Below are 139,412 nucleotides of genomic sequence, written 5' to 3' on the forward strand. Positions count from 1 at the left end.
ATAAGTCAGAAAACAAGAATGGAAGCAGACAGATGAGTTGGGAAGCTATATTATCATATGGCGGGAAAGTGTTGTGAGGCTAATCTAAAGCCATAATAGGCAGATAGGATGGACTTTTGAAAAAGAAGTAGAGGAGTGTGTGTGTGTGTGTGTGTGTGTGTGTCAGAGAGAGAGAGACTGGCCAACCAATGGACTAACACCAAGTTCTTACTTTCAGTGTCTTGGTAAACAGTGGCCTTTGAACTAGAAAACCTAGTAGGAGAAACATCAACCAGGGGGAATATTGGAAAAATAAGTTTGGCTTTGAACATATTGTATTTGAGGTAACTATGGACCATATGCATAAGCAGTATAGTGTCATGGTTTGTAATCAGACAAATCTAGGTTCAAATTCCAGCTTTGCTGTTTATTTAGCTATATGATCTTAAGCAAGTTACTTCTCTGAGCCTCCTTTCCTTCATTTGTAAAGTAAGCATGTAAAAATGTGCAAGCTTATTAATGAAAATTAAATGACATAATACATATACAGTACCAGTACAGCACCAGTACTGTACCAGCAATGCAGACAGTGTGCAATCCCAGTCCTTCCCCAAGCAATTTATATTGACATTGAATAGAGTGGCACGCTCTATTTTTTTAAGGTGCTTCTAGGAAAATACTTTTATTTGCAAGGGTGCGAAATTAAGTCGTTTATTATTGAGCCAAAAATTTAGATCACATAAGTAATTTAATTAGAAAAAAATGTTTACATAATTGGTGAAATGTTTATTTACTAAAGCAGGAGCTCTCTAAACGCCCTGCTGTAAGCCAAAAGTGGCCCTGATCCTGTAACAGGGAGCATGTGGGTATATCTGGAAGAAATTGCAGAGTAAACAAGTAGAAAAGCCATCCAGTTCTGGATAGCTTTTGCCACACTGTAACCTTTAAGGGTATTGGAAAAGGATGTGGTTTGATGGGGAAGGAAGTAAAAAGGGGAAGGCAAGGTAAAAAGAAAGGAAGATATCTCTCAACGTTTGCTACATTTACTGATCTTTCTCCAGGAAGAGAAGAAGAAATTACCTCCCTTAGTACACATTCAAATTGCGATGGCTTTTCCCAAAGATACATTGCAGTCTGGACTCTGAAAGGATTATCTCTTTCCAAACTGTCCAGATAGCTGCCTTGGGACTACTTACTGCCATTTAGTAGAAGAGAATCCCAGATTGCCCCTTTTCTCATTCACAAGAAAAATCCCTGCTTGGAGCACACGCCTGCCTCACTCGAGATGGCTCACATCTTGGAAGGTTACCCCAGAGATGCTCCTCCAGGGCAGAGTTCCTTGGCTTGGCATCTGCGTGTGCCCCACCCCATTTTTTTTTAATCCACATGACTTTGAGGCTCTATTCTCAAAACAGCTTGCCAAGAGCCCTTTGCTTATACATGGCCTCCCAACTCCTTCCTCCCTCTAAACTTTTTTTCACTTTTAATGCACTCTTTAATTCCGGTGGACTTAGTTATTGCAATAAATAAAAACATCTGTCAAATATTTCCTCACAGCGATATCATGCAAATTATTGACCTCATTCACCTTAGTGTTCAAACCGCTGCGCATCATTGCCAAGATACAAAGAGGTCAAGTTTGCTTCCAAAGGGATTTTTTTTTAAGAGTGTAAGAAAGAAAAAAAATGCACATAAATTGTTTAGATTCCAAAATAGGAAGCTGGACAAGAGATTTTCTGTGGTTCATTACAGCAGTTTAATAAACAGATAGGGGCGACAGTGAAGGAAAGGAGCGGTGCACGGAGTGAAGAAAACGCGTGGCTTCTGGAAATTTTATATTCTTCCTATATAACCAAAAAGAGCTTAATCTAGGCATGAATTTTGGATTTAGAGAAGGAATCGTATCACTGACTGTGTGACCTTGGATAAGTCGCCTCACCCGACAGCGCTTTCCTTTATTAATGTGCAAAGCGGGGACGAATGTCCACTTCGCAAGACTGCTGTGAGGATTACGTGAGATCGCCTGAGTTTATAGTGAGAGCTCATTAAATGTTAGTTGTTGCTACTGCTGCTTCCTGGAATGAACCGATATTCCAAAATTCCAGAAACTTTGTTTTCTACAGTTTAATGCCTTCGGCTGTAAAATGATAAAAAGAAGCAACACCTTTACACCTGGGACTCACTTATTTGAACCAAAAAAATGCTTTAAACTTCAGATAGGCAAAACACACTTAACTGATGGCTGGGACCCGCTTTGAAAGCACCCCCACCCATTCTCACCCCAGTGTATTGTGGGAAGGGTAGTCCCATGTTCCAGTCGCTTGAGCACAGAAAAGCGCGTAGGAAACTACAACTCCCAAGAGGTAAAGAAGCGGGACTATTTCCCAGTCTGGCGGTAGCGCTGTGGGAGGGAATTGGCAATCTCTCTGCCTACGTGGGAGAGAAGGGAGGGTTGGGGGAAGTGTGGAAAACCTGAACCTGAGCTGCTGTCGCCTGAGGAAGATTTGGTGGGAGGAGAAGCAGAGGGGAAGAGACGGGTTGAGAGTGAGGTGAGGAGGGCATCTAGGTCACTGCTCCCGGGGGGCACAAAGTTCGCGATGTGGCTGAAGCCTGAGGAAGTGCTTCTGAAAAATGCGCTGAAGCTGTGGCTGATGGAAAGGTCCAACGACTACTTCGTGCTGCAGCGGCGTCGGGGCTACGGGGAGGAAGGCGGAGGGGGGCTCACAGGTAAGCTGTGGCCACCCTACCTGCCTCTGGGCTGTGTTCGCTGTTACTTAAAAGGTGGTGAGGACAACAGTTACTCGTCGCTACCAGTTTCCCGATCCTAAATCGTGGGCGGAGGGACTGGGGTTCTTCTCCCGACACCACCTTTCCGCCACCACCTCCAAGTCCTGAGAATGTCTCACTGGACGACGAGTTGCTCTTCGGTTGGGACAGGTGAAGGGAGGAGCGCGGTTCTTTCTGAGGCCAAGGAAGAAACGGGTACCTACCTTGTCGCTTCCCATGGGGGAAGGGAGGCTGATGATGAGTGTTAGACCTAGACAGGTCGCATTTAGGCTGGTGACAGGAGCCAGTTCGCAGTTGTGAACTTAACTTTTTTCACGGAGCCCATACCGATCATCAGCACCCTGGGGAGATTAAGTGTATGGGGGATGGGATGGAGTGGGTACGCGGGGATGGTGAGGAGAAAGGGAGGCGCCCCAATCACATCCTGAGAAATAGACTTCAAAAGAAATATTAGGGAGGAGGGAGAACTGGAGTCAGGAGAGGTGGAGGGGTAGGCTCAGAATTGCTGATCTCTCCCAATTTAGCATCTTTTACTTTGTCTCCAAGTTTTCAATCTTTGGGATCCCCTCTCAAAGGCTATTAACAACGTCGTAATAAATTAATCTCTTGAGTGACTGGTGCTGCCCCTTCATTCAAAGCTGTGGTTGTAAGCCAGACGGTAAGAGTTTAACTCTTCCTGTCTAACCCACCCTGACCCCAATTCTTAAAAAGTGTTTTTTGGCCAAATGTTTAAAGTTTCCAGAGAACGTTATTTTGAGACCACTCATCTTGGGTAGGGACATTTAAAGTTTTGGACGTTGGGAAAGCAAGAGCTCTTTTTCTAATCAATCTCTAATTTGGTATTGTGACCTTGAAGTGGTAGACCAGGCAGCGTGATGTAATGGAAAGAGGGAAGAGTCCCGAAAACCTGCATTTTAGTCCCATCCTACTCTGTTACTTGTTGGATGACATTCCTCAAACTCTTTCATTTACTCAACCTTAAGCACCTACTGTGTGCCACAAGGTTCACAAGATTCAGTTTCTTGGCTTTGCAGTGCTTATATTCTGGATAAGAAGGGTGGGAAGATCTAAAGGAAAAAGAAGACCACCTAGTAAACTAGGCAAGTTATAATTCATGGAGGAGATGACCTTGCTTTTTCTCTCTTGGAAAATGGTGCCTACCTCACAGAGTTGAGAGGATAAAACGAAAGATAATAGCACCAAATCAATGTATGTCGTCAAGATGGTGATAAACGTATGCTGTTATTTCGTTTTCAAGCCACTCCCGGGGTGCAAAGAATTCTGAGGTTCTACAGGACATTTTTTAAAATTTTGCTAGACCTGTTAATCTTATCCAGCTTCTAAAAAGGCCCTCTCGAAAATATGGCAACAAAAATTGCCCTGTTAAATGTGACATTTTGTCATTTTCTAATTTTTAAAAATTACAAATGCTATTTTGCAGAAGAGTCTTTCCATTTAATAGATGCAGATATTTTCGAGATCAAAATTTTAGAATCGATGTTCATAATTACCCAGTGACATAAATTATCCACTTGAGTCCATTGAGAATAGTTCAGGATATATTTAAAATAGATTTCAGGCCGGGCACGGTGGTTTATGCCTGTAATTCCAGCACTTTGGGAGACCGAGGCAGGTGGATTGCTTGAGACCAGGAGTTCAAGACCAGCCTGGACAACATGGCGAAACCCCATCTCTACAAAAAATACTAAAATTAGCCAGCCATGTGGCCCCAGCTACTTGAGAGACTGAAATGGGAGGATGGCTTGAGCCTGGGAGGTCAAGGCTACAGTGAGCCGTAATGGGGCCACTGCACTCCAGCCTGGGCAACAGAGGGAGACTCTGTCTCAAAAAGAAAAAAAAAAATTAAAATAGATTTTATAGTCCTGTGTTACAGCCTCAGGAATAGTCTTATAATTTATTTTCGTTCCTCATACTAAAACTGTGTTCCTTTAAGTAGGTAAATCAAATTCTTGAAAATATAATCACTGTAATGTAATATTGCATGTTTTTTTTAACTTGTTGCAAGTTTCCTTTTTTTTTTTTTTTTTTTGTTTGTTTGAGACAGGATCTCTCACTCTGTCACCCAGGCTGGAGGGCAGTGATAGTGATGTGATTATAGCTCACAGCAGCCTGGAACTCCTGGGCTCAAGTGATCTTCCCACCTCAGCCTCCGGAGTAGCTAGGGCTTCAGGTACAAGCCACTAAGCCTGGCTAATTTCATTTTTTTTTTTAAGAGACAGGCTGTGTTGCCCAGGCATGATCTTGAACTCCTGGCCTTAGGATCCTCCCACCTTGGTCTCCCAAAGGACTGGGATTGGGATTAAAGGAATGAGCCACCTCATCCAGCCTGACATGCTTTCTTCTTAAAGCATGGACCAACTGCACTAGTTTACCTCTATCCTGCCCACTCCATTTACTAGTCCCCATAGTCTAGAATAAGAGAAATTTGTCTGAAGAAATAAACTAAGATTTCTACCACATATATATGTTGTGACTAGTGATATCCACACTCATTTAGTGGTCAGTTTATAACTCTTCATGATTATTTTATCTGTGGTATTGACAAGATGCTTGAAATTACCACATGAGAACTACCACTGTAATTCCATGTAAATTAAACAAAATGGATAAGAAAGAAACAAAGAGGTGCTTTTAAGGTTCATTTGGTTCTTTTTGGTCCAGAGCATAAGTGTGTGCTGATTTTCCTGGCTGCTCAATTACTGTATTCTTACTTAAAATCATGAAGCCAAAAGCTTTGTTGTGCTTTACCACAAATCCACATTTGGATTAGCTCTCACAGGAGCTTGACTGTGTGCCAGCATAAGTTTGCCTCTGTTCACTTTGTTTGCTAAAATCCAGTGTTATGTGTTATCCCTTTAAAAGATTAGTTTATGCATTTTGTTTAATGAAGAAATGATAATGATCATCTAGAAACCTTAGTGGTTATACTTTAAGATTTCATTTCTTTGCCATATGATAATTGGTGGTAATCACCAGCAATGTAATGACTCTTAAGTGTGGACTTGATAAAGTTAGTTGACTCCATTTTTTTCTAATAATGGAATAGCAGCAACAGAGAACTCAAGGATTATTAAAACAAGAGATGAGTTTGTAAGTTAGAATTCTGAGGTACCTCTTTTAAATTGTTGAAACACTTCTAGTGGATATCTGATAGATTACTGACCATTTGCCTAATTTTATCTTAATTGTTCTGGCTCACAGCAGGATGGAATATCTTGTGGAAATTTTTGGTATACATAAGCGGTTTTATAGATAAAGCGATTTTCCTTCATTTAGAGAAATAATTCACCCTTCTGGATTTTACGGTCCCCTTATGTTATCTCTTGCTTCTCCTAGCTAATAATGACTTTTCTATGACACCTACATTTAGCACCTGGTTTTATAGAGTTAAAACTAATTTATGCATATTTGTCTTATTAAGCACAAATCAATTTGCTTTGCTTGGCAGATGGGAACTACTACACGAATGGAGCTATGGGGCTACATTCTACTAAGTACTCTAGTATATGGGATTTAGGAAGGTCTGCCAATCAGGAAGCCTTCATATAGGTAGTTTTTAAAGAGTATTTTAGTCTTGAATTTTCCATATCTGAATAGTGTAAGCAGGTTCTTCAGTGTTAGATTGATAAGCTCCCTCAGTAGACCTTTTTTGTGTGGTGTAGAACAAAGCTAGGAAGTAAAACTTATTAAAATGGAGAATTTTTAGACATTCTGTTTCTGATTTCCTTTTTCATCTTGGTACCATTACTTTGAAATTAAATTATCTGTAAAAACCAGAATATGATAATATTTGAAATAAGCTTTTCATTTTATGATATTTATATAGACTGAGCAAATCACTGTGTAAACAATTTGTCATAAACCCATACATAATAAACAATAAGGTAACCTTTTTAAAACCTCTTAGTGACCATCCCTTGAAAATATAAAGCTTCTTTCCCCTATTTCCTCACCCCAGACTCAAGGAGTCCAACTCTGAAAATGTGCGCCTTAGTTATTAGCAAAATATCCCTGCATTTCATGCTTACAAAGGACATATCTGATAAAAAAATTTTGGCCTTCTAAGTACCTGTCTCCTGAGATGAGGGTGCCCAAGTGCCAAGCATGACATTTCATTTAAGGTAAGGAAAGATCTACCCGCCCCCCCCCATACACACACACACAAACACACACACACAAAATTAATAAGTTAACATTTTGGCTTATTAAAAAGAAAATCCCATGGGGCAACCCCTAGAGAGGGTAGATCACGCTTTATGCTCCCATCCCTCTCTGGAACATCTTGGTCCCTGTGAAATCAAGTTAAAGATTACTTTTAAAGATCTCTGAATGAGAAAGAGCAACTTTGTAGGAGGTTTTGAGTAATGAAGGATGATCAGTGTTACCCTCACCTTTTTTTTTTTTTTTTGGAATAGTGGAAAGATTATTGACTGCATACCTAAGTAGAAAACTAATATTTGGTTTCAAGTAGATTTAATTCTAATGAAAAAAAAAAAACAAGACTGAAAAGTCATGACATTGACCGTCCTTTATTTCTCAAAATCTCCTACAAGGCTGCCCTTTCTTATTCAAAGAGATCTTTAAAGGTAATTTTTTACTTGATTTCAGAGAACGAAATGTTCCAGGGAGGGAGAGGAAAACAGTGTGATTTGCCCTCCCTAGGTATTGCCCTATGGGATTTTAAAAAAATAAAAAATAAATAAACCAGGCTGGGCACAGTGGCTCACGCCTGTAATCCCAGTACTTTGGGAGGCCAAGGCGGGCGGATCATTTGAGGTCAGGAGTTTGAGACTACCCTGGCCAACACGTTGAAACCCCGTCTCTACTAAAAATACAAAAATTAGCCGGACTTGGTGGCGGGTGCCTGTAGTCCCAGCTACTGATGAGGCTAAGGCAGGAGAATCACTTGAACCCAGGAAGTGGAGGCTGCAGTGAACCGAGATCGCACTGTTGTACTCCAGCCTAGGTGACACAGGGAGACTCCATCTCAAATAATAATAACAATAATAATAATAATAAATAAACCAACTACAAGCCAACATCCACAAATATATGAATATAACACCAAGTTCAGTGATTCCACTTGCCCCATTAACCCTGTTTCTTTTATCTTCCTTGATTTTTTGATAGTTTTATGTCTCTATTCAGCTATAATTATTTTATAAAGGCTTAGTTTCCTCATCTGTAAAATGGGGATAAAAACTTGTCTTTCCTACCTCACAGCATTTTTTATGTGGGTCAAATGAGTTTTGAAACTTGTGAGCAACTATACAAATACTTGACATTTATCTATTAATGAAAGAGAAAGACGTTAAAATGCCATTTTCTGGGCCTGAAGAACAAAGGGGTTATATATTTATGCCATTTTCCCTAGTAATTACTTTCCCCATGTTGTATATAGAAATTGATTTGGAGTGGTAACATAGATTATATCTGATATGCAATGATATCACTACAAAAACAAAACACTGATAGTTACTAATTGAAGAATTTGGGCATGATAGTGATTATGCATTTATGGTTTATAATCAGAATAATGTACAAGAATTAGAATAACTTATCATGACATCATTTCCTTTTGATCTGTCATTGCCCAAAACCTGGAAGTTCTCAAACAGTGCTTCCGTAGATATCAGCATCACTTGTCTTGCTGAGTGGTGATAAAGAGTACATATAACATTGGTTACCTTAGTAGTATTTTTCAAAACAATACTTAAAAAATAATTATTCAACTGGTGAAAACTCATGCTGTTTGTGAACAGTTGTGGAAGGCTTATGGCTATAAGGTAAGCTAAAAATAAAAAAAAGCAGTCAGGCATGGTGGTGCACACCTGTAGTCCCAGCTACTTAGGAGGCTGGGGCGGGAGGATTGCTTGAGCCCAGGAGTTCGAGGCCAGCCTAGGCAATATAGTGAGATAAAAAATATTTTAAAAAGTAAAAGGCATTATAATGTTTGCCACATTGCTGTACAGCTATGACAGATTTTATATTGCCTTTATTTTAGAACATTTGCCCAGTTTTCCACCTTTTGCTACTGCTATGTAAGCACAAAAGGTAAGATTAAATCCTAAATGTGATGGTATACAATGCTTTAATTCAACAGATATTTACCGAGTGCCTTTTAAAAAACAAGCACTGTTTTAAGTGCTGGAGATAAAGCAATGAAAAAAAAACAAAGTCCCTACTCTCATGGGGCTAATACCGTAGTTGGGGGAGGCAAATAAACAAATAGTATATGATATGACTGGTGCTGATAAGCAATATGAAGAAAAATAAAGTAAGGTATCATGATAGAGAGGGGAGGGGGTTGGTATATTAGAGAAATTGGTCTGGGAAGGCCTTTTAGGATGAGCTGTGGACAGAGACTTGTGGTACTAGAATATATGAGCCAAACAAATATTTGGGAACAGAGTGAATTCATATAATTTTTTCTAGGAGTTTTTTCTGTGAAGGGAAAGAGAGAAATAGGGTGGTAGCTGGCCCTTGTCCTGGATGTTGAGTATACAGTGGTGAATAAGACAGGAATAGTTCTGGCCAGGCGCAGTGGCTCACACCTGTAATCCCAGTGCTTTGGGAGGCCGAGGCAGATGTATCACCTGAGGTCAGAGTTCGAGACCAGCCTGGTCAACATGGTGAAACCCCATCTCTACAAAAAATACAAAAATTATCTGGGCGTGGTGGCACACACCTGTAATCCCAGCTACTTGGGAGGCTGAGGCAGGAGAATCACTGGAACCCACGAGGTGGAGGTTGCAGTGAGCCGAGATCACGCCACCGCACTCCAGCCTGGGTAACAAGAGTGAGACTCCGTCTCAAAAAAAAAAAAAAAAAAAAAAGACAGAAATAGTTCCAACCCTTACGGAGTTTATCATGTGATGGGTCAGACAGTTGATAAATAAGTAAGCAAACCAATACAATTGCTAGTGTAGTCAATAATAATAGCAGCCTTGTTCTGTTGGCTTAGAAATCTCCATAATGCAGGGAAACCCTCAAAGCAATTTTCCAAGGCCAGCTGTCTTATAAAGTATGCTTATCTGAAGTCCTGTTAAAGATACAAATATTTCCTAAAAGCAGTGATTAATAATAGGTGGTGTACTGGTGGCAAAGTTCCAGTGTGGCATCTGTGAAGCATCTTGCCAAAAACCAGTTTGGGGTGTTTTCAAATTAAATCATCCATCTATGAGCACTAACAATATCTGAGAGGTGGTTTGGTAGAAGTGGTGGGAGGAGGGTGGACGTTCTAAGTAGGAGGAATAATGTGATAGTGCAAAAGCAAAAGATAACAGTTGTTGGGGACACAGCAAATATTCTAGATTCATTTACGTGGAGTTGAAAATATGAGACTCAATATATAATGCACTTAGCGACTAGAAAAAGGTTATTAAAGAGCAATGTCTTAATCTATACCAGAGGAAAACCTGAGATAGAGAATTAAAGGGACCTAATAATTAAACATTTGTTTTTTGTGTCCACTGTTCTTTCAGTGGACATAAAACAGCCTATGTATAACAAAAATTTCCACAAGATATTCCATCCTGCTCTGAGCCAGAACAATTAAGTAAGATAAAATTAGGCAAATAGTCAGTAATCTATCAGATATCCACTAGAAGTGTTTCAACTCATAAGCCAAATAAATTAACATTTTGGCTTATTAAAAGGAAAATCACATAGAGCAACCCCTAGAGAGGTCAGATCACACTGTGTGCTCCCCTCCCTCCCTGGAACATCTTGGTCCCTGTGAAATCAAGTAAAAAATTACCTTTAAACATCTCTGAATGAGAAAGGGCAACCTTGTAGGAGGTTTTGAAAAATGAAGGATGATTAGTGTTACCCCCCCACTTTTTTGGTAGCAGTGGAAAGATTATTGACTGCATACCTAAGTAGAAAACTAATATTTCCTGTAAAGTAGATTTCATTCTAATGGAAAAAGAAAAAAGAAAAAAAGAAAAAGAAAAAACAAGACTGAAAAGTCATGACATTGGCCATACTTTATTTCTCAAAATCTCCTATAAGGCTGCCCTTTCTTATGCAAAGAGATCTTTAAAGGTAATTTTTTACTTCATTTCAGAGAATAAAATGTTCCAGGGAGGGAGAGGAATACACATTGTGATATGCCCCTTTTTCCCCCTCCCTTACTACACTATAAAGAAGTGAAGTTTTAAAACAAGGTATAGGGCTGGGCACGGTGACCCATGCCTGTAATCTCAGCACTTTGGGAGGCCAAGGCAGGAGAATTGCTTGAGCCCAGGAGTTGGAGACCAGCCTCGGCCACACAGTAAGACCTTGTGTCTACAAAAAATAAACAAAATTAGCAGGACGTGGTGGTATGCGCCTGTAGTCCCAGCTACACGGAAGGCTGGGGTGGGTGGGAGATCGTTTGAGCCAGGGATGTGGAGGCTCCAGTGAGCTGAGATTGCATCACTACACTCCAGGCAGGGCGACCGAGTGAGACCTTGTCTCAAAATAAATAAATAAAACAAGGTGTAATCACATTTTCTGATTATTATTATAATATTAGTTGCTCTCTTGTTTTAAACTAACCAAAATGATGGGCCTGGTTTAGTTCTTCTAAATAATGTTTAAAAGTACTACACTGTATACCAGTTTATTCATTTGCTATCATATTTGCTTTCTTCTTTGTACCTAGAAATTCAGGTGTTGCAATTTATTTGCTTTTCTGAGGGTTACTCTTTTTGTGCATTGGTGTATAGGTCTTGAAGAGTAAGAAGTGGCTGTAAATATAGTACCAATTGTCATATTTTCCTGTGTCTCTATCTTTAGAAATGTATCTGGGTTTGAGTAATAATTCATCTATTCTTTTTTTCCCAGAAGACATTGTAATCTGTTGTTTGTTATATCAATTGCTTCCCTAAAAAATTCTAAATCCTTTAATGAAAAAAAGATTTCAGTTAGGGAAGGAAATGAGTGCTTATATATATATATTCAGTTTTCAAGTAAGTCCCTTTAAAAGAATACAGGGAGAGAGAAAACAGGACCAAAGAAGAATTATTTTTATTAACTGTTTTCCAAAGCTCTTAATATAAAGTTGGCAGCTTTCAAAATGCCAACTGTGGCTATTGAATTATTCCAAAATAAGCATTCATAGTGTCATTTTAAGGACTTACATCTGGTAGCAAAGTAATAGAATCAGGAAAATCCACAAACTTTATTGAGCACACTACCTTCTCTTATTTGAATATATTTCCTGCTAAGTGTATTGGCAGTTTACTAATTAGTTTGTTTATTAACATATAATGAAACTAAGTTCAGTAAAGTTGTACTTGTTTGACTTTGTAAGCATGACAACTTATGACAAGATAAATAATCCACTGTAAGTTTCCAGTAATCATTACCATGGAAAAAATTATAATTGAACATTTTACTTAGAATGGAAATAAATCTTGTTTGTAATTAGGAAGTTCATTACATGGCTCTTCTGCAGCTAGAGCAGTATTCACTTACACAGTGCCCTCAATCCAGTTTACAAACAGAAAGAGCAACTTGTCAAACTAAAGGACATTTTAGTTTGTGTACTAAACTAGCACATTGATAATGAGTACCATTTTCAAGCTGTGGCTGTTTTACTGGTCTTTCCTCTAGCACTCAGCCCTACCTGTTCATCATTACCATTGACCTAATACAAAAAAAGAAATGTTTATGAAATTTGCAGGTGTCTAAATATTGGAAGGGGCAATTAATACCATAGATCAGTGTGCTCAATATTGGCCACAGGTTAGATTCAAATGAGGACCTTTTATTTTTATTTATTCATTTATTTATTAATTTTTGAGATGAGTCTCACTCTGTTGCCCAGGTGGGGGTGCAGCGGCGCAATCTCAGCTCACTCCAAGTGATGCAACCTCCGCCTCCCGAGTTCAAGAGACTCTCCTACCTCAGCCTTCTGAGTAGCTGGGATTACAGGCACCTGCCACCATGCCCAGCTAATTTTTGTATTTTTAATAGAGACAGGGCTTCACCATATTGGTCAGGCTGGTCTGAAACTCCTGACCTCAGGTGATTCACCCGCCTCGGCCTCCCAAAGTGCTGGGATTACAGGCATGAGTCACCAAGCCCAGCCTCTGAGGACCTTTTAAAATAAACTAAAAGATACTGGATATTCATGGATGAAATGATACAATGTCTAGAATTTACTTTAAAATACTCCAGGAGGGAGTATTTAGAACCCAGAAATTGGTACATATTAATTTCTGAATGACTTGCAGGGACTTGATGATGATTACAGCTTAATGAGCTGGAAGAGTTCCCCAAGTGACTACAAATGTAGTCTAGCACTAGTTTCCAAATTATTTGTTGCATAGTTTTATACTAACTGCCTGATTTCACACTTAACAAAACTGAGCAATTTTCTTTCTACATAGTACAAGGCGCTTATAATCTTGTGAACATTTCTGCTGCCAAAAAGTGACCTTTCTTGCCAGTGATTTTGACTACTCCTCTCACATCCACATAGCCACCATTAATCTTTCAACAGTATCTTCAAAAAGATAGTTATCTTTTATCTTTATCTGTTATCTGCTAAAGCTATCCTGTATTCAATAAAGTGCCTTCATTTGAAATTCTAATTCCTTTATTTTGACAAATTTGACAACTTATGTTTATTTATATACACACACATTTATGTACTTAATTCTGTTTTTCAACATAGTGATAGCTCTTTTGGTTGTCTTTTGCGACTACTCTTTTATCCCTTTTTTTAGTATTTTCACATTCCTATCTTCAAATTGAAAACATTCTCCTCTTCTCTATTTCCTCAGTAATTTTTTTTTATTATTATACTTTAAGTTTTAGGGTACATGTGCACAATGTGCAGGTTAGTTACATATGTATACATGTGCCATGCTGGTGTGCTGCACCCATTAACGCGTCATTTAGCATTAGGTATATCTCTTAATGCTATCCCTCCCCCCTCCCCCCACCCCACAACAGGCCCCAGAGTGTGATGTTCCCCTTCCTATGTTCATGTGTTCTCATTGTTCAATTCCCATCTATGAGTCAGAACATGCGGTGTTTGGTTTTTTGTCCTTGCGATAGTTTACTGAGAATGATGATTTCCAATTTTATCCATGTCCCTACAAAGGACATGAACTCATCATTTTTTATGGCTGTATAGTATTCCATGGTGTATATGTGCCACATTTTCTTAATCCAGTCTATCATTGATGGACATTTGGCTTGGTTCCAAGTCATTGCTATTGTGAATAGTGCCGCAATAAACATACGTGTGCATGTGTCTTTATAGCAGCATGATTTATAGTCCCTACAAAGGACATGAACTCATCATTTTTTATGGCTGCATAGTATTCCATGGTGTATATGTGCCACATTTTCTTAATCCAGTCTATCATTGTTGGACATTTGGCTTGGTTCCAAGTCTTTGCTATTGTGAATAGTGCCGCAATAAACATACGTGTGCATGTGTCTTTATAGCAGCATGATTTATAGTCCTTTGGGTATATACCCAGTAATGGCATGGCTGGGTCAAATGGTATTTCTACTTCTAGATCCCTGAGGAATCGCCACACTGACTTCCACAACGGTTGAACTAGTTTACAGTCCCACCAACAGTGTAAAAGTGTTCCTATTTCTCCACATCCTCTCCAGTACCTGTTGTTTCCTGACTTTTTAATGATTGCCATTCTAACTGGTGTGAGATGGTATCTCATTGTGGTTTTGATTTGCATTTCTCTGATGGCCAGTGATGATGAGCATTTTTTCATGTGTTTTTTGGCTGCATAAATGTCTTCTTTTGAGAAGTGTCTGTTCATATCCTTTGCCCACTTTTTGATGGGGTTGTTTGTTTTTTTCTTGTAAATTTGTTTGAGTTCATTGTAAATTCTGGATATTAGCCCTTTGTCAGATGATTAGGTTGCGAAAATTTTCTCCCATTCTGTAAGTTGCCTGTTCACTCTGATGGTAGTTTCTTTTGCTGTGCAGAAGCTCTTTAGTTTAATTAGATCCCATTTGTCAATTTTGGCTTTTGTTGCCATTGCTTTTGGTGTTTTAGACATGAAGTCCTTGCCCATTCCTATGTCCTGAATGGTAATGCCTAGGTTTTCTTCTAGGGTTTTTATGGTTTTAGGTCTAATGTTTAAGTCTTTAATCCACCTTGAATTAATTTTCGTATAAGGTGTAAGGAAGGGATCCAGTTTCAGCTTTTTACATATGGCTAGCCAGTTTTCCCAGCACCATTTATTAAATAGGGAATCCTTTCCCCATTGCTTGTTTTTGTCAGGTTTGTCAAAGATCAGATAGTTGTAGATATGCGGCATTATTTCTGAGGGCTCTGTTCTGTTCCATTGATCTATATGTCTGTTTTGGTACCAGTACCATGCTGTTTTGGTTACTGTAGCCTTGTAGTATAGTTTGAAGTCAGGTAGCATGATGCCTCCAGCTTTTTTCTTTTGCCTTAGGATTGACTTGGTGATGCGGGCTCTTTTTTGGTTCCATATGAACTTTAAAGTAGTTTTTTCCAATTCTGTGAAGAAAGTCATTTGTAGCTTGATGGGGATGGCATTGAATCTATAAATTACCTTGGGCAGTATGGCCATTTTCACGATATTGATTCTTCCTACCCATGAGCATGGAATGATCTTCCATTTGTTTGTATCCTCTTTTATTTCATTGAGCAGTGGTTTGTAGTTCTCCTTGAAGAGGTCCTTCACATCCCCTGTAAGTTGGATTCCTAACTGTTAGAACCAAAGACAAAAACCACATGATTATCTCAATAGATGCAGAAAAGGCCTTTGACAAAATTCAACAACGCTTCATGCTAAAACCTCTCAATAAATTAGGTATTGATGGGTCGTATCTTAAAATAATAAGAGCTATCTATGACAAACCCACAGCCAATATCATACTGAATGGGCAAAAACTGGAAGCATTCCCTTTGAAAACTGGCACAAGACAGGGATGCCCTCTCTCACCACTCCTATTCAACATAGTGTTGGAAGTTCTGGCCAGGGCAATTAGGCAGGAGAAGGAAATAAAGAGTATTCAATTAGGAAAAGAAGAAGTCAAATTGTCCCTGTTTGCAGACGACATGATTGTATATCTAGAAAACCCCATTGTCTAAGCCCAAAATCTCCTTAAGCTGATAAGCAACTTTAGCAAAGTCTCAGGATACAAAATCAATGTACAAAAATCACAAGCATTCTTATACACCAATAACAGACAAACAGAGAGCCAAATCATGAGTGAACTCCCATTCACAATTGCTTCAAAGAGAATAAAATACTCAGTAATTTTAATCACATAGTTCTGAAGACACTATCTGCATATTTTGGCTCCTACTTTTCTTTCTTTTTACTTTACCAAATCTCCAATTTCTCATAGTCACTATTTCAATGCTAAAAGTGATAGAATTATTTTTCCTTTTATCCCCAAACCCATCAGTAATTCCCTCCTCATTAGTTGAAATATAATTATTTTCTGTTTCCCTCATCCTCATTCTCATTGTCTTTTCCCCAATACTTTCTCTTTCATAATATTTGTCAGTTTTCTCATTTCTATTTTTTAAAAGCTTCAATTCATACTTGAACTTTTTTTCATATCAGATAACTTCTTACCTCTATAATCTGCACATACTGCCATTGCCAAAATCTTCTTTCTTGAACTTTGCCCTATCAAAATCCTCAGAAAATTGCTAATTGATGCTATGCTGCATTTGTGACTCCTGTTTTTACTTTTTATCAATTCCTGTATCTACTCTCCTATCCTTTCCTTTCAGCTAAGCCAAATTTCTCTTTATGTCTTTGTCTTATCTCCTACTCTTCTAATTTACCTCCTTCTATGCATATAACTTCCTAATGTGATAGGAAGTGATGTGAGGCAGATGTGAGCATCTGCCAATCTATCTATATTCTCATTCAAACCTTGCTTAAAATCTCAATTCTTTTTAAGTGGGTCAAAATAGGAAGAGAGCCAAAAGCCTGGTTTATAATTGATTTAAATTTTTCTTAAAAATCTGTATTCTAAATTAAAGGGAAATGCCTCATAAAGCAAAACCAACACTCAACCAATCAGAGCTTCCAGAAAAGGAAGGTAAATTTATATATTTCAGCCATCCCATTGATATGGTTAAATCAACAAACTATATCCTTATTGTGCAGCAATATGTTGAAAGTTATGGATATAAACACAGAGACAGAAGACATGGTTATTGTCCTCAGAGGACAAATAATCTAGATAAAGAGACAAAAATTATATACATGAAGCTCTTAGAAAGTAGTTATAATAACCAGCCTAATATATGCTAGGTTGTGTAGTACAGGTTAAACATCACTAATCTAAAAATGAAAAATCTGAAATGTTCCAAAATCCGAAACATTGATTGCTGACATGATGCCGCAAATGGAAAATTTCCACACCTGACCTCATGTGACAGGTTGCAGTCAAAATTCATGCATAAAATTATTTAAAATGTTGTATAAAATTATCTTCGGGCTATATGTATAAGGTATATATGAAACAAATAAGTTTCATGTTCAGACCTGGGTCCCATCCCCAAGATATCTCAGTATGTGTATGCACTTAATCCAAAACCTGAAAAAATCTGAAATCTGAAACACTTCTGGTCACAAGCATTTCATATAAGGGATACTCAACCTGTATAGACTCTAAGTCCTATGAATATTCAGAGAAAAGGGAAAGTATTATTGCTTGGGATAGCCAGTGAGGATTTCATAGGGGAAGTGGGTCTTGAAGAAAATGTAGAATTCAGATTAGTTGGACTGGACTAGAAGACTTTCATTAGGATTTCTTTTTTTTTTTCATTAGCATTTCTAGGTAAAATGATAATTGCTTAGCAAAGACCCCATGGGAGAAATTAGCTGGTTGTTTAAGAAAACAGTGAACTTTGTTCTAGGAAATAGTAGGAAATATAATTAGATTATTAAACTGGAACTAATTGATCAAGAGCCTTGAATTCCTAATTGAGGAATTAAGAATTGTTGAAAAGAAAATCCCTGTACAGAAGCATTTTATTTAATCAAGGTTTTATCTTGTTTAAATATCTAAGATTTTCTTGAATAATAATAGTATTAACTAATATTGGGTGTTTTACTGTGTGCTAAGCATTGCTCTAAGTGCGTTAAATGTAACAACTCATTTAATCTTTACAACAGCCCTTTGTAGTAGGATCTGTTTTAACCTTATTTTACAAATGAGGATGCAGAAAGGGTAAGTACTTTAACTTGCTCAAGTTGACACAAGCGACAGAGCCAGAATTTAAACCCAGTTAGTCTATAGTACTATATTCTACATTCTTATCTAATATACATACAACCTTATGAACGAGATACATAAGTGCTGCAGATACATTTTGAGATTTGGACAATTGAAGCTGACTTAACTCTTTTATTGAAAGATAATTTTCTCAGATACTACTCACATTGGCATACTGTAATCTTTCTTTATCCCAAATATATTTTTTCTTTAAGAAAAATCTCTGTAAGGACTCTATGGGCTAGAAAAGTTTTAAAATAAATTTATTAGTTTGTCATATGAAGTGATACAGATTTGATTTATCTCTTGTAAAGTCCTTATTTCAACAATCTTTCTATTACAACAGGGCTTCTGGTTGGGACTCTTGATTCAGTCTTAGACTCTACTGCTAAAGTAGCTCCATTTCGCATCCTACACCAGACACCAGATTCTCAAGTTTACTTGTCAATTGCATGTGGTGAGTATGATTTTTAAAACATAATTCAAATTAAATAAGGGTACTACAAAGCTGAGTATTCATATTTATTTATAGTCTGTAGTTGCTTTGAGATTTAAAAACAAATTAAATGTGCAACTTTACTTTGAGAGAATAGCAAGACCTCTATTTTTAAAGGATATGGGTTATTAAGTTTTTTTTTTTTTTAAATCCATTGGTGTGAGGGACCTGAAGCATGTGGTCTAGCAGGGCTGATTCTGCACAGATTTTGGTCACTGTTACTGCTATATAACTCCTTTCTTCAACTTCTGCTTTATCCAACTGCTGGGAAGATGAGAACTTCTCCATGAAATAAATTGTTTCATTACTAATAACTCAAATGAGAAGAATCTGAAGTTATCTGTGAACCCAAAACATAATGACTCCTAAGGAAGTATAAGCCTGGAAAATTAAACCTTTTTTATTCATTCCCACCTTCTCAGAAAAAGCATCATATCCTTGAAATATGAAGGAATGTCTTACAGTTAATGTTACATATTCATTCATGCCAGGGTGGTTCAGATGCTTCAACATATATATTATGGGTAGAAAAGGAATTAGGATAATCCTTTCTAATAAAGCAAGTCAAAATAAATTTTTAAAAAGCTGCATTGACAGTTTCTTACTTCCTTTTATGATGCCATTATAATGTTGGTCTAAATTAGAATCCCAGATTTCTAGCCTTTTTGATATTGAAAAACTGCCTTTCTTCTTATCCCCCTCTCTTCTAAAGTAGATATATTATAATTTTTTCAAAAGAACAAAAGCACATGAGTTTCTGGAACATTCATATGTGTGAACATATAGCATACAATTAATTTTTTAGGTTGTGTGGCTTGTTTTTTATATTTCCGCCTAAATTTCTTTTAGTGTTGCCAGTGAGTCTTTCCTCCTGGCCCTCTTAAATTGAATGTCACTTAACCTAAATGAAGTTGACATTATACCTGCTGACATCACGAGAATTCTGTAATCTCAACTCTAAATCTGGTTAGTAAAAATTATTTTTTTTAAAAAAAAGGCCTTTCTACTTAAATAAAGATGATTGTATAACTTATTTCCCCCAAATTAACCTGATGCAGAAATAGTGTAGTTACCTACTAATGAAGCTTCCTTATACCAAAAGAATCAAACTTAAGGCCTTAACATTTCCCCCATGGCTTTTATTTGTGGTCCATTAAAGACAGTTATTACTCTTGCTATGGTGACTTAGTAGCATGAATAAAATTCTGATTGAATTGTAGGAAATAGGCCATTTGCAATGTCAACAAATTTTTTAATATGCCAGTCTCCATATATTATAAAATATACTAAAAAGTCAGCATATTTCTTTTGAATATTTATATAATCCATAGTGCTGAGAAGACTTTAATGGTATGTGAGTGATAGGAAGAGATTGATAGATACTGAAATATTCTTCAAGTCAAAGCGACTAGGGCTAATAATGTTTAATCTCACCCTCAGCAAACCTCTTAACACTGATTCAGCGGGTCACATGGATTTAACCTTGCTACAGAATTTCTAACCTCCTGTATGAAATTTCTGTAAGTTTACTAGGTCTTTTGATGAATGGGGTTGCTCTGAGCAAAGGTTTTGTGGCTTCTGAAATAAGTAGAGTGGCCACAGTTAAAATCTACATTTACTTAGCATGCATAGGATTGTCACATACATGCTGTTTTCAGCCACACATATTATAGACACAGTACTAACTGCATTATTTGGAGACCAAGGATTGAATTACACATTATGTATTTTCTGGTACTCTACATATTTTCTTAAAAGATACTGGTTATTCTTTAGGCACCAGTTACTAGCATCTTGTTTTCAGAATTTTATATATTTTCTCATGAGCTGGATTTACTTTACTCCCCTTTCATTAAATGTTTTGTTCTTTCTATTTATGAGAAGTACTGTTCATGCCCACATAGAGGGATAAAGTAGGAATAAATGTAAATATTTTACTCCTTTATGACCATCATTTTTTAAAGTGAAAGTGTTATTTCTTTTTAAACTATGCTTTTAAATAACAAGAGCAGTTTTGTTGTGGAGTTTTCCTTGAGTGTTTTATTTTCTTGTGTTATTAATCAGGAGCCAACAGAGAAGAAATAACCAAGCATTGGGATTGGTTGGAACAAAATATTATGAAGACCTTATCTGTATTTGATTCAAATGAAGATATTACTAATTTTGTACAAGGAAAAATAAGAGTAAGTGGCACGGATATATCTTGTAGATGGAGTGCCAAAACCTTTGACTCTCATGTATGAGGATCAAAGTTTGCATGGAAGGTCATTGTTTCACTGGCACCTTTCAGGATTGGTAGAAACGAACATATGAATTTCAGAATCAGTGTGCTAAAGAAAACTGTAAAGTCTTTAGCACAGGGGGAGATTGATAGATATTGAAATATTCTCTTAAAACATACTGGTTATTCTTTAGGTACCAATTACTGACATATAGTTTTCAGAATTTTATATATTTTCTCATGAGCTGGATTTACTTTTTTCCCCTTTCATTAAATGTTTGTCTTTGGTGCCCTTGTGAGTGCTTTTAGGGGCATTTTTATTTCAATATCTCTTGAGTTTTGAGTTGAATAAACCATTTGTTCATTCAAAAAAATATATTTAGCACTTGTATTTGTAGTAGTTCCTTATGAGGCATTCAGAAAAAAACCTAAGCACAAAACTGAAGAAAATTTGCTTACCTCTGTCCTAAGAGAATTATCTATGTACACACATATGATATATGTACCTGTATAGATATATACAGTCGTCCCTAGGTATCTATGGGGATTGGTTCTGGCCGCCGCTGTAGATACCAAAATTCACAGATGCTCAAGTCTCCTAATATAAAATGGCATAGTATTTGCATATAACCTATGCACATCTGCCTATATACCTAAAGTCATCTCTAGACTATTCATTCCTAATACAATGCCTATGCATCACTTCATTTGAGTGGACTCTGCATAGTCCTCGGTGCATGGCAAATTCAAGTTTTGCTTTTTGGAACTTTGTAGAATTTTTTTCCCAAATATTTTCAATCCCTGGTTGGTTGAATCCATGGATGAGGAACCCATGGATATGGAGGGCTGACTGTACAATTGTATTCAATCAACTGTTTGAATGTATGAAATATATTTTTGTTGGTAGGTGATGAATTTTCAGAAAATATTTTGTCTCCTTTAGGGATTAATTGCTGAAGAGGGAAAACATTGTTTTGCAAAAGAAGATGATCCTGAGAAATTTCGAGAAGCCCTTTTGAAATTTGAAAAATGTTTTGGTTTACCAGAGAAGGAGAAGTTAGTGACCTATTATTCATGCAGTTATTGGAAAGGACGGGTTCCTTGTCAGGGTTGGCTTTATCTTAGCACCAACTTTCTGAGCTTCTATTCTTTTTTGTTGGGATCAGAAAGTAAGTGGTTTCTATTGCTTACTATGGCCTTGAATTTGCTGTCTGACCTACCAACTCTAATGATGTTAGGTTGTAAATAAAATAATAGGATTGATATTAAAGGTAATTAAACTGTACAATAAAAAGTTTATTTCATCTAGGGAAAGAACTCTTTTAAGACTGGTTGCTTAACATAAAACCATTAGAAGTGTATATAGAATGCCTTGCATATCGTGGGAAGTGAGTCAGTATTAAATGATGATGATCTGGCATATGACTGCTTTCAATTCCTTGTTATGAACTACCTACATGCTTTAGTCTGTGTTTTAATCTATTTTAAACATACAATTTGAATATAGTGGCCATAGTACCTAATGGCCCACATCTCACTTTGTAGCTACAAAGAAGAATCAAACAGTGCTATTTATAGCATACAAACAGCTTTTACATTGGTAGTTATATAATTATGTAATTATATAAAGAGATAGATTTAAATATCAAATCAGAATCATTTTTTAAAAAAATTATCTAAAATTAAATTGGGCACAGTGGCTCACGCCTATAATCCTAGCACTTTGGGAGGCCAAGGCAGGAGGATCACTTGAGCCCAGGAGTTCAAGACGAACCTGAGCAATATAGTGAGACTCTGTCTCTACAAAAAAAAAAAAAATTTACATTAACTGGGCATGGTGGCACATGCCTGTAGTCCCAGCTACTTGGGGGGACTACTTGGGATGTGAGAATCACTTGAACCCGGGAGGTCAAGGCTGTAATGAGCCATGATCATGTCACCTCACTCCAGTCTGAGCAACAGAGTGAGACTCTATCTCAAAAGAAATTATTTAAAATTAGATCTCTTCCTGGAATCACCAATTCTTGCACGTTCATGTTGATGCTTCAAATTTTTAACTAATCTTGAACTCTAAACTATTTTAGCTGTTTATAGTATTTTTCAAGGGATTAACTATTGTTTCAGAAGACCTGATTAATAAACATAAATCACTATGAAAATTTAATCATATCTGCTTATACCTCTTATTTGCAGTAAAACTCATTATCTCCTGGGATGAAGTCTCAAAACTTGAAAAGACTTCAAATGTCATACTGACAGAGAGTATTCACGTGTGTTCCCAAGGAGAGAATCACTACTTTTCAATGTTTTTGCACATTAACCAAACATACCTTCTTATGGAACAGCTGGCAAACTATGCCATTAGAAGACTTTTTGATAAGGAAACATTTGATAATGACCCAGTCCTTTATAATCCTCTACAGATCACCAAAAGGTATTCAAAGCTTAATTTTTACTTTTCAAAGTATTGTTTGACCATAAGAATGAAGATAGTATTGCTTACCATTAAAAGTTAACTCTTCTATATTATATGATAGGGTTTTTTTTTGGAGTTGATTGTGGGTGTGTGTGTGTTTTGTGAGTTTATTCATATGCATTACATAAATAGTACCCTTCTCTCCAGGAAATTTAATTGTAAGAAATAATAGAAGTTAGATTTGAAAATTATTTCTTGAGATTCAGATAGGACTTGCCCTGGAATGCTTTTAGAAATGCAGAGATTTTTATGTGTGGTTAGTCTAACTCTAAATTTCTCTATGAATAGTCTAGACAGTTTGGTTCTGAAATTGTTAAATATATTGTTTATTTTTTAAAATAACTTACAGAAAACATTTTTTAATGAAGAGGCAAGTTCGTGGAGTCAGTGGAGCATGGACTTTAGAATGAAAGTAGAACAACCCTTAGACAAGTCATACCTCTCAGGACCTCAGTTTCCTCATCTGTCATTTCTACCTCAGAGGGCACTTATGAGGAATGGGCATGACATGTGTGAAAGCACTTTGTAAAATATAAAATATGAGGCAAATATTAATCATTATTAGTGCCTCCTTCAGAAGTATGTGTCTGATAGCTGTTTGCCATTATATTTGGTTTGTTGAAACTGACCAGATATCTTTTATCCTGCTGAACATTCTGAACAGTTGACTAAAATGAGCATGCCAAAGGGGAAAAGGAGAGGAGATGATCCAGAAATAGCTAGTGAAAGCAGCTTCTGGCAAGGAGGATGACAGTATAGACTATATGGGAAAGTATAAGAGGAACCTAAGCCGAAGTCCTATGGATGGACCAGAACAAGTGACCTAGAAGGTTGTATGATCACTACATAGCCCTCATTGGGTACAGTTGTTCCTCTTACCTGTTCCTAAACTATTCCTAAAATTGATATACATAAGGATTTGTTTGTGAGCCTCCCTGCTTTTATGGAAATTAGATCAGCAAGGTAAATTTTTTATACTTCAGTACCAAAACTAGGTCTCAGTATGCATGATTTATAAATAGAATTCTATAAGGATTAAGAATCCTGTTTGTATTATATTATAGGTGGGCGTTTGTTTTTGTATTTCATTTCTTGATTGGCAACCATAAACAAACTGTTTTGCCATTTTATTTCCCTTAAAATATAGTCTAAAAGGCTATCAATGAGTTATTCATCACCAAATCGGTATTTAATTAAGATATAATAAATCCATTTTTGTCTGTGTGCATTTTTAGGAGAGCCCATTGAAAATCGTACATATCTACATCTTTTTTTCTAGTAAGTTAAAAAGAACAGTAATTTATTGGGACTTAGTCTCCAAATGGCTTTTTTATAAAATGGAATATCTTTATTGCTCTGCTTATTGTTTTTACAAATATGTATTACTTTTATAGTTTAAACAATACAGAAGCACAGTAATGATAGTTAAGTTTAGCGTATATCCTTCTAGGCTTTTTAATGCATGAATTTATAAATATTTGCAAAAATAGGTCTGGACATCAGACATTGTTCTACAATCTGCTTTTTTTCTCTTATATCATGGACAACTTTCTATTCACATAAATGGACTTTATTTTATTTAAATAATAGTGAACCCACAAAATTGCAATTTATTTGTTTTATTAGCTTTCCCAGTTTGAAAAAAATACCATTTAACTGAGGTAAAAATTAACATGGTTGTGTTTTTCTGTTCATGTTTATCCAAAGTATTTTGAAAGACATGATGAACTACCACATATTTAAATAGTATATGCAGGAAGAATGAATTTAGTTTTAGCTTTGTTGGATTTGAGTTAGAACTTGCATTATTTACTTATTATCCCAGATGGCATTGCTGCTTAATGCAATTGTTTCGTGTGCCTAGAAAAAATTATACTATTTAAAGCAATTGCTTTTTACACAAAGGCTACATTTGTCTATCAGTTAATAAGCCCTCTGTATTTATTGACACCTATCCTGTGCCCAACATAGTACAAGCAGTATTATTTTATCATACTTCTACTTTAGATTTTTTAAAACATTCATTTAAAATTTTACTTCACTTAATTTTTAATATCGTCTTTAATAGACTACTCTTTCCCTCTAAATTTTTATGCCACAAATTTTCATTATTTTATTTTACTTGAACTGGGTAACTCGCTTGATTTTCTGGTAACCAGATAGGAATATTGTTGTCTTCCAGGATTGATTTTAACCATAGTCACATATTATGCCTATATGATAATATAATAGTCTTCTAGGAAATCACCCCTTAGAGATAGTTTGAAGACCTACATGATCTCTAACTTTTGTGCATTTTAATCTACTAATAAAATGAAATTGGAAGAAAAGAACAAACAAAAGGAGTTTGCAAGGAATCAGTGTATTTTTTTCTATTTCAGAATTTGTTGAAAAATATAGCATTTTTAGTGTTTAATCTGTGTGCACAGTGTATGTAGATTAGTCAATATAGGCATATGTATACCTTAGAATTCATTTCTAAGAATTCATTTGTGCCTCATCCCATTTTTTCTTTCCTACAGAGGTCTGGAAAATAGAGCCCACAGTGAGCAATTTAATGCCTTTTTTAGGCTGCCCAAAGGAGAGAGTTTGAAAGAAGTACATGAATGTTTCTTATGGGTACCATTCAGCCACTTCAATACTCATGGGAAAATGTGCATCTCAGAAAATTATATCTGCTTTGCTAGCCAAGATGGCAATCAGTGTAGTGTAATCATTCCACTGCGAGAGGTAATATAATTTTGGTTACATATCAGTTTTTAGTTTGAAAATGTTATCCTTCACAGAGTAAAATGTCCTTTAATTCTATAAATTATTAAAACCTCAAGATGCAATATCCTTTTAGTAATTTAAAATAATTATTCTTCAGAATAAGAGTACAGCCTTCCGAGATATTCTCAGTTCCATTTAGTAAAGTCTTTTTTTTATTATTATACTTTAAGTTTTAGGGTACATGTGCACAATGTGCAGGTTAGTTACATATGTATACATGTGCCATGTTGGTGTGCTGCACCCATTAACTCGTCACTTAACATTAGGTATATCTCCTAATGCTATCCCTCCCCCCTCCCCCCACCCCACAACAGGCCCTGGTGTGTGATGTTCCCCTTCCTGTGTCCATGTGTTCTCATTGTTCAATTCCCACCTATGAGTGAGAACATGCGGTGTTTGGTTTTTTTGTCCTTGCGATAGTTTGCTGAGAATGTCATACATTTTTGAATGATCAAGCTCCATTTTGCATTAACCTAAATGCTTATCTTGTTTTTAAATTTTAAAGTTTTAAAATTTTCACTTTCAGTAAGAGCTGTAAGACTTTACTAAATGGTAAAGTTAGACTATCACTTTTGATGTACTCTGTCAGAAAAAAATAACATTGACATCTTTTACGTAAGTCAGCAATAAATTGTTGGTATTTGATACTGAATTTTTACATTTGTACTGTCATTTTTAAAGGATACATGTTAGACCTTTTTCTTGAGAAGTGAAATAACTTGCACTGAGGTTACTTGTATGATTGGTGCAACTAGTACCCAAAGTCTATTTCTTAATAAGTCATACTATAGACCAAAACTTTTGGCCACAAAAGAGTAAGCCAAACACATTTTACTTGAGGGTGTCAACGATAAAGGAAAATTTAATTGACCTCTATGTTTTTCACCCCCTAGGTCTTAGCTATAGATAAGACAAATGATTCCAGCAAATCTGTCATCATTAGCATCAAAGGAAAAACAGCTTTTCGCTTCCATGAAGTTAAAGACTTTGAACAACTGGTAGCAAAACTCAGGCTCAGATGCGGAGCAGCTTCAACTCAATATCATGATATTAGCACAGAGGTAATTAATTATACAGCAATCAAATCATTTGGAAAAAAAGGTGTGTGTTTAGTGTAGTCCATTCTTCAAGAGGAATTCATAGTACCTTTCCTATTTATGCCCAGGGGTTTTTTTTAAAGATAGAATCTAAGAAATTATATTGTCTAACTCACATCCTTAAGCAGAAGTGAGAATTAAGGACTTTATTCATTTTTAGGAACCCATACATTATAAAATTACTATAATTTGATCTTTCTTTTACTCTATTTGCTGTTTACCATATAAATATACCTTGTACTTTCACATAGTTTGGTTTTTAAGAAGTCAAAATATATTTGAGAATTCAGTGAGGCCTTGAAAAAGGACTCCTCTTACTGTTGCAAAGACATAGCAATTTTAAACCTGTCTGGATATCTCTTATTTAATATCTTATAGGTCAGCCTTATTTACATAATCTGGCCAAAAGCAAAATAGTGGTATATCTGTTTACTAGTAAAATATTAGAGAGGACAGAGAAATCAGGAAAGATCCAAAATTGACACCCTAACATCACAATTAAAAGAACTAGAAAAGCAAGAGCAAACACTTTCCAAAGCTAGCAGAAGGCAAGAAATAACTAAAATCAGAGCAGAACTGAAGGAAATAGAGACACAAAAAACCCTTCAAAAAATTAACGAATCCACGAGCTGGTTTTTTGAAAGGATCAACAAAATTGATAGACCGCTAGCAAGACTAATAAAGAAAAAAAGAGAGAAGAATCAAATACACGCAATAAAAAATGATAAAGGGGATATCACGACCAATCCCACAGAAATACAAACTACCATCAGAGAATACTACAAACACCTCTATGCAAATAAACTAGAAAATCTAGAAGACATGGATAAATTCCTCGACACATACACTCTCCCAAGACTAAACCAGGAAGAAGTTGAATCTCTGAATAGACCAATAACAGGAGCTGAAATTGTGGCAATAATCAATAGCTTACCAACGAAAAAGAGTCCAGGACCAGATGGATTCACAGCCGAATTCTACCAGAGGTACAAGGAGGAACTGGTACCATTCCTTCTGAAACTATTCCAATCAATAGAAAAAGAGGGAATCCTCCCTAACCCATTTTATGAGGCCAGCATCATCCTGATACCAAAGCCTGGCAGAGACACAACATAAAAAGAGAATTTTAGACCAATATCCTTGATGAACATTGATGCAAAAATCCTCAATAAAATACTGGCAAACCAAATCCAGCAGCACATCAAAAAGCTTATCCACCATGATCAAGTGGGCTTCATCCCTGGGATGCAAGGCTGGTTCAATATACACAAATCAATAAATGTAATCCAGCATATAAACAGAGCCAAAGACAAAAACCACATGATTATCTCAATAGATGCAGAAAAGGCCTTTGACAAAATTCAACAACCCTTCATGCTAAAAACTCTCAATAAATTAGGTATTGATGGGACATATCTCAAAATAATAAGAGCTATCTATGACAAACCCACAGCCAATATCATACTGAATGGGCAAAAACTGGAAGCATTCCCTTTGAAAACTGGCACAAGACAGGGATGCCCTCTCTCACCACTCCTATTCAACATAGTGTTGGAAGTTCTGGCCAGGGCAATTAGGCAGGAGAAGGAAATAAAGAGTATTCAATTAGGAAAAGAGGAAGTCAAATTGTCCCTGTTTGCAGACGACATGATTGTATATCTAGAAAACCCCATTGTCTCAGCCCAAAATCTCCTTAAGCTGATAAGCAACTTCAGCAAAGTCTCAGGATACAAAATCAATGTACAAAAATCACAAGCATTCTTATACACCAATAACAGACAAACAGAGAGCCAAATCATGAGTGAACTCCCATTCACAATTGCTTCAAAGAGAATAGAATACCTAGGAATCCAACTTACAAGAGATGTGAAGGACCTCTTCAAGGAGAACTACAAACCACTACTCAAGGAAATAAAAGAGGATACAAACAAATGGAAGAACATTCCATGCTCATGGGTAGGAAGAATCAATATCGTGAAAATGGCCATACTGCCCAAGGTAATTTACGGATTCAATGCCATCCCCATCAAGCTACCAATGACTTTCTTCACAGAATTGGAAAAAACTACTTTAAAGTTCATATGGAACCAAAAAAGAGCCTGCATCGCCAAGTCAATCCTGAGCCAAAAGAACAAAGCTGGAGGCATCACACTACCTGACTTCAAACTATACTACAAGGCTACAGTAACCAAAACACCATGGTACTGGTACCAAAACAGAGATATAGATCAATGGAACAGAACAGAGCCCTCAGAAATAACGCCACATATCTACAACTATCTGATCTTTGACAAACCTGACAAAAACAAGCAATGGGGAAAGGATTCTCTATTTAATAAATGGTGCTGGGAAAACTGGCTAGCCATATGTAGAAAGCTGAAACTGGATCCCTTCCTTACACCTTATACAAAAATCAATTCAAGATGGATTAAAGACTTAAACATTAGACCTAAAACCATAAAAACCCTAGAAGAAAACCTAGGCATTACCATTCAGGACACAGGCATGGGCAAGGACTTCATGTCTAAAACACCAAAAGCAATGGCAACAAAAGCCAAAATTGACAAATGGGATCTAATTAAACTAAAGAGCTTCTGCACAGCAAAAGAAACAACCATCAGAGTGAAAAGGCAACCTACAAAATGGGAGAAAATTTTCGCAACCTACTCATCTGACAAAGGGCTAATATCCAGAATCTACAATGAACTCAAACAAATTTACAAGAAAAAAACAAACAACCCCATCAAAAAGTGGGCGAAGGATATGAACAGACACTTCTGAAAAGAAGACATTTATGCAGCCAAAAAACACATGAAAAAATGCTCACCATCACTGGCCATCAGAGAAATGCAAATCAAAACCACAATGAGATACCATCTCACACCAGTTAGAATGGCAATCATTAAAAAGTCAGGAAACAACAGGTACTGGAGAGGATGTGGAGAAATAGGAACACTTTTACACTGTTGGTGGGACTGTAAACTAGTTCAACCATTGTGGAAGTCAGTGTGGCGATTCCTCTGGGATCTAGAACTAGACATACCATTTGACCCAGCCATCCCATTACTGGGTATATACCCAAAGGACTATAAATCATGCTGCTATAAAGACACATGCACACATATGTTTATTGCGGCATTATTCACAATAGCCAAGACTTGGAACCAAGCCAAATGTCCAACAATGATAGACTGGATTAAGAAAATGTGGCACATATACAGCCAAATGTCCAACAATGATAGACTGGGTTAAGAAAATGTGGCACATATACACCATGGAATACTATGCAGCCTTAAAAAATGATGAGTTCATGTCCTTTGTAGGGACATGGATGAAATTGGAAACCATCATTCTCAGTAAACTATTGCAAGGACAAAAAACCAAACACCGCATATTCTCACTCATAGGTGGGAATTGAACTATGAGAACACATGGACACAGGAAGGGGAACATCACACTCTGGCGACTGTTGTGGGGTGGGGGGAGGGGGGAGGGATAGCATTGGGAGATATACCTAATGCTAGAGGACGTGTTAGTGGGTGCAGCACACCAGCATGGCACATGTATACATATGTAACTAACCTGCACATTGTGCACATGTACCCTAAAACTTAAAGTATAATAATAATAAATAAATAAATAAAATATTAGAGAGGACAAGGAGGATTTTGATGTTTAATATGTCTCTCATGGAAATGCAGACAGGTCAAATTCAAATGAATTTTCTTTTACAATGTCCAGGAACCCCAAGTTTTAATAGATTGATACAACTTATCAAATTATAGCTATTTGTATTTTAATTAAAATTCAAAGAAAAACTAAATGTGTCTTTATTGGCTATATTATTTTATTTGAATTGGAGTATAGAGCCTTTTACTGCTATCTCCAGAGTAGAGATTGAAAATAATATGCTAAGTCAATTATAATGCAGTATTGATAAAACTAATTTTCCCTTTGATAATTAAAAAGCACAATGAAAACATGTAATTAATTTTTTTTTTCCATCTCAATTCCAGACGCAGAATTTCTACATTGGCCATCAAGGGTTTTCCTTGCCCCAACTTTATTATCTCTCATTCTCTTTTAGTATGTACCCAGGATATTCCTTAGTTTGATGTGGGAATACAAGTAAAATCTGACCAGCCTTAGTAGTTTTCTCTCCCATTGCTCCCAAATTCTTACTTATATCATGTTTTCCTTGTTCTGTTCTATTTCACATTCAGTCCGCGTGTTAGCTTCAAAGCTCAACATATCTTTCTTTTTCCTTTAATTTGCTTTTCCAAAACCTGAAGAGCTGTAACTGTTCCCCTTAAAACTTTCATGTGCTTTTAGTAGCTGAGTATGCTCAGTTGTCAAGAAAGGATTTTGTTTCAAAATGAGTTTACCATCTTTCCAAATATGCATCAGAATTCTACAGTTTTCTAGTTTCTCACTCGTTTTTAGAGGTTTTAATAAATATATGTACAAAATACCAGCTAGTATACTATCTGCTTGGAAATATGTATTTTTAAATTGCCACAATATTCTGTTTTCACTTAAGATTTTTATCTTATCAATGATGAAGAATATTGACCCATTTTAGTATCTGTATATATCTAGCTTTAATAATAGTACACGTAAAAACTTAGTAAAGAGAAAGCTTTTTAAACAGGAGCTAGTTCCATTTGATTTCTAAGTAACAGAAATTATAGCTATATTCTTTTATAACTACACTTTTACTGAAACGAAGAGAAAAATTGCATTCTATAATTTTAATAAACCTGTTGACTTTTGTACAAACAGCAAGACTTTTTAATTTAAATCTCCAAGAGTCTAAATCAACAAGTCTAAATATGAATACAGGAAGTACTTTAGGAAATCTTTCCTGTGAGAATGTCAAAGACATGATACAAAGAACAAGTCCTACCAGAAGTAATTGAAATTATGCATGAGTACCAGTTCTATCCAAGTTTTTATATGGGTATATATTTAAATGTTCTGCATTTTAATAAGTTATACTAAAATCTGGGCATATAAAGAGATTTAGTAAAATTCTAATAAACTGCTTGGAAAAATACATGAATCTTTTACTTTCATTGACACATATAATCAAGAACTATTACTAGATAAGGTAATTTTTCAAAACTACTCAATGAAAGAAAAATGGGCCCTCTTAGGTTAGTTTTAAGCAAAGTGGCCTAAGAATGGAAAGCACTACTGAAGATCCCTTGCCTGATGCTTTTAAACTACATTATGAATGAATTGTAGAAACTATGGAATGTCAAGAAAGGTAGTAATTGAGTTTATGCCTTAAAGTTTTTAGATGGGCAAATAAGTATCTTCTACATATTATCACAGAATATGTAAACATAACTTGTTTCATATAGTTAGTAAGATAGTTACTAACTATATGTAATATAGTTATTATCTTAATAAGATAGTTTCATAACCAGGACTATCTTACTAAGTTTTTAATAGAAGTAATGGGTTTCCTACATGATAATGTAGATCAAAATAGTAGTTTAACCAACATAACTGATTTTTTCTTGCCTTGATAAGAATAAGGTGCTTCCTATGACCATAATATAAATTTGGAAAATGATTTTTAGCTGTGGGGGTAGATTTATTTCTAAGTTGGGAAACCAGAAACTATTAAAAATGAAATTCACACCCTTTAAATTGTGGACTATGAACAGGATCCTATTTAAGATAAGCTTCTGATATTTGAGAAAAGCATTTGTTTATTTTTTTTGTTTTAATTATTGGTTTTACAGGTCAACTCTGGCCCCCAAACCACCATTTATTATACCGAGTTTATGAAGTATTCTAATTTAAATATAGTATTTTGTAGAAATTTACACATAAAGAAATGTTAATCTTTGCTTTGTCTTTCCTTCACTTTTAGAGCCATATGATAATTGTAAAATCAATGTCAGATAATAAAAATGAAACAGATTAAGAATACCTGCTATAGAGTTAACAATCTATGTTGCTTTCTAGATGTGATCGGATTTTGCTCAGGCACTAAAAGTCTGATGAGTGCCAAGTTTATTTGTCGTAAGTGTGAACACCCAAATAAATGGAGAGAAATATAGATATTTATCCAAGTATATATATAAAACACCATGGGTAAAAGTTTCCATTCAAAAGAGCCAGAGCAAAAATGTTCAAAAAATTTAAGTTTAGTTCCTTGAATAATCTACTTTATTACACTCTTCAAAATTTTAAACATTAAACTACCATCTTTGAAGGTAAATGTTTTTTATTTTATTTCTTTTGTCATTTTTTAAAATTTTCTAACCACCTACTGCCTGTTGATGAAGGTGAAGGTTTTAACGTGACTTTATGAATACTTAAGAGGTAATAATGGATAGAACTGACATACTTGTCATCACTCTTATAAATTTATGTTTAGGGTTTCATTGCTTAAGAGGTTATTTTTTTCCCTCTGGGATACTTTTCCTGTAGTTTAGAACAATAGATAAACTGATGATTCAGTCATTTAAATTAAAGGAATGTGCTGTGCTTGAGATCCAGACTACAACCATGAATTTTCCAACCTGTATTTGCAAAAATGTAACTCCTCGTTCAAACAGCTAAACTTAATATTAAGTTGTCAAGTATGTGATTTGTCAAAATAAGCATTTAAAAAAAAAGAAGGGAATTGTTGCAATTTGAGACCTATACTCTCTAATCATTAATTTTTCCTTTATTGGCTTCTTCTACCTTACCCTTTTATTTACACATTGATTTGAATACTCCTTAACTTTCCTTGAATCCTATCTATACTCATCTGTTCTCACGCTGCTATGATGAAATACCCAAGACTGGGTAATTTATAAAGAAAAGAGGTTTAATTGACTCACAGTTCTGCGTGGCTGGGGAGGCCTCAGGAAACTTACAATCATGGTGGAAGTCACCTCTTCACAGGGTGGCAGGAGAGAAAATGAGTGCTGAGCGAAGGGGGAAGCCCCTTATAAAACCATCAGATCTCATGAGAACTCACTCACTATCATGAGAACAGCATGGGAGAAACTGCCCATGATTCAATTATCTCCACCTAGTCCTGCCCTTGACACGTGGGGATTATTACAATTCAAGGTGAGATTTGGGTGGTGACACAGAGCCAAACCATATCATTCCACCCCTGGCCCCTCCCAAATCTCATGTCCTCACATTTCAAAACACACTCATGCCCTCCCAACAGCCCCCTAAAGTCTTAATTCATTCCCACATTAACCCAAAGTCTGGGTCCAAAGGCTCATCTGAAATAAAGCAAGTCCCATCTGCCTATAAGCCTGTAAAATCATAAGCAAGTTAGTTACTTCCTAGAGACAATGGGGGTACAGGCATTGGATAAATACACTATTCCAAATGGGAGAAATTGGCCAAAACAAAGGGGCTACAGGCCCCATACAAGTCTGAAATCCAGCAGGGCAGCCAAATCATAAAGCCCTGAAATGGTCTCCTTTGACTCCATGTCTCATATCTAGGTCACACTGATGTGAGAGGTGGGCTGCCACAGCCTTGGGCAGTTCCACCCCTGTGGCTTTGCAGGGTACAGCCCCCCTCCTGGCTGCTTTCACAGGCTAGCATTGAATGCCTGCAGCTTTTCCAAGTGCAAGGTGCAAGCTGTCAGTGGATCTACCATTCTGGGGTCTGAAGGATGGTGGCCCTCTTCTCATAGCTCCACTAGGCAATGCTCCAATGGGGACTCTATGTGGGGGCTCCGACCCCACATTTTCCTTCCATACTGCTCTAGCAGAGGTTCCCCCATGAGGACTCCACCCCTGCAGCAAACTTCTGCCTGGACATCCAGGCATTTCCATACATCCTCTGAAATCTAGGCAGAGGTTTCCAAACCTCAGTTCTTGACTTCTGTGCACCTGTGACTTCTGTGCATCTGTAGCCCAACACCATGTGCAAGCCACTAAGGCTTGGGTCTTGCACCCTCTGAAGCAATGGCCCGAACTGAACCTTGGCCTCTTTTAGCCACAGCTGGAGCTGAAGCAGCTGGGATGGAGGGGACCATGTCCTGAGACTGCATAGAGCAGGGGGGCCCTGGGCCAGGTTCACGAAACCATTTTTCCCTCCTAGGCTTCCAGGCCTGTGATGGGAGGGGCTGACGTGAAGATCTCTGATATGCCCTGGAGACATCCAAATTTGGTGATTAACATTCGGCTCCTGTTGCTTACACAAATCTCTGTGGCCGGCTTGAATTTCTCCCCAGAAAATGAGTTTTTCTTTTCCATCACATCATCAGGCTACAGATTTTCCAAACTTTTTGCTCTGCTTCCTCTTGAACACTTTGCTGTTTAGAAATCTCTTCCATCAGATATCCTAAATCATCTCTCTCAAGTTCAAAGTTCCACAGATCTCTAGGGCAGGAGCAAAATGCCACCAGTCTTTTCACTAAAGCTCCATTTCCCAAGAAGTTCCTCATCTCCATCTGAGACCACCTCAACCTGGACTTCATTATCCATATTACTATCAGCATTTTGGTCAAAGCCATTCAACAAGTCTATAGAAGTCCATTGTCCATATTACTATCAGCATTTTGGTCAAAGCCATTCAACAAGTCTATAGGAAGTTCCAGACTTTCCCACATCTTTCTGTCTTCTTCTGAGACCTCCAAACTGTTCCAACCTCTGCCTGTTACCCAGTTCCAAAGTTGCTTCCACATTTCTGGGTATCTTTACAGCAGCGCCCCACTACCTGGTACCAATTTACTATATTAGTCCTTTCTTACACTGGTATGAAGAAATACCCAAGACTGGGTAATAAAGCAAAGAGGTTTAATTGACTCACAATTCCACATGGCTGGGAAGGCCTCAAGAAACTTACTATCATGGCAGAAGGCACCTCTTCACAGGGTGGAAGGAGAGAGAATGAGTACTGAATGAAGGGGGAAGCCCCTTATAAAACCATCAGATCTCTTGAGAACTCACTCACTATCATGAGAACAGCATGAGGTAAACCGTCCCCATGATTCAGTTATCTCCATCTGGTCCCATGCTTGACACATGGGGATTATTACAATTCAAGATGAGATTTGGGTGGGGACTCAGAGCCAATCTTAATGTCCAGCCCTGCTAGGGCTTGTACTGGCTTCTTGGATTTCAAACTAAAGTACCACTGGATTGGTCCACCCTAAGCTGCTACTTTTCCTCTGCCTCAGTCATGGGCATTCTTTATCTTACTTAAGCTACTAAGGTTTACAAAAGTTTAAGGGATGAACTTAGTGAGTCTTTTCTTCTTTTTTTTTTTTAGCACTCCTAGTAATAACTTGCAATAGCTGGTGTAGTTATAATCCATAGAAGCTGGGTAACTGATATGTTTTAAGAGTAAAACTTTGGTGTTCATAAAGTTTTATGTGGAAATACAAAAGACTCAGAGTAACTAAAACAGTATTGACAAGGAAAAACAAAGTTGGAAGACTCATGCTTTCCAATTTCAAAACTTATTATACAGCTATAGTAAACAAGACATTGTGATACTGGCATAAGGGGAGACATGTAGATCAATGTAATATAGTTGAGACTCTAGAAATACATTCTTACATTTATGGTCAGTTAATTTTCAACAAGAAGGCCAAGCTAACTCAATGGGGGAAAGAACTATTTTCAACAAATGGTGCTGAAACAATGGACAGCAACATACTCCCCACCCCCAAAAAGATGTTGTACTCTTTTCTTAAAACATACACAAAAATTAAATTAAAATGGATCAAAGACCAAAATGTAAGAGCTGAAACTATGAAACTCTCAGAGAACACATAGGAGTTAATCCTCATGATCTTGAATTAGGCAATTGTTTATAGATATGACAACAAAAGCATGTGACCTTAAAGAAAAAATAGGTAAATTGGATTACATCAAAATTAAAAACTTTTGTGCTACAAATGATATCATCAAGAAAGTGAAAAGACAACCCACAGAATGGAGGAAATATTTGCCAATTATATGTCTGGTAAGGGACTGCTGTCTAGAATGTATGAAGAACTCTTACAACTAAATAATAAAAGGCAAACAACCCAATTTTAAAAATGGTTAAAGGATTTGAATAGACTTTTCTCCAAAGAAAATAAAGAAATGGCCAATAAGCACATTAAAAGATTTTTCATATCATTAGTCAATAGAGAAATGCAAATCAAAAGCATAATGAGATACCATTTCATACCCACTAGGGTGGCTATAATTAAAAAGACAGATAATACTGTTGAGGAGAATGTGAAGAATTGAAACTCATGTATTGCTGTTGGGAATGTAAAATGGTACAACCCTCCCACCCCATACTTTCTGTCCTCTAATAACCATCATTCCACTCTATACTTTTATGAGCTCAACTTTTTACCTCCTTCATATGAGTGAGAACATATGCTATTTATCTTTCTGTGCCTGACTTATTTCACTTAACATAATGTTCTCCATGTTCATCCATGTCGCTGCAAATGAAAATGTTTCATTCTTTTTTGGGCTGAATAGTATTCCATTGTAAAAATTTATCACATTCTCTGTATCCATCCATCTGTTGGTGGACATTTAGGTTGATTTCATATCTTGGCTATTTTGAGTAGTGCTGCAAGAAACATAGGGGTATAATTTATATATTTGTGCTTATTTAACATTGCATGCCTGTATCAACACATCCTCATAAGCAATTGGTATTTTCAATGTTTTGGGTTTTAATAGGTGTGTAATGTTGTTTTAATTTGCAATTACCCAGTGACATCTGATGTTGAACCTCTTTCATATGATTATTTGCCATTTATATCTTCCTTGGTGAGGTATCTATTTAGATCTTTTGCCCACTTTTTAATGGGTCCTTTATTTTTTTAAACATAGTTTTAATTCTTTGAATATATTTATAATAGCTACTTTACAGTCTTTATTTACAAAATCCAACAAGTGGGCCCCCTCAAGACACTTTCTATTGGTTGCTTTTTTAAGTTCTTGTTTCTATTTTTAAGCCTGACTTCCTTGGATCACCCCCTGAATCAGTATAATTTAGTGGTTATTCAGTGATGGGTTAGATTTCCTTAAATGCCTTATGCTACCAAATATTCTACCTTTTTCTCAAGGATATCTGTGTGAAGGTATATGTCAAACTTCAGGCAATTTTCACATCAGCTTTAGCTTTTATTCCCTGCTTTCAAAGATAGCCGGAGTTGAGTGACTGGGGCCTTCTTCTGTCCCATTTCTTTCCTAGGCATGTTCACAGCCCTGTACATGTATTCATTCTTCTAGATCCCCAAGAATATGTTGCAGCCCTTCAAAGTTCCACATCATCATCTGGTTTTTCAGGTCTTCCTTTTAAATCTTTAGCCAGGCTCTTGTTTGCTCTAGCTGAAATCATAGCCTTGGACAGCTGGGTTGTTACCAACCAATTGCTATTGTTTTCTATAATACCCTGGGAACAGAGTTTTTTCACCAAGCTGAGCTGTGAATGAAATCAAATGATAACAACACCCTGGGAATAGAGATTTTCCAGGGAGTTGCAAGTTTGGTCAAATATTGTCTATGCCCTAGGGATAGGGCTTTTAATGAAACTCCAAAGGATCCACTGGTTGCCATACTACTGGCTTTCATTTCTGAGCTTGGGCAGGTGGATAGAGTTAAAAGACCCACAGACTCTTCTGGTCTTACTCAGGCAGGCTCATTAGTTTTTCTCGAATAGGTGCTTTTCAGTTTATTGCATGCCTTTGGTTAATTCCAGTGTTCTGAAATGGTTTATTTTGAATGTTTTGCCTCTATTTTGTTGCTTTTGTTGGGGAGTGTGTTCACAGAGGTTCTGAGCTTGCCATTCTAGAGGTCAGGTTGTTGACATATCTAATTTTGATAGGTATGTCTCTGAGATATTGCTTTAATATTTGTTATGTATATAGATTGTGGCTTATAAATGACAGTAAACATTAGAACTTTTTTTTCTTGTAGAAACGTAAGCATGCATCTGGGACAATTACATTCTTTCTTTTTCAGCTTGCTATTAGTTCTGAGTCTACAGAGCCATCTGATAATTTTGAGGTGCAATCTTTGACAAGTCAGAGGGAATGCAGTAAAACTGTGAACACTGAAGCCTTAATGACAGTATTTCACCCTCAGAATTTGGAGACTCTTAATTCTAAAATGGTAGGAAAACAAAATATTTAAACCTATGGGCTGAAACATTTGGTGAAAAGTAAAAATCTTAAAAGCAGACTAGAAGGTACCACAACTGAAAACTCTTCTTTTGGGACTTGAAAAGTTTTCCAGCAGGTACTACTGTGTAACTTATTTAGTTCCACTATACACAAGGACTATTATCAGGAATGAAGATAAAAGATAAAAGTTGGACATTGGGGATTTTTACAGATACATAATAGTCATACATATTTATTGATATTGGGTTTTATTTGCATGGATTTCTAATCCTGACATAGATGTGATTTGGGGAGAATGATGGTTTAAAGCTTTGCCTCCCAAGTATAACACTTTTACCATTTTTATATGAGTTTAGCTAAGAATTAAAATAGTAAATTAAGCTGCTATGCTCACATGAGTTTAAAAGATTTTCATGATGACAAGGATTCAGTGTTTCACCCCTGGGTGAATACTGATTTTGGTTTTCTATGTTCTTAATTTCTATAGATGTTGTTTCAAGGTAAAGAGAGTGGGAAAGTTATTTTGCAGAAGTTAATTTCTCACTAGATTTAGTTGTTTTGATTTTTCTGTCATTACAGTTGAAAGAAAAAATGAAGGAACAGTCATGGAAAATACTGTTTGCAGAATGTGGGCGTGGTGTTAGTATGTTTCGAACCAAAAAGACTCGAGATCTTGTTGTAAGAGGGATTCCAGAAACATTAAGAGGAGAACTCTGGATGCTTTTTTCAGGTATTACGTTTATTCATTGTATTTATTTAATAGACATTAACTATGCCTTTCTAGGAGTTATGCCCTAAGCTAAAGCAAAAGAATTACAAAGATGGTTAATACAAAGTCTTACTCATCTTGAGTTCGGACTAGTCAAAGAAAGAAAGGTAAGTAGTTATCTATACCTTACCTATCTATCCACACATCCAGCATCTGAGCAGATTAGTTTATTAGGCAAGATATGTATAATGGGGGAATCTTTAGTGTCAACAGTCAGTTAAGGGGGAAAAAAGCTCATGAAAATGGTATTCTGTTGGATAAAATTAGTAGCTTGACATAGATTCTAGTGTAAAGCTCTTTTCTGTTTGTGCTCAGAAATCACTTAAGCATAAGGCTAAATATCAAGGTAATGAAATCCAATTATTTATGTATATATGGAAATAGTAGCTTCATTATATCCCCCTTCTGTTGTATGTTAATGTAATAATCTTCACAGGTGCTGTTAATGACATGGCTACTAATCCTGGCTATTATACTGAAGTGGTTGAGCAGTCCTTAGGGACCTGCAACTTGGCTACTGAAGAAATTGAACGTGATTTACGTCGCTCTCTGCCTGAGCACCCAGCCTTTCAGAGTGATACTGGCATATCTGCTCTGAGAAGGGTACTCACAGCTTATGCATACAGGAATCCCAAAATTGGATACTGCCAGGTATGACTTAACTATGAGCCCAACTGTGTGTATGTTCCAAATAAAATCACATCAAATCCAATTCCACTAATTTGGAAGTGGTGATTATAAGGAAAGAGATGGGGGTGAGATAGATAGAGTATAGTATTAATGTAAGTAGGATGGTAGTGGGAATACTTAGGAGAATTGATATTTCATTATTTTTCTTTTTCACTTAACAAATGTTTATTGAACTTCTGCTCTATAAAAGATACTCTGCTAGGTACTTAAGGCTATATAAAGATGTATCAGATAAGGGTCCTCCCTTAAAAGTATGTAGACCAGGAGACGTTAAAGCATATTCATTAAGAAACAAAAATCAAGTGAGAAAAACTGTTAGAGAAATATAAATTCCTGTCATGATTTATAACAAGGAGAAACTATTTTTCATCTGGAGGAGTCAGAGAAGGCTTCGTGGAAAAGGTAGCATTTGCAAGTCTTAAAAATTGGTGAATTTTGGACATATGGAAATGGAATGAAAAGAACATGCCAGGTGATGGAATCCATGTAACCGAACACAGGTAGAGGTAAACGTAAAGTATGTATAGGACCATGTTTGTTTAGTTTGGTAGAAACATAGGGTGGATGAAGTGAAGTAGTTGGAGAAAAAAAAATCAATAAGGTAGATTGGGATAGAGCTGGAGTTTGAATTTTATTTTATAGGCAGTGGAAGAATCATTGGAAAAAATTATTTAGGAGCACACAATCAATTAGGATAGGCTAGACTGCTAACACAAACACAGATAATAGATGAAACAGTATAATTTTATTTCTTGAAGGAATAAACAAAGGAGATTGACTCTTCAGGTCAGTAGGCAGCTCTCCTCCATGAGATTATTCAGGAACTTAGACTGTAGGCTGACAGCAGACTGTCATTTTCAAAACAAACCTTCCCGAGTACATTTTCATCACCATTAGCACTCACAGGAACAGGGAAAGAGCATGGAGAAACAACTGTGAAAGATTTTATGGGCTAGGCTTGAAAGGGGCAAATATCACTTCACGCACATTCTATTGGATGATCTTAGTCACGTGGATACACCTATTCACAAGGAAGTCTGTGGAGTATAGCGTGGCTGAGCAGACATGAGCAGCTACTATGGAAGAAGAGGAGATTGGAATGTCATGGATAGGTAGCACTCTGTGCCATACGTTTATTTACAATGGGTTGAATACCTGTAATTGTTACATGTCAATACTACCTATCCACTGTAACTTGTCAATAGAGATTTTTTTTTTGAAAAACTGTTTAAGTGAATGGAACATCTAAATGGCAAGGATTTTTAGCATATTTTAGGATCTCTGAAAGGTACAAAAGAAGCATAATGCTTCTTTTCTCAAAGAGCTTATACTCACAGACCCTGTGATATTGTCTATAAGCAGTAGTTTAGAGATAGCTTCAAAATAGGCAGCACTTAATATTGACTTCTAAAAGATGAGAGCAAAGTTAGAAACATGGAGGGCAGGAGGAAAGTTATTTGGGGCTAAAGTATGAGTGATACCACTCAGGTGAGAATAAGCCTACCTTGGGAGATAAGATTGGCTAGGTTCACATTGGAATAAAAAAGTAAATTTGTATGGCACAAGATCATGAAGAATCTTTCAAGCCTGGGAAAAGAATTTAAACTTAATATGGTAGACAGATTTTGTTGGTTTTGATCAAAAACCCACGTGAGACACATGGCTGGCTAGCTTGCTCTATCTATCTGTCTATCTATCTATCGATCTATCTATCTATTCTGTCTCTCTAATCTTTTCTATCATCTGTCTCCATCTATCTATCTAATGTTGATATATAATTCACTTACCACAAACGTCACCCCTTTAGTGGTCTCTCATATATTCACAAAGTTGTGCAAACCTTCACCATTATCTAATTCCAGAACATTTTCATCACCCTAAAAAGAAGCCCCATATCCATTAGCAGTTACTCCCCATTTCTCCTACTACCAACCCAAGCAATCACTGATCTACTTTCTAGCTCTATGAATATGCCTATTGTGCACATTTTATATAAATTGAGTGATACAATATGTGATCTTTTGTGCCTGCCTTCTTTTACTTAGCATATCATTTTCAAAGTTCATCCATGTTGTAGCATGTATCAGGACTTCTTTCTTATGATTTAATAATATTCCATTATATGGATATATATACCACATTTTGTTTATTCAATGTTGATAGTTACTTGAGATGTTTTCTTGTTTTGGCTGTTGGGAATAATGCTGCTATGAATATTCATGTACAAGCTTTTTATGGACATTGCTTTATTATTCTTGTGGGTAAATACCTTGAAGTGAAATTTCTGGGTTATATGATAACTGTCTGTTTAACATTTTGGCGCACTGTCAAACTATTTTCCAAAGAGACTGCACCATTTTATATTCCCTCCAGCAATGTATGAGGGTTCTATTTTTTCTTTGTCTTTATTTTATTTTATTTTTTTACCAAATCTCCCCTTCATTGTATGTACAAGGATTCTAATTTCTGCACATCCTTGACAACACTTCTTAATTGTCTTTCTTTTTGATTGCAGCCATTCCGGTGAGCGTGAAGTGGTGCCTTGGCACTCTTGTTGAAAATTAGTTGACCATAAATGTTAGAGTTTATTTCTGGACTCTCAATTCTATTCCATTGATTTATACTTCTACCCTTATACCAGTGCCACATTGTCTTGATTACTGCATCTGTGTAGTAAGTTTTGCAATCAGGAAGTGTGAGTTCTTTAACTTTGTTCTTTTCTAAGATTGTTTTGGCTCTTTTAGTTCCTTGTATTTCCATACAAATTTTAGGATCAACTTGTCAATCTCTGCAAACAAGAAAAAAAAGGCAGCTGGGATTTTGATAGTCATCATATTGAATCTGTAGATCAATTTCGGGAGTATTTCATATTAACAATATTAACTCTTCCAACCCATAAACACAAGATGTCTTTCCTTTTCATTTATTTAATCATTCTTTAATCTGTCTCATCCAAAGATGTTTTATAGTTTTCAGTGTTCAAGGCTTGTACTTCCTTTGTTAATTTTATTTCTAAGTATTTTAATTTTTTGTTATTATAGTAAATTGAATTGTTTTCTTGATTTCATGTTTTGATTGTTTGTTGCCAGCATATAGAAATACAACTGATAACTGATCTTGTGTTCTGTAAGTTTGCTAAGCTTATTTATTAGTTCTAGTAGATTTTTTTGTGGATTAATTAGGATTTTCTATATACAAAATCATGGCATCTGAATAGTGTTACTTTTACTTCTCTTATTCCAGTATGGATGTCTTTTTTTCCCTTATTCTTGCCTAGTTGACCAGGCTAGAACCTTCAGTACAATGTTGAATAGAAGTGGTAAGAATGCATGTCCCTATCTTGTTATTTATCTTAAGGGGAGTAATCAGTCTTTCACCATAAAGTATAATGTTAACTGTGGGTTTCTTGTAGATCATCTTTATCAGGTTGCGGAAGTTCTCTTATATTGCTAGTTTGTTGAGTGTTTTTATCATGAAGGAGTATTGATTTTGTCAAATGATTTTTCTGTGTCAATTGAGATGATCATGTTATTTTTTCCATATATATATACATAAACATATATATATAAACATATATATATACACACACACACATATATATAAACATTGATGGATTGTTATATGTTGAATCACTTTTGCTTTCCCAGAATAAATCCCACTTGGCCTTTTGGGATCCTTTTTATATGTTCTTAAGTTTAGTTTGCTAGCATGTTGTTGAGGATTTTTATGCTTATATTTGTAAGATATATTGATATATAGTTTTTTTGTGATGTCTTCGTCTACTTTGGGTGTCTAGGTTTCTTAGAATAAGTTGGATAGCGTTTCCTCCTCTCCTATTTTTTGAAGAGTTTATGAAGAATTGGTGGTAATTATTCTCTAAATGTTTGGTAGAATTTGCCAGTGAAGCCATCTGCTCTTAGAGTTTGCTTTGTGGAAAGTTTTTTCATTACTAAGTCAATCTCTTTATTTATTATAGGTCTATTTCACTTTTCCCATTTTAGTTTCAGTAGTTTGTGGGGTTTTTTTAGAAACTCGTCCATTTTATCTAGATTATCTAATTTGTTGGCATATAATTTTTCATCATAATCACTTATAATCTTTTTTACTTCTATAAGGTTGATAGTTCTCTATTTCCTGGCTATAATAATTTGAGTCCCCCTTCTCACACTCTTGCTCTTGCACACTCTCACTTTTGCACTCTTGATCTCTCACTCGCACTATCTCGTTCTTGCTCTTTTTTTTTGGAAAATTTTTTTAGTTAGGCTACCTAAAAATATTTCTATGTTTTTTATCCTTTTTGTCTTTTTTAATCTTTTCAAAGAACCAACTTTTGCTTTTGTTGATTTTTCTCTATTTCTAGTCTTTTTTTTTTAATTATACTTTAAGTTTTAGGGTACATGTGCACAATGTGCAGGTTAGTTACATATGTATACATGTGCCATGCTGGTGTGCTGCACCCATTAACTCGTCATTTAGCATTAGGTATATCTCCTAATGCTATCCCTCCCCCCTCCCCCACCCCACAACAGTCCCCAGAGTGTGATGTTCCCCTTCCTGTGTCCATGTGTTCTCATTGTTCAATTCCCACCTATGAGTGAGAATATGTGGTGTTTGGTTTTTTGTTCTTGCAGTTAGAATTATTTCTAGTCTTTATCACTTTCTGCTCGCACAAAGCTGGAAGATTAGCTGGAGATAAGAGCTTAGGTCTTTTCTGTTCTTTCCTAAGAATACATACAACTGTGAGTATACATAAAGCCATATGCATGTAGTTGGCCTTCTGGGTTCCCAGGAATATGTCACAGTTTTTCAAAGCCCCCACTTTTCTTTTAACACTTTGTTAGCGTATTGTTTGGCCCAACTGCTATCCACTGCCTTGGATAGCCACATGTTCAACAACTGCCTCTGATTGTTTTCAACAAACACCACAGGGGAAAAGGCTGTTTACACCAGAGGAGCTCTGTGTCAAGTCAAATAAAGACAGTCTTGTGAGAGGAGTCTTCCAGGGAACCACTAGACAAGTCAAATAACAACAATTATTTGGGAATGGGGCTTTGCTGGAGTTCCAACCCCATTCTGTTCCATTCAGTAGCTACTAGGTACTGGTTTCCACTGTAATTGCTAGATGTTGGTTTCTTTCTTTTTTTCTCTCTCTCTCTTTTTTTTTTTTAATGATAGAGTCTCGCTCTGTTGCCCAGGCTGGAGTGCAGTGGCATGATCTTGGCTCACTGCAACCTCCACCTCCCAGGTTCAAGCGATTCTCCTGTCTCAGCCTCACGAGTAGCTGGGATTACAGGTGTGCACCACCATGCCCTGCTATTTTTTCTTTATTGTATTTTTAGTAGATACTGGGTTTCACCATGTCGGCCAGGCTGGTTTTGAACTCCTGACCTCAAGTGATCCACCCACCTCGGCCTCCCAAAGTGCTAGGATTACAGGCATGAGCCACCGCACCCGGCCTAGATGTTGGTTTTTAAGGCTACTGTGAAACTGGGGAGGGGGGCGGGAATAGGGCAATTTAAAATGCCACAGAGCTTACTGGTTTTACTGAGATTCAGCCATTTTATTAAATAAATGCTACCTGAATTGCTGTAAGCTATTGGTTAATTTCCAGAGTTCTAAAGTTGATTCTGATGACTTTTGTCAGTGTTCTTGTTGCTTTTATAGAGGAGAGCATTTTTAGAAGTTCTTACTCTGCCATTTTTACTACATCCCCTCCTAGTATGGCTTCTTGCATGGGAAAATGATTCAGTAAAAACTAAGCTTGACATCAAACAGTGTACTAGATTAGGCAAGAAATTGGCATAGTTAATATACAAATCTATATGAAAGGTATGAAAGTATGAAAATGAGCAATGGACATGAAAGGATTAATCACAGAAGAGAAAATACAGGTTGATGTTAAAGTCTGAAAAAGGAAGTTCAACCTCAAAGAAATTAAAATTAAAACAATGAGCTACCATTTTTCACTATCAAATCAATAAAGATGATTATAGTTATTACGATTCACAATATTGGCAAAGATGCAGTGAAATAAACATTTAAACACTATTGGTCAGAAATATAAATTGGTATTTTCTTTCAGGAATTTAATTTGGCAATAATATGAAGTCTTTTAAAAATACCATGTGACCAAACAATTTCATTTCTAGGTATGTGTCCTGAGAAAAAAGTATAGTTGGATGAAAATTTATATTAAAAAATAACCATTGCAGCATTATATGTAATAGTAAAAAATTGGAATTAACCTAAATGTCCAACAATAGTAGAATGGTTAAATAATTTATATTAGATCCACCTTAGTTTTTTTTAGTCATTAAAAATACTGTTTTAGAAGAATATTTAGTGGCATTGAATATTACTATATAGTGCTAAGCAAAAAAATAAAGATTTAGTACACAGCGTGATACAAATTTTAGGAGAAAAAGGAAGAAAAAACTGCAGAAAAATATATCAACTTGTTAACAGTTTATTTCTGGGTACATAGGATACAAGAGGTTTTATTTTCTCATTCATACTTTTCCATTCTCTCCAAATTCTATCCATTAAGGATTTATTACTTTATAATAAGGGATGTGGCAATGTATATAAAAGTAATGATCTGACATTTGTATGCAAGATAGGTAAGAAGCAGCAGCAAGTTAGAGTGGTAGTGGGAATGGGAAGGAAAAAGCAAATCCGAAAGACGTTTTATAAGAAGAAACTCTAGGATATGAAACAGATGCAGCAGATAGAGGGTTTTCAGCATAATCAAAACTAGGATAGGTAAGAAGAATCCTACTTGATAGGGGAAAGAAGATGTTCAGTTTTGGACAAAATTGAGGATGATTCATATCTGAGGGCTATTTCTTTATAGGTAGTTGGAAATACAGATGAAGTTCGTTTTCTTTCGTTTTAGTATGTCTTTGAAAATTATGTAGGCTTTTTTCAGATTAGTGATAATTAAGGTTTTTCACTCTTCGAAATTAGAGAGGTTTTGCTTATTATGTTCTGTATTTATTATATTACTGCTTCACTTTTCTTGAATGTTACTTTATAAAATAACTGATTATCAAATGTTAGCCTGACTTCACCTTGTTTTGCCTTGGACTGGCTCAGAGTTCTCATGTTTCCACTGTTATTACACTATTATTACTCTCAGTTGTTCTTGTTGCTGTCAGAAACTATTATGTTTGAAGAAGTATAATTATTACCTGAGCAATATTTGCTTTTTAATACTGTTTTCTATGAATTTTAGGCAATGAATATTTTGACTTCAGTGCTGCTTCTATATGCAAAAGAGGAAGAAGCTTTTTGGCTTCTGGTTGCTGTATGTGAACGAATGTTGCCTGATTATTTTAATCGTCGAATTATTGGTAAAAGAAAAACCACACACACACATATGCATACACACACAGAGATGTATATTTCCTTTCTAAACAATTTCAGTGTCTCTTGTCTAATTACTAATAAAGTAGAAGGACTGATGGATTATGTTGTGGTATAAAATGCAAGCAATATCAAAATGTCACATTCACTGACATTCTCAAAAGAAGAGCTTTTTGTACTGAATGTATAGTCAGAAAGATTGTTTAATATGTTGCTTTTAAAAATAAAATACCTGGTCTGTTTCTTAACAAAAATGGAAGCATTAAGTTTATAAACTCTATGTTGCTAAAACAATGGTGATCTCAAGTATCCACAGCTACTGGTGAATTTTTGTAGTTTTTTGATGGGAGGGAGATTTCAATCTGCTTAAAATCTCCATATTTGTATGAATTATATAGATATTTGCAAGATTTCAAAGAAGGATTGAGTTCTTAGTTTGTTAATTGTATAATTTTTATTTTATTTTATTTTATTTTATTTTATTGAGATGGAGTCTTGCTCTGTCGCCCAGGCTGGAGTGCGGCCTCGGCTTACTGCAAGCTCTACCTCCTGGGTTCACGCCATTCTCCTGCCTCAGCCTCCTGAGTATCTGGGACTACAGGCACCCGCCACCACGCCTGGCTAATTTTTTTTTTTTTGTATTTTTAGTAGAGACGGGGTTTCACCGTGTTAGCCAGGATGGTCTCAATCTCCTGACCTCGTGATCCACCCACCTCGGCCTCCCAAAGTGCTGGGATTACAGGTGTGAGCCACCGCGCCTGGCCAATATTTTCTTTAGTCATCAAATATTTACAGATCTGTGACCACTTACCTTAAAACTTATGAATGGTCTCTTTGTACCGTAATAGGCTTTCAGGATTGTGGTTAGGTCATCGATTGTACTGTCTTTCATTATAATTATTTGTGTATTTATCTTGTGTTGTGCTAGATATTAAACTCCCTGAACATGAGACTATTTCATTAATTGGTATAGCTCTTATAATACCTAGTACAGGTCTCTGCATATAATAAAGACTCAATAAATAACTCTTCAAATGAATTTGAATTGCGTTTCTGAAGTACATGACACTACTAGCAGTTAGATGTATAAAATACAGAAGAGGTTCTGAAAGAGTTCATAATTTAAGGAAGAAGAATGAGATACATCAGCATGCTAATAGAAGTGGGGAGGTATGGAAACAAGTCCTTTTGAAAAATGTTTATTTTTAAACTTCTTTTGATATTCTGTAGGTGCCTTGGTGGATCAGGCAGTCTTTGAAGAACTTATCAGGGATCACCTTCCTCAGCTGACAGAACACATGACTGATATGACATTCTTTTCCTCAGTTTCTCTCTCTTGGTTTCTCACACTTTTTATTAGTGTGCTACCTATTGAAAGTGCAGTGAATGTGGTGGACTGTTTCTTCTATGATGGAATAAAGGCCATTTTGCAACTGGGATTGGCAATACTTGACTATAATTTAGACAAACTGCTGACTTGTAAAGATGATGCTGAAGCTGTGACAGCCTTAAACAGGTATTGTAAGAACCATAACATTTAAATCTGGAGGAGATTTGAGAGATGATGTTGTTCAATCCCCTATTTTACAGAGGAAACTGAGCCCTAGAAATTTCAGTTTGTCCGAGATTACAAAACCACTTGAATGAAAGAGCTACACCTAAAGTCCAGTCCTCTATCTCCAGAAAAAATATAGCAAGAATAAATCACTTTGAAGTGAACCACTAAATTATGTACACATTTACACTAATATTGTTGATTCAGTATGCTAGGACTTTCATATTCCCAGTTTGAGCTATAAAGTGTCTATGTAGAATTAGTTCAAGCAGGAAAAGCATAGTTGATAATGTTAAATATCCAGTGGCCGGGAAGTTATTCTGGTTTCTATGTGGTTTCAGGTGGGTTGAACTTCATTTTCCTAGTAGCTTCTGTATGAATGCTATTTTGTATTGGAGCACATGTGTTGTATGTGTGTGTATGTGTATATGCACACATTTGTATATGCTAAATGAATAAATTTGAGTGGGCAACTATCATAATGCCACATGAAATCCCATTATGTACAGAATAAAATACAAACATCTTACTCTGGCATTCAGAACTCTGTGGTAAGGGCTCAGTGTACCTTTCTTCACTTATTTCCCCCTATATGCTTCTACATACCCTATATTCCACTCTTACTGAGCTGTGTGGTATTTGCCAAGTACTCTCTGAGCCTGTTTGCTTCCTTCAAAACCCCAAAATGATTCCTACACTATCCCATTTCCCTCACCCATGCCCTCCTAATGCTCAACCATCTTCAAACTCCACTTCTTGACCGGGTGCGGTGGCTCATGCCTGTAATCCCAGCACTTTCGGAGGCCGAGGCAGGTGGATCACCTGAGGTCAGGAGTTCAAGACCAGCCTGGCCAACTTGGCAAAACCTCGTCTCAACTAAAAATACAAAAATTAGCCAGGCGTGGTGGTGAACACCTGTAATCCCAGCTACTTGGGAGGCCGAGGCAGGAGAATTGTTTGAAATCAGGAGGCGGAGGTTGTAGTGAGCCAAGATTGTGCCATTGCATTCCAGCCTGGATGACAGATCAAGACTCCATCTCAAAAACAAAAAACAAGTTCCACTTCTTTTTTTTTATTATTATACTTTAAGTTTTAGGGTACATGTGCACAACGTGCAGGTTTGTTACATATGTATACATGTGCCATGTTGGTGTGCTGCACCCATTAACTCATCATTTAGCATTAAGTATATCTCCTAATGCTATCCCTCCCCCTCCCCCACCCCACAACAGTCCCCAGTGTGTGATGTTCCCCTTCCTGTGTCCATGTGTTGTCATTGCTCAATTCCCACCTATGAGTGCGAACATGCGATGTTTCGTTTTTTGTCCTTGCGATATTTTGCTGAGAATGATGGTTTCCAGTTTCATCCATGTCCCTACAAAGGACATGAACTCATCATTTTTTATGGCTGCATAGTATTCCATGGTGTACATGTGCCACATTTTCTTAATCCAGTCTATCGTTGTTGGACATTTGGGTTGGTTCCAAGTCTTTGCTATTGTGAATAGTGCCGCTATAAACATATGTGTGCATGTGTCTTTATAGCAGCATGATTTATAATCCTTTGGGTATATACCCAGTAATGGGATGGCTGGGTCAAATGGTATTTCTAGTTCTAGATCCCTGAGGAATCCCCACACTGACTTCCACAATGGTTGAACTAGTTTACAGTCCCACCAACAGTGTAAAAGTGTTCCTATTTCTCCACATCCTCTCCAGTACCTGTTGTTTCCTGACTTTTTAATGATCGCCATTCTAACTGGTGTGAGATGGTATCTCATTGTGGTTTTGATTTGCATTTCTCTGATGGCCAGTGATGATGAGCATTTTTTCATGTGTTTTTTGGCTGCATAAATGTCTTCTTTTCAGAAGTGTCTGTTCATATCCTTTGCCCACTTTTTTGATGGGGTTGTTTGTTTTTTTCTTGTAAATTTGTTTGAGTTCATTGTAGATTCTGGATATTAGCCCTTTGTCAGATGAGTAGGTTGCAAAAATTTTCTCCCATTCTGTAGGTTGCCTGTTCACTCTGATGGTAGTTTCTTTTGCTGTGCAGAAGCTCTTTAGTTTAATTAGATCCCATTTGTCAATTTTGGCTTTTGTTGCCATTGCTTTTGGTGTTTTAGACATGAAGTGCTTGCACATGCCTATGTGCTGAATGGTATTGCCTAGGTTTTCTTCTAGGGTTTTTATGGTTTTAGGTCTAACATGTAAGTCTGTAATCCATCTTGAATTAATTTTTGTATAAGGTGTAAGGAAGGGATCCAGTTTCAGCTTTCTACATATGGCTAGCCAGTTTTCCCAGCACCATTTATTAAATAGGGAATCCTTTCCCCATTGCTTGTTTTTGTCAGGTTTGTCAAAGATCAGATAGTTGTAGATATGCGGCATTATTTCTGAGGGCTCTGTTCTGTTCATTGATCTATATCTCTGTTTTGGTACCAGTACCATGCTGTTTTGGTTACTGTAGCCCTGTAGCCTTGTAGTATAGTTTGAAGTCAGGTAGGGTGATGCCTCCAGCTTTGTTCTTTTGCCTTAGGATTGACTTGGCGATGCGGGCTCTTTTTTGATTCCATATGAACTTTAAAGTAGTTTTTTGCAATTCTGTGAAGAAAGTCATTGGTAGCTTGATGGGGATGGCATTGAATCTATAAATTACCTTGGGCAGTATGGCCATTTTCATGATATTGATTCTTCCTACCCATGAGCATGGAATGTTCTTCTATTTGTTTGTATCCTCTTTTATTTCCTTGAGCAGTGGTTTGTAGTTCTCCTTGAAGAGGTCCTTCACATCCCTTGTAAGTTGGATTCCTAGGTATTTTATTCTCTTTGAAGCAATTGTAAATGGGAGTTCACTCATGATTTGGCTCTCTGTTTGTCTGTTATTGGTGTATAAGAATGCTTGTGATTTTTGTACATTGATTTTGTATCCTGAGACTTTGCTGAAGTTGCTTATCAGCTTGAGGAGATTTTGGGCTGAGACGATGGGGTTTTCTAGATATACAATCATGTCATCTGCAAACAGCGACAAAGTTCCACTTCTTCATAAGACCTTCCCTTGTCCTCTCAGTTGAAAGTAACCTCTAAATAACTAGGGAGAAATTATGTGTCATTTCTCTGCTTTAATAATGGTAGTTCCACTAATTCTTGTATTACTATCACTTTTCAATAGGTTCTTTGACAATGTCACTAATAAGGATAGTCCATTGCCTTCAAATGTTCAGCAAGGTTCAAATGTGAGTGATGAAAAAACCAGTCATACTAGAGTGGATATTACAGATTTGATTAGAGAATCAAATGAGGTAAGTTTTTTCATGCCATAAATATATTAGCTAGCATATTTAAAATGATTGAACTATGGTCTATCTCTAATGGTATATTAAGTGTAAGATAATAATGCAAGTAGACATACAACTTAAAATCCAACTTAACTTTTAAAATGAGTTCTGTGAACTGTTCTAGGTTGTGTAACCTCCTCTGCCTCAATTTGTTTTTCATTAAATGAAATTAAATTCACTTGCTTTCACAAATAATCACCACTTTAAACATCTATCACTGGATTAAAAGGTGAATTATTCTCATTATTATTATTCACTTCTTAGAGATTAAGAATTTTACCTATATTTTTGTACTTATTCTATTCACATAGTAGATGGAATTCTCTCCAGTGAATATATTTAAAAACTGAAACGTGGGAGGTAAAAATTTGCAAAATCATTGAACAAGTCAGGAAATTCCCTAGAAATAGAATCAAGGCCTCCAAGAATTCAGTCTGATAAAACTGAATTGTAAAAGAAGAAGTGGATGTTTATTATGAGTGAGTAGCCACTGAAATCATATCTCTTGCAGAAATATGGTAATATTCGCTATGAAGATATACACAGTATGCGCTGTCGAAATAGGTTGTATGTGATACAGACCCTAGAGGAAACAACAAAACAGAATGTGGTAAGTATGCAACCAATGGGAAAAAAACAGTTGGAGTAATTTTTTTTTCTATAACTTTCTTTAGAAATTATCTTCTGGGCGAATAAAATGAAAAGGACTAAACTTTTGAGCTAGATCCTTGCCAAGGTTTACCCTATGGTAAATTCTTTCTTAGAGAAAATACATTATTTTCTTCTGGTTGAATTATGTTGCTTTCTCCAACATGTTTTGTACTATTTGACCTTCAAGACCACTGAGACAGGGTCTCGTTCTGTTGCCCAGGCTGGAGTGCAGTGGCATGATCGCAGCTCACTGTAGCCTCTACCTCATGGGCTCAAGAGATCCTTCTTCCTCAGCCTACCGAGGAGCTGGGACTACATGCACACACCACCATGCCTGGCTAATTTTTAAATTTTTTTTTCAGAGATAGGGTCTCAGTGTGTTTCCCAGGCTGTCTCAAACCCATGGGCTCAAGAGATCCTCCTTGCCTAGGCCTCCCAAAGGGTTAGGATTACAGGCGTGAGCTACCACACCTAGCCTGCAGCTCAGTGTTGAATGCTATCATGTTGGCATTTAAGCATAACATATTTGTGATGTGCTGCATCAGTAAGAACAGCCGATCTACATAGTAGTCAGTGCTCCAATGAATATTATTATCCTTGGATACCTAAAGTAAATACTATGTTTTAAATACTTGTCTTTTTAATATTTGGATGGCTCCATAAGCAACTGTTAATATTGGTTGCCTTTGGTGAATTGGATTAATAGATTGCTGGTCAGAAGGAGGAGAGTTTTACTTTGCTGTTTATATTCTTCTGTACTGTTTGAGCTTTTATCATGACCATGTGTTGTTTTTGTAAACCTACTTGCTTAAAGGCCAAGGTCCTCAGAGATACAAATCTGGGAAGATTAATGTTTCTGAAGATTCCAGGTTTAGATTTCAATTGAATAATTCAGTGAGGTTACTGTGACATAGTTAGCATAGGGCCCCTTGTTTTAGTTTTTATATGTTAGCATTTTTAAAAATTTACTGAAGTAATACATGCTCACTGTAAATAATTTAAGCATTACATAAATGTAAAAAGTAGATTCCCCACCCCAGAAGTAACCATCTTAAAATAATTTGGCATATATCCTTTCAGACCTTTTATCTAGGTGTCTGCACACATGCATGTGTATTGGAAGGATATAGTTTTTGAAATGAGATCATACCAGTCACTTTGCTCTGCAACTTTTTTCATTCAGAAGTAGATCATGGTTATTGAATATCAGTAAATATAGATCTACCTCACTCTTCCTAATGCATTGAATAGTATGCCATAATATGGATATGCTATAATTTATTCACTGCTGATGTACATTTAATATGTCTCCCTTTTTTGCTCTTACAAATAATACTTTATGTAAACATTCTTGTATATCTATTCTTTGCAAGATAGATATCTGGAAGTGGAAGCTGGGTAAAAGGGTATGCCCATTTAAAATTTGACAGGTCCCTGCCAAATTATGCTTCAAAAGATTTTGCCAAATTGTAATCCCACCAGCAGCCTGTAAGAATGCCCCTTTCCCCACATTCTCACTAACACCAGATATTTAAAATCTTGAATTTGTTGGCCAGGCATGGTGGCACACACTCGTAGTCCCAGCTACTCAGGAAGCTGAGATGGGAGGATCACCTTGAGCCTGGGAGTTCCAGGCTACAGTAAGCTATAATCATGCCACTGCACTCCAGCCTAGGCAACAGAGCTAGACCTTGTCTCTAAAACAAACAAAACAAAACAAAATCTTCAATTTGTGCCAATGTGATAGATCAAATACTTTTAAGGTTTCAATTCACTGATCACATATGTTTATTAGCCTTTTTAATTTATTCTCTTAATTGCCTATTCATAGCCTTTGCTTATTTTTCTATGAGATTGTCTTAAGTATTGATTTGTAGGAGCTCTTTTGACTATTAGTAGTACCAGTTCTTTGTCAGCTATATTTGTGGCCTAATATTTTCCCCTAGTCTTATTATTTCTTTCATTATCTTTATAATGTCTTTCAGATTATACAAGTTACAAATTTTCATGAAGTCTTTCTCTTTTTTATTACATGATATCTGGGTTTCATATCAAACTTAGCAGGCTTTCCCTATTTAAAATTATATAAATTATAAAAATATTTTTTGATATTGGCCTATAGTACTGGTATTGCTTTTTTAACATTTAGGACTTTAATACACCTAGAGTATATTTTTTTATTATGTAATATTATGTTTTTCCAACCAAAATCACTCATTTTCTAAAAACCAATTATCAAATAGTTTATTCTCACAGTACTCTACTTTTTTCATATGCTAAATTCTTATATACATACATGGGCTTTATTTTTGGACTCTCTTTTTTTGTTACTACAACAGTACCACACTCTTTCAATTACCATAGTTTGTCTACTTTGAAATCTGGTAAGGCTTTTATTCATTTTAACAGTCTGTCTTTTTAAATGTTCTTTAGTAAGCATTTTTAGTTTTCATCATGTAGGTCTTACACATTTCTTATTGGGTTTATTCTACCCCTATATATTTTATGGTTTTGCTGCTAATATGAATGAGATCATTTTTCCTTTACATTGCCTAATTCTTTATTGGCTGTGTGTGTAAAAGTTATTGATTTGGGTATGTTGCTTTTCTAAGTGGTCGCATTATTGACTCTCATTAATTGTACTATTTTTTTTTAGTTGACTTCAAATTTTCTGAATAGACAAGCATGTCATTTCCAGTCTTAGAATTTTGACCCTTCCTAACATTTATACCTCTTTTCTTTTTTCTGTGTTATTGCACTAAGTAGGATCTTCAGAGAATTATTGAATAATAGCAGTAGAAGCAGGCTTCCTTGTCTTATTCTTTTTGTTTTTTTTGAGACTGAGTCTCACTGTCGCCCAGGCTGGAGTGCAGTGGCACGATCTCTGCTCACTGTAACCTCCACCTCCTGGGTTCAAGCAATTCTCCTGCCTCAGCCTCCCGAGTAGCTGGGATTACAGGTGCCTGTCACCATGCCCAGCTAATTTTTGTATTTTTAGTAGAGATGGGATTTCACCATGTTGACTAGGCTGGTCTCAAACTCCTGACCTCAGGTGATCCACCCGCTTCAGCCTCCCGAAGTGCTGGGTTTGCAGGCATGAGCCACCACACCCAGCCGCAGGTTTGTTATATAGGTAAATTATGTGTCACAGGGTTTCGTGTACAGATTATCTCATCACACAGGTAATAATGGTACTCAATAGGTAGTTTTTTGATCTTCACCCTCCTCCCACCCTCCATACTCATGTAGGCCCCTGTTTCTATTGTTTCCCTCTTTGTGTCCATGTGTACTCAATGTTTAGCTCCCACTTATAAGTGAGAACATGCAGTATTTGGTTTTCTTTTCCTCTGTTAGTTCACTTAGGATAACGGTCTCCAGCTCCATCCATGTTGCTCCAAAGAACATAATATTATTCTTTTTTATGGCTGCATAATATTCCATGGTGTATATTGACCACATTTTCTTTATCCAGTCTACTGTTGATGGGCATCTAAGTTGATTCCATGTCTTTGCTATTGCAAATAATGCTGTGACATACATACACATACATGTGTCTTTATGGTAGAATAATTTATATTCCTTTAGGTATATGCCCAGTAATGGGATTTCTGAGTTGAATGGTAGTTCTCTGTTAAGTTCTTTGTGATATCTTCAAACTGCTTTCCACGGTGGCTGACTTAATTTACATTTCCACCAGCAGTGTATTAGCATTCCATTTACTCCACAACCTCATCAGCATCTTGTTATTTTTTGACTTTTTAATAATCATCATTCTGATTGTGTGAGATGGTATCTCATTGTGATTTTGATTTGCATTTCTCTAATATTTAGTGATGTTGATCATGTGCTTGTTGGCTGCATGTAGGTCTTCTTTTGAAAAGTGTCTGTTCATGTCCTTTGCCCACTTTTTTATGGAGTTGTTTGATTTTTGGGTTTTGTTTTTTGTTTTTGTTTTGAGACAGAGTCTTGCTGTGTCACCCAGGCTGGAGTGCAGTGGTGTGATCTTGGCTCACTGCAAGCTCCGCCTCCCAGGTTCACGCCATTCTCCTGCCTCAGCCTCCCGAATAGCTGGAACTACAGGCATCCGCCACCATGCCCAGCTAATTTTTTGTATTTTTAGTAGAGACGGCGTTTCACCACATTAGCCAGGATGGTCTCAATCTCCTGACCTCGTGATCCGCCCGCCTCAGCCTCCCAAAGTGCTGGGATTATAGGCGTGAGCCACCACACCTGGCCTGGTTTTTAATTTTTTAACTTCCTATGGATTCTGGATATTAGACCTTTGTCAGATGCATAGTTTGCAAATATTTTCTCCCACTCTGTAGGTTGTCTGTTTACTCTGTTGATAGTTTTACTGTGCAGACGCTCCTTAGTTTAATTAGTCCCATTTGTCAAATTTTATTTTTGTTGCAATTGCTTTTGGCATTTTTGTCGTGAAATCTTTGCCACCGCCTATATCTAGAATGGTACTCCCTAGGTTTTCTTCAAGGCTTTTTATAGTTGTAGGTTTTACATTTAAGTCTTTAATCCATCTTGAGTTGATTTTTGTATATGGTGGAAGGTAGGGATCTAGTTTCAATCTTCTACCTATGGTTAGCCAGTTATCCCAGCACCATTTATTGAATAGGTTGTCCTTTCCCCATTGCTTGTTATTGTTGACTTTGTTAAAGATCAGATGATTATAGGTGTGCAGCTTTATTTCTGGGCACTCCATTCTGTTCCGTTAGACTATGTGTGTTTTTGTACCTGTACCATGCTGTTTTGGTTACTGTAGCCTTGTAGTATAGTTTGAAGGTGAATAACGTGATACCTCTAGCTTTGTTCATTTTGCTTAGTATTGCTTTGGCTATTTGGGCTCCTTTCTGGTTCCATATGAATTTTCTAGAATAGTTTTTTCTAATTCTGTGAAGAATGTCATTGGTAGTTTGATAGGAATAGCACTGAATCTTTAAATTGCTTTGGTTGGTATGGCCTTTTTAACAATATTGATTCTTCCTATCCATGAGCATGGAATGTTTTTCATTTGCTTGTGTCACCTCTGATTTCTTTGAGAAATGTTTTGTAATCCCCATTGTAGAGACCTTTCACCTCCATAGTTAGCTGTATTCCTAGGTATTTCACTCTTTTTTTGGCTATTGTGAGTAGGATTGAGTTCTTGATTTGGCTCTCAGCTTGGACTTTGTTGGTACATAGAAATGCTACTGATTTTTGTATTCTGAAACTTTGCCAAAGTTGTTTACTAAATCTAGGAGCTTTTGGGCTGAGACTTTGGGGTTTTCTACATATAGAATCATATCATCTGCAAATAGAAATAGTTTGACTTCCTCTCTTCCTATTTGGATGCCTTTTATTTCTTTCTCTTGCCTGATTGTTCGGGCTAGGACTGTCTGTACTATGTTGAACCAGAGTGGTGAGAGTGGGCATCCTTGTCTTCTGGTTCTCAAGGGGAATGCTTCCAGCTTTTACCCATTCAGTATGATTTTGGTTGTGGATTTGTCATAAATGGCTCTTATTATTTTGAGATACAGTTCTTCAATGCCTAGTTTGTTGAGGCTTTTTAACACGAAGCAATGTTGAATCTTACTGAAAGCTTTTTCTGCATCTATTGAGACGATCGTGTGGTTTTTGTTTTAGTCCGTTTTTGTGATGAATTGCATTAATTGATTTGTGTATGTTGAACCAACCTTGTATCCCAGGGATAAAGCATACTTGCTCATGGTGTGTTAGCATTTTGATGTGCTGCTAGATTTGGTTTGCTAGTAGTTTGTTGAGGATTTTTGCATCTGTTCTCCTCAAGGATATTGGCCTGAAGTTTTCTCTTTTTTTGTTGTGTCTCTGCCAGTTATTGGTAGCAGAATGACACTGGCCTAAAAGAATGCATTAAGGAGGAGTCATTTCTCCTCAATTTTTTGCAATAGTTTCAGTAGGAATGGTACCAGCTCTTCTTTATATGTCTGGTAGAATTTGGCTGTGAATCCATCTGGTACTGGGCTTTTTATGATTGGTGTGTGTGTGTGTGTGTGTGTGTGTGTGTGTGTGTGTGTGTGTTTCTGATTCAATCTTAGAACTTGTTTTTGGTCTGTTCAGGGTTTCAATTTCTTCCTGGTCCAATCTTGGCAAGTTGTGTGTTTCCAAGAATTTATCATTTCTTCTAGGTTTTCTAGTTTGTGTACATAGAGGTGTTCATAGTAGTCTCTGAGGGTATTTTTTGTATTTCTGTGGGGTCAGTGGTAATGTCTCTTTGTCATTTCTGATTGTGTCTATTTGTATCGTCTCTTTTTTCTTTATTAGTTTAGCTAGTGGTCTATCAGTCTTATTTATTCTTTTAAATAGCCAACTCATGGATTCATTGATCTTTTGTATGGGTTTTCATGTCTTGATTTCATTCAGATCAGCTCTGATTTTGGTAATTTCTTGTCTTCTGCTAGCTTTGGGATTGGTTTGTTCTTGTTTTCCTAGTTCCTCTAGGTGTGATGTTAGGTTGTTAATTTCAGATCTTTCTAACTTTTTTATGTAAGCATTTATGCTGTAAACTTCCTTCTTAACACTGCTTTAACTGTGTACCAGAGATTCTGATATGTTGTATCTTTATTCTCATTAGTTTTAAATATTTCTTGATTTATTCCTTAGTTTCATTGCTTACCCAAAAGTCATTCAGGAGCAGATTGTTTAATTTTTATGTGATTATATGGTTTTGAGCAATCTTCTTAGCATTTATTTTCATTTTTATTATGCTATGGTCCAAGAGTATAGTTGTTATGATTTTGGGTTTTTTGAATTTGCTGAGGATTGTTTTATGTCTGATTGTGTGGTTAATTTTAGAGTATGTGCCATGTGCAGACGAGAAGAATATGTTCTGTTGTTTTGGGGGGAAAAGTTCTGTAGATATCTGTTAGGTCCATTTGGTCAAGTGTTGAGTTCAGGTCCCGAATATCTTTGTTAGTTTTCTGCCTTGATGATATGACTAATACTGTCAGTGGGGTGTTGAAGTCCCCCACTATTATTGTGTAGTTATCTAAGTCTCTTTATAGGCCTCTAAGAACTTGTTTCATGAATCTGAGTGCTCCTATGTTGACTGCATATATATTTAAGATAGATGTCTTCTTGTTGACTTGAATCCTTTACCATTATATAATTCCTTTTTTGTTTTGTTTTGTTGTTGTTGTTGGCCTAAAGTCTGTTTTGTCTGAAATCAGAATAGCAAGCCCTGCTTTTTTCTGTTTTCCATTTGCTTGGTAGATTCTTCCTCAACCTTTTACTTTGAGCCTTTGGATGTCATTGCATGTGAGATAGGTCTCTTGAAGACATCATACAGTTGCATCTCACTATCTTATCCAACTTGCCACTCTGTGCCTTTTAATTAGGGCAGTCTAGTTACATTCTGGTTAGCCTGTTTACATTCAAGGTTAATATTAATATGTGTAGATTTGATCCTGATATCATGTTGTTAGCTGATTATTATGCAAAACTGATTGTGTAGTTGCTTTATTGTGTCAATAGTCTATGTACTTAAGTGTGTTTTTGTAGTGGCTGATAATCGTCTTTCCTTTCCATATTTAGCACTCCTTTCAAGATCTCTTGTAAGGCAGATCTAATGAACATGAATTCCCTTAGCATTTGCTTGTCTGAGAAGAATCTTATTTCTCCTTTGCTTATGAAGCTTAGTTTGGCTGAATACGAAATTATTGGCTGGAGTTTCTTTTCTTTAAGAATGCTGAATATAGGCCCTCAATCTTTTTTGGCTTGTAGCATTTCTGCTGAATAGTACACTGTTAGGCTAATGGGATTTCCTTTTTAGGTGACCTGCTCCTTATCTCTAGCTGCCTTTAATATTTTTTCTTTCATGTTGACCTTGGAGAATCTGATGACTGTGTGGCTTGGGGATGGTAATCTTATATAGTATCTTGCAGGGGTTCTCTGCATTTCCAGAATTTAATGTTGTCCTGTCTAGCAAAGTTGGGGAAATGTTCATTTATTTTTGTCTAAGTTAATTCAGAGAACCAGTCTTCAAGTTCTGAGATTCCTTCCTCAGCTTGGTCTATTCTGTTGTTAATGCTTGTGATAGTATTATGAAATTCTTGTAGTAAGTTTTTCAGCCCTATCAGATCAGTTTGATTCTTTCTTAAAATGGTCATTTTGTCTTTCACCTCTTGTATCCTTTTATTGTATTCCTTAGATTCCTTGGATTGGGTTTCAACATTCTCCTGAATCTCAATGATCTTCATTTCTATGTAGATTCTGAATTATATGTCTGTCATTTCAGCCATTTCAGCCTGGCTAAGAACCACTGCTGGGGAACTAGTGCAGTTGTTTGGAGGTAAGGTGACACTCTGGTTTTTTGAGTTGCCAGAGTTCTTGTGCTGGTTCTTTCTCATCTGCGTGAGCTGATATTCCTTTAATCTCTGAAGTTGTTTTCCTTTGGATGGGTTTTTTTTTTTTTTTTTTTTGCTTTTATCTTCTTTGATGCCCTTGGGGGTTTGATTGTGGGTTCAGTTGACTGGCTTTGATTTTGAAGATTTCAGATGGCCAAGGCTCACCTGAGCTCTCCTGAGATGAGTGTGCTACCTCTGCGGGGCTGGTACCAGACCCCCAGCTTTGTTCTCTGGGCCCTCGGGGCTAGGAACCTGCTCTGCCAAAGAGGCCAAGGTGTTCCCAGTCCACTGGCCTCAACACTACAATGGAGGTGCTAGCCAAAACACTTAGTTCGGGGTGGTGGCGGTGGAATCCATGCTTGATCGTGCATGCCAGCATCCGTGGCAGCGTGGCAGCATACACATGCATTGGCTCAGGCTGGGTGCTCGTAGGAGCCTTTACCTTAGTTTTCACAGGTGGTGTATACTGGCAGAATATTTTAGTGTTGTCTTTTGGGCTGCGATCCAGTAGGTGGCGCTTAAGAGTGTTAGCCAGCAGATAGCTTCTTGCTCTGCTGCATGGCTCCGGGGTAATGGTCTGTGAATGGGGACAGGGAGATGGCCCATTCACCTAGTCCACTCCTGGGCCTTGGAGGAACCCCTTCTGATTACTGGCTTCATGCCCGCATTTCTTTTGTTGGGTGCTCTGGTCCACAGGGCTCCCTCAGGTAGGAGCCACAGTTGGCAAACAGGTCTTATCCTTACTGGGTCGGCCCTGTGGAGGGAGGCACACACCACCCCTCTATCAAGCTGCGAACCTGGGTGTCTCATCTCTCAGTGATGCTTGGGCACCACCTAAGTCAGAAAGTCCCGCCCAACTGGGAGCTGCGGGGGTGAGTAGTGTCACCTAATCTGCTGTCCAAGTGCATCCTGAGGGTACCAGGGGTTGCAACTGCCAGCAGAGTTTAGGCAGAAGCTGGACCACTGGACTGGAAGCTCTAACAGGCATTGCCCACCTGGCTACCAGTGGTGGAGCGTGGTGGGGTCACCTGCCCTGCCTGTTGGGTGTTTCCAGTGACAACAGGATGTTGCAGCCACTGGCTAAGTTCAGACAGAAGCGGGACATCTGGGCTGGAAGCTCCAGCAGGTGTTGCTCGCCTGGCTACCAGTGACAGGAGTGGGTGGGGTCGTCCGCCCTGCCGTGTAGGTGTTTCATGGGACAACAGGAGGCTGCAGCCTCTGGCCGATTTCAGGCAGAAGCGGTAGTGCTGGGCTGGAAGCTGGCACCAAGCCTTGTCTGGTGAGGAGGGTGGACCAATCCTACTGCTCCCAGGCACCGTGACTTTGGCCTCTATTGGGGCTGTGGCGCTGGTGTTGGTCTGTTCCAGGATCCGAGGCTTGTAGAGGTCCCCTTGGACTTAAGAGTTGCCTCTGCAAACCGTCTGGGTGGCTCTCTGCCTCAGTTTAGAGGTGAGGTGGGAGGATGAGAATGGCAAGTAGGGGGTTAGGACAGGGGAATTCTCCCACTCCCAGCCTTACACAGATCCCCATGGAGAGTGTGAATTACCCTCTCCTGTATTGGGGAGCTTCTCCTGACTCCACATTGATGCCAGATAGGCTGCTGCCCAGCTTCACTCCTCTCTGCTCTCTGTGTCCCCTTGCTGCTTTGATGGTTCCCAGTGTGGTTTCTTAGATGATTGGCTTTTAGGGTCAGTGTTCACTAAATCTTTTGTTTCCCCTCCATAAGAGAGCAGCACCCATGATCTGCTTCTAGTTTGTCATATTGGCCCCTCCCATGCTGGGCACCTTTTTTTTTTTTTTTTTGAGACAGTCTCACTCTGTCGCCCAGGCTGGAATACAGTGGCATGATCTCGGCTCACTGCAACCTCTGCCTCCCGGGTTCAAGTGATTCTTGTGCCTCAGTCTCCCGAGTAGCTGCGATTATAGGCATACGCCACCACACCTGGCTAATTTTTGTATTTTTAGTAGAGACAGGGTTTCACCAAGTTGGCCAGGCTGGTCTTGGACTCCTGGCCTCAAGTGATCTGCCTGCCTTGGCCTCCCAAGTGCTGGGATTACAGGCATGAGCCACCATTCCTCTGCTGGGCACTTTAAATGACCTCTGTATCCATGCTTAAATTATCCACTTCTCGATGATAGTCATTTGTGATTTCTTTCGTCTCACTTGCCAGAAATGTGTCTATCTTATTGATTTTTTCAATAAACCAACTCTTAATTTTATTTACTGAGTCTACCAGGTTTTTTTAATTTTCTGTATTTCATCAATTCTAGCTTTTTTCTTTACCTTTGCTTTCAAATTTCTTAGATATCATAATGATTGTATCATTAGTCCTTCTTCTTCATGGAATAGGATAAAAGTACATATTTTCTAAGCTTATTACTTCTTGGATTATGTTTTTTGGCATAGAGAGGGAATGTACATCTCCCAATGCCTTTGAAGTATTTAATAGCAACCTCACATGATGACTAGATATGCTGCTTATGTGGCAAGAGAGGAATATATGGAATAGGACTTAGAATACTGTTACTTATATTTATAGACATTAAGTGGCTGTTCTTTGGCAGTGATTTCCGAGTATGAAGAGATGAATATCAAAGTACATATTAGAGTAGAATTGAACTAGTCTACTACTACTTTTTAAAAGGATAAAATAGATAATAACTTTATAATATAATAACTTATAATAACTTTTTATTATTCATTTAAGAAGTTAAAAGACAAATATTTTCTTCTAGCAGAGAGAGACTCTAAGGTAATTCAAAGAGAATTTCTTTACTGCAATGTTAAAATCTGTGTACTAAATTGCTTTTAATCTTTTTAAAGTTGCGTGTTGTATCACAAGATGTGAAATTGAGCCTTCAAGAATTGGATGAACTTTATGTCATCTTTAAGGTACTGTTGTTCTTCTTTAAATGAAAAATAATGCTTTTTTTTAGCAGAATTGTATCACAGCCATTCTAATTATTTTTATCTTTATTTTAGCAGACATGGTTTTTAAAATCTTCAAAAATTACTTTTTCTAATTAGTAACTTTCCTTTTTTATTTATTTTTAATAGAAAGAGCTGTTTTTATCTTGTTATTGGTGTTTGGGTTGCCCAGTATTGAAGCATCATGACCCCAGTCTGCCATATTTGGAACAGTATCAGATTGACTGCCAGCAGTTCAGAGCGTTGTATCACTTATTGAGTCCCTGGGCTCATTCTGCAAATAAAGACTCACTAGCTTTATGGACATTCAGATTGTTAGATGAAAACTCTGATTGCCTTATAAACTTCAAAGAATTCTCCTCTGCAATTGGTAAGATGATTTTTTAAGCAAAAAAAAAAAAAAAAGGTGCTCCTAGAAATACTTAGTACTGCCTATTATTGCCAATTTAGTCAGATTATATCACCATGGGTTACAGTGTGTTTAGCTTTAGTAATAAATGCACCCTTTTCTGCATTTGTTGCTAAATCTAAATATTTTGATATTATTTTCCCCAACCCTTTCAGAAAAGCAAGCTGTTAGATGTGAGTGTTTTAAGGGTTAACATGAGGAAGATAACGTCCCAATTTTCCCACACTCAGATGCATGGGTACTACCGAAGGACTTCCCCCACCCCACCCACCTCCCCGTAAAAATTCAACCACATAGCCTAGAAGAGTGGTAGATAAATACCCAGCAAACATGTTGTACCTACAGATAGTCAAGATGTTGTACCTGTAGATATTGTTCCTTTGCTTTTCCAGATACCCCAGCATGCTTTCTTATCAGGGATCACCCCTTGAAGAACAGTTCTCTCCTGCACAGGCCTCATTCAAAAGAAAAGAGAAATCTGAGATTGGGGGGAAGGAGCTAGGAAAGAGAACATTTTACTTTTTTGATAAAGAGTATTTTGCTTATACAGTTATACACTTGAAGGAGAGCATCTGATTGACTAGGTGGTTGTTTAATTGTTAGCTTAAGTAACAGGTTTCTAAATCCTAATTTTTGACTAATGTCTATATCTTAATTAATCTTTGTTGCTGAAATTGATTGAATGTTCTTTAGATACATGATTATTTACAATTGAATTTTATTGAACAGACATAATGTACAATGGAAGTTTTACTGAGAAGCTTAAGCTGCTTTTTAAGCTACATATTCCTCCAGGTAAGAGTTTACCAGTCTTTAACGATGTACAGCAGGAATTTATTCCATTTTAGCAAGTATAATTACAGATTTTTTTAACAACTAAACTAATTTTCAACATGATATAAGATCGTTGCTTCACTGTGGCCCTCAAATTATATTATGACTACTTTTGCTGATATAGATACAGTGATCTTCTATGGAAGAGATTCTGTGTAACATATGGGCCCACAAGTTTCCTTCCTGTTAGTAGTCAATTTAATGATAAGTAGTTTGTATATAAGAATCACATATCATTTGATTGTTGGTATAATGTTGAATTGTTGTTGTTGTCATTAGAGTGGAAATTAACTTTAGACAAACTGCCAAACCTGCGAAATACTACAAATTATTCAGAAAAATGGGACAAGGAAGCAGGGATATTAAATATTTTAAAAAGGAAGCACAATAAACGCTATCATTTATTAAGCACTTGCTCTGTCAAGACATTAACTTTACATGCATTTTTTAAACTTAATTCTCACAATATCCCTGATAGGTGGCATTATCCTTCCAATTTTGATGATAAGGAAACTGAGAGCTGGAAAGATAAAAATTTGCCAAAGATCACATCGCTAATAAATTGCATAGCAAACTGAAGTCTGACTCCAAAGCTCACATTTCTTTATATTCTTCCGTACTACCTCAAAATTACCACACCATTCAGTTTACTTGTTTTTCCCACCGACCTGAAGAGGATGCCTTGCCAAAGCCTGATCCCTACTTTGTGAAAACAGTCTTAGGCTTTAAACTGAAGGAGCATTGCAAAAAGTACCTTTTAGCCGAGATGGGGTAGTTCACAAAAACAAACAGCACCTCATAATTTGTTTAAAGCTACACCTGGGATCCCTTTTCAGCTTTTCTCAGGATAGCCGGGAAACATTCTTTACCACACCAACAAGGTAAAGGCCATCTTTAACCCTTCACACACTCAAATCACAAACACATCATTAAAAGCAAAAGACAAATCACCTAAAAATTTAATTATAAAAGGAGTTTCCATTGTCAAATCAGGCTACTGTTAGAATGTTTAATATTGTCATCAACTATGCTTTTAATAGAGGGATAAAAAATAGGAAAGACATTATGTACCTGTTAAAGCACAAGTAGGAAGTAAACCAAAGCACCCAACTTTCTGTTTTCCTTATTATTGAGGATGTTTTTTAAATGGCTGAGGTCACATTTTCAGAGATTTCTAAATGCCAGATTTAAACAATTTCAACTTTTAATAGCTCTTGGAAAACCATTAAAAAAACAAGTAGGAAAAAAATAGAACTCAAAATGATCAGCTACTTCTTGTATTTACTATATTTTATATATATTACATATATTACAGTATAATTACTATATATTACAGTAGAGTAGAACCACTTCTGTATTTCTTCACTTACATCTTTCTTATACAGAAACTCTTTAACACCCAGTTCCCAGATATACCTGACCCATTATGAACCTCATCTCTGCCCCTGGTTGTTAATAAATGTAATTTGGGTTATTTATATGTTTTCAGCTTATACTGAAGTGAAATCTAAGGATGCTTCAAAAGGAGATGAACTTTCCAAGGAAGAATTACTTTATTTCAGTCAGCTGCATGGTAAATACCTGTTTAAAATGTTAACTGTTTTGATGATTAGCCACCCATAAAGATCTTGCTGACTTAGATATACTTTACCCAACTAAAATTGGGCTTCATTTTAACTTATACTTCTTTTGTATTACCACAGCACTTAGCATGGTCCATAAATGTTTGACCGGTTAACCAAATTGCATTTTGGTGCTTTGATTTGTGGAATTTCTTGCTTATTGGAGACTCAATAAAGTATTTTGTTTCTACTTACGTTGCAGAAATTTCTAAAATGTATTAGACCATTTTCATGCCTTGATAAAATACAATAGAATCTTTGATGATTAAAGGCCATAGCTATATTTCAAACAGTGAATACTTATTATAAATCACTGTAGGTGTAGGAGACAGGGATGAGTCTGTCTCCAAGACAAAATTTAAAGTGATATGAGTTTATTTTTGTGTCCTTTAGTTTATTTTCATAAATATTCAATGTCCTATAGAGGGATGAACCCTGATTAATGTATATTTGTGGTTATTATATGTTAAAGTGTTTGAACATTAAGTTTGAAGGGACCTTACAAATCATCTAATCAAGTCTCTTCCTTTTATAGATAAAGGCACTAAGGCCCAGAGAGAAGTGACTTGTGCAAGGTTTCACAGTGAGTTGTTGCCACAGTCAGGGCTTTGTAGCACATTCTTCTGACGTCCAGTATGTGCTTTTTTTCTCCTGATAATAAAAGTAATATAACTTTATTTAAAGAAAGTCACAAAGAAGAAAATACCACCCAGAAATAAATACTTAATATTTGGTATGCTTCCTTCTAAGATTTTTTAAAATACGGATTTTCCCCCAACGTTCTTTTTACTGTGAAAGTTTTGGAATATTTTGTCTTCTGATGATAGGTCAAGTCAGCTAAAATTTGTTTGCAGAATTGAATAAAATAATGTGCTTATACGTCTATATGAAACATTATTTTGCTTTCAAAGAGTATTTGTTAAACATCTTACAGAATGCAATTACATCTTTTCTTATAGTTTCCAAGCCTGCAAATGAGAAGGAAGCAGAATCAGCAAAACACAGCCCTGAAAAAGGTACTATGATCTAGGAGTTATCATTTAATTTATTTAGTTATTTTTTATGTAAATAAGGATAGCTACAAAGGGGGAAAAGGTGGATTCCTTTTAAAGGCTATTGATGTCTCAGAAATTATAGAAAATATGATAGTAAATGACCCATATTCATTTAATTTTATTATTTTTAAAAGATTTGTTTTTAATTACAAAAGTAATAGATAATTCTTAGAAAAGAAATTCAGACAGTACATAAGTCCTTTTGCCTTCACTCAACCCTACCTGAAAACATTTTTGTCTATATCCTTTTCAGATCTATTCCTATGTATACACAATGTATGCAGACATCTCTCTTTTTTAAAAAAAATTCCATAAGTACTGTTTTATAATTTCCTTTTTGGATTTTGCAGTATATCATGGACATCTTTTAATGTCAGTACATTTGTATCTTAAACTCTTTGAATGAATAAGTAGTGTTTCAAATTTTTGAAAAAGAGCTACCAAAGACCACTTTGTTTTGTTTGTTTTGAGATGGAGTCTTGCTCTGTCGCCCAGGCTGGAGTGCAGTGGCATGATCTCAGCTCACTGCAACCTCTGCCTCCCGGATTCAAGCCATTCTCCTGCCTCAGCATCCCGAGTAGCTGGGACTACAGGCGCCCACCACCACACCCGGCTAATTTTCATATTTTTAGTAGAGACAGGGTTTCACCATGTTGGCCAGGCTGATCTCGAACTCCTGGCCTCAGGTGATCTGCCCACCTCGGCCTCCCAAAGCCCTGGGATTACAGGCGTGAGCCACCGTGCCCAGCCCACTTTGGAACAATATATGCATATTAAGAACATAATATAGAAGCTGTTTTAAACTTAATAGTATACATGAGAATGACTACATAAAATTTGCATTATTAAGTCGGGGTGTATTGTTTTAATCTAAATATGTCCTTTCTCCCTCTCTCGCCACATATTCCCTAGTTCCCAACTTTCCTAAAGTAAACATTTTAGTCTAAACAGAAATGGGAAAAGTATTCTGAGAGCCAGTGGGTGAAATGAAAGGTAATTTCAGATCATTTCCTGGATTTAAAAAATGGAATCTTATATCTCAGTGAAATACCTTTTAATCATAATTATTATTTTTGAAATTTGGGAAAGTATAGTGGGCTGTTCCTTATGAAATAGTTTTACTCCCTTTCTTCAGGCAAAGGGAAAATTGATATTCAAGCATATCTAAGTCAATGGCAAGATGAGCTTTTCAAAAAAGAAGAAAACATTAAGGATTTACCAAGAATGAATCAGGTATAGCATTTTTAAAAAGAAAATTCTAAGTTCTTGCTTTTTTGTATGGATGTGGGTGTAACCTCTAAAATAGCTAACATGCTATTCCCAAAATAGTTAAATAATCTATCTATTAGCTCTCTAAGTTTCAGATGAGCATGGAAGAGTGGGAAGAAATTTTTTAATGATTTTTTTATTTTTAACACTCAAATGTGTCCAGTGTTTCAGAGAATTCTTCTGCTGTGACATGTACCTATAGAAAAAAAGTATGTGTAGTATATTTCCAACTTTATTGGAAATGTTCATTTATTCAGTAAACATTTGTTTACTGTATACCAGATACCAAACCCAATGCTAGGTACTGGGAATGATAAATTACTGAGATGGGTCACACCCTGGTTCCTACTGATCTTATATCTGAACATAATTTTAAGTTCATCTCTTTCTTATACACTGCCTAATCAAAATATGTTCTTCTTTTTTTAATTAAAATCTGGTTAGTACAGATACTGAGGATCCCGAGAACTTTACCAAAATGAAAACTATCAAATAACTTCATATTTCTCAGTGGACTATATCATTTGACAATTGAATAAGTACTTTCTAAAATGAGTCAGTATGACATATTTATTCTAGAATTACTATAAATGAACAGTACTATTGTTTAGGGAAAAATTCTCTCAAACTGCCTTTTTTCCTCTACTCTCACACCATGACAATAACAATCATCAACATAGAAGAAAATGTCTGTGGCCAAATGTGTGGGGGTTTTCCCCCCCACCAAGCAGCAGATACCAGCTGAGTGTCCTCCAATTAAATTCCAACACTATCTACCTAGAAATAGTATGAGATCCCACAGGTTGAGTGTTCAGTCCCCAAGACTGCTCCCTCCTTTCCCCCAGTAACAAGTCTGAGCCTCCTGAACTTCTGGCTGACCAACTTCAAGTTGGGGTTCCCACTATCCCTTCTTTGAGTTCGATTAATTTGCTACAGAGAGACTTACAGAACTCAGAGAAATAGTTATATTTACTGGTTTACTAAGAAGGATATTTTAAAGAATACAAATAAACAGCCAGAAGAAGAGATACACAGGGCGAGGTCTGGAAGGGTCCCAAGCGCAGGAGCTTCTGTCCCCGTGGAGTTGGGGTGCACCACCCTCCCGGCATGAGGATGAGTTCTTCTTTACCTTCCTCCTGTCAGCCTTCATGCATTCAGCTATCAGAAGCTCCCTGAACCCAGTTATCTTGGGTTTTTATGGAAGCTTCATGATGTCAGCATTCCTTCCCCTAAGGGTATGAGGTAGGACCCTTTCTAGGGAGGGTTTTAAGACCAACTATCAGAAAGCTACTCTGGAGGATGAGGCAGGAGAATCACTTGAACCTGGGAGGTGGTGGTTGCAGTGAGCCGAGACTGCACCATTGCACTCCAGCCTGGGCGAGCTGAGATTTAACCATTGCACTCCAGCCTGGGTGAGCTGAGATTTCACCACTGCACTCAAGCCTGGGTGACAAGAGCGAAACTCTGTCAAAAAGAAAGAAGGAAGGGGAGGGGAGGGGGAGGGGGAAGGAAGGGGAAGGGGAGGGAAAGGGGAGAGAAGGGAAGGGAAGAAAAGACTGTAACAAAGGACTATGGGAGTTGTGAACTAGGAACCCAGAAAAATATTATATATATATATATATATATATATATATATATATATATATATATATATATGGAATTCAGGATTAAACATCTTAAACAATTCTTAAACAAAAGCCTATGATTCTAATGTCAGTGACTTTTCATTCCATGGAAGCAGGTCAAAGTGCAGCCTAATTTATGCACAATTTTAACTATATTTCTGTCCAGAATTCTTGTTCACCCTCTGAGGACAGCTTCAAAGGGACTTTGCCTAATTAGAAGTACCACCTGGCCAGGCGCAGTGGCTCATGCCTGTAATCTGAGTGCTTTGGGAGGCCAAAGTAGGAGAGGATCACTTGAGGCTAGGAGTTTGAGATCAGCCCAGGCAACATAGTAAGATCCTGTCTCTACAAAAAATGTGAAAGTTAGCCAGGCATGGTGGCATGTGCCTATAGTCCTAGCTACTTGGGAAGCTGAGGTGTGAGGATCACTTGAGCCCAGCAGTTGGAAGCTGCAGTGAGCTATGATTGCACCATGGTACTCAAGCCTGGACAACACAGCAAGGCCTTGTCTAAGGAAAAAAAAATAGCACCTAACATTTAAGTAATGCTGGCAGGCAAACAGTCCAGGAATTAGTCTGGATAAAATGTACTATTAGGCAATAAGTGAGAGCACTTAAATGAAATTTTCTTCCATAGTTCATACTCATCTTTTTTGTAAGATGGAGTTTCTCTCTTGTTGCCCAGGCTGGAGTGCAATGGCACGATCTCGGCTCACTGCAACCTCTGCCTCCATGGTTCAGGCGATTCTCCTGCCTCAGCCTCCCAAGTAGCTGGGATTACAGGTGCCTGCCACCATGCCCAGCTAATTTTTTGTATTTTTAGTAGAGGTTTCACCACGTTGGCCAGGCTGGTCTCGAATTCCTGACCTCAGATGATCCACCCGCCTCGGCCTCCCAAAGTGCTGGGATTACAGGCATGCGCCACCACGCCTGGCCCATACTCACCTTTCTAGAACCAATATTTATTTTGGGGTTAATCACCAGTTCTTATAACTTCTAGGGTGAAGCTTCTATGGTACAAATCCTATATAGGAGACTATTCACTTCTAAGTTCTCTTTATATTTGCTAAGTCTAATATTCAAACGTGATATTTTCAACTTGTGTCTTCTAGTCTCAGTTTATTCAGTTTTCAAAGACCCTCTATAACTTATTTCATGAGGACCCTGAAGAAGAATCATTATATCAAGCCATTGCTGTTGTAACCAGCCTTTTACTCAGGATGGAAGAAGTTGGAAGGAAACTACATAGCCCTACATCATCAGCCAAAGGATTCTCTGGTACTGTCTGTGGTTCTGGAGGACCCAGTGAGGAAAAAACAGGGAGCCACTTGGAGAAAGATCCTTGTTCCTTTAGGGAGGAAACTCAGTGGTCATTTGCATTTGAACAGATTCTTGCATCGCTGTTGAATGAACCAGCATTGGTGAGGTTTTTTGAGAAACCCATAGATGTAAAAGCCAAGCTGGAAAATGCAAGAATTTCTCAGTTAAGGTCTAGAACCAAGATGTAAATCCCTAGGAATTGCCTATCATAGACGAGTTTACTAACATTCCTGTAGCTGTCAGCTTGATTCCTGTGAGTAGGGCTCAGGGATTTATCTTGTTACCAATGTGTCTGAAGGCCAAAATATATATCCAGAAGCACAATGCATCATTCCTTTGTTGTTGATAATGGGCTTTGTTAGCACTTTTTAAAACAAACAAACAAACAAAACAAAAAAGCAAACCACATTTGTTATCTCAAATTTTGATGATATTCTCAAATACAAATATACTTTTTTATATTTCACAATATATGCAATATCAGGGGAATATGCTAAATGTTACCACCAGAGGGCACAAGCATATCACTTTTAGTAAGGAAATTACTAGCTTGTGTTGCTATTTACATATGAATTACTGATTATTTTGAAAAGACGGTGTTATGCTTGGGTGTTAGTGAGGCTGATATGTCATGTCAATCGATAAACCCTACTTTCCAAATTATCTAAAAATTACCATTTGGGGCCCTTGTTTTCAAGTTATCTAACTGAAATATTATTAATTTTTTTAAGTTAATCTCATTCAGTCTTCTAGTAATAAATGCTTTTTTAAGTACCTTCTACAGTCTTCTTACCTGAGGGGTTCAGAGGCTGCTGACTCACACTGCTAACTCTGTTACTGACAAAAGCAAATCAATAACTCTAAATTCTGGGCTGATATAAAGAAAAGAACAATATTGGATTTGGATTTAAGCTGGGTAAAATCAGCCTTCTGAGAAGGGCTAAGAAACAGTTCAATTAACTGTATAGGTCTTTCATTAGACCGAGACATCACTAGAAATTCTGGGCACTGCTGTTTGTGGTATTTGTCTCAGAGTTGCTTATGACTGTTTTGGTTCTAGCTTTAGATTTTGGATTTTCACCAGTCATGTGTTAATTTACATTAGATAGTAAAGAATGGCTACACTAAGACTGAATTATCTTATTAGTCTGGCAAGCATATAAAGTATACTTGTATGTAATGATTGCCAAGGTAACAGAATTGCTGACATCTGTCTAAAAAGTTTTGACTATCCAATTTAGATGTGTAATTTCTATATACTTTATGCTGTTTATATTTCAGTCATTACACAGAGTCCATTTAGAGATAATGGGCTTTGTTAGCACTTTCAAAAAAAAAAAAGCAAACCATACTTGTCCACTGTCCTGTGCTATTCCTACCAAGGACAATTTATTAATCAATTGACTTAGAAAATAGGGGGAGAAATCATTCATTGGAGCTTCTTTCTTTACAAAAGACTTTGGTTATAAGCCTTTTGACTTTTCTAGATGTGAAACCATGAAAGGGCAGACCTCCTTCAGAGTGACTCAAGAGGTCTCCCTTTCTTGGAGGGAGTTGGTACAGTCAGCCTTTGGGAAGAATCCACTGTGAACAAAGCTTAACACATAGGGCTTCATCGCTCATAGAATATGTTATTTTCAAAGAAGTTCAAGAATTTTCAAGTTGAGCCTTTGAAAATCCCATAAATTGGTTTTAGCTAAACACTTACTAGTAGTGTCTTTAAATTATTTAATCAACCTTGTCTTTTCAAGGAAATTACCACTTAAAGAGATAGTTGGTAAATAAACATCTATGCCTTTTCTCAGAAATGATTTGCTGAACTATGTCCATATTTTACAGCTTAGATAATAGTTTATATGGAAACTATTATACATCTGCTATTATGCAATGATTGTTAAATTATACTGAAGTAGCTCTAGAAAGACACATGTATACAAGGCACTATTGTACACACTTTGCTGAATATTTTGTCAGTTGTATTTACAAAGAAAGGTACTTTCTTAAGAGCATATATGTTATTAATATTTGATATGATTTTAAAGTCAGAATAGTACAGATTACTGAATATTATACTTTAGGCTAGATTAATTAAAATTGAATACTGAAAGAGATTTTTTGAGTTGCAAAAAGTTTATAAATGCAAAGCAAAAAGAAAACATTTATTTTCTGAGTCTGCAGGAGAAACAAACTAAACATTATAGTTTTATAGCTGCTATCTTGTTAACCAAACAGGTTGTTCATAATATTAAAAATCTTACGTAGTTGTGTTAAACTGAACCAGTTCATTATACCTTATGCATTAAATTAAATATGTTATAAGGTGGCTTTACTTGTCTTTATAAAAATAAATATATCTACTAAACATGAAAAATGGTTTACTTAAAAAGATTAGTATTATTTATTATGATGTCTTTTTTTCCTTTTTCTTTTCTTTTCTTTCTTTTTCTTTTTTTTTTTCTTTATTGAGACAGGTCTCAATCTGTCACCCAGACAGACAGGTCTCATTCTGTCACCCAGATTGGAGTGCAGTACAGCCTTGATCTTCCAGGCTCATGCAATCCTCATGTCTCAGCCTCCCAAGTAGCTGAGACCACAGATACACACCACCATGCCTGGCTTATTTATTTATTTATTTATTCATTCATTCATTCATTTATTTATTTATTGGTAGAGATGTGGTCTCCCTATGTAGCCCAGGCTGTTCTCAAATTCCTAGGCTCAAGCAATCCTACCGCCCCAGCCTCCCAAAATGTGGATTACAGGTGTGAGTCACCATGTTCAGGCTTTTTGTTTTTCTTTTTCTAAATTTCAGTTCACACAGAACTATGATGTATTTTTACTTACACTTCACTCAGATATCACTTGAGGACTTCCCTCTTGTATCAGAATTCAATTGCAGAGAGCTAATTCACTCTAGTTAGTTTAATCAGGAAAAGATTTATTACTAGATATCAAGTGGCTTACATAATTATCAGGAGGATGGACTAAACTGAGCTTTGAAGAACAACTTCCAAAGGCACACCACTATCAGGCCACCAAGGGAATTGCTAACTCTTCAGTGTTAAGGACACTGCTACTTCCTACTGCTGTCATAAAAAGCCATCACTACTGCTGCTACCTCAGAAACCATGCTTCAACTGCTGTGATTTACACTAGCAAAATAGATGGCAGGCACCCTGCCTCTCATCACCCACAAACTGATGACTAAATTGCAATAGAACAGCCAAACATCTTCACAACTATGTTTACCAGCAGAAATGGCAGAAACATAGCCAACACCTCACTTCTGTCATTCAAATCTCACATGTGTGCATCTGATTGGCCTCTAATAAATCCAGAATCCTAGTTGCAGAGGAATCTGGGAAATTTACTTTTAGCTTTTTAGCCTCTACAGTATAGAAAGGCAAACTAAGAGGGTGGAAAGCAAATTGAACAGTGTGTTTGTTTTCTATTGTTGCATAGCTAATTCCATCACACATTTATTATCTCACCATTTCAGTGGGTCAAGACTCTGGGCTCAACTTAGGTCGATCTTCTGCTTAGAGGATCTCACAAGGCTGCAACCAAAGTGTCAGCCAGGATGGTTCTCATGTAAAGGATCATCTAAGGAATAATCCACTTCCAGGTTCACTCAGGCTGTTGGCAGAATTCATTTCCTTATGGTTTCCAGTCTGGGATGCCAGCTTCTTGCTGGTAGTCACTTGGCAGCCACCCTCAGCTTCTAGAGGCTTCAGTCAGTTCCTAACAGCTGCCCTCACCTTCTGTGGACAGTTCTTTGCCACATCAGCTTTCCCCAAAATGGCCACTTACTTTATCAAGGCAGCAAGAAGTCTCTAGAGCAAATCTGCTAGCAAGACAGTGTCTTATATAATGTAACATAATTACAGCCATGACATCCCATCCCTTTCACCATGTTCTGTTGGTTAAAGGCAAATCACAAGTCCTGCGCACACTCAAGGGGAGAAGAGTAACAGTGATGCATGTGATGCTGGGGCCCTGTAGCTCCGGATCCCTAAAGGCAAGGCAAATTATTCCGGTAACTACATTCATAGGCATATAATCATCAAAAGAAGCACATTTATCCTATCTCACGTTATGCTGCAGTTTCCATTTCTGTCTTCAGAACTACATATTTCTCCCATCGCAGAAGCATCAAGCAATGTATTTCCTAGCTTCTAATTCTACTTGTCTTCCTTTTGCAGGTAATGCCATTTCTTTATGACTACTTTTAAGATCTTGATCTTTCAGTGTTCTACAGTTTCCTATGATCTATCCAGCTTTTAAAAAATCCTGTTTGAGATAAATTATTAAATTTTGATAATTGACTATCATTTTCTAAGACCTCTCTACCTTTGGCATAGTCCAAACAGACAAGTTAAAGGAGGGTAGGATAGAAATCACCCCCACCTCCCATACACACGCATGTTCTTCAAATCTTTGGTACACACTCATCTCTGTGGTTTCCCTAGGGATGTGTTATTGACAGACCCAACTAATTCTACTTGGCCCTTTCTACCATAAAAAGTTCTTACTACACTGGTCAGGGAGCAAATGTGTTATATCTGTCAGTTGCTGATTGTGGCTATTTCAAGTTATACATTCATGAACTGAGAAATAGCTATACAATATATTTGCAAATACACTAGATCCATTGTAGATGGATTCAAGATAAAACTGTATCTCTTGACTCCATAAGCCCTGCCTCTGACCACTAGATGACCATTGTGTTCTAACCCCCTCTAATCTCTCCCAGGAATGAATGTGAACTCAGAGTCAGTGTCAAATAATCTCTGAAAGTCCAAGTCATTTGCCCAGTGCAAATTACCCTGGTAAATGGCCACAGGTTCCTCTTCCTGAAAGAAGATTTACAACACATGCTCATGGTATTGCAAAATCCTTCCTCACGGGTACCTGGTTTTCCTTCAGGAGCCTCTGAATGTGTAAACTGACTCAGGTCTGCAAATTGGGCGACAGACCTTAAATATGCATCATGATTACTCAAATTAGGTCTTTGTTCACCAGACAGGAAATATTTTGGCTATACAAATCAAGTAGGAATTAGTAGGCTACCATTTATTTTAATCTAAGAGACCTGAAGAAAAATTAGCCACTACCAAACATCTCTGCAAGTCAAAACATTTAGATGGCTTCCCTGGCCATGCTCCTATCATACTCAACCATGCTCACCCCATCTCTAGTCATTAAGTTCTCCCACTTGGTCTCTGCCATTCTAGGTTCCCATTATTCTCATTGAATTAGCAAGTTCCTGACAATGGCAGCGTGAACTAAGAAATTAAGGAGATCTACAAATAATATTGTTAAAATGTTCATACTACCCAAAGTGATCTACAGATTCAATGCAATTTCTATGAAAAAAATGACACTCTTCACAGAAATAGGAAAAAAATTCTTAAAATTCATATGTAACCACGAAAGACCACGAATAGCCAAAGTAATCCTGAGCAAAAGGAACAAAGCTCAAGGTGTCATACTACCTGACTTCAAAGTATACTACAAAGCTACAGTAACCAAAACAGAACGTTACTGGCACAAAAACAGACACATAGACCAATAGAACAGAATAGAGAACACAGAAATAAATTCATGTATTTATAGCCAACTGATTTTCAACAAAGACACCAAGAACGTACATTGAGGAAAGGACAGTCTTCAATAAATGGTACTGGAAAAACTAGATAGCCACATGCAGAAGATCGAAACTAGACCTCTATCTCTCACTATATACAAAAGTCGAGTCAAAATGGATTAAAGACTTGAATATAAGCCCAGAAATGATAAAATGACTAGAGGAAAACATACGGGAAATGTTTCATGACATTGGTTTGGGCAAGGTTTTTTTTTTTTTTTTTTGATAAGACCTCAAAAGCACAGATGACAAAATTAAAAATAGACAAATGGGATTGCATCAAATTAAAAAGCTTCTGCATGGGAAAGGAAATAACACAGTAAGGAGACAACCTACAGACTGGGAGAAAATATTTGCAAACTATGCATCTGACATGGAGCTAATAATCCAGAATATACAAGGAAGTCAAACAACTCAACAGCAAAAAAGAAGCAACTCAATTGAAAAATGGGCAAACCACCTGAATAGACATTTCTCAGAAGAAGACATGGCCAACAGATATATGAAAAAACGTTCACCGTTTTCATCAGGGAAATGCAAATCAAAAGCACAATCAGATATCACCTCACCCCAGTTAGAATGACTGCTATCAAAAAGACAAAAAATAACAAATACTGGTGTGAATGTGGAGAAAGGGGAACACTTACACAGTGTTGGTGGGAATGTAAATTAGTATAGCCATTATGGAAAACAGTGGGGAGGTTCCTCAATTAAAAATAGAACTACCATATGATCCAGCAATCCCTCTTCTAGGAATATATCCAAAGGAAAGGAAATCAGTACATCTAATAGATATCTGCACTCCAGTGTTTGTTGCAGCACTATTTACATAACCAAGGTACGGAATCAGCCTAAGTAATCATCAATGAATGAATGGATTTTTTAATGTGGTATATTTTCACAACAGAATATTATTCAGCCATAAAACAGAATGAAGTTTTGTCATTCATGGCAACATGGATGAACCTAGAAGACATTATGTTAAGTGAAATAAGCCAGACACAGAGAGACACATACTGCATGATCTCACTCATATGTGAAATCTAGAAAAGGTTGATCTCATAGAAGAAAGTAGAAATCATGGTTACCAGAAGGTTGGAAGGGTAGTGGGGAGGAAGGGATGGAGAGAGATGGGTTAGGAAGTACAAAGTTACAGTTAGATAGGAAGAAGACGTTCTGGTGTTAGAATAGTAGGGTGACTATGATTAACAATATTATATATTTCAAAATAGCTGGGAGAGAAGATTTTGAATGTCCTCACCACAAAGAAATGATAAATATATGAGGTGATGGATATGCTAAATACCCTGATTTGATCATTGCACAATGTATACATGTATTGAAACATCACACTTCACCCCATAAATATGTACAATTATTATGTGTCAAAAATTAATTTTAAAAAAGAAGTTAAGGAGACTTAATTTCACCATAAGTCATAGCCTACAAAAGACAGCCACTGTAGCATGTTTCAAGGATACTGAGACTCCTCTCATTAAGGTAATTTTCAATGCCTTGAGTAAGAAAGCATCCTCTGGTCCCTGTTGGAAGAGGGACATGGTTAAAATGTAGGTGACTGAATCATATAAATGTACTCCAATGTTTCTATCTCCTTAAGTCTTTGGAGTACTTCCTCTTCATCATACCAAGGAATATCTGCTATATCAACTTTATTTAATATGGGCTACTTTTGAGCCTTGGCTTCCATCAATCAACTGATCAGAGCCACTTCCAATTAGGTAAGCTAGCAATTGAATTTAGACTCTCTGGTAAATATGTAGATGTTGGTCTATTTGGCCTGATCAAAAATTATTTTTTCCTCCGTAGTATACCATTCTAAGACACATTCCTACACATATTCTCCAGATTTCTGTCATTATAAATTAGCAAAATTTTGCAATTCTTATCTCCTTCCAGGTCAGACTTCATATTTGTACTCTTGGAGCATACGCTTATCTGACTCTAGTTATAAGTCTGAAAGCAATGAGGAGGGTAGGGGTGCTTTATGAAGAAAGTTGACATTCCCCTAAAAGTAAATTCAGAGTGTTCAAGGAAGGCAGGACCAGCCTTATCAAACTGGGGCTGCTTCTGTTGGCAAAGCATACTTGTTGGTAAACTACTTAGGTTGTCTGAATCTACCCAAATGTACACATTTCTTTTTTTAAAAAAATTATTATACTTTAAGTTCTGAGATACATGTGCAGAACGTACAATTTTGTTACATAGGTATACATGTGTCATGGTGGATTGCTGCACCCATCAACGCGTCATCTACATTAGATATTTCTCCTCATGCTATCCCTCCCCTTGCCCCCACCCCCCGACAGGCCCTCGTGTGTGATGTTCCCCTCCCTGTGCCCATATGTTCTCATTGTTCAACTCTCACTTATGAGTGAGAACATGCGGTGTTTGGTTTTCTGTTCCTGTGTTAGTTTGCTGAGAATGATGGTTTCCAGCTTCATCCATGTTCCAGCAAAGGACATGAACTCATTCGTTTTTGTGGCTGCATAGTATTCCATGGTGTATATGTGCCACATTTTCTTTATCCAATCTATCATTGATGAGCATCAAATGTCCCCATTTCTATTCTTGGGTGATCTCACTCTATCCCGATAAATATTCTTACTTTCATAAAAATGAACCGGTAAGGCTGTGAGTTCAATGTATACTATAATTTAATGACCCATTATATCAGACTCTGTGGCCAATTTTCAACTATGTCAGTTCTACGTCAACAAGAAATAAGGGAATAGAAACTCGTAGTTGTCTGTTTCTTGTGCTGACCATGTATATCCCAATGTAGCCATTTTCTTTCTTTAAACTGTAGAGTACAGTTAGAAAAAGTTAGCCCACTTCACAATTCTTGGGTTCATTATTAATGCTAAAATAATCTGTAGTGGCAGTTACCTGGTCCATCTAGCCTTGCCTTCAATAGGCACATGTACCACTAACATCCCGTATTATAATACTAAAAGAATTATCACTGCTTTCAAACTCAACCAGATTATGTAATAATCTCCAGTTTCCTATTTCCTTGAAATGTTATCACCTGCAAGCACTCCAGGCACTACATTCTTTATTTATCATCTCAATAGATGCAGAAAAAGCATTTCATAAATTTCAACATCTTTTCATGATGAAAACTCTCAACAAATTAGGTATAGAAGGAATGTGTCTCAACACAAAAACACATACAACAAACCCACAGCCAACATCATACTGAACAAGGAAAAGTTGAGAGCTTTTCCTCTAAGAACTGGAACAGGACAAAGATGCCCACTTTCACCACTCTTGTTCAACATAGTACCAGAAGTTCTAGCCAGAACAATAGGCAATAGAAAGAAATAAAGGGCATTCAAATTGAAAAGGAGGAAGTCAAATTGTCTTGTTTTCAAATGACATGATCTTATATATAGAAAAAACCTGAAGACTCCACCCAAAAACTCTTAGAACTGATAAATTCAATAAATTTGCAGGATACAACATCAACTTACAAAAATCAGCAGCATTTTCATACACCAATAATGAACTAGCTGAAAAAGAAATCAAGAAATCAATCTCATTAACAATAGCTATTAAAAATATAATAGCTAGGAATAAATTTAACAAGGTAAATGAAAGATCTCTATAATGAAAACTATAAAAGACAGATGAAAGAAATTGAAGAGAACTTAAAAAATGGAAAGACGTCTCATGCTTATGGATTAGAAGAATTAATATTGCTAAAAGGACCGTATTTTACACAAAGTGATCTACAGATTCAATGCAATCCCCATCAAAATACCAATGACAGTCTTCACAAAAATAGAAAAAATAATCCCGAAATTTGTATGGGACCAATAAAGACCCTGAATAGCCAAAGTAATCCTGAGCAAAAACAATAAAGCTGGAGGCATCACACTACCTAACTTCAAAATATACACTACAAAGCTATAGTGGACAAAGCAGCATAGTACTGGCACAAAAACAGACATGGACCAATGGAACAAAAAAGAGAACACAGAAATAAATTCACACACCTACAGCAGAGTTCACTTTCAACAAAGGTACCAAGAACATACATTGGGGAAAGGATAGTCTCCTCAATTAATGGTGCTGGGAAAACTGGATATCCATATGCAGAAGAATGAAACTAGACCCCTCCCACCATATACAAAAATTAACTCAAATGGATTAGAGCCTTAAATGTCAGACACAAAAAATATGAAACTACTATAAGAAAACAGGGAAAACACTTCAGGACTTTGGCCAGTGATTTTATGGATAAGACCTCAAAAGCACAAGCAACAAAATCAAAAATAGACCCAATGCGACTATACCAAACTAAAAATCTTCTGCACGGCAAAGGAAATAATCAACAAAGTGGAAAGATAGCCTGCAAAATGGGAGAAAATATTTGCAAACTATTCATCCAGCAGGGCATCAATATCCAGAATACACAGGGAACTTAAGCACATCAATAACAACAACAACAACAAAACCCTCAAATGATGCAATTTAAAAATGGGCAGATAAGGTGAATAGACATTTCTCAAAATAAGACATACAAAATGGCCAACAGATACGTGGAAATATGCTCAACATCACTAATCAGGGAAATGCCAATCAAAACCACAGTGAGGTATCATCTTACCCCAGTCCAAATAGCTATTATTAAAAGGACAAAAAATAACGAATTGCTGGCAAGGGTGTGGAGAAAAAGGGAACTTTTTTTGTTTTGAAACAGGGTTTCCGTCTGTTGCCTAGGCTATAGTGCAGTGGCATGATCACTCACTGCAACCTCTACCTCCCGGGCCCAAGTGATCCTTTCGCCTCGGCCTCCCAAATAGCTGGGGCTATAGGTGCACGCCACCACGCCCAGCTAATTTTGTATTTTTAGTAGAGACGGGGTTTCGCCATGTTGCCCAGGCTGATCTTAAACTCCTGGACTCAAGCGACTCGCTTCAGCCTCCCAAAGTGCTGGGATTACAGGTGTCAGCCACTGTGCCCAGCCAAAAAGGGAACTCTTATATACTGTTGGTGGGAATGTAAATTAATAAATTAGCCAATATGGAAATCAGTATTTAGATTCCTCAAAAAAAAACTAAAAATAGAAAACCATATTATCCAGCAATACCACTACTGGGTATCTATTCAAAGGAAAGGAAATCAGTATGTCCAAGGATATCTGCACTACCATGTTTATTTCAGCACTATTCACAATAGTGAAGATGTGGAATCTACCTAACTGTCCATCAACAGACAAATGGATAAAGAAAATGTGGTACATATACCCAGTGGAATACTATTCAGCATAAAAAGAATGAAATCCTGTCATTTGTGGCAACATGGATGAGCCTAAAGCATATTATATTAAGTGAAATAAACCAGGCACAGAAAGTGAAATATTGTATGTTCTCACTCATGTAGAAGCTAAAAATGTTGAGACAGAAATAGAGAACAGTGGTTTCTAGAGGCTGGAAAGTGTAGGGGGAGGGAAGGATAATAACAGATATTGAAATTATAGCTAGATAGCAGAATAAGTTCTAGTGTTCTATATCACTGCAGACTGACTATATTTATAATTTATTGTATATTTTCAAATAACCAGAAGAGATAATTTTTAATGTTCTCAGCACATGAGGAAAAATGTGTTTGCAGTGAAGAATACATTAATACCTTGATTTAATCATTACACATTGTATACATGTATCAAAATATCACACTGTATTCCATAAATATGTACAATTATATGTCCATTAAAAATAACATGAAAAACTATATAAATTGAATCTTATGGCTATGATACAACATGCATTTTTTTAGTTGGCTTCTTTCACTCAACATTATGTTTTTGTAATTCATTTATGTGACGTATCAGCAGTTCATTCCCTTTTATTGTGTGTGATAATTCATTGTATGGCTATATTGTGGTTTTTAAAATCCATTCTACTGTTGATGGAAATTTGGATTGTTTCCAGTTTTGGGATATAAAAATAATGTGGCTGTAAGCATTCTTATATTTGTCTTTTGATACCCATATTTATGCATTTCTTTTGGGTATATATTTAAATATCTGGAAGTGAAATTGCTACATCAATAGAGTATGTATATGTTCAGCTTTGATAGATGCGGCTAAATAATGTTCCAAGTGGCTGTGCCAATTAATACTCCAATCAGTCATAAATAAGAGTTCTGATATCTGTATATCCTCACCAACACTTGGTATCGTCTATCTTTTTTCATCTTAGCCAGTCTGGTGGGTGTAAAATAGTATCTCATTGCAGTTTTAATTTGCATTTTTCTAATTATTTTTTAAAGTAAACTTTACTGAAGTATAATTTACACAGAGTTAAGGCACTCATTTAAAGTAAACATTTTGACAAAATGTATAATGTATGATTTTTACAAAATGTATACACCCGTGTAACCAACCACACCACAATCAAGATATAGAATATTTCCATCACCCTGAAAGTTCCCTTGTTCCAGGTCAACCTCCCCTACCCTCATGAGGTTCCAGGTAACCTCTGATCTTTTTTCTGTCATTATAGATTTATCTTTTCTAGAGTTTTATAAAAACTGAGTCATACACTAAGTTTTTCTGCCTGCCATTTCTGGCATAATGTTTGTGAGAATCATCCATGCCCATATCAGAAGTTTATTCCTTTTAGTGTTCCATTAGTATAAATATACCACAATTTGTATATTCATTCACCTTTTGATTGTCATTTGGGTTGTACTCAGTTTCGGGCAATTATGAATAATGTTGTTAGGAACAGTTGCTTACAAGTCTTTGTGTAAACATATTTTCATTTCTATAGGGTAAATATTCAGGAATGAAAATGTTGGGACATATTTTTTAACTTCCTAGGGAACGTCCAAACTGTTTCTTAGATTAATGTACCATTTTGCATTCCTGCCAGCGGTATATGTGAGCTCCAGTTGTTCCACATTCTCACCAGCACTTGGCATTTTAAAAAGTTTGTCTTTTTAAATTTTGGCCATTCTAGAGGGTATGTAGAGTATTTCATATTGTAGTGTTAATTTGCATTTCACTGATGGCTAATGAAGTCCAATGTCACTTAATGTACTTATAGATGTTTCTTTTATCATCTTTTGTGAAGTCTGTTAAAATCTTTCACTGATTAAAAATATTTAAATCAATTTTATTGAGAGATAATGCATAGATAATGAAATTTTACCAATTTTAAACAGTTTGAGGAGTTTGGAAAAAAGTATACACTCATACAACCGCCACTCCAATCAAGATATAGAACATTTCCATCAGTTTAAAAAGTTCCCTCGGGCCCCTTTGAGGCAATCTCCTCCTTCCACTCCTCACCCTTGGCAACATTGAACTGCTTCCTATCACTGTAGTTTTGGCTTTTCTATACTATCATATAAATGGAATCATACAATATGTAGCATTGTTTTATTTTATAAGATGTTATTTTTATTGTTCATATACTTGTAAAAATAGCTTTTTTGAGATACAATTTATGTACCACAAAATTCATCCTTTTTTGTTTGTTTTTGTTTTTTGTTTGTTTGTTTTTTATTTTTGAGACAGTGTCTCACTCTCTCACCCAGGCTGGAGTGCAGTGGCATGTTCATGGCTTACTGCAGCCTTGAATTCCTAGGCTTAAGCAACCCTCCTGCCTCAGCCTCCCAAGTAGCTGGGACTATGGGTGCATGCCACCATGCCCAGCTAATTTTTAAATCTTTTGTAGAGATGGGGTCTTGTTCTGTTGCCCTGGCTGGTCTCAAACTCCTGACCTCATATGCTCCTCCCGTGTCAGATCCCAAAGTGCTGAGATGACAGATGTTAGCCACTGTGCCCAATGCAAACCCACCCACTTTTAAATGTAAAATTCAATGATTTTTAAGTAAATTTACAGTTTTACAACCATCACCAAAATCCAAATTTAGAACATTTCCATCACTCCAAAGAGAGCTCCCAATCCTCATTCCCATTCCTGGCCCAGGTAACCACTAATCTACTGTCTACCTTTTGTAATTTGCTTTTTCTGTACAGTGAATATAAATGGAATCATAAAACATTTGGTCTTTGCATGTGGCTACGTTTACATATAATGTTTCTGAGGCTATTCCTGTTGTAGCCAAGTATCAGCAGTTAGTTCCTTTTCATTGCTGAGTTTTTTTCCATTTTATGGATATATTGCAATCTATATATTCATTCAACAATTGATGAACATTTGGATTGTTTTCATCTTTTTGCTATTATCAATAATGCTGCTGTGAACATTCATGATATGTTTTTGTGTGGACATGATTTAATTTCTCTTGGATATATACCTAGGAGTGAGATTGCTGCGTCATATGGTAACTCTATGTCTAACATTTTAAAGACCTGCCAAATTGTTTTCCAAAGTGAATGAACCATTTTACATTCCCACCAGCAGTGTATGAGGTTTCCATTTTCTCCACATCCTTGCCAACACTTGTTATTGTCTGTCTTTTTATGTAACCATCCTAGTAGGTATCTAGTGGTATCTCATTGCAGTTTTAATTTGTATTTCCCCAATGTGAGCATCTTTTTATGTTCTTATTACATATTATTGGATGAATTGTGTCCCCTCCAAATTTATATGTTGAAGTCCCAACCCCCAGTAACTCAGAATGTGACCATATTTGAGATAGGGCCTTCAAAATTGTTATTAAGTTAAAATGAGACCATTAGATTAGGGTGTTAATCCAATATAAGTGGTGTCCTTATAAGAAGAGGTGGATATACCAGGGGCACGTTTGTACAGAAAGACAATCATAAGAAAAGGCAGCAAGAATGGCCATCTACAAGCCATCTACAAGAGAGGCCTCACAATGAAATCAACACTACTGACACCTTGATCTTGGACTTCTAGTCTCCAGAACTGTAAGCAAATTAATTTCTGTTGTTTAAGCCACACAGTCTGTGGTATTTTGTTATGGGAGCCCTAGCAAATGAATACAGCTAATGATGTTGAACATCTTTTCACATGCTTATTCACTATGGATATATCCTCTCTGGAAAAATATTTGTTCATGTCTTTGGCCAATTTTCTAATTGAATTGTTTTGGGTTCTTTATTGTTGAGTTTTAAAAGTTCTTTTTCTATTCTAGATGTGAGTCCTTTGTCAGTTATATGGTTTGCAAATATTTTCTCCTAGTCTCTAGCTTGTCTTTCTGTCTAATTCACAGGACATTTCACAGAGCACAGGTTTTTAATTTTAATGAGATCTAATTTATCAATTTTTCTTATATAGTATCATGATATTGGTATCAAGTCTAGAAATCTTTGCCTAGTTGTAGATACCACAGATTTTCTGCTATAGCTTTCTCTAAAAGTTTCATAATTTCACATTTTACATTTGTTTATAATCCATTTTGAGTTAATTTTTGTATAAGATGTGAGGTTTAGATCAAGGTTCATTTTTTATTTTTGTCTCTGCCTGTCTGATTGTTCCAGCACCATTTTTTGAAATGGCTGCTTTTAGGTCTTTGATAAAAATCAATTTTGCATATGTGTGTGAGGATATTCACCTTAATTTTACAAAGATATTTTTACTGGATATCAAGTTCTAGATTACTTTTTTGCTTTTATTTTTTTTAATTTTCCAGCACTTTGATAAGCTCATTCTTTTGTCTTTGGCTTTTATTGGTTCTCTAAGGTGTCAGTTTTATTGTTGCACTTTTGAAGTTAATATGTCTTCTTTTTTTCCTCCAACTGTCTTAACCCTTAACTTTAAAGTCTAAAAACAATGAAAGCCCTTTAAGGAACATTTAGAAAAAAAGAGGAAATAAAGTAAAATCACATCTAATGTCATCAGCCTAGCACAACCGCAGATTTGCACTTCTGGATACTAAACATTTTAAAGAGGGTTCATTATTCAATCCCCTGTCTATTTCTTTATTTTTAATCCTACTGTCATTTTTCCCCCCTTGTGAGATGGGATCTCACTCTGTCGCCCAGGCTGGAGTGCAGTGGTGTGATCTTGGCTCACTGCAACCTCCGCCTTCTGGGTTCAAGCCATTTTCCTGCCTCAGCCTCTCAAGTAGCTGGGATTACAGGCTCCTGCCACCATGCCTGGCTAATTTTTGTATTTTTAGTAGAGAGGGGGTTTTGCTATGTTGGCCAGGCTGTTCTTGAACTCCTGACCTCAAGTGATCCGTGGCCTCCCAAAGTGCTGGGATTACAGGCATGAGCCACCATGCCCAGTCTAATCCTACTGCCTTCTATTTGGTTAAAGTTGTGGAGTCTCCAGCTGCATGCAATTTTATTGGACTCATAAAAATAGATATAAGGAAGCATTGCAAACATCTACATTTATGATTCTTACCTTCTATTCAGATAGGAAGAGCAAAATTTTCATTTCTACTAACTCCTCATGAGCCTATGTATGGTTTTCCATATATCTAATAGGGGAAGAGTCCACAAAAAGTGTATAATATTTACATAAAAACTAGTATCTTCACCCTTCCTTTTCTTAAAAGTAAAAAGAAACTCTCCTACCTTTGATCATTTTATTTGTATTCCCATGACTCTATCTTCATTTTACTTTTTATGTTTCAGCAAACATTTTGGTCAGTTGGAATTTTGCCTACCATTTTTGGTGGTGTTCTTGTGCCTGGAATTATTCTCTTATGGATTATTTGTAAGTTTTTCCACTATTTTAGAGAAAAAAAACCTGAAAATTTCCCTCTACCTTTTTGGAGTTTAAATAGTATGAATCCTTAAAGTTGTTTGTAGGGAAAAAAAAAAGTCAATTTTACTAACATGCTGAGTGCCTTCAGAGTGAAATAATATGTAGCTGGGTGCAGTGGCTCACGCCTGTAATCCCAGCATTTTGGGAGGCTGAGGCAGGCAGATCACTTGAGGTCAGGAGTTCAAGACCACCCTGGCCAACATGAAACCCCGTCTCTACTAAAAATACAAAAATTAGCTGGGCATGCTGGCGCTCGCCTGGACATTTTCTGGAGTTATATAAAACATAAGAATTGCTTGCCCCCTTGAGATGGAGGTTGCAGTGAGTCGAGATTGCGCCACTGCACTCCAGCCTGGGCAACAGAGTGAGACTGTCTCAAAAAAAGAAAAAAAAGAATGAAATAATATGTTCATGTTACTCAAATGCACAAGCAGCCTAGCCTCGGAGAAATAATGTGAACTTCAGATTTTGTAAGCTATTGCCAATGGCAACCACCAAATGTCACCACTCTCAGTAATTCAGGCAAAGTTACTGCTCCCACATTTACAGTTTCACATACAGGGCCTCTTGGAAAACTGCCCCAAGTTGATTAGGAAATGGGGTATCCAGGAAAGGTGGGCAGACAAAAACTATTTCTACTACCTTTTTAAGTGAAGCCATGAGGTTTAGCTTCTCTAGCAATTTGCATGAATGACTTCTATGAAGATCGCCAAGGGTTTCTCCCAGAAATTTATAGCGCTTGTGTCTGCATTTTGAAAGGCAGACTATTATCCTGAAGTTCTTTTCACAGTGCTTATAAAATACAACTTTATGTAACATTTTACAGTTTTCTGAGTGGTTTAATCATATAACTATATACTGGAACCTCATTCCCAAAAACCTGCGAGGTTGATAGGCTAAAGGTTACCCCATTTTAGAGATGAGAAAATTAAATCACTTATCCAACGTATTAGAGGACTGAACAAGTAATAAATGACAGAACTAAACAAGTACCTGAGTCAGTCTCCTGATGCTTGGTGCCCTTTCCTTCCCAGCACACTGCCCCCATCTCAGAAGATATTAAATATCCACTCAAAAAATCTGCTAAGTTTACAAAGAATAGCTTTTTATTTCAGGGCTTTCTTACACGTGGAAATTGTCAACAGTTTTCCAAGAACGTTTTGGTACTCAAGTTTCTATGGTTGTGTTTGAGAAGGGGGAAATTTGACTGTTAGTCCAAGGCAAAGCTCCTACTCCCAGGCTAACGATTTCATTACATGGGCAGGTCACGTCTCGGTATCCGTGCAAGAGTTACACACTACTGAAAGCTCAATATAAAATTTGATTTTCAATTGGATGTACTCCCAAAATCCTCGAGAAATCAGTGGAAGGTGAGGAAATTGAACACGTGCATCCTTTCTGCCCAGTGTAGACATAGGCTGGGACAAGACTTTGACCTTGGGCAAACCTTCCTAGATGTTGTGGGTTCAAGTTGGAGTTTTTATTCCTGAATTCCTGAATCTTACCCTTCTCCTCAACCCTTCCCACCAAGAAAAGTATATGTATAATGAGCAATAGTAGAATAGTAAGCAAAGTATTTATTAATAAACGCTTGATCTGAGAATTCAGCATAGGCTTGGTAACCTTGTTCTCCTCTTTCTGTTGCAGGGTTCTTTGGTTTAAAAAAATTGATTGGAAAGTGCAGCTTAAGCTACTCCCTTCACTCTGAATCTGAGAAGCTAAAGTCCTCAGAACAAATTTGGCCTGACCCAATCATCCAGCAGCAAGTGGAACCGGCTATCTAGTCACAGATGTGTATGATTCTTTTCACTGTAATGACCTGAGTCACTGGTGAGCTGTGGCCCAATGATTGGCCTCAGACCAATGAGATTGGAAACTCCCATGCAGGAAGAGCAAAGGTGCCCGAAATTGCAGGTGAAAGTATTTTCTATCACCACGGACCAAGGCTGAAGCACGGAGAGAGGGTTAAAAATGTTTTGCTTCCCTAATATTAGAGAGGGAGTACACTTGCTGTTCCACATATGTCTATTGGGGAGAGATTGATTTCAATGTTGGCTCCCGCTCTCGAGTTGCCATGGTGATGAGCAAGTAAAAATCAAGTGATAGCAGAAAGAAAAATTCAGTGCCACCCAGAGATCCAACACTCAAGAAGGAAGTAACAAGCTTCCCCTCTGAGCAGAACCAAGCTTGCCAGTGTCACATGGGGGCTAGGGAGAGGGTGTTTGGGCTCTATGATTTGTTATCTCAGCAGTGCTCATTTTGTCACCAGTGTGTTAGAATGAGAAAACACGGCCACTGCTACTGACAGTCAAGCCTGCATCCTCTGCCCCCAAAGTAATATCAAATGACACTGAGAGCTTTGAGTTATTATCGTACTGCTTCTCTCAGTGCCTACAAACAGATGCTGCCATCAGGACCCATGCTGCTGACACGCATCAACACCTCCCAATTTTTGTGCTAACTAGGGACAAGGCTGCCCTTCTGAAACACTGATGGTTATGTCCAACACAAAAAGAGTGGCTAAGTCAAGCTGGCTGTGAGTACAGGATAGCAGCTAATTCTTTAGCAGTGCATGCAGCTTGGCTGAAAAGATAATGTTCACCTCTCTGCAAACCCATCATCTAACATTTAATTGTATTCTTTGCATGTTTCGGAGATGTAGCTGTCTTGGGTCACCAGTCCTGGCAACATGGCACCACTTCTTATAGGTGAAGAATCATAGTTTGATAGTTTCCTGGAGATACAACCTTGGCCTCAGTAGAAGCAGGAGATTGGTGTCAAAGTGTAGTGGTGTGGCCTTCAAAAGAAAGTTCTGTCCTGGATTACAAGTGCTTCATATTTAGTCAGAGCTTAAGGCCCTGGACGATTGCAAGGGTTGGTAGAAAGCACTGGACTCAACATCGAGATTCTGGAGGTTCTTCCTGACTCCTGCACTGACTTGCTATGCAACCTTGAGCAAGTCATTTCCCATGTCATCATCTTCAATATCCTCATTTAAAAATGTTACCGGGTACAGTGGCTCATGCCTGTAATCCAATTTGGAAGGCTGAAGTAGAAGGATTGCTTGAGCCCAGGAGTTCAAGACCAGCTTGGACAACAAAATGAGACCACTGTCTCTATTTAAAAAAAAAAAAAAAAAACAGCAGAGCATGATGGCACACGCCAGCAGTCCTAGTTACTCAGGAGGCTGAGGTGGAAGTATTGTTTGAACCCAGGAGTTTGAGGCTGCAGTGAGCTATGATTGAGCCACTACTCTCCAGCCTGGGTGACAGTGAGACCCCGTATCTAAAACAAAATGAAAAAAAATGAGAGTACTGGGAGTATTAAGAGATTCAAATGAGATCACGGAGGTAAAGTTGCTTTGAAACACAGAAAGAGCGTAGCACCTGTGTAAAGCAAGCTTATTAACATTCCCAGAATATTGAAGGACAAAGATGTGCAGTCCAAGATTCTTGAAAGTGTGCATGGAGAAAAGCAAGTATCTTAGCCCATGTCTTTCCCATAAGCTTCAGGGGAGTGTGTTGACAGTAATTGGGGCACCAGGGTTTAGTAGAGCTAGATAGATAGTGTATTAGTCTGTTCTCATGCTGCTAATAGAGACATACCCAAGACTGGGTAATTTATAGGAAAGAGGTTTAATTGACTCACAGTTCCCCAGGGATGGGGAGGCCTCAGGAAACTTAGGATCATGATGGAAGGAGAAGCAAACAAGTCTTTGTTCACATGGCAGCAGCAAGGATAACTGCCAAGCAAATTGGGGAAAAACCCCTAATAAAACCATTAGCTCTTCTGAGAACTCACTATCATGAGAACAGCAGCATGAGGTAACCGCCCCCATGATTCAGTTACCTCCCACCAGGTCCCTCCCCATGACATGTGGGGATTATGGGAACTACAATTCAACTTGAGATTGGGGGCAGGGGGGACACAGCCAAACCATATCAGATGGGAAAGGCAAGGGAAGTCAAAGTGGTGACGACTATTATGATAGCATGTGTCAAAAAAGAACAATTATTAGATGTGTATACATTCATATATACACCTATGCACAATGTATAGTAGTGTGTGTACATGTATATATAAATATATATGCATGTCTCTATCACATCTGTAATGTGCCAAGTACTCTGCCAGCCCCTTACATATGCTGTCTCATTTAATTCTTACATTAACCCTGTTAAAATGGTATTATTATCATTCCTATTTTATACATGAAGAAACTAAGGCTTAGAGACATTTTCTCATGGTCACTTAGCTAACAAGGAGTCGAGCCAGTATTTGAACCCAGGTTTGGTTTAAATCCAGAGTCTGTCCCTATAACCACCAGGTACAAAACAGTGCTGGCCATAGAATCCTCTGGATGGATGAGCCCCGCTCATCCTGGGCTTTGTGCTGTAGGTTTAGAGCTCAGCCACTAGAGGGGGCTGCCTGTCTTGCTGTTAGCGAAAACGAATTGAATCGCTAGGGACTTGGAGGCCGCTGTTCTCTCCCTTGGATGGAAGACTTCTAGAAAAACCCAGAGCCTGACTCCAGCTGGTTCCTGGTCTCTCCCTCAACCTCTTTTAATTCACACTTGGTCCCAGGCCTCAAGGTGTCCCCAGTGATGGGGATAGCAATGCCTTTTTGTGACAGTTTACACACTTCTTTCCCCGTAGGCTGCAGGAGGCCAGGGTGAGCTGCCTGCCCTAAGGGACTTTCAGGGCTTCTCTGGGGGAATAAGGAGGAGGGAAGGAGGAGCCTAGTACTTAAGAGCCAGGACTCTGTAGTCGCACTGTCCTGTTCTACCCCAGCTTCCCACTCATTGCCTGTGCTACTAACAGGTCACTTCACTTCTCTGAGTCCCAGTTTCTTATCTGTAAACATTAGGATGCCCCACCACCACCACCACCCAGTTCAGGATAAAGTGTGTGTGGTGCCAAGCACAGTGCCTGGGATAGAACGGGAGAGCTCAGCAATTGGTAGTTCCTCCCACTTTTCAGCCAGAGTGAGACATGCCCAGCCAGGGCCCATTCCACTCTGAGGCAGCACAGCACCGAGGGGCAGGAACAGAATTCCCTCATCCCCCTCTCACCCCTGGTAGCCCTGTGCCCACAGCCCAGGTGCTGTGAGAGCCTGCCACTGCCGGGCAGGAGGTCCCCAAACATTCCTCCCTCAGTGACACCTTTCAGAGGCCCTCAGTGTTTCCTGGCCCCTGGCCCAGAGTTCTTCATATCCTCTGACTCACTTCCCTGCAGCCAGAACTTAAATCTTTTCTCCCTTGCCCTCCCACAGATTTAATCCTTCAGCAAACCCTGTTGATTCCACCTCCTGAAAGCACAGGGCTCTGGAGTCAGGCAGCCCTGAACTCTAGTTCTGCCACTTACCATTAATGTAACCTGGAGCAATTGCTGTCATCTCTCAAATCTTGGATCGGTCATTTATTAATTACGTGACCTTAAGATTCCTTAACCTCTCTGAACCTCAGTTTCCTCATCCATAAAACAAGGAAAATAATAGTGCTTGAGTTTTAGGGTTGCCATAAGGATTCAATGAGGTAAAATGTGTAAAAAGCCTGACGCTTAGAAGGTGCCACAATTTACCAACTGTGTGATTTGGGGCAAGTTTTAAAAACCACTCTAAGCCTCAGTTTTCCCAACTGTACCTATCCTTCAAAGTTGTTGTATTAAAGGAGTTAATCCATGTAAGGTTCATAACAAGAATTCCAGAATTATCAGCTGTTCTAACTCTTATCCTCCTAGGTATCCTATTGTCTAGTCTTCTCTGGACAGGGAAAGCCCCACTCCCACACCTGTGGGTGTCACCACCTCCTACTCCCCCGCCCCCCTGCCACCCCGCACTGTGCCTTTATGGCTCTCTAGTGGACAGACAGTTCATCTCCTCTCTTCTCCAGTCTCCTGTTGTAAACTGGTGACCTGACTTCACTGTTTCACTTGTCATGGCCTGGTGTTGGTTCCTGTATTTTTTACTTAATCACTGCTGACAAGGCTTGTAGCATCTTCCATGCAGGCACACAAACCCAGGCACAGAAACCCAGCTAACTCTTAGTTTTCTCATTAATAAGTGGGGATAATAATAGTCTCTAGGACTGTTGCGATTACAAGCACCACAAAAGATGATGGGTGTAACGTCAGTAGCAAGTGCTGTGGCACCCGCTGTCAGAGCAGTCATTCCTTGTTGGCTTTCTGTATCTGGGTTTCTGTGTTTCCATGGAGGTTGTCACGAGCCTTGCCAGCCAGGGGATAAACCAAAAACACAGGAACCAACACCATGTTCCTGATAGGCCAAAACAGTGGATTCAGGTCTGCTAACAACCTTATTTGGGACGGGGATTGGCCACCATTTGGCAAAAGGGAAGTGGGGAGGAAAGGAGACAATGTATCTACCCACTAGATGGGTCACACAGGCACAGTTTTGAGGAGGGGGTGAGAGGTGAGGGTTTGTAACACCCACTGGGTAGGCAGAGGGCTTTCCGTGCTGAGGCAAAGGAGAATAGGTGACTATTTTAATGAGCATGTGCTGTGTGGGGAAGAGGTGTGATACAATAAAGAACTACAGTCAGGAGTTCAAGACCTGCCTGGCCAACATAATGAAACCCCATCTCTACTAAAAATACAAAAATTAACTGGGCGTGGTGGTGCACACCTGTAATTCCAGCTGCTTGGGAGGCTAAGGCAGGAGAATTGCTTGAGCCTGGGAAGCGGAGGTTGCAGTGAGCCAAGTGCCACTGCACTCCAGTCTGGGCAACAGAGTGAGACCCTGTCTCAAAAAACAAACAAACAAACAAAAAACTATAGAGGTTGTAGTGAAAGGGTTAAGAGCAGAGAGCTGACCTTGACACTTGAGGGGAGTGGGCCTATGATTTGAGCCAGCATGCAGCAGAAAAGGCATTTGAACCCATGTTCATCTGCTTCCAAAGCCCATGCTCTTAATCATTACAACATTAAGGGCTGGCACATAGTAAGTGCTCAATAAGTATTGTTTAATGAAGGCATTCATAGTGCTGCCTCTTTCTGAAAAGTTTTCTCCCTCCATTACTACTCATGCCCATCCTTCAAAGCCCAGCTCAAATGCAGCCTCACCCCAACAGATGTGTTCTCTCACTGCTGCAACAAGGTGGGAGAAACAGGAGGAAATCAGTGCTAGGATGGGGAAGTGCTGGGACACTAGGATGGGCCAGCCAGATGGAGCTGGAGGAAGGACTCTTGAGTTTTGCACAGAGATTTTTCTCCTGAGTTTGTGCACTGGAGTTGAAGTTGGTACAAGGATTGGAAACGCCCATAACAAAGTAACTCATACTGAGCTCTGATTAGTCAGAACAGTGAATTCCAATGACTTAGCAACCATGTATGGGGAAGAGGACTGGAAGCCATTTCAGGACAGGGGACGGAGAGGACAGCGAGACAAAATGTCTGCCCAGTAAACAACAGCACATGTGCAGTAAGGAGGGCAGGGTTGGAAAATGAGAAGAGCCTATTCTGAGTTACGAATTACTGCTCCAAGGGTTTTAGGGTCTTTAAATCCCTGAGGATTTAGGGATTTGTAATACTATGCTATATAATACCTTAAAACCAAGGATATTGGGATTCCAAGGATTTTAAATCCCTATAACCTATGGTATAAGGATTCGAGCAATTTTTGAGCTGTGAAATGCTGGGTGCTTAGGACCCAAAACAAGGATTTTAAACAGAACACTGGACATTTTGAAGTACTAATTAATCTCCCTTCTACTTCAAATCAATCCTGGTTTAACCCTTGGAACAGTGGTTTCCAAATTGTGTTTTCCACAGTCTAGGGATCCTTGAAAGTGCCTCCCAGAAAGGGGTGGAGACAGCTACTTTACCGGAGAGAAGACACCAGCATAAGAATTCTGGGCACCCCCCATTATGGCTTCCACCAGGATAGCTCCATTTTTATTTGATTTATATATTGGGCTTCTGCATTCAATTCAAAAGAAAGGTTTTCCTGCTAAAGCACAAAAAATACGTTTACAAACCTCTGGCCTTGGAAAAAGGGAGCTAAAACCTGTGGGTTACCATTTGAATGTAGACAGTGGTCCAGGGAGCCACACGTCGCCTCTATTGTTGTTTTGTTTTTTTTGGGGGGGGGCGGTTTCTTTCTTTCTTTGTTTTTTTCATTTTGGAATAAACACTGAAAAGATGCTTTTACCGGTAAACCATCAAATGGTGCCAGGAAGATCAAGTGGTGATAACTGACAAATCAGTTATTAGTTGAGTAAATCATCATTAGCTGACTCTGGCCTATAAGATCATTTCCTTTATAAAATTAGCAATAGCAGCTACTAAGACTACTATTATTATGACTACTACCATTTATTGAGGGTTTGTACTATGTGCCAGGGGGCATGCTAAGTACTTTACATATATCATTTAATCCTCACAATAACTCTGAAAGGAAGTATTATTAGCCCCATTTTACAGACGAGGAGACTGAGACTCAGAGTGGATAAGTAACTGGCCCAAGGTCATACTGCTAGCACATGGTAGATTCCACTTTACTTACAAACAGAAACAGAATGGACTAAAAGAATTAATGTAGTCAAAGGTCAACTGCCTGGAAGCCTTAATTAAAGAACAAGGTTAAATTTTGACCAATAGATGGCACCAGTGTGTGAGTTTGGTGGCTTACTCAAGGTTGTGTCCAATGCAGGGAAGTCCCAGCTAGGGCTCAGAACTGAAGCAGCCTGTCTCATGTTGAGGGAGAAGGAAAAGAAAGATGGTCATCGTTTTGCTCCTGAATGAAATGACATTACCCTTTTCCCTTTGTAGCTAAACCAGGAAGCTAGCAAGTTGGGGGAACAATGGTGGTTCCACCAAGAGCTACTTTCAGAAGATTTGAGAATCTTTTCTCTTTCAACATTTCCTGAGCACCTCCTTTGTGCCAGGCAGTGTTCTGTGCAATGAAGTCATATGGGAATATCAAATACAGCCCCAGGTTACTGTATAGGAAAGGAGGCAAATGCTATGGTAGGGGAGGCTCTGAATGAGTGGGGGCACCCAACCTGGTGCCTGGGATGTCTGGGGAGGCTTCCTACAGCAGGGGTGTCTGAGCTGGTTCTGTTAGATGAATGAGAGTTTCCTAGGCATGCAAAAGTGGAAAGGCATTCCAGACAGGGTTAAGGACACACACAGAGGTGTTAGAAAGCATGCCACATTCAAAGAGAAGCAGTGTAAACTTCAAGAGTTGAGAGATGAGTCTCAAGAGACAGGCAAAACCCAGACAACTGAAAGGCCTAGAATATCAAGTTAAGTACTTGATTTGTGAAGATATAGCACTGTGTGTGTGTGTGTGTGTGTGTGTGTGTGTGTGTGTGGTGTGAACAAATGTATTTTTGTGAGTAGAGAAGCCACAGGTTCTCAAGGGGATCTGTGACCAAAAAAAAAAAAAAAAAAAAGATAAGCCCAAAAGTGTTGGCAAAGTCATGATGTGGTCTAATCTGGTTGTCAGTGTGGAAGATGAATCACAAAGGGACAGCTGGCGGCCAAAAAAAAAAAAAATTTTAGTCGAAGAGTAATTGGAGCAAGGGTAAGCATGAGGGTCTGAGCTGTGGTAAATATAAAGGGAATTGAGGAAAAAAATTGCTAGGTCCTAGTAGCCCTCCTCCCCACATGCACACAGCCATCTCTGAGGCTCAAATGAGGCTGCACCTGTCACATTTCCCCTCTAACCTGCATCCCTACTCCCAACTTACAAGCTGCCCTTTGGGGCCTTTTTGTTCCCTTTCCAAGCCATCCTTGAAGTTTAATCAAGTCTGATTTCACAATTGATGGAGAGGGCCTGGCCCCATGCTGGGTCCCCAGCCCTACAACCCCATGAAGAAAAACTTGTCAACTGACCTCAGGTAGGAAAAGCAATGAATTGGCCTTGAGCTGGTCTCTGACCCTCTGCCCATGGCTTCACAATATGGGCAGAGTTCAGTTAAGAAATCAGCACAGTTCCAAGAAAAAGGAAAACACCATCCAGTTTATTTTTCTCCTGATTCATCTCATGCCAACACACAGACTTCAATGGACAGCAGGAAAATTGGGGGGCATCCCCAGAGCAAGCCGATTCTCTACACACTGCCTTCCCTTCCTGTAAGACTCATCAAAAAGGCACCCCAACCTTGCATGGATCTGCTGTTGGTATTCCTTGGGGTGAAGCCAGAAGTCAGGCTTTCCACAGAGAGACGGGACTACATGGCCACCTGGGAAGGCTAGGGAGTCAAAGGGCCTGAGGAGTGACTACTTCCCTCCACAAGGGCATTCCCTGCCCTGCTCTGCTTCCTGGGGGCTTCAGCAAGCCTTCCTTCTAGAGCTCCTAGAACCCTCCCATGGTCAACACAACAGCAGCCCAGACAATGAGATGCAAGAGGCCTGAGCTCACAGGCCATTCAGGTAAGCCAGGGTGAGCTGGGCAGCTAGATGACCCAATTTTCAGTCCAGAAAGCTCTATCTGCTGGACTAATACTCCCGGCTAACTGATGTCTGTGAAAACTTGCCAGACAAACTGAACCCCAATCAGACTCTGGCTGCCTCCATTTGGATAGGTTAGGGGTGAGGAAGGGGGATGAGCTGTGGCGCTGTAGGGTATGGACCCTGGTACCCTCACACACCCTTCTGGCCCCTTTTCATTGGCCTCCTAATTCTCTTCTTCATCCTCCTGCTCTTCATCTTCCTCTTCTTCTTCGCTGTCTGAGTCCTCGTATAGGTTGATGGTTGCCTGGACAGGAAAGTTCTGCAGTAAAATCTCCCCAGCACTGTACAGATAGTCGAAGGAGCGGGATTTAGGCCAGAAGAGCCTGTGGACAGAGAAGAAACATGGCCCCTAACAGGTGTCATATGTGCAGAGGGGCCAGTAGGGCCAAGAAAGAAGCTGGCCCCTAAACCCCTTCTCTTGGCTGCAACAATGAGGTCAGAGGGAAAGGAAGAAAGAAAGTTTTGTAACAGAACCTTCTGCATTGTTACAAAGTGGCCCCACGCAGGAAGGTAACCCCTTATGGACCTATAGTGGTTGGGTCGGGGGCCAGCCCCAGCATCTGTCACTTATGGCTCTGACTCCACCTGCTACCTACCCCAGAAAGCTTCTAGCCAAGAATTCTCCAGCCCTATGGCCCCATCTCCTTCCACTGAGGATTATTTCACTGACCCATCCATGGGGGATCATTCTTGGGCATCGTTAACAATGCCTCCAGAAAAGACAGCCTTGGCAAAGTCCCTTAACCTCTCTGGGCTCCAGTTTTCTCTCCTATGAAACAGCGATCATAGATAGCAATTCCTCCCCTCTCCTGCTTCACAAGACCTTTGTGAAGATTCAAAGAGCTAATGGATCTATGTCAAGTTTGGAGCTTCATGCCAGAAGCTTACCTGACAGGGTGATGGAAGTTGGATTCAGCCTTGGTGACCTCAGCAGCCGTTGCCCCACCAGCAGCCTGTCCAAAGCAAAAGCTAGCATGTGGCTCAAAGTACATGGCTAGATAACTTCCTCCTCTGTACTAGAGGTCAGAAAGCTGCAGGTAAAATGATCTTGAAGAGACCTTAGACATCTCTGGGACCCAGCAACCCCCAATACCCGCCCCTCAACAAGGGGTCTCTCTTGGTTCTGGTTGAAAAACAAGCAGACAGAGTCCTGCGGGTTGTTTGCTTCCCTGCCTCTGTTCCAGCACCTGTTTGGAGGCTCTCCAGGGGACAGTGTTCTACTGGAGCAGCAAAGATTCAGGGAGATCGGGTGGGTGGGAGAGCACTGGAGTAAGGTGCCAGGAGACGAGGCCTCAAGCACCAGCACTGCCACACACTGGCTGTGGGGCCTGCCCAGATCCCTTGCCCACTCTGAGCTTTGGTCTCCTCATCTTTCCAATTGTCACAGAAAGCTTGGATCTGCTCTCTGTTGGAATCAAATGTTGGCAAAACTGTGAGGATGCTATCTCAGATCTGCACCTTTGGACTGAGGTCAGGGGCTCTCTGGGAAGTGACCTGGTCACTGTTAATGCATGTGGCTGCATGTGAACACACGTCACAAGGGCTCGAACTCACCAAATCCACCAGCTTCGTCATCTGCCTTGGGGAGTCATTTGTGGAAGACAGCCAGGGCCTCCAGAGACAAGTTCCTCTGGGACAAAGAGGAGAGATCAATCCGTAGAGGAAGAGACTGAAAGGTGGGCTCCCTGAGATAACAAGAGACCTCCCAAAAGCTTGGCTCAGGTGCCATCTGCTCCAGGAAGCCTTTCCTAAGGCTCCTGAGCCCATTCCAGGACAGATGTCCCTCCTCTCGGCTTCAGCAATGTTATTATTGCTTTTATCATGCTGTTTTGTAATTGTCTATTTACTTGTCTTTGGGCTTCTTAAGCTCAAAGATATGCTCAATCGTATCTGAATCCTCAACACCTAGTACAATGTCTGGTACACAGTAGCTGTTTCAGTAAATGTTTGTTGAAGACTAAATGTTTGGAGTAATGAGTGGGGGCTAGATGGAAAATATCTTGCCTCCTACTTCCTGCTCCAAGAAGTAGAACTCAGAGCTCTACCATCTTCCTGGGCTGAGGAAGAGGGCCAGAAATGTTCCTGGGTCCACTGCTTCCCCACTGGACTTGCAGAGGTAGGAAAAAAGCAAATGGAAATCTTATGGCGTGGTCAGGAAAAAGACAATGTCCCAGTCAAGGGCCTCTTTAGACTTTGGTCCTCTTTCCCCAAACTCCCCACCCCCACAGTCTAGATTGTGTTAAGCCCAGGTTTCATGGCAGTTCCCCATCCCCCTCAGGGGACTCAGCCACCTGGCCTATGAGGACCTGGCTGCTTCACCTTCAGCTTTGGCAACAGCTGTCCCCAAGTCCCCTCTTGCCACCCAGCGGGATTAGTGAGGTGAAAAGTCAGATGAGATATTCCAGCTAGAGTTGAGGAGGGAGGGCTATGAGGCCATTGCTTTTCCCCTTCACAGAGAACAGGGTGCCCTGGACATCTCATTTTCCTTCCTCTCTCAGGAAGCTCTCAAGCCTAAGTTCAGGTTGCCAAAGGCCAAGCTCAACTTACCTTTCACGCCCATCTACTTCTTGTCCAGAGGAGAGAAGGTGAGATGGGCTTAACAGGCCAGGGAGTGCCAGTGGGGCTTGTGCTAGGTCTGGAGCTAGGGCCAAAGCCAGGGCTGGAACAGGGGTGGCAGCAGCAGCACAGGCAGCAGAGTCCATTCTTAGGGGACCAAAGCCAGTGGGGTCTCCTACTTCCCAGAACCTTCTGCACTCTTTTGGCCTTTCCTGGGAGACCCTTTTATAAGCCCTGCCTGGTCTTATAAATTATTCAGGGAGGACAGGGGTGGGATGACTTGGGAGGGGGACAAAGATTTAGGGAAGGGGCTCAGGGAGGGAAAGCTAGGTTCCTGGGTGTGAAATCTCTCCCAGTTGAATAAACATGGTGTCAGTGGGAGGTGAGGGATTTACTTTGCCTCCAAGTCAGAAAGAAAAACACAGAAGGGGCAAATCGCACACCATTTGTGTGAATTCCCCAGGGAGTAGCAAGGCCTGAGAGGGGAAGGAGAGGAGGTCATTAGCACTCTGAAACCACGGAGATGTCAGGGACAGAGGGCTGAATAGACAGGCCTTTAACTAAGCCAGTTCCTGGCAAGAAGAGACAGCTGACCCCTTTAAGGAGAGTGAGGGACTCACTTGTTATTTCAGCTCAACCTCAGATAGATTTGCCAGGTGGACCTGAATGTAGGGTGACTGCCATTAAGCATATCATCTGGGTTAGGGAAAAAAGGGGCATTCTGGGCAGAGCAGGCCCAGCTGCTTGTTGGGTAAACCTTAAGTCTTCTTTCAATGCCCCTCAGCCCCTTACTGATCAGTTCATTTGTCAAAGTGCCCCCTCCAGCCTCAGCAGTAAGTGGTCCAGTGAAGGAGAGCAGGCAGGATTTCACAGGGCCTCTGGGTGAGATTCCAAACCTCAGAGCTTAGCTTCCAGTTCAGAAGCCAGGGTGCTGGGGAGAGGCAAAGTTCTGCCCGACTACAGAGCTGCCGAAGGACCAGCCCCAGCCCCAGGCCTCAGTTCCCTCATGTAAGAGATGAGGGTGCTGGCCCAGTGGTCTCATAGGACCATGCCAGCCTGAACACTCTCTGACAGGGGCTACATAAATGGGTACTGAACCCGGGCAAGCCCAGAGGCCTGAGCACAGTCCTCAGCCTTAGCCAGCCTTCTGGGCCTTTGCCAGAAAGCTTCTAGTTACAACTACTGGCAGGGACCTTATGCTTCAGAGGTCTCGAAAATATTCCTCCTGACCTCAGTGTCCAGCCCCAGCACAGATTTAGCTTCTTAGATGTTCATCACAGTCTGGTTTGTAATGGTCAAAAATTAGAAACAACTTCAATGTCCAATAATAGGAAACCAGTTACATTAATTAGGGCAAATCCTTGCAACTGAATGCCAAGCAGGTGCTCACAATCATGTTCTGGGAAGTATAATTTTTCAACACAGAAAATGGAAAAAAAATCAGATGGTAAGATAGCATGACTAATTTAAGGGCTCCTCATTTCTCTGTTCACCTACCCCCCATCTTCACCCCACTTCCAATTCTAGTCCCACTATGTTCTTTTCAGCAAAGGAAAATTGAAAACAACCTAAATGTCTCACTTTTAAAAGCTGGTTAGATAAATCATTGGGCAGTTACACAATTTCATATTAAAATTGGCATGGTAGAAGAATGAGGGAAAAGTTAACATATTGAAAGAGTGAAAACAAAATAAGTCTCTAAAATATTACTTAAAGGATGATCCCATTTTGGTAAGAAAAAAGATGTAGAATGGACAGCGTGCAGAGAAAAAATAAGACTGGTGAAAAGAAAGAGTGTTAGGGTTGTCATTTCTGGGAGTAACAGTGGGGTGGATTTTTACTTTATGTTTTTCTGAATTTTCTAAAAAGTTCCACAATGAACTGATATTATTTGAGTAATAAAAAGGAAAGGCACAAAAAATAAAAATAAACCAAGAAAGAAATGTTTATCCATGGAGGAACGAAAGCTGGGGGAAATGACAGATATTTTCAAATATCTGAGGATTAGACTGCAATGAGATTACACTTGTTCTGGGTGACTTCAAAGGGCAGGGCTGAGGCCCATGGCTGGAAGCTACATGGAGACACATTTTGGCTCAATCAAAGGAAAACTTTCTAACAGCTCAGTCACCACCTAACCCAAGGGCCTGGCACGGTCCCGGCCCTCAATAAACAGAGGTTTATTATATGAGGTGAAATGAGTTCAGTGAAATGTGCTGCCTTGGACTTGAGAGAGCTCTCTGTCCCTGAATTTTCTAAGTGCAAGATAGATCCCAGGTCCTGAAGAGGGAAATCTTGTGGGGAAAGAGAGGGTTGCTGGGGAGCCAGAGCATCTATCAGTCTCTGAGAGTTCTTGCTAAATTTACCTTCATGAGCTAAGCGTTTCCTTGTACTGACTGCATCACTGGCTGAAAGGAGGAGTGTGGCTCAGAGAGGGAGCCAGGCTGAAAAGACTGGGCTGGAAGGAGATGGTGTGCAAAGGAGGAAGAAGCACAACACCTGTTGTCACACTCAAGGATCTTTTCCACCTGTAAGTGGCCTCCGAGAATCAGCAGAAGGAAGGAGGGAGAGGGCTAAGAGGAAGATATTCCTCCTGAGCTCGGGGCTCATGCCTGACCAGACTCAACCATGCCACCCATCATGCCACCTCCCACCTTGAACTTGTGTTCCTTCAGTCACCACCTTCACTTTAGGAGCTGTCCAGTCCCTTCACTCCCCTGAGCAGCAGGCCTCAGGGTTCCACTTACACCCAGCTCCCAGCATGCTCTCCTGGAGCCTAGGGAGCCTTCAGTCCTGTTTCCATGGGTCTTTGTCCTCCCTACGCAATGGCTCTGTCTTGCTACCTCCTAGGAATTGCCTCAGCCTCATTTAGCTTGTGGGACATGAAGCCGCTGGCTCTTCTTGTTGGCTTTTCCCCGGCCTGTAAGATTTAAGGCCTGCAAGTGTTGCTAGGCAAAAGTTGGCTGTTCTCCTTTTCACTTAACACAAAACAGGAGTAAACTGGTCAGCAGGGCAGCAGAAAAGGTATGGATCAACCAAGATGGAGACCTTCCTATCAGAGCAATTAAGATCTTACCTCTGTTCCCCTAACAGCCCTATAGTGCTTCTGGGTTCTGCCAGTGATTGCTTTTCCAGACCTTTCTGAGAGTACTGGGGCTAGCATTGCCTAGCTAACGGACAGACAGGAAAGGAAAGTGCCATGGACTCTGCCTCAAGCTTAGCGAAGGAGACAAGACCCGCAGAGAGAAGACAGACTCGATCAATCTCAGTTGACCCCAGCGCCCCTCAGTCATCCTTGAGCATATTCCCTTGTCAAGGCCCCAGCTCCAGCCTCCACATTTCGCTTGGCCACATTCCAAACTTCCTTCAGCTCCTTACCACGTTCCTGCCCCTCCCCTCTCTCTGCACGGAATAACCTCTCCTTCTACTTCCCTGAGAAAACAGAGGCCTTCAAGCGTGAATTACCTCAGTGCCCTGCCCCACTCCCCCCTCAAACTTGGCCTGCCTTTCCAACTTCCTTCCCCTCCAGCCCTCTCTTCTTAGGGGACAAGGTGCCCCTCTGGTTAAAGGCTAATCCCTTTGCCTGGGCCTTGGCCTCATCCACCTCCTTCCTGGGCCCTTCCTCCAGCCATTTGTTATGCTTCTTGTCTTCGGGAAAGTTCAGCTTCTCTATACCAGCTCTTTCTCTCCTGATTATAAAATGCCTGTCTCTGTTATCCCAAAAAACAAGAACTCCCCCTCCACTGTATGTTCTCTTGCTCCCCTAACTTGCTCTTTCTCTCTTGATCTCTTTCTCTCCCTCCCTTCTTTCCTCTCTCTATTTTCTTTCCCTCACTCTCAAATTTGTTGAAAGTAGTCTACATGCTAGACTTCCGCTTTTCCTGGCTCCCATTCACACCTCAACCAAGAGCAGCTTGGCTCCAGCCACATTATCTCAGTGAAAGGGCTCTGCCAAAGGTCACCAATGACCTCCTAATTGCCAAATTTGATTACTTCTTTGAACTCTGGGTGGCAAAAGACACTATTGGCCAAGTCCTCATTTCCGAAACTCTCCCCTCTTTTGGCCTCCATGATCACGCTTTCTTGGTTTTCCTCCTGCCTCTGGAACCATTCCTCATGGTCTCTTTTGCTGGCCTCTCTTCCTCTGCCCATTCCTTGAATCAGTAGTTCTTCAATTACAGTCCACAGAACAGGCTGGTATTATACAGCAATGTTTTCACAGCAAAATGAGAAAAACTTTACTAGGAAAGTTTTTCAATAAATACATTTTTTCAATTATAAAGGACTAGGCTGGGTGCTGTGGCTCACGCCTGTAATCCCAGCACTTTGGGAGGCTGAGGCGGGTGGATCACTTGAGGTCAGGAGTTCAAGACCAGCCTGGCCAACATGGCAAAACCCCATCTCTACTAAAAATACAAACATTAGCCAGGCGTGGTGGCACACACCTGTAATCCCAGCTACTCAGGAGGCTGAGGCAGGAGAATTGCTTGAACCCAGGAGGCGGAGGTTGCAGTGAGCCGAGATTGTGCCACTGCACTCCAGCCTGGAAAACAGAGTGAGACTCCGTCTCAAAATAATAATAATAATAATAATAATAATAATAATAATAAAGGACTCTCCTTCGTTCTGAGATTATGCTGTTCCTACTTTTTGGTAGTAAAATGTTCTTTGAAATTATGGCAATGATGGAAGTTACTTTATTTCTTTAATGTTTCTACTCTGGCAAAATAAAACGTTAGTTTATCTATGTCAGTCCCATAAATGTTTATTGAATGAATGAAAGAATGAGAGTTATGTTTCCTACTGAAATTTTTCCAATGGGTATCTCAAACTTATTCAAAAACTGAACTGTTTTCTTGCCGGACAAATCTCCTTTGTACCTACCTTGGAAACCAGCATTATATTGACCCAGTTACTCAAGCTCAAAACTTCGGCTGCTGATTTTGGTGTTTACCATTTCTGACTTTTGTCTCCTCCATGTTCTCCACTCTTCCACTCTCCCAGTTGTTTCTTAAATTATGGCCTCATCTGTCCTCTCTCACCTGGATGCTCAACAGAGCTTCTTCATAGTTTTCCCTGTCTGTGAGTTAGCCTTTCCAATCCATTCTCCTCACAGCTGCCCCAGAGATTTTTCTAAAACACATAGCCAAGTATGGTCTTCCTCTCCTTAAAAACTTCCAGTGTCTATAGAAAATGTCCAAACTCCTTCGTGTGGCAGTTGAAGCCCTTTGACATCTGAGCTCAGCCTGCTCTCCGGTCTTCTGCCTCGGAAGGCCTTCCACACACCATCCACTGCAGCCTCCCTCAACTCTTATCTCCATCCCACAAACACACCATTCACCTGTAATCTTTTCAGGGTTTAGGGCCTCTGGAGGGAAGGCTCAGGGTCAGTCTTGGGACAGTGTATTTTTTTTTCTTTCTTTTCTTTTCTTATTTTTTGTTGTTGTTTTTTTTTGTTTGTTTCTTTTTAGACAGGGTCTCACCCTGTCGCCCAGGCTAGAATGCAGTGGCACGATCACAGCTCACTGCAGCCTTGACTTCCTAGGCTCAAGCGATTCTTCCACCTCAGCTTCCCAAGTAGCTGGGACCACAGGTGTGTCCCAACACCCATGGCTATTTTTTTTCATACTCTATAACAATGTTTATATACAAATGCATTGTGTATCAAATGAATACACTGATACCAAATGCATGGACTGGGCCATGCTGTAAAATATATTTCTTACTGTGGATCACAGTCAAAAAGTTTGATAGCACTAAGGAGATTAGCGCAGATGTTATTCTGTGATTCATTTAGTTAGTGCTGCTCATGTCATTGTCCTTTGCTCTCAAAATGGTTCTGGTCTCATTGCCGGGTGTAACAGAGGTCAGGAGACTGGATACTGCCCAAAGATTTCATGGAGGAGGGGGAGATTGAGTTGGACTGGGTTTAAGGAGGCTGAGAGAAGGTGGAAATGTAATTCTGGCAGAGAAAAGTGGCACAGAGGTGGATAATAAGAGTAGAGAACATTTGTTAAACATTTATACGCCAGGCATTATTCTAAGCACTCTGCGTGAATTAATTCAAGTCTCACAAACAACCCAGTGAGGAAGATACTATTAAAAGCTGCATTTTAAAGATGAGACCGGGGAACTTACCCAGGGTCACAGAGCTAAAAGTGACAAGATTGGGATTTGAACTCGGGGAGTCTCTGTGCTCCTAACCACTGCCCAGCCCTATCCTGCCACTGGGGAGCAGTGGGGAGAGTGGGCTGTCTTGGGAACAGTGAGAGCCTAGGCCAGCGGGCAACAGAGGGAGGAGAACGTTGAATGCCAGGTTGAAATTTCCAGCAACAGGTTCTGCGCTCCTCTCCAGAAAGGAGCTCTTCCTCTTTCCCTCTGGCCTCTGTCTTGCAAGCCGGGGCCCCTGGGGTTGAGGGCAGGAGGCCTAAACATCCAGTGAGGGTGCCCAGTGGAGGCCCGAAGTAATACAGGGTCTGCTCTGAAAGAGGAGCAAAGGAGAAGTTTCTCTCCCCAACCCGGGCCTGCCTCCAAATCATAAATAGCAAATGGTGCCTGGGGCCTCTGCCCTCAAGTCCAAATGTCCCAAATGTGCCAACTCTTATATGCAGTCCCTTGGGTTCCTGGGACGGGGGTCCCCTCTGGAGAACAGTTTGTTCCTGGGTCAGCTCTCTTCCTACACCCTCCGCTGCTTGGTCCACCATTTGAGCCAGGGCTGTGGCCCATGTGGTGCGGGCTCTCTTGGCAGAACCTCTCGCAGCTCCCCATTTGCTCCTCATTTGGACTGCAGAAGCCTAGAAAAACAAAGCTCTGAGGAAGAAGGTGGGCAGGAGGGAGGTGTTTGGAAACGTCACTCCCAGCTGGGCTCCTTTCCTTCTCCGTCCTGTCCTTCCATCCAGCTCCTCCCCTGGCTCCTTGGGCCAGCCTTTTCATCCTCTCTTCTCTGAGACAGCCCCCTTTCCCAGCCTGGCCTGAGACCTTGGGAAGATGAAGCGATGCTGAATTCTCAGTAGTGCGGTCTTTCCTCTTGTCCTTTTAGTCTTGGTGTCCTGATGATCCTGGCTAAGTAAGCAAACGATACTAGTAACTAGTGGCAGCTATCTTCCTGGGATGTGGATCCTGAGAAACTAACAAAAACAATGACAAGAAAAATAGCTCACATCTATTGACTGCTTACTGTGTGCCAGGCACCGTGCTAAGTGCTTTATTGTTTTATTATTGACTCCTCACAAAAATCTTATGAGGTAGTTACTATTATTGCTGCCATTTAAAGGTGAGCAGAGGCTGGGCGCAGTGGCTCATGCCTGTAATCCCAGCACTTTGGGTGATCTGCCCGAGGTGGGCAGATCACCTGAGGTCAGGAGTTCAAGACCCTCCCGGTCAACATGGTGAAACACTGTCTCTACTAAAAATACAAAAATTAGCTGGGTGTGGTGGCTTGGGGCACCTGTAATCCTGGTTACTCGGGAGGCTGAAGCAGGAGAATCGCTTGAACCCCAGGAGGTAGAGGTTGCAGTAAAATTAGATTGCACCACTACACTCCAGCCTGGGCAGATAGAGTGAAACTCCATCAAAAAAAAAAAAAAAGCCATAAAAGTAAAGGTCAGCAGAAAACTGAGGCATGGAGAGATTAAGCAATTTACCCAGGCTCAAGAAGCTATTGAGAGGTTTGTCTGCCACTCTAACTCAGGCCCTTCTTGTCTAATGCCTGTACTTTTGCAGTCAATCTTAACGTGGAAAAAGCTTGGGCCCTATAGCTAGACTTGGGTGTGGGGGAAAAATAATGGTTCCTACTTCACAGAGTTGCAGTGAAGACTGAAAGAAATAGTGCATGGATTTTGCTTAAAACCTGACATGTAGTTAGCACTCAGTAAATGGTGACTATTATGATTGTTCCTTTTGCCCCTCCATCATTGCATACATTGTGGCTATTCAGAGCACAGGCTTTAGAAGCAGGCCTAGGTTGGAAGCCTTCCTCAATCTTTTACCATGCAGGTGATGTTGGGTAAGTGAACCAATCTCTGAGCCTCAATTTCCTGGGGATGAAAACAATAGTACCCATCTCCCAGGACTGGAGTGAGGATGAAATGAAATACTGTATGGAAACTGGTGTTCCTTTTCTGCCCCACATACTTTCAGCTGTTTTTGCATACTGGGCCAGATTTGGCTTCCCAGAACATAGCTTCCATCCTGCTCAGACACCCGCAATGGTAGCTCATGAGTGATGGGAATAAGAGGCATTTACATGTTTTCCCTGTTCCTTCAAGCCACACCTCTGACTCCACCCTGCTCTCCCCCTTACTTCCAGCAGGCTTGTTACTACAGTGTCCCTGCACATGACCATCTCCACCCCCCAAACCCCTGCCAAGACTAGAACACCACTCTTCCCCATGACACAAATTCTGCCCTCCCTTCCAGGTCCTCCTTGAATCCACACTGACTGCAGGAAGCCTCCAAGCCACGCTAACATCTGCGTCCCTCTGCAGGCCTCTCATTTGAGCTTTTCCCCTATGTAGGGGTGCCAGCCCTCTTTTCAGTCACTTTTTTGGATAAGAAGCAAGCCTTTCTATCGAGGTGCTGTGGCTTAATCTTGTCTCCTCGCTCCCATCAGCACCTGGCACAGGACTGGGGACATAGCAGGCGTTCATTTCATGTGAACGGAATGATGTTGACACAGGTAGTTGGTCTGAGAAGACTAATAGATTTAGTCTAGCAAGTAGCCTTGGGGCTCTATGGTAGGGTGGCAGACAGCTATGACAGGTGCATGGGCCAGGGTGGGATTCTCTGTTCGTATTGGGGCCTTCTAAGGCAGAGCACCCAAGATCCCAGGATACGAGTAGTTACAGAGGGTCGCTGTTGACTTGGCTGGGACAGCTCATGAACAAGGCAGGTCAGGAGTAGGAAAGGGCACAACAACAGCAGAGGTCCTTTGGGAAGGAACCTAGGAATCCTCTCCTCTTCATGCCCAGCTGTCTCCTCTACTGACAGGACATTTCTAAGCATAATTAAAATTTCATCTCCACTCTTTCCCAGACCTCTTCCCTCCCCCTTCCAGCCTCAGCCTAGACCAGCAGCCCTAAAAATGTGGTCCAAAGACCCAGGGAGCCCCTAAAATTCAGGAGGTTCAGTCAAAACTACTTTCATGGGGCTGGGCATAGGAAGTATATATGGATATATAAAGCACTTCTGCATACTGAAGTGCAATTGTCATGAGGAAAAGCACTTGCACAATTGACTTGCAAGCTAAACTAGCGAATTTTTTATGGAACTCTTTTTTTTTTTTTTTTCAGACAGAGTCTGGCTCTGTCATGCAGGCTGAAGTGCAGTGGTGCCATCATGGCTCACTGCAGCCTCGATCTCTCAGCCTCAAGCGATCTTCCCACCTCAGCCTCCCAAGTAGCTGGGACTATAGGCTTGCGCCACCATGCCCAGCTAATTGTTTTTTTTTTTTTTAGCAGAGACACAGTGTCGCTATGTTGCCCAGGCTGGTCTCAAACTCCTGGGCTCAAGCATTCCACCTGCCTCAGCCTCCCAAAGTGCTGGGGAGCACTTTATTTTTTTTTACTTGAATGATTGACAGATAAATTGTGGTTATTCAAACTTGGGTGCTTGGCAAGTATTTTGTTAAAAATGGACAAAATGATCCTGTCACCTCAAGGAAAACAACTGTTACTATTTGTTGTCAATGATAAAAGTTACGCTTTCAAGTAAAAAGCACAATTTTGGAAAACCTGTATCAGCCACTGTGAGCTTGAGAGCTTCTCAATATCCTAAAGAGCTTTCTAATAAGATTAGTAGGGATACTAATGAATGTGATTTTTTAATATTGTAGAATCAAAAAGCGAGTCAGCAATGGGAAGATCTGCATAACTGGGTGGACTGATATTTTCCAGATGACTAATGCATGATGTTACAAAATCATGCATGGATAACAGATCCATTCAAAGTGCAATTGATTTTTTTTTTTTTTGAGACAGAATCTCACTCTGTTGCCCAGACTGGAGCACAGTGGCACAATCTTGGCTCACTGCAACCTCCACCTCCCAGGTTCAAGCAATTTCCGTGCCTCAACCTCCCAAGTAGCTGGGACTACAGGCGTACACCACCAAGCCTGGCTAATTTTTGTATTTTTTCTACAGACAGTGTTTTGCCATATTGGCCAGGCTGGTTTTGAACTCCTGACCTCAAGTAATCCACCCACCTCAGCCTCCCAAAGTGCTGGGATTACAGGTGTGAGCCACGGTGCCTGGCTGACCAGTAGATTTTAATGTAACAGAGTACAAAAGGTTCACCGATACGGTTTAGTTTCAGATTCAACATTGCAAAGAAACATTAAGAAACAACCACTTGTGAAGTTTAGGTGTAGTTATCAAGAAGAATCCCCACACCATTTATTAGTTTTGTATTGCTGCCATAACAAATTACCACAAACTTAACAACTTAGTACGATGCCCATTTATCATCTCGCAGTTATATAGGTTAGAAATTCAGGTGTGTTCACCTGAGTTCCCTGCTTAGGGTCTCACAAGGCTGAGATGAAGTGGTTAGCTGAGCCGGGCTCTTATCTGGAGGCTCTGGGGAAAAGTCCCCTTCCAAGTTTACTCAGGTTGTTAGCAGAATCCAGGTCCTTCAGGGTGTGGGTCTGAGGCCCCCCTGACTTGCTGACTGTCATCCAGAGGCTGCTTATGGCTCCTAGAGGCTACCTACACTCCTTCTTACGCAGCTCTCTCCATTTGGAAACCATCAACGGCATAGTCAAGTTTGCATCTCTCTGACTTCCGACTTCCTTTTCCGCCACTAGAAAACTTTTTTTTTTTTTTTTTTTTTTGAGACAGGGTCTCGCTCTGTGGCCCAGGTTGGAGTGCAGTGGTGCAATCTCGGCCCACTGCAACCTCCACCTCCCGGGCTCAAGTGATTCTCCTGCCTCAGGCTCTCAAGCAACTGGGATTACAGGCACACACCACCACACCCGGCTAATTTTTGCATTTTTAATAAAGTGGGTTTTGCCATGTTGCCCAGGGTAGTCTCAAACTCCTGAGCTCAGGTGATTCACCCACCTCGGCCTCCCAAAGTGCTAGGATTACAGGTGTGAGCCACCGCACCCGGCCACAAACCCTCTTTTAAAGGATTCCTGTGATTAGGTGAGTACAACCTTGATAATTTCCCTTTGCCATATAACTAACACAAACATGGGAGTGATATCTCATCAGAAACACTCCCAAAAGAGAAGAAATTTATAGGCAGGTGAGGGACATTTGGGGGTCATTCTTAGAATTCTGCCTAAAAGGACTATTAAATACCCCCCTTCTCTACCTCCCTATCTTTGTGGGGCTGGATTTTCTTCACACACTTCAACCAAAAACCACATATTGCAACAGCTGGAGTGCAAGAGCAGATATGAGAATCCAGCTGCCTTGTGCTCAGCCAGACATTAAAGAGATTTGCAAATATTGAATATAATGCCACTTTCTTGCCATTTTTTTGTTTTGAAAACTATAATTGTCATAAATATATATTATTTATGTTATAATGTAATAGGTTTATAATTTTTATTTTAAAGTAATACATAAATAGTTAAAATGTAAGTTTTAATTTCAAATATGTTCAATGTCAATAGATATAACCCTTTGGAGGTTAGACAAATAAAAGCCCTTTGGAGTCCTCAATAATTTGTTAACTAATATCTTTTATTTGTTTATTTTTAAATTTGCATAGATATTAAGGTGCTGAATGACAAAATGTGGAGGGATGTATAAAATTCACTCTTTTGGGTGTGCAGCTCCATGAATTTTGACAAATGCATGGAATTATGTAACAACAATTAAGAGTTTCAACACCCCAAATAATTTCCTTATGCCACTCCATTGTAGTAAACCCCTTCCACTACCCCAACTCCTGGCAACCACTAATCTATTATCCATCCCTAAGTAGTGTAATTTCAAGAATGTCATATAAATAGAACATAACAGTAAGCAGCTTTTTGAGTCTGGCTTCTTTCATTCAGCATAATACATTTGAGCTTCACCCATGTAGCTGTGTGTATCAATAGTACATTCCTCTTGATTGTGAAGTAGTATTCCATTACACAGATGTACCAGTTTATTCGTTCACTAGTTGAAAGACATTTAGGTCATTTCCTAAATAAGAATGTAAAGTGGTCCTGAGACCAAAATGTTGAGACCCATTGACAGAATGTGCTCTTCCCAGAGCTCTCCTCAATTTGGGATTTTTGTGGACCAGTGGAATTACAAAATTTTTTTAAATGAGGGAGAATCAACATATGGTTTTCAAACTTTTAATTTTGTTAATTAAGGGCATTGAAAAATACTACCACCTCTTATTTTACAAAAGAAACCTTAATACCAACTATTCAAAGAATAAGTCCGGAATTACAAGTAGTCTTTTAAATTGAATAAGCTTTAAATAATTTACAAATCTTGCTACATTGGCCTTAGTTTTCTCCTATTGGTGATCCTCTACCACTCCCTTCCTTTCTTCTTAAGTCTGTGCATTAGTGCTTAGGAAGCACTTGCTCAACATTTCTCCTCCTAGATCTGCTTATCCATTGCCTCTCAAACCTTTATTCTCTCTTTCCTCCCAGACATGTCTTCATGAGGCCTTCTGCTGCCTCCCCTCCCAGAACTTCTCTTCTTCACCCACCTTTCTCTTACATAATCATTTTGTCTCTCCTTCCTCTTCTCCCGGACCCCTTTCTTCCCAGACCCATCTAGTGTTTCCCTTCTTAACACAATCTCTTCTCAGTCTGATTCCATCAATTCAATGGTGCACCTACTATGTATTAGACTAGAATAGTGATGAAAATAACAATTGAAAGCCAAACCCAATCTGCACAACAAACCCCCATGACATGTTTACCTATGTAACAAACCTGCACATATACCCCTGAACCTAAAATAAAAGTTGAATTAAGAAAATTTAAAAAAAGCCAAACCCTTCAGGCATTCACAATCCTATGCAGGAGTAGCAACAACAAATACAACCCAAGACAATTGGTGGGGGGATAACAAGATGCTTTGGGAGCACAGAGGAGGAATATCCAACCAAGAGACCCCAGGAATCAGGGAAGCAACCCTTAAGCTGAGCCCTAAAGGATAAGGAGTTTTCCAGACAAAACCAGCTGAAGGTGGAGTAGGGTCAGGGTCTACAAAGAGTTCCAGGCAGAAGGAACAGGACTTGTAAAGGCCTAGAGGGAAGGGAGAGCATTGTAGGCTTGAGAAACTGAAAGGAAGCCAGTCGGGAGAGTGGGGAGTGAGGAGAGTAGTACAAAACCAGTTTGGAGAGCTAGGTATGGGCCAAATCATACTATATGTGGAGAATGGACTGTAGAAAGCCAAAAGGAGAAATAGGAAAATCAGAAGGGTATTGCATCCCAGTGAGAGATGATGCTAAGGGGAGTGGAAGTGGAAACCAGCAGATGGACGAAAGAGCTAAATTTTGGAAGTAGAATGGGAAAGATTTACAGGTCTGATATAATGAGGGTCAGAGAAAGTGGAATTAAGGCTAACTCTGAGGTTTCTGGCTTAAACAATTGGCTTTCTCAAAGGGAGAAGACTGAAGGAGGACTGATTTCAGTTCAAAGGGAAATCAAGGATACAATTTTGAGGCTGGGCATAGTGGCTCACACCTGTAATCCCAGCGCTTTGAGGGGCTGAAGCAGGAGGCTGGCTTGAGCCTAGGAGTTTGAGACTAACCTGTGCAATATAGTGAGACCCCATCTCTACAAAAAAATTATAAAAATTAGCTGGGCGTGGTGGCACATGCTTGTAGTCTCAGCTACTTGGAAGGCTAAGGCAGGAGGATCCCTTCAGTCCAGGAGTTCAAGGTTACTGTGAGCTGTGATCATGCCACTGCATTCCAGTCCAGGCAACAGAGCAAGACCCTGGACATGTTGCATTTGAGACAACTTTCAGCTATCCAAATGGAGATGCCAGTATATAAAGGTCTGAAGCCCAGAGAAGTCTGGGCTGAAAATGATGATTTGGAAGTCGTCAGATGATAGAGGATAACTGAAACCACAGAGGATAAATGAGACTTCCCAGAATGGGAATGCAGAGTGAGGAACGAGGACTTAGGTCAGGCTCCTGAGAAGTGCCCATATTTAAGGGTCTGGCAGAGGCAGAGGTACCAATGAAGAAGTACCCAGAAAGATAAGAGGGAAACCAGAGGAGTGTTGTTATCACAGAGGCCAAGAGGAGAAAGTATTTCAAGGAAGACAAGGTTATCAAGGGCATTGAATGTTGCATAGAGGTCATGGAAATTAAGGACTAAAAAGTGGCCATTGGATTTGGTGACATGCGGTCATTGGTAACTGTGACAAGAACTTCTTTTGGTGGAACAGTGAGGGTGAAATGTCTCTAAGTCTCTCTCTGCCCTAGACCCTAACTCCTTCTCCCAGAGTCCATCCCTACACCCTCTTCCTTAGAATCTCTTACTTCTCCTTCTAGACTCCTCTTTTCATAGCATCATTTCCTCCCTGTCCTTCAAGACCTTGCTTTCTACAGAGCTCTCTTCGATTTTCTTCCTCAAAGACCCTTTCTCTCTCTTCTCCTTTTCTCTTCCCCCAAACCACCTCTTCCCATACTCTTATTTCCCTCCCTTTATTCTCTCCCTACTCACTTGTCTCCTGAACTAAATGCTGCTTTTCTCAGACTGCTATTCTTTCCTGTTCTTTCAGCCCCCTCTCCATTCCCGCACCCATCTAAGCTCTTTGGATCTCAGCAGGGGTCTTGGCAGAAGGATTACTAAAGAACCTCCTAGGCTCAACACTGAGGAGTCATAGTATTTGGCATGATTCCACCAGGATCTGACAATGCCGACCTGAAGGAAACACAGTGTTAGAACCCAGTCCTTGAATGATTGCCAATCTGGAAACCACATCCTGCCAACACAGTCTCCTCATCCGCCCTGGCACCTGCCCCTAAGATTCTGCCTTTTCCTATCCTCAATTGCACAGTCACTATGAACTGATAAGGTGCCCCTCTACTACATTCTGCATTCAATCAGCATTTTCTACTTGTCAAAATGCATTCACATTCATTCACCCAGCCTTGGGAATTCGGCTGGGTGAAGCCTGGAAAAAGAAAATGGAGAGGCTTGCCTGAGGTCACATAGTTGGTTAGAGGATTAGCCTGGTATCCCTCCCACCCCTTCAGCCTTGCTTGCTTTCATGCCCAAAGACTCCCCAGGCCTGAGCTCAGGCATGGCTGCCCTTTTAGCGTGTCCCAGCCTGCCAAGAGGGAGCGCCCTGGAGAGACCCTTGCTCAGGAGCATTGCCAGGGGATCAGTGCCCCATTTGTACCTGCAAGGTAGGGATGGGCCGCCTTGGGAAGGAGGATGATTTCTGGTTTGCTTCACTGAGTTCACCCTAGGCAACAAATCCGACTGTTTGCTTTGATATGACTTGAAAAATAGAGTCAAGCATAATGACTACGAGGCAAGCTCTAGAGGTGGCCAGGTTTGGTACCCAGGCCTTGCTCTGTACTAGCACAATGAGACCATGGATAGGAAACACCTCAGCACAGTGCCTGGCACCTAGCAAGTGTTCAATGAACCATGGCCTTATCATTTGTACATGGGAATCCTTGGGAGGGAGTTGGTGTTGTACATTGCAAAGTTTGCCAAGCTAGATATCTACAGACCTAGATTCCAGGTCTAACTATTACTGCTCAACTTGGGATGTTGGGCAACTCTTTTCATCTCATTGGGCCGAGGTTTCCTCATCTGGAAATAGTAATGGCTGTCTTATTTTTGTAACATGTTGTATTGGCCTTTAAAACATGCACACTCTTTCACCTAGCAATTCTATTCTTAAGACTTTGTCAGTATTATGTGCAAAGATGCTGGGTTATAATGAAAATGAAAATAACAAAACGTCTAGTAGTTTACGATTAAATAAATCATATTTTATATGATAGAATGCAGTGCAGCCATGACAGAATGATGTAGTTCTGTGTTTTAATTGACATGGAAATAGGTCCATGATATGTTATTTACAAATGATGTAAGGTTACATAAATTGTAGGTATAGTGTGATTCAATTTTATAAAACAAATCCCATCGATATCTTCTACAATACATCAAAATGTTAGCAATGATTATTTCTGGCTGGTGGCATTATGAGGACCTCTATTTTCTTCTTTATAATTCATTTTCTGAATTCTTTTCAATAGCATCTAGTATTTTTCTACTTAGAAAAAACTAGAAAGCTTTTTTGCGTTGGGAGAGTAAAGCCAGTCACTGCGCTCTACTACTCCACAGCATGTTTTTTTGTTTGTTTGTTTTGGTTTGGTTTTATTTCTGTTGTTGTTTGGGTTTTTGTTTGTTTGCTTTGCTTTTTTGAGATGGAGTCTCACTCTGTCACCCAGGCTGGAGTGTAGTGGTATGATCTCGGCTCATTGCAACCTCCGCCTCCTAGGTCCAAGTGATTCTCCTGCCTCAGCTTCCCGTGTAGCTGGGACTACAGGTGTGCACCACCACATCCAGCTAATTTTTGTATTTTTAGTAGAGACAAGGTTTAACCGCGTTGGCCAGGCTGTTTTCGAACTCCTGACCTCAGGTGATCCACCCGCCTCGGCCTCCCAAAGTGCTGGGATTACAGGCGTGAGCCACTGCACATGGCCTTCACAGCACTTTTGAGAGGCTTAAATGACATAGTGCATGGCACTGCCATGTGTGGTAAAAAGGAGAGCCCTGTCCTTATGCTGGCCTACTCAGTTCCACCTTGTAGGACCTGCTCTTTGAACTCAGAGTCTGAACCTACAGTACCCATGTTTGCCCTTGAGCCTTGGGACCAACCTTAGGGGTGGGGTAGGGCTGAGGGCCTGCCAGAGAATCAAGCTGAGTAGAAAAGTCTATGGAGCTGCAGGCCATGCAGGGCTGCTTGGGCACTGGCTCACCAGGGCTGTGTTTATGCAGCTTACTCCCTGCTGGGCTTCAGGGCTGCTAGCCAGGGACACCTAATTGGTGGGACAGAGCCCCCTCCTCTCACCACCCTCAAAGCTGGAATGTTCTGAATTCCTTCTTGGGCCAAATCCCCCTCCCCACAAGGCCTCTCCTGGGTTCACAGAGGTCACCACACAAAAGCCCAGCTGGAGTGGAGTTTTTGACAGAAAAAAAAACACACACACACAAAACCCACCAAACCTTTTTTTTTTTTTCTAAAGTGCCTCAATCTTTCCCAGCCTCCAGGGGTTTAATTCTGATCTGTAATAAGTCTCTGACCCACGGCTCAGATTTGCAGATGGATTTTGCAAAGCTGTGGTTAACGATTAGAAATCCTTTATCACCTCAGCCCGTGGCCCCTTGTACTTCGCTCCCCTCCCTCAGGATCCCTTTCTCCCTCTCCAGGGGCATCTCCCCCTCCAAGGCTCTGCAAAGAACTGCCCTGTAAGTATCTCCATCCTGATATAGTTGCTGCCTTTTAAATTCACCGAGGTGGGCACTCTTCCTTCCTAGTCACTATCCATTCACCCCATGGTGGAGCCAGGCTGGGCCACCTTGGGTTTCTGAGTGAAGGGTATGGGAGGGGAAACTCCGGTGGCATTTGGGTTGGTGGTATTTGTTCCCTCAAAGCTATCACAAAGGTTCAAATCTTTAAAACTTCAGGACCAGAGAAAGCACTCTCCAAATCAGATATTTTCTGGTTTGGGGGCTTAAAAGGACTGGGATAAAAATTGGAGGAAGGGAGCCACAGTTTACCCCTCTGCCTAAGTGTAGGGGACTGAGGAGTGGCAGAAGGGGCACTCCCTCACAGCCAGCTCCAGTGCCCTCCTTGGCATGAAGGCTCAGGGAGGTAGCAGAAGGTGGGTTCCTAAGTGAAGTCATAAAGTTTCCCCATGAGGTCCTTCAAGGACTCTCCCTCACTGGTCTGCAAGTCTGTCATTAGAAATTCCTTCTTTCGACTGAGGTATTACTCTCTTCAAGTGCCCTCTTTGAAAATGAAGTTGGAACCAAAACATTCACAGCACTTATGGCCGGGGAGATCGTAGGCGATTTTTGTTTTCTAAATTCTGCCTTTCTGTGTTTTCCAGTGTTCTAAAGTGAGAATGCTTTACTTTGATGATCAGGACAAAAATCAACTTCTTTTTCAAACAATAAGAAAATCTCTCAATCCAGTTGCAATTCTCTGAACTGCCATCAATCAATTGATGTAGAAGGAAAGATGAACTGCTCTAAGGACAAACTTTCGAGAAAGTAGGGCCTCAAGGGAATGGCTTTGCCACCTACTAGTGACCTTGGCAGCTGGAAGTGAGTTTCAGAGAAGTGGGCAAGTGTCTCAGATTCTTATGAGGGGCAGTGAGATCAAGGGATATAGAAATGAGGCTGACTGACAGAAGAGGGCTGTGGTGGCCATCATCACCCCCAGAAGGCCACATCAGTTCCTTCCTTGAGCCTGGGAACCCCAAGTGCCCTGTCCCATGTAGTCTTAGGAGGGTACTGCCAAAGAAAGAGTACCATGCACAAGACTCTTGGAGCAAGAGATGGGGAGAATAGCAGGGAAAGTACCTAGGTGAGAAAGGGTTAAGTCAGGAGCTGCGGTCAATCTTGACCCTCCTAATCCTCTCCTGCAGCTCCAATCTCCCCACTAGGGAAGATTAAGTAAGGATCCTAAGTTAAACTTTCTTGCCCAGTCCTTGGGCCATGGAGTATGTTGGCCCTATGCCCAGAAGACAAATTCAGCTGACAAGGCCTAGAGTCCTCTGTACCTCCAAAGCAGCCAGTACTTGACTTCTAGGAGGATCCCTCAAAGAGAGGCTTCTATTAAAACTGGCTGCTTCTAATAACAGCTCTTCAGTCTTCTATATTTGTCAAAGTGGCTTCCTGTCCCCATGCCTTTATTTGAGACTAAAAATCTTGGAGATGACAAACTAGGGCCTAGAGAAGCTATAGGACTTCCTCAGCAGGTTCTAGGCAGAACTGACACAACAAGAAGCTAGATCTTTTGATTCTAACACCAGGACCCCTGTCTGCCCTCACCTCTACTGCTCATCAGACAAACAAAAACCTGGCTGAATCCAGCCTGTCTCACCACCCAACCATTCGCCATTTAGCTGGTCTTCCTAACTCTGGTGGAAAGCTGAACCCCCCCTCCATGGGGCCATTTCTATCACTTGAATAAGCTCCAATAACTTGTTCTTCCTCCTGCCTGGGCATGCTGCTATGCCAAGTCAGACTCTAGAGATTCCAAGCCTCAGTAATGGCATTTTCTTGACTCTGCCCTCTCCCTCACCCCAAAACACTTGCCTACTTACTACTACTTAGGACAGGCTCTGGGGAGAGGCTTTCCTCTTGGGGACACTGTTGATTCCCTTGGGAAACTCAAGCTTGACTCTTCAGCTGCCATCCCAGGAAGGCTGAAGCAGGAGCTGCTCCTCTGGGAAGCAGTAGGTCTTCCCCTTGAAAACCTCAAGGTATCTCACCAATTCTCACTGAAAGCTCAGATACAAATAGGAGGAAGAAAGGAAAAGTATTGAACCCAGCCTGGGTGAGGAGCAGGGAGGGCCCAAGGATGGTTTCAAGGCAAGGATGCATCCTCAAAGATGATTTGCAATTATCCAAGCAAATGGTGGATGGTAGAATAGCATGCTTAAGGGCTTGGAGACAGAGAGAAAGGCAGTCAGAGAAATTCAAGTGCTTAGGTTTGGCTGGATCATATGTGTATGTATAGGAGCATAAAGCATGAGGTTGGAGGTTAATGGTGTGAGATGAGGCTGTGAAGAAAAGCCGGGGTGAAATAATGGAGGGCTTTATTGGTTTCCTGGGCTAGCAAGTTTGAACTTCATCCTGAAATACTTAAGAGCTCTGAAGATTTTTTTTTTTTTTTTTTTTGAGACAAAGTCTTGCTCTATCGCTCAGGCTGGAGTGCAGTGGCACAATCTCGGCTCACTGCAACCTCCACCTCCCGGTTCCAGCGATTCTCCTGCCTCAGCCTCCCTAGTAGCTGGGATTACAGGCACATGCCACCACGCCCAACTAATTTTTGTATTTTTCATAGAGACGGGGTTTCACTATGTTGGCCAGGCTGGTCTCAAACTCCTGACCTCGTGATCTGCCCGCCTCGGCCTCCCAAAGTGCTGGGATTATAGGCATAAGCCACCGCACCCGGCTGAGCTCCTGAAGATTTTTAAGCATGGCAAAGCGTGAGGTGAAAGTCACAATTTGATTTCAACTTTACAAAGATCTTTGACTACTGGGTGGGTAATTCATTATTGCAGGATTGGGGCAAAAGTGGAATTAGAGAGATCAATTTGAGGTGTCTATGAGATTTTCAAATAGACAAGAAACGATGGTTGCATAGTCTGAACTATGGTTTAGGGCAGTGGCGACAGAAAGAAGTAGATGGATTCACAGTCTATTTTTGAAGGCAGACCTGATGGTACATTATAATTAATTATATGTCAACAAGAGGTGAAAAAGCAAGGATGACTGGCTTGGGTTATTAACTCAGTGACAGCCCCACTGAGGTAAGGAACACTGCATGAGGAGCAGTCTGGGCATGGGGAGAAAAAAGGGCAGATGATTCCAGCTTTGCAAATGTTGAATTTGAGGCCATTAAAACATTCAGTTAGGGCCATTCCAAGTAATAGTTAACTACACAAATCTTGAGTTCAGGAGAGAAATCTGTGGCAGAGATATGAATTCAGGAGTCACTGGCATGGAGACAGAGAGGATGAGATAACCCATGAAGAATGTGAAGGATAAGAAGAGCCATCTAGAAGTCGAGATGAAACCCTGAGGAGGCTAGAGGGGCAGAGATGGATAGTTAGACTTAAAGAGTGAGCAGAAGAAGAGGAACTTATAAGGGAAAACTAGAAGAATCATTTTGAGAAGTAGTTAAAATGGAGTGGTGCTACAGAAAACAAGGGAGAAGATAGTTTTATGAAGGAGAGAGACAAGGTGAGATGACAGAGATATGATCATTGAATTTTGGATCAAGAAAAGAGTTGATAACTTTGGTGAGAATATTTTCAGTGGAGGGCTAATGGTGGAAGCCAGACTGCAGAGGGCTGAGCAGTGAGTGGGAGGGTGAATAAGTGGAGACATCAATAATGAATGGCTTGTTTAAGGATCTTGGCTGCAAAGAGAATGATCAAGATAGGAGTAATAGCTGCACAGGGAGGAGGTAGAGTAGGGAGCTCAAAAAGTAGTAGTAAATGTTTGAAGTAGTCATCAGAAGAGTGCTTACCAGGGAGAAGTAGAAGGATTTCCAAGCAGCACTGAAGGCCTCAATGAGATACATAGTCATGATCAGGACAGGTACAATTGTGCCAAGGTTAGCAATAAGAAACCAATGTCAAGAAAGACTTGCTAATGAGTGACAGAGGTGAGATTCAAACTATGTTTCTCTCCCTTCATCAAATGTTTATCGGCTCCTGCTCTGCACTGCTTTGCATCAACACTGGCATTGGTGTTTCCAATGCTGCTGAATCGTATTGACTATCAATCATGTGCCCAATGCTGTGGAAGCATGATAGACATTTAATATATATTTTTTCACCCTTAAATTGTTTAGAATTTGGTTGAGGAGACAAAATATTCCACAAATGCATATATATTATAAATATATATAATATACATTATATATATACATAGTGAAGCTCTGCTGTCTCTCTCTCCCCCCTTACCTCTTTCTTCCTCTGATCCCCCATCTCTCTCTTTCTTCTTTCCCAACATTGGGCAGCACTTCAATGACCCTTACACTGAAGCGTTATTGACTCATTTGGAAAGTCCCTATATTTTAGTCATATGGAGACCCTCAAACCTCTTTGCCAACTTCATTCATTCATTAAGAAGACAGTTTTTGAATTGCTGCTCTGGATAAAGCAGTATGTAAGGCACATGAGATACAGAGATACATAAGATATAGTCTTGCCCTCAAGTAGCTCACAGGCTAATAGGGAAGAATGAGGGTTTAAACAGGAAATTGCAACATAATGCAAAATGTACTATCTCTGCCTCAGTTGCTTCATCTATACAATAGGGATTATTAGTGCCTACCACAAAAAAACCTGTGACGACTAAATAAGTTAGCATGTAAAAAGTGCTTATAATGGTCCCATAAGAAACACTACATAAGTGTTGCTATTATTATTATTACTATGATGGAAGTAAACACAAGATACTGTAAGAATAGACAGGAGGGGTACTTGACCCAGGCTAGAGTAAGAGACATCTGTGCTGAATCCTAAAAGATGAGAAGGCACTAAACAGAGGAAGAAGAATACATAACACTCTGCATAGAATATTCTGTTCTATTTCTATTTGGGAGCAAAAGACCACATGGCATGATTGAAGAACTGGAAGTAATTTAATTCCACAATAGTACAGACTATGAGGAGGGAAATGGCAAGAGATGAAGCTTGAGAGGTCATGGGGTACAAGCAAGTTTGGACTTTACTTTTTAGCAAATGGGGAGCCACTGGAATGCTTTATGTAGAGTAGTGACTTGATCAGATTAATGTGTTGAAAGATCACCTTGGCAATGATGTGGAGAATGAATTGGGAGAAAGACAAGTTAGAAAGCTGTTGCTATAATCCAGGTGAAAGAGAATGATGAGGTCGTGCATGGTGGCTCACGCCTGTAATCCCAGCATTTTGGGAGGCTGAGGTGGGCGGATCACTTGCGGTCAGGAGTTGGAGATCAGCCTGGCCAGCATGGCAAAACCCTGTCTCTACTAAAAATACAAAATTAGCTGGGCGTGGTGGCGTGCACCTGTAGTCCCAGCTACTCAGGAAGCTGAGGCACAAGAATCACTTGAACCCGGGAGGTGGAGATTGCAGTGAGCTAAGATCACGCCACCCCACTCCAGGCTGGGCAACAAAAGCAAAATTCGGTCTCAAAAAAAGAATGGTGAAACTGAACTAGGGAAGTAGCAGTGGAAATGGAGAGAAAGGAACCATGGATTTGAGGTATATTCATAAGGTAGAACTGGTGGGACATAGGGACTATAGGATGCAGGAGGTAAGTAGAAGAAAGGTGCTAAAGATCACTTTCCGGATTTTGGTCTGGCACAAGTGGATGGATAGAGGTATCATTCAGTGAACACAGGGAACACAGGGAAGAACTGTTTGGGGAAAGCTGCATGGGGGATGTGATGAGTTCACTTTTGGACATGTCAAATTCGAGATGTCTATGAGATTTCCCTGTGGAGATTCTGACTAGGTGATTGCTCTGCCAGTCTTGAAGCTCAGAAGGGTCTATCCTGGAAATTCAGATTTGGGAGGGTCAGTGGATGGGTAGTAGATTAAGTTATGGGGGCAAGATGAGTTTGCTCAGGGACAGAGTGTTAATTGAGAAAAGGATGGACTTCTGAGGAATACTCACATTTAAGAGATGAGTAGGGAAAGAGAAATCTTGAAGAAGGCTAAAATGGAATAGCCAGATTGTGGTGGGTTGAAAAATTAGTGGGTTAGTTCGGGCACGGTGGCTCATGCCTGTAATCCTAGCACTTTGGGAGGCTGAGGCAGGTGGATCCCTTGAGCTCAGGAGTTCAAGACCAGTGTGGGCAACATGGCAAAACCTGGTCTCTACAAAAAATACACACACACACACACAACTAGCCAGGTGTGGTGATGCGCTCCTGTAGTCCCAGCTACTTGTGGGGCTGAGGCAGGAGGATCACACACACACACACACACACACACACACACACACACACACACAACTAGCCAGGTGTGGTGATGCGCTCCTGTAGTCCCAGCTACTTGTGGGGCTGAGGCAGGAGGATCACACACACACACACACACAAACTAGCCAGGTGTGGTGATGCGCTCCTGTAGTCCCAGCTACTTGTGGGGCTGAGGCAGGAGGATCACTTGAGCCCAGGAGGTCGAGGCTGCAATGAGCCGAGATCATGCCACTGCACTCCAGCCTGGGTGCCAAAGTGAGAACCTGTCTCAAAAAGAAAGAAAGAAAAATTAGTGGGTCAGAGGGTCTTGTAGAGAATGGGGAGGTGTGCCCTTGACCCTTAGTGTCCTGAATCTTGGCAACACCGGGGGCTCCTTGAACACGGCAAAATCTTATATGGCTCTGAGATTCCAAAGCATTGACTCAGATACCTGCCTCATGCAAAGCCCTATATTCTAGAGCAGTTTCCCTTTCCTCTGTGGCAGACTCTTGTCCCCCCTAACAGATGGCCCAGGGAATTTCAGGACTCCCTCTCAGTCCTGGAACCCTTGTTCCAGAGTGCTCCCTCATCATCCAACAGGCTGATGATGGGAGCATCTATTAGGAGACTGGACAGGAAATGTCTGGGCATGTTATACATGCAGGAGGCCTTAGACCAGGCTGCAGAGGGGGATTTGGGCATGGCTGGGAGGATCTGAACTCTCAGAGTATGGACAGAAGTCTTTGCTGCCCACCCCCATCTACCCTGGAGTAGATTTTCACCATGGGCAGAATGATCCAGGGCTAGGCCACTACTCTCTAGGCCCCTGGAGATTCAAGAGGCCTCTAACAAACTGTAGTCCAAGACTACATTCTAGGATCTGTTCCTCCTGATGTAGTCTGCAGTTTGGCCTCAGTCTGCAATTGAGGGGCCCTATGGCACTGTTGCTTGGCAATGTATTAAACAGCAGGCCTTGGAGACTAGCACTTGAGTTAACACAGCCACCACAACCACCACTGCCATCATCACCTTCCCGGAAAGCAGCCACCTGTCTGGCTCCTGGCTTTGTCCAGCTGCCAACCTAAGGCATGTGCCTACGCAGGAGGCGATGACATTTTGGCTCCACGTTCAAAGTTTTTTTTTTTTTTTTCCTTTCTCATGTGTTATTTCTAAAGATAACAAAGGTCAAAAGGCATCCAGCGTTTTCTGGTTTCTCATAAGCTTCTGGTCAATATTTAATCTGGTTTATGGATTTTTTTTAGGTCTTCTAGATGCCTTCTTGAGGCTGCTTGTGGCCACCCACAGACACTTTTAAGGAGGAGAGAAGTCAGCCTGGCAGAGAGACTCTGAAATGAGGGATTAGAGGTGTTCAAGGAGCAAGAGCTTCAGCCTGAAGACAAGGGAGCAGTCCCTGAAGACGCTTCTACTGAGAGGTCTGCCATGGCCTCTCTTGGCCTCCAACTTGTGGGCTACATCCTAGGCCTTCTGGGGCTTTTGGGCACACTGGTTGCCATGCTGCTCCCCAGCTGGAAAACAAGTTCTTACGTCGGTGCCAGCATTGTGACAGCAGTTGGCTTCTCCAAGGGCCTCTGGATGGAATGTGCCACACACAGCACAGGCATCACCCAGTGTGACATCTATAGCACCCTTCTGGGCCTGCCCGCTGACATCCAGGCTGCCCAGGCCATGATGGTGACATCCAGTGCAATCTCCTCCCTGGCCTGCATTATCTCTGTGGTGGGCATGAGATGCACAGTCTTCTGCCAGGAATCCCGAGCCAAAGACAGAGTGGCGGTAGCAGGTGGAGTCTTTTTCATCCTTGGAGGCCTCCTGGGATTCATTCCTGTTGCCTGGAATCTTCATGGGATCCTACGGGACTTCTACTCACCACTGGTGCCTGACAGCATGAAATTTGAGATTGGAGAGGCTCTTTACTTGGGCATTATTTCTTCCCTGTTCTCCCTGATAGCTGGAATCATCCTCTGCTTTTCCTGCTCATCCCAGAGAAATCGCTCCAACTACTACGATGCCTACCAAGCCCAACCTCTTGCCACAAGGAGCTCTCCAAGGCCTGGTCAACCTCCCAAAGTCAAGAGTGAGTTCAATTCCTACAGCCTGACAGGGTATGTGTGAAGAACCAGGGGCCAGAGCTGGGGGGTGGCTGGGTCTGTGAAAAACAGTGGACAGCACCCCGAGGGCCACAGGTGAGGGACACTACCACTGGATCGTGTCAGAAGGTGCTGCTGAGGATAGACTGACTTTGGCCATTGGATTGAGCAAAGGCAGAAATGGGGGCTAGTGTAACAGCATGCAGGTTGAATTGCCAAGGATGCTCGCCATGCCAGCCTTTCTGTTTTCCTCACCTTGCCGCTCCCCTGCCCTAAGTCCCCAACCCTCAACTTGAAACCCCATTCCCTTACCTTAAGCCAGGACTCAGAGGATCCCTTTGCCCTCTGGTTTACCTGGGACTCCATCCCCAAACCCACTAATCACATCCCACTGACTGACCCTCTGCGATCAAAGACCCTCTCTCTGGCTGAGGTTGGCTCTTAGCTCATTTCTGGGGATGGGAAGGAGAAGCAGTGGCTTTTGTGGGCATTGCTCTAACCTACTTCTCAAGCTTCCCTCCAAAGAAACTGATTGGCCCTGGAACCTCCATCCCACTCTTGTTATGACTCCACAGTGTCCAGACTAATTTGTGCATGAACTGAAATAAAACCATCCTATGGTATCCAGGGAACAGAAAGCAGAATGCAGGATGGGAGGACAGGAAAGCAGCCTGGGACATTTAAAAAAATAAAAATGAAAAAAAAAACCCAGAACCCATTTCTCAGGGCACTTTCCAGAATTCTCTCATATTTGTGGGCTGGGATCAAGCCTGCAGCTTGAGGAAAGCACAAGGAAAGGAAAGAAGATCTGGTGGAAAGCTCAGGTGGCAGCGGACTCTGACTCCACTGAGGAACTGCCTCAGAAGCTGCGAACCCAACTTTGGCTGAAGCCCCTGCCTCACTCTGGGGCACCTGACCTGGCCTCTTGCCTAAACCACAAGGCTAAGGGCTATAGACAATGGTTTCCTTAGGAACAGTAAACCAGTTTTTCTAGGGATGGCCCTTGGCTGGGGGATGACAGTGTGGGAGCTGTGGGGTACTGAGGAAGACACCATTCCTTGACGGTGTCTAAGAAGCCAGGTGGATGTGTGTGGTGGCTCCAGTGGGTGTTTCTACTCTGCCAGTGAGAGGCAGCCCCCTAGAAACTCTTCAGGCGTAATGGGAAATCAGCTCAAATGAGATCAGGCCCCCCCAGGGTCCACCCACAGAGCACTACAGAGCCTCTGAAAGACCACAGCACCAAGCGAGCCCCTTCAGATTCCCCCACTGTCCATCGGAAGATGCTCCAGAGTGGCTAGAGGGCATCTAAGGGCTCCAGCATGGCATATCCATGCCCACGGTGCTGTGTCCATGATCTGAGTGATAGCTGCACTGCTGCCTGTGATTGCAGCTGAGGTGGGAGTGGAGAATGGTTCCCAGGAAGACAGTTCCACCTCTAAGGTCCGAAAATGTTCCCTTTACCCTGGAGTGGGAGTGAGGGGTCATACACCAAAGGTATTTTCCCTCACCAGTCTAGGCATGACTGGCTTCTGAAAAATTCCAGCACACCTCCTCGAACCTCAGTGTCAGCAGAGAGGGCCATCTGTTGTCTGTAACATGCCTTTCACATGTCCACCTTCTTGCCATGTTCCAGCTGCTCTCCCAACCTGGAAGGCCGTCTCCCCTTAGCCAAGTCCTCCTCAGGCTTGGAGAACTTCCTCAGCGTCACCTCCTTCATTGAGCCTTCTCTGATCACTCCATCCCTCTCCTACCCCTCCCTCCCCCAACCCTCAATGTATAAATTGCTTCTTGATGCTTAGCATTCACAATTTTTGATTGATCGTTATTTGTGTGTGTGTGTCCGATCTCACAAGTATATTGTAAACCCTTCGGTGGGTGGGGGTCCATATCCTAGACCTCTCTGTATCCCCCAGACTATCTGTAACAGTGCCGGGCACACAGTAGGTGATCAATAAACACTTGTTGATTGAGTAACTGTGTTACTGATTAAAAGGGGCCCAGAATGGGCAAGTGAAACTCGAGGGATTTCGGCTAAGGGGAGGGGAGGGTGGAAACTGGCATTTCTTTCCACAGGGTAGATAGACAATTCTAGACCTTACTAGAAATAATTAGAAAGCATGACAATCTCCTCCCCAAGGCAACTCCAACCTCTTCAACTTGCCCAGGGCTCTTTCCTTTTCATAACAATTGTTTTCAGTTATTTACTAAACGATGATGTATTTATTCCTTTCATTCTCTGAACCACTATCATGAGGAAGGTAAAATGGATCTGATCATCTGCATTTGGCAGATGGGGAAACTAAAGCCCACACAAGTAAATAGATTTTCCCAGGGACACAAAGATAGTGTTAGTTCCCTCAGTCTCCTGACTCCCAAAATAGGACCCTGCTAATCCCACACTATTCACAGCCAATAGAAGAGCCTTCCAGAGGTCCCCAAGCTACCTGAGGAAAATAACTCACAGCCATCCAGGTAACAAGGAGGGCACACAGGCTCTCCTGGTCGCCCATGAGGGCAATCTGGGAAATCATCAAGTGTACCACCTGGAACTGCCCTCTCCTGCTATGCTGGCCAGCCTGGGCCCAGCTAGCTGCTCTACCAGGGGGATGCCGGGCTTACATTGAGTAAAACACAATACCTCAGTTCCAATTCCCCTAACTCTGAAGGTGTGGCAGTTTGGGAGGCCAATGATTTGGCCCTGTTCTACACTCACTAGGAATTAACAAAGCCCCATTCATAAGGGTGTTCACTGTGGCAACACTGACAATAATGGGGCCCTACCTGATTCAGCTTAACCAGCCCCTGGATCTAGAGGGCCCCACCACATAGCCTGTTGTATCAGACACTACCCTTGCACTTCTGAAGTGAGCCTTCTTTGGTGCAGAGGCTAGAACGTCAGCATCCAAGTCCATTTAGAGGGAATGGCAGCAGGCAGGGATAAGGGGAGAGAGAGAAGCTCCCTGGATAAAAGCTTAACAAGAAGTCATGTCTCTGGTCTGGCACCAGGAACCCCAGAGCCCTTGATTGGGGGCCACTGGAGGTTGGAAGATAAAACCACCTTGCTGGCTCTGCTATGCTGAGTGGGCAGCAGTCTGGTATGGGCTCTGATGAGCCACCATCTGGCTGCTAAAGCACTTGCAGATCCACTGATTTCACTGCATTCTCCACATACTCCAGTGAAGTGGGTCTTTTACAAGAGACAAAATGGAGGCCCAGAGATGTGAGTAATATCACTCATGTCACAGTGTCAGAGTTTGAACATAAGCTTAGAAACTTCTCACAGCAACGTGAGCCCAGCATTCTGGTCTCAGAAGGTGTATGAGGACATATTGTTCTTCAGACTCTTGCAGGCTTCGTGTCCCTGTCTGCCACTGGAATACAAGGGCCTTTGTTGGATATAGAGCACAGAGCTTCCCTTCATCTTAGGAGGAGGCTGGCCTGAGGGGTCCTCCTACCTTTGTTAATCTGGGAAGTTTCAGTGGAAGGAGTCAGAAGTTCATCCTCAACTAGAAAAGCCAGGGAAGACCTAACAAAGAGCAACTGTTCCCTCCAGCTGGTTGAGCAAGAAAGGCTTTGCTCTAAGTAGTTTCCTAGAAATATTCCCGGCTCCTGGGTCCAGGGCAAACACTTTTCAGCTCACCCCATTGCCTTCCCTCATAAAGTAATTTAGATTAGCCACAGAGCTAGGGGATAGTGAAGGCCACTATGTTTATGCTCCAGCCTCATGGCTCTGACCCTTGCACAAGGAGAGATGTTTCTGTCCTCTCTCATTCCTCTGATAATAACATGACTCATATTTTCTTCCCCTTGGAGCCCTAGTGACCCACTGCTATGTGATCATTAATGGGCGAAGAAGGACTGAAACTGGCTTCTTAGTGGAAAGGCAAGCTCCAACTTTCGGAAAGACCTTTGTCCAGCCATTCAAACAGCTATCTGCTGGCCAGCCCACACTCACTGAACTCTTACTCTGTGTCAGGAAATGTGCAAAGGGCTTTGAGGGCGATGAGAGTGAACAAGGTAAAGTTTGTACCCTGTAGGAACTGACAGCTCATCTAGAGGAGATAAGACATGGACACCTAACTGTGGTACGAGGCAGCATATGGGCTGTCCTGTGAAAGACGTGACAAAAGTGACATAAGATAGGGGTCAAGGGCTGATAAAAATAGTCTTGTAAGTCCCCTTAAATTCCAATCCATATGAAATGAGGGCCTGGCACTACATGAGCTTTTGGGGAAAGCATGATGAAAACTGCTTCTTGCAATGGAAGGACTCAGGGAAATTGAGCAATCGGGTGTAGAGGCGGTGCTAAAGAGGTAGCAGAGATATGCTGTGCAGCTAATCTGGAATCCTTCTGAGTTTGCCTCACAGGACCCTTATGTGACTCTAAAAGAAGGAGTGACCCTGGGGCTCAGCTTCTGCTCCCTCATCTCCTTCCCTTGCACAAGACTTTGGAATTTGCTGGGGGCAGCACAAGCAGTGCCCATTCAGGTATCCAGGGGCCTTTTGTCTCTGGACCAGAGGAGAAATGCAGGTGTGGGAGAAGGGAGACAGGCAAGAGAAGAGCCTAGTGCTAAAGGAAGGTGATGAGGCCTTGCAGGGCCAACTCTGTTCCCTCCCACTCAGCCCTGGGCCCACGGACAGGGGATTCTTTCGTGCCTGCAGCAGCCCACTCTGGGACACAGAGGCCCAGCCCAGGAAGTGCATGTGCTTCTCCTCAGCTGGCTGAAGCCTGGCTTTCACCCAGACTGGTCTCCCTGCTCAAGCGGCTCCCGGCTTTGATGAGAAATTCTGTTATCTCAAGAGGGAAAAGAACCTCAAACAGGAAGTCTAGCAGGTTATCTCTCTCTTCTGCCCTAAGTGGTGGCTCACTATATGCTGTGATGTGATCACTGATAAAATATTAACAGGCTGTTATCAGGCACAATAATGCAGAGGCTATAATCTGACCACTTCCTCCCACCCCACAGCCCACCACTTTCCTGGGAATTGCAGCTCAGGAATTTCTTAACTCTCACCTAAAATTCCCTGCTCTGGGCTTCATCACCCCCAAAGACAAGCGGCAGTCTTAGAGCTTGATAAAGCAGGAAGCCACCATGCAAGGGCACATCATCAGGTCCATTTTAGGAGAGAGCTGCTGCTTTCCCGTCCTCTCTGAAGTCCTATTCCTCCAGAATGGCAGCCTCACCACTTCACAGGTCACCTCCTCAGGAGTTTTGAAGAAGTTTCCATTTGAAAATTCTCATGACCTTGTGGAGATAACACTGAAAACGCTCACATGCTTTAAAAAAGATACTAGGCCGGGCGTGGTGGCTCATGCCTGTAATCCCAGAACTTTGGGAGGCCGAGGCGGGCGGATCACGAGGTCAGGAGATCAAGACCATCCTGGCTAACACGGTGAAACCCCGTCTCTACTAAAAATACAAAAAATTAGCCGGGCGAGGTGGTGGGTGCCTGTAGTCCCAGCTACTCGGGAGGCTGAGGCAGGAGAATGGCGTGAACCCGGGGGGTGGAGTCTGCAGTGAGCCGAGATCGCGCCACTGCATTCCAGCCTGGGCAACAGTGAGATTCCGTCTCAAAAAAAAAAAAAGATACTAGCGAGGTTAATGGGATTTGAAATGAGATGCCAAACGAGTACGAATAGTGTGGTGGACAAGCCAGCATTTGAGTGGTAGCTCCTATTCTCCACCAGTGTTTTCAGAGTCTGTGATATTTGACCAAATTCTGTGTGGGCTGCTCAGGAGAAAAGCCAGTTAAACAAAAACTCATTTTTAGTAGAGATGGGGTTTCACGTGTCCCCTTGTAGGGACATGGATGAAATTGGAAATCATCATTCTCAGTAAACTACACAAGAACAAAAAACCAAACACCGCATATTCTCACTCATAGGTGGGAATTGAACAGTGAGATCACATGGACACAGGAAGGGGAACATCACACTCTGGGGACTGTTGTGGGGTGGGGGGAGGGGGGAGGGATAGCATTGGGAGATATACCTAATGCTAGATGACGAGTTAGTGGGTGCAGCGCACCAGCATGGCACATGTATACATATGTAACTAACCTGCACAATGTGCACATGTACCCTAAAACTTAAATAAATAAAAAATCAAGGAAAAGGCAGACAGGATGAGAAAGGTGGCGCCATCCTCCTGTTGGCAATTCCAGAGGTACCTTGTATGGTTAATTTTACTTCTCTGTGTGTAATAATAAACCAATATGTTCTTAAGTGTCACTTTCTCACTCCCCAAGAGACTTGTCCAACTCAGCACTGTCTGGAGAGGGGGATTCAAAGCAGCCAGTGAGAACACCCATGGGCAGAGGCCAGCAAGTCCAAGACCTCCCGGAGTGTAAGAATAGGATCTCGATAGCTGTTTGGATATCAGGAAAGCTGCCAAGTGACAGTTGTGAGTGAAAAACCCAGTCAAGGGGAAATGAATTTCCACGTTGTTTGGAGGGATATTCGTTATATAAGTGAACAATTTCCTGATCATGAGGGCCGTTAAACATTGTGTGGGATTGTGAAACTGTCTTCCTTGGAAATTCCTGTTAGTGTGGGCTGGCTTTAGCATTTTCCTATTAAAAGGAAGAAAGACTAATCATTTTCAAGATAGGCAGTATGGTGTAATAGGCAGTGAGTTTGGGCTCTGGAGTCAGATGAATCTGGGTTTGAATTTTGCCTCTGCACTCTAGCTGGGTGGCCTTGGGAAAGCCACTTCAATTCTCTACAATTCAGTTTCCTCATCTATAAAATGTGGATGAGAGCTGCCTCTCAGTGTGGTCATGGTATACAGTAGGTACTAACAAACGGGTAATAAATAAGTAGATTGGTGACCTAAAGGTAGGGTCAAAGCCACACCAAAATGTGTCTTTGGGGAATGGGGGCAGACAACAAAGTGTATTTTCTGCCACAGATCTGAATCCATGTTATCAAAGGAATAGTCTTTCCCAGGCCAAAACTTCTCAAGATTCTTCCCCAAAGTTCAAATATCTTGAAGACCTTGGATGGGTTTCCACTCATAAAATGTGGGAGGCCAGGGGAAAGGCAGACCTGAGAAGTTGGAGAGGGAAGGGATAATGGTGGCTGTCATCCACATCTGTGACCATGTGGATTGGAACAAATCCATGATTAACCAGGTCTCACTGCTAGAGAAATGGTCAATCCAAGGTACTACACACTGTGGTTAACATTCCAAATTTAAGGACAATTGGAGAGATTTCAACAGCTACTTCATCCTAATTCATTAAGCAGGTTTAGCACAGCCCCTCTTGCTGGCATTTCCCAGCCCTTGGTTGATTGTGTTCCTTATGCTTCACACTGGATAATCCACTCTCTCAAACCCTCTTGGGTATTTCTGTATTCACTCCCCACACAGTCTTATGACTTTGTTTACTCTTCCCTATACCTGGAAAACCCTCCCCACACATCTTCAGCTTTCCAATCCTTCCAGGTTTCCAGTGCCTATCTGGAAGACCAGACCTTCTGGAACACTTTCCTGAGCCTCTGTCTAAAGTCATCTTGCCTGCCTGAGGGCACAATGGACAGATATATGGAAGGTGTTTGGTATGTTGAAAGCACCCAAAACATTTGCACGGTTTTATCTAAAATTGGGTTGGGAATTTCTGGTGAATCACATCAAAACTTTGGGCTTAGGGATGGGGGCAAGTAACAAAAAAAATTTCTTCTGAAAGATTTTATTTTCTATTAGAAAATGAATGCCATTTATGTCTCACTTGGTAACTAAAGCTTTCACATACTAAGTCAGCTCTTCTTTCAATTATCTAATTTATTATCCAAACATGTGCTCTAAGTTTTGATTCAGAAAGTATAGTTCCTTAATGCCCCCCTTTGCCTAATAGAAGTCATGAGTTAGAGATGTCCATTTCACAAAGCGTAAGTCATTCTTTGAAGGAAATTACACTTGACTTAGCCTGAGCTCACACCTGGCATTCCTGAGCTTCACTCCAAATACAGAACTATAGAAAAGGGTTTGAATTCATATACAGAATTCTGAAAGACATTCTATCTGGAGTCTGCCTCTGGGAATGAAGAGCTTGCAATTAAGCCTCTGCCTCTGAATTGTTAGCCCACATAATCTGCAATCACTAAACCTGGGCAAGCAAATTTTCTGTTCCCTGGGGCCACAAGGTACCTGGTCTAAGCCTCTACCTAAGCTGCCCATTAGTTCATCCAACAAGCACGTATCAACCTCCTAGTGCCCAGAACTTGTTTCCTACAAACTTGTTCTGTCTGTTGTTTGCTTGTGGATAGCTCCTTTCTTCTCTTGATACAAACTATCACCACTCTCAGAAAAAGTGAACAGACGCCTCCTCAGAATGTTTTCTTTCTCCTTTTAGTTCTCATTCTCAAGATCTGGTCTCTACAGACATCTCCTGGTTATGTTTTATAGTTCTCAGTATTTAAAAATTGCATGCCAGGGAGCCTCTTTTGATAAGATTCAGAATGTTTGTAGTAAAGAGTACCCACATTCCTGTTCTCCTTTGGTAGCCTTTCTACCTACCCATACCAAAGATCAGTTAAAGAGAAATACTAGGCCACTGCAGCTCACGCTAATCGTCCCTTATAACCTATAGCACTTATTATCTCAGTCTTTCATTTTCCAACTTGAATGTACAGGATTGCCATCTACCTCACTCATACTGTATTTATCCAACCCCTTCTATGAACAAGGCACTGTTTTAGGCCCCTGAGGGAGATGAAGACATGAACAAAACACAGTTCCCATCATTAACTAATTACCTCCTAGATCCCTGGTACTAGGATAAGCTCTAGGATACAGTGGTTGGCAAAAACAGGCATGGCCCTTCCCCTCATGAAACTTACTAGTGAGGGAGGCAGACGGGGAGCATGTGTATTGTGTTCACTACTGTATATCACAAGGCACATAGTCAGTACTCAATAAATATTTGTTGAGTGAAAGCAAATGACCATATATATCATGATACATTGTGAGGTGCTATGAATTGAGGAAAACAGGAAACAGTGATAGCATAATAGGGTAGATAGAGACAAAAGGCTGCCAGGGAATGCCTGTCTGATTAAGTGACACAACAAGACCTGAAGGATGGGGACTAGCCAGCTATATGCTAACACTGGAGATGGGAGCATTCTAGCAGAGGGAGCAGTATGGGTAAAGTATGCTTGGGGAGAGGGAATAGCAGGGTAAAGTCTCTGAGGTAAGTAAGAGCTCGACATGTGTCCATAGGAAGACTACAGTGAGCCAGGGGGAAAGTGGTATATGAAGAGGGGTTGCAAGAGACAAAGTATAAGTAGGCAGGGGCCTTGCAGGATACTGTAAGCAGTTTGGATTTTATTCTAAGTGTCAATGAGAAGTCATTTAAGGGCTTCAAGCAGGGGGGTCACATGATCTATTACTTTAAAAAAAAATCACTGTCTATAGACAACTGTAGGAACAAGAGTAGAAGCAAGGACTCCAGCTAGGAGTTATAATAACCCATGGGAGATCATGGCAGTTTGGACTAAGGTAGCTGTAGTAAAAGTGAGGAGAGTCAAGACACACTTTGGAAGTAGAACTGACAGACTTGTTGACAGACTGGATGTAGGGAGTGAGAGAAGAGGAAAATTAGGGATAACTTCCAGGTTTCTAGCTTAAACAACTGGATGGGTGGAGGTGCCATTATCTAAGATGAGGAAAACTGGGAGAAAGGGAACAGCCCCAGGGTGTATCACTGCTTATTTTTAATGAGGCTTGTTAAGTGTACATGTCAAGTAGGCAGCTGAATATTTGAATCTAGAGCTTTCTAATAGGGAAGACAGGACAAGGATGTTTGTGATAAAAGCCTTGAAAACTTAAATGTTCACAGAGAAATTTTTTGTCTAGCTGGGTTAATCAGAGAAGTTTGCAGGAAAAAGTTGGCATTTGAGCCAAAGGAAAGATGATGAGGGAAAGCATTCCAGCTAAAGGGAATGAAATTGCAAAGATGGAGATGGGAGAAATCTTAAAAGCATGTTCAGAAACTGGAAAATTGTTCAGTTTAAATGGGATGTGGTTTGTATCCGGAATGTTTCAAGATGACTCTAGAAAGGATGACTGAAGCCAGATCACAAAGGACTTTGAGCACCATCCTAGGGAATTTGTATTGTACTCGGTGGGCAATTGGGAACACTAGCAAGTCTTTAAGCAGAGGCATGACCTGACGAAGTTGTTAAAAAACAAAATTTGGTGACACTGAGTAGGGCGGATCGAGGAGGGAGAACAGGAGGCAAGGGAGGCCATCTAAGAATTTATTTAGATAATCAAGGCATGAGGTAACAAGTTATTTAGGTAATAACCTAAATGCTTATCATGGCAATAGGAAGTTAAAGGGCAAATGTGGGAGACATTTCAAAGGGGAATTATGATTATGTTAACCTAACAGGAGAGCCAGGAGGAGGCACCTGCTTTTTTCTTCTCAATGTCTTTTGCCTCCACACTAGATCATAACCTCTGGTAAGGCTGGGAGATATTTTTCAATCTTTCCACAGTGGGATTTAACACTATCAAGGAGATCTCATGCTGGTATGGCTTCTTAGTAAATAGGAAACAAAGAGGTAGCTCTGGTATTGAAGTGAATGGACTCACACAGACAGTGGTGCTGGAAAAAGCAGTGTGGGGTCAGGTCCACAAACCAGGGAATGGGCTGAGAGTAAGCACTAGGAAAGATGAGTTCAAATTTCCTACCTTCTTCCCTTTAAAGCCTCATTGCCTGCCCTCATTCACCCAACAAACACTCACACAGGCAGAACCTTCAATGCTCTGAATTTTTCCTTCCAGCAGACTCCCATCCATCTGTGTGAAATCTCACCCACTCAGCCCCCATCTGATGAATAAGTCTCACTGAGAGAATGTCGGAATGTGCTACTCTTCCCTCAGTACTATTTACATTTAGACAACTGCGGCCTTGACTATCATAATCCAAATGTCTAACATGAAAATTAATCATATGGCAAGCTAGAGCTGGGGTGAGGTGGAAGGTAAGGGGGCAGGGGGTATCTTTAAGTACTCATTCTAATGATGAAGCCTGGATTTGGCCTCCCCTCATTCCCTGCAGTCTCACTTGGGCTATGTACTATGAGCCCCCTTTCGAAGGAGTTAAAATTAATTTGGAAAAGTGTTCTGAAGTAACTCCGTGGAGGAGAAACAGAATGAATATCCAAGACATTTCCTCTGGACTAGCTAATCCTTTTGCCACTGCTTGATCTCACCTTCCTTTGATTGTTTCTCCTCTACTTCCTACTTTTTACTGTTGGTATATTTTTATGTGTTCATTATTCAATGTCTTTTGA

The 139,412-nt window shown here is 40.0% G+C and overlaps 3 protein-coding genes across 7 annotated transcripts; 2 read left to right on the plus strand and 1 right to left on the minus strand.

Moving 5' to 3' along the window:
• The first annotated feature begins 2,328 nt into the window (after positions 1 to 2,328).
• Positions 2,329 to 75,380, plus strand: TBC1D8B (TBC1 domain family member 8B). 4 transcript variants are annotated; one of them, XM_014343529.4, is made up of 22 exons: positions 2,329 to 2,706; positions 18,377 to 18,487; positions 20,591 to 20,709; positions 21,691 to 21,916; positions 22,941 to 23,181; positions 25,746 to 25,953; positions 26,889 to 27,056; positions 39,050 to 39,199; positions 39,790 to 39,940; positions 40,416 to 40,630; positions 47,904 to 48,021; positions 49,265 to 49,550; positions 52,759 to 52,888; positions 53,436 to 53,534; positions 64,772 to 64,840; positions 65,006 to 65,246; positions 66,015 to 66,080; positions 67,609 to 67,692; positions 68,277 to 68,324; positions 68,701 to 68,757; positions 69,932 to 70,029; positions 72,802 to 75,380. In XM_014343529.4, exons 1-22 carry the CDS (start codon positions 2,577 to 2,579, stop codon positions 73,195 to 73,197), a joined length of 3,411 nt encoding a protein of 1,136 aa, XP_014199015.1. In that variant the 5' UTR covers positions 2,329 to 2,576; the 3' UTR covers positions 73,198 to 75,380. The 4 variants fall into 4 exon arrangements, with proteins under 4 accessions (XP_014199015.1, XP_063457888.1, XP_003819714.1 ...); XM_063601818.1 differs by lacking the exon at positions 69,932 to 70,029 and having other exon boundaries at positions 2,331 to 2,706; XM_003819666.5 differs by lacking the exon at positions 68,277 to 68,324 and having other exon boundaries at positions 2,331 to 2,706.
• An 18,432-nt stretch (positions 75,381 to 93,812) lies between these two features.
• RIPPLY1 (ripply transcriptional repressor 1) lies at positions 93,813 to 102,518 on the minus strand. 2 transcript variants are annotated; one of them, XM_003819667.4, is made up of 4 exons: positions 102,364 to 102,518; positions 101,371 to 101,446; positions 100,705 to 100,769; positions 93,813 to 100,139 (listed from the first exon to the last, which is right to left on the minus strand). In XM_003819667.4, the coding sequence occupies exons 1-4, from the start codon at positions 102,516 to 102,518 to the stop codon at positions 99,980 to 99,982; spliced, it is 456 nt and encodes a 151-aa protein (XP_003819715.1). In that variant the 3' UTR covers positions 93,813 to 99,979. The 2 variants fall into 2 exon arrangements, with proteins under 2 accessions (XP_003819715.1, XP_054962458.1); XM_055106483.2 differs by lacking the exons at positions 100,705 to 100,769; positions 101,371 to 101,446.
• A 24,097-nt stretch (positions 102,519 to 126,615) lies between these two features.
• On the plus strand, positions 126,616 to 130,078 carry CLDN2 (claudin 2). The gene has a single exon (XM_034950043.4). It carries the CDS (start codon positions 127,440 to 127,442, stop codon positions 128,130 to 128,132), a length of 693 nt encoding a protein of 230 aa, XP_034805934.1. The 5' UTR covers positions 126,616 to 127,439; the 3' UTR covers positions 128,133 to 130,078.
• Positions 130,079 to 139,412: the final 9,334 nt, after the last annotated feature.

The sequence above is a fragment of the Pan paniscus genome, chromosome X (assembly GCF_029289425.2).
Source record: "Pan paniscus chromosome X, NHGRI_mPanPan1-v2.0_pri, whole genome shotgun sequence".
Classification (NCBI taxonomy): Eukaryota; Metazoa; Chordata; class Mammalia; order Primates; family Hominidae; genus Pan; species Pan paniscus.

What these genes read in the sequence shown, in the direction of transcription:
- RIPPLY1 (XM_003819667.4), bottom strand. Translation starts at nt 102,518, where the DNA reads ATGGACTCTGCTGCCTGTGCTGCTGCTGCCACCCCTGTTCCAGCCCTG. An exon ending in TGACGAAGCTGGTGGATTTG is followed by an intron (nt 100,770 to 101,370) that starts GTGAGTTCGAGC and finishes TGCTTTGGACAG; the next exon opens with GCTGCTGGTGGGGCAACGGC. An exon ending in AACTTCCATCACCCTGTCAG is followed by an intron (nt 100,140 to 100,704) that starts GTAAGCTTCTGG and finishes CTCTGTCCACAG; the next exon opens with GCTCTTCTGGCCTAAATCCC.
- CLDN2 (XM_034950043.4), top strand. Translation starts at nt 127,440, where the DNA reads ATGGCCTCTCTTGGCCTCCAACTTGTGGGCTACATCCTAGGCCTTCTG.
- TBC1D8B (XM_014343529.4), top strand. Translation starts at nt 2,577, where the DNA reads ATGTGGCTGAAGCCTGAGGAAGTGCTTCTGAAAAATGCGCTGAAGCTG. An exon ending in TTGTACAAGGAAAAATAAGA is followed by an intron (nt 20,710 to 21,690) that starts GTAAGTGGCACG and finishes TGTCTCCTTTAG; the next exon opens with GGATTAATTGCTGAAGAGGG. An exon ending in CCTCTACAGATCACCAAAAG is followed by an intron (nt 23,182 to 25,745) that starts GTATTCAAAGCT and finishes TCTTTCCTACAG; the next exon opens with AGGTCTGGAAAATAGAGCCC.